The sequence below is a fragment of the Pipistrellus kuhlii genome, unplaced genomic scaffold (assembly GCF_014108245.1).
Source record: "Pipistrellus kuhlii isolate mPipKuh1 unplaced genomic scaffold, mPipKuh1.p scaffold_m20_p_5, whole genome shotgun sequence".
In the NCBI taxonomy this organism is placed as follows: domain Eukaryota; kingdom Metazoa; phylum Chordata; class Mammalia; order Chiroptera; family Vespertilionidae; genus Pipistrellus; species Pipistrellus kuhlii.
In genome coordinates, this window is record NW_023425551.1 from 29,948,200 (window position 1) to 30,083,122 (window position 134,923).

General features: G+C 41.3%; 5 protein-coding genes, 2 non-coding genes and 2 pseudogenes across 10 annotated transcripts; 2 read left to right on the forward strand and 7 right to left on the reverse strand.

Moving 5' to 3' along the window:
• Window positions 1-7,867: 7,867 nt before the first annotated feature.
• On the reverse strand, window positions 7,868-32,938 carry RPF2 (ribosome production factor 2 homolog). Of its 2 annotated transcripts, XM_036414595.2 has the most exons (10): window positions 32,820-32,938; window positions 29,615-29,747; window positions 27,358-27,395; window positions 26,468-26,507; window positions 23,879-23,960; window positions 23,143-23,219; window positions 18,661-18,760; window positions 13,770-13,872; window positions 8,852-8,996; window positions 7,868-8,111 (listed from the first exon to the last, which is right to left on the reverse strand). In XM_036414595.2, exons 1-10 carry the CDS (start codon window positions 32,840-32,842, stop codon window positions 7,932-7,934), a joined length of 921 nt encoding a protein of 306 aa, XP_036270488.1. In that variant the 5' UTR covers window positions 32,843-32,938; the 3' UTR covers window positions 7,868-7,931. The 2 variants fall into 2 exon arrangements, with proteins under 2 accessions (XP_036270488.1, XP_036270490.1); XM_036414597.2 differs by lacking the exons at window positions 23,143-23,219; window positions 23,879-23,960.
• A 2,160-nt stretch (window positions 32,939-35,098) lies between these two features.
• Window positions 35,099-42,193, reverse strand: GTF3C6 (general transcription factor IIIC subunit 6). 2 transcript variants are annotated; one of them, XM_036414603.1, is made up of 6 exons: window positions 42,014-42,193; window positions 41,510-41,587; window positions 39,750-39,813; window positions 39,605-39,649; window positions 38,744-38,857; window positions 35,099-35,446 (listed from the first exon to the last, which is right to left on the reverse strand). In XM_036414603.1, the coding sequence occupies exons 1-6, from the start codon at window positions 42,176-42,178 to the stop codon at window positions 35,148-35,150; spliced, it is 765 nt and encodes a 254-aa protein (XP_036270496.1). In that variant the 5' UTR covers window positions 42,179-42,193; the 3' UTR covers window positions 35,099-35,147. The 2 variants fall into 2 exon arrangements, with proteins under 2 accessions (XP_036270496.1, XP_036270497.2); XM_036414604.2 differs by having other exon boundaries at window positions 41,510-41,590.
• Window positions 37,279-37,434, reverse strand: LOC118706263. The gene has a single exon (XR_004983975.1). It is a non-coding gene; the product is annotated as a U1 spliceosomal RNA (small nuclear RNA).
• An 8,349-nt stretch (window positions 42,194-50,542) lies between the features above and the next one.
• LOC118705538 lies at window positions 50,543-52,275 on the forward strand. Its single transcript, XM_036414391.2, has 3 exons — window positions 50,543-51,200; window positions 51,658-51,798; window positions 52,076-52,275. The coding sequence occupies exons 1-3, from the start codon at window positions 50,558-50,560 to the stop codon at window positions 52,273-52,275; spliced, it is 984 nt and encodes a 327-aa protein (XP_036270284.2). The 5' UTR covers window positions 50,543-50,557.
• A 931-nt stretch (window positions 52,276-53,206) lies between these two features.
• On the reverse strand, window positions 53,207-54,573 carry LOC118705539 (RNA exonuclease 4-like). Its single transcript, XM_036414392.2, is given in 3 exon segments — window positions 53,207-54,036; window positions 54,038-54,135; window positions 54,138-54,573. Coding segments are annotated over 3 exon segments (1,227 nt in total). The 5' UTR covers window positions 54,535-54,573; the 3' UTR covers window positions 53,207-53,304.
• Window positions 54,574-74,628: 20,055 nt separating this feature from the next.
• LOC118705613 lies at window positions 74,629-76,914 on the reverse strand (annotated as a pseudogene).
• Window positions 76,915-78,801: 1,887 nt separating this feature from the next.
• On the forward strand, window positions 78,802-79,971 carry LOC118705541 (annotated as a pseudogene).
• A 14,561-nt stretch (window positions 79,972-94,532) lies between these two features.
• On the reverse strand, window positions 94,533-120,008 carry AMD1 (adenosylmethionine decarboxylase 1). Of its 2 annotated transcripts, XM_036414594.2 has the most exons (9): window positions 119,551-120,008; window positions 102,401-102,487; window positions 101,237-101,363; window positions 99,422-99,524; window positions 97,694-97,736; window positions 97,466-97,610; window positions 97,257-97,349; window positions 97,019-97,174; window positions 94,533-96,655 (listed from the first exon to the last, which is right to left on the reverse strand). In XM_036414594.2, exons 1-9 carry the CDS (start codon window positions 119,658-119,660, stop codon window positions 96,515-96,517), a joined length of 1,005 nt encoding a protein of 334 aa, XP_036270487.1. In that variant the 5' UTR covers window positions 119,661-120,008; the 3' UTR covers window positions 94,533-96,514. The 2 variants fall into 2 exon arrangements, with proteins under 2 accessions (XP_036270487.1, XP_045428564.1); XM_045572608.1 differs by lacking the exons at window positions 101,237-101,363; window positions 119,551-120,008.
• On the reverse strand, window positions 112,063-112,199 carry LOC118706232. Its single transcript, XR_004983953.1, has one exon. It is a non-coding gene; the product is annotated as a small nucleolar RNA SNORA2/SNORA34 family (small nucleolar RNA).
• Window positions 120,009-134,923: the final 14,915 nt, after the last annotated feature.

A 134,923-nucleotide genomic window follows, 5' to 3' on the forward strand; every position in this document is an offset into this window, starting at 1 on the left:
AAGCTTTAATTTGGCAATCTGCAACAGGCTCCAAGATACACTGATAAATGAGAAAAAGAAAGCACAGACCCTGGGCATAATATGCCACCATTAGGGGGAGAAAAAGAAACATTTATTTGCAAATGCATAGGCTTTCTAACTGGTATTCCTTCTTCTGTCTCTTTTTAAAAATATATATTTTATTGATTTTTTTTACAGAGAGGAAGGGAGAGAGAATAGAGTCAGGAACATCACTGAGAGAAAAACATCAATCAGCCGCCTCCTGAACACCCCCCACCAGGGATGTGCTGCAACCAAGGTATATACCCTCAACCAGAATCGAACCCGGAACTCCCCAGTCCGCAGGCCAATGCTCTATCCACTGAGCCATACCAGTCAGGGACACATTGATGCCTTGAATGGAAAACAGGGTTTATTAGTAAAGAACTGCTGCATGTTCTTCAACATAGGCCCGGCTTTAAACCCTTCAATGATTTTCTACTGCTCTGAAAGCAAATCTACAGTTCTAAGAGTTGCTGTTATGCCCCCATCCCTACCTCCAATTTATATATTGGAGCCCTAACCCCATTAGAAGATAATGTGAGGCAAAAATTTATTTGAACTGGGCAGCATCCAATCAAGCAAATAGAAAGAAGCTCCAAAAAGCTATACAACAGGAAAGACTTTTTATGGACAGAAGAGAGGAGGAACAAGGAAACTATTCAATGCAAAAATGCATATTGGTTATTGGAAGTTTACTTTGAGGCAGGGCAGGGCAGATTACCTAACTAGTGTTAATTAGGTAATTCCTAATTGACTGGTTTAAAATTCCATTTCTGGGAGAATTGAAACTAAGTGTTGGCTTGGTGACCCCACTTGGGGTCTTATTTTTCTTTTCTTTTCTTTTTTTTAAATATATTTTATTGATTTTTTACAGAGAGGAAGGGAGAGGGATAGAAAGTCAGAAACATCGACGAGAGAAACATCAATCAGCCGCCTCTTGCACACCCCCTACCGGGGATGTGCCCGCAACCAGAGTACATGCCCTTGACCGGAATCGAACCCGGGTCCCCTGAGTCCGCAGGCCGATACTCTATTCACTGACCCAAACCGTTTTCGGCTGTGGTCTTGTTTTTCAACATCCCAGTACTTCAAAATGTAACCACATTTGCAGACAGGGCATTTGAAAAGGTAATTGAGTTAAAAGGATGCCTACTCATATCTGACTAGTGCCCTTATAAGAAGAGTAAAGAGGACTGCCCTAACTGGTTTGGCTCAGTGGACAGGACGTGGCCTGCGGACTGAAAAAGTCCCAAGTTCAATTCTGGTCAAGGGCATGTACTTGGTTGTGGGCACATCCCCAGTAGGAGGTGTACAGGAGGCAGCTGATTGATGTTTCTCTTTCATCAATGTTTCTAACTCTCTATCCCTTTCCCTTCCTCTCTGTAAAAAAAATCAATACAACATATTTAAAAATAAAAGAGTAAAGAGGACCTACAGAGGGATACCAAGGATGCATGGACACAGAGAAAATAACCATCAGTGAAAAGGTGACCATCTGCAAACCAAGGAGAGAGGCCTCAGGAGAGAGCAAACCTGCTGACATCTCAATTTTCCTCTTCCAGCCTCCACTGCTCCACAGTGGAAAAATAAAGCTCTGTTATCTAAGCCATCTATTCTGCACTATTTTTGTTATAATAGCTTGTGATATTGTGATTTATAATAAGTAATATATATATTTGGTCTTCTTCCCACTACTAGCACAAAGCTTCTAAAACCCTTGGATGCTGAGAGCAGGGCAAGGTGTCTTTTGTTTTGTTACTTAGGAGACTCTAGGTAACCTATTGGTGGAAGCTGGTTGTCAGGGAAACCAACCATATGATTCGAGCTTTGGAAATTTCAATCCTTCTCCCACAACCTTCATCTCTGGGCAGAGAAGGGGGGCTGGAGATTGAGTTCATTCATTGACGGTCTATGATTTAATCAGTCTCACCTAAGGAATGAAGCCTCCACAAAAACCCGAAAGGACAGAGTTCAGAGAGCTTCCAGACTGTGAACACCTAGAGATCTGAGGAAAGTGGCGAGCCTCAAGAGCATGGAAGCTTGGTGCCCCTTCCAACGTTGCCCTACGCATCTCTTCCCCTGGCTATTCCGAAGTTATATCCTTTCTCTTTAACCAGTGATCTAGTAAGTAAAATGTTTCTCAGAGTTCTGGAAGCCACTGTAGCAAATTAATCAAATCCAAGTAGCTGGGTTGGTCAACGCACAGGTGACAACATGGACTAGCAATTGACATCTGAAGGTGAGGGCAGCAATCTTAGAGAGCTGAGTACATAACCTGTGGAATTAGATGCTGTCTCTAGATGGACAGGGACAGAATTGAGGCACTTGTTTGGTGGTGTGTGGGGGAAAAACACATCCTACTATCACTTCCTCAGAGATGCCTCCCTGACCACTCCATAGAATGAAGTGGCCCCCGGATATTCTCTGTCCCAGGCCTTGGTGTATTTCTTTTAGAGATTTTATGAGAGATTATGAGGTATAATCATTTTGTTTACTTTGGTCACCATGTTGTCTTTTCCAGTAGGAGACATTAACCTTCATGAGGGAGGGAACATATCTAGTTCATAGTTGTGCCCTCTATGCCTAGGACATCCTATACTTTCAATCAGTAATTTCTGGAAGAGTTCATGGGATGTATGCTGTCTGGTATTTCCTATTGGTTAAATTTTTATTAAATAAATTGAATGAGAGGAGGAAGTGCAAGCCTGGTCTTTCTGGATGTAGGATGGGTAACCCAGGGAGTGACCTGCTCCAGCTTCCTTTAAGCCACTTAATGCCTTCTGCTGACCCCATTGGCTTGGAGTCAAGATGGTCTTCCAAGCAGTTTGTTAATGGTTCTAGTAACAGCTTGGTAAGAGTAGAGGATGAAAAGAATCGTGTGACTTAAAACTGGTCAGAATATGAACTGCAGTGTATTCTCTTCTAACTCTGCCTCATTTGTTAAACAAAAAACATGTATTCAGACACTTAGTTGTTTCCTTTGTATTGACCCAACACCATAAAATCCAAACTATTTTGTAAGTTTTGTGGACAGGAAGACTATTCCCACCACCACACACCACAAAAGCTGAACTGCTCCACAAAAGACTAACAAGTGGAATTTGGAACCTGCTCCAAGTGAGCCAGAAGTGAGAGGAAGCTGATCTCCACATCTAACATAAAACCAAGATTCAAAGCAAAGATTGTCCTGCCTCAGCTGGCCCTAAACATCTCCTGGTCTGAGAAATTCATGCCTGCCAGATTGCTTGAACAATGCAATATTATTTCAAAACATCTATGTTTATACAAAAACAGAGAGATCAGTTAATAAAAAATAAGGAGATAATGAGTTACTGAAGTTCCATTAGTAAAATCTACTTCAAAAGGTATTTATACTTTCTTTTTAGGAGTTTCTGAACATGTTAAAGGGGAACATAAATATCATGTTTGCATGTTTCTGCTAAAAGGAGTCTAATATGAACAGAGTTGGCTAATCACCTCAATAATCAGCTCAGGACTTTACCTCTAAAAGAAACCCAGATAAGAACATTGCCATTTTTCTCATTTTTATAACCATAGGTGTGCCTTATTTTAAAAGACCATTGTATTTCTGAAAGGTTGTGGGAATACAACATTTTTGGAAATGGAATCATCTAATATCTAAAGATGCCAGCTACTTTAGGGGTTCTTATACTGAACATTGTTTGCAATATTAATAAATATGTTTTAATGAAAATGTTCACTTTCTAATTCTCCCATATTTATAAAAATAGATTTTTGAGGCTCAGATTTGTTTGTCTTACAAAGTTTAATCCTTACATGTGCTCACTTCGGCAGCACATATATACAAAGTTTAATCCTTACAAAAGGATTAAACACCATGATCAAGTAGGATTTATCTCAGGAATGCAAGATTGGCTTAACATAGAAAAGTCAGTTAATGTAATAAAGGTCAACCTCCACAGGATCATCTCAATAGGTGCAGAAAATTCATTTGACAAAATTTATGACTCCTTTTTGATTAAACACACACACACACACACACACACACACATACACTTAACAAACTAGGAATAGAAAGAAATGTCCTCAACTTGATACAGAGCATTTACAAAAAACTCATAGTAAATATGATACTTACTGGGTAAAGTGAAAGACTGGGCATTTTATGAGAAACAAGACGAGGATGGCCTTTCTCCCATTTCTATTCAACATTGTGCAGCACATTCTAGGCAGGGCAACTAGGCAAGAATAAGAAAGGCATCTAGATTGTAAAAGAAGAAGTATCCTATAAGCTGATAATGTGATCTTACCTACAGAAAATTTTAAGGAATTCACTAAAAACTATTAGAACTAATAAACAAGTTCACCAAGGTTGCAAAATACAAGAGCAATATACAAATATAAATTGTATTTCTACACAAGTTACAATGAGCTCCCAAAAATGAAATAGAAAATAATTCAGTTTACAAGAATATCAAAAAGAAAATCAATGGAAAAAATATCCTTGGGTGAGAATTAAAAAAACACACCACACACACACATATAATTTTAAAGCAACCAATTAATGTATCTTTGTCATGTCAATGTTTCTCTCGCCTTCCTCTCCCCTTTTCTCCCTCCCACTCTCTCTAAAAACTGATGGGGAAAAAATATCCTCAATCCTTGGGTGAGGATTAAAAAAAGAAAGAAAGAAAGAAATGTGCCAGCTGGTGTTATACCACCTGTCGTATCAGGACCCTTAAACCCTTAAAAAAAAAAAAAGTCATACTACTGCTATAACCAGCACAAAACAAAACAAAGCCTCATTCTTTTTGCCTTTGAATTTCCAGGAAAATGCTGGGAATTATCACCTGTAACACATACCACTGGTCTTGCCCATGATTTTCTGCCGTCTTTAATGGGGTTCTTGTCCTTTTAAATTTTAGCTGAGCTCTCAAGAAAGCATCAGAGATGTCAGTTTCTCTTAATGCCACAACTTTCACACCCAGCACTGCACTGCCTGCTGTCCCTTCCTCCCTCATACTTGAATTTTATTTGCTTATAGACTTTTCAAGATTCTGTCTAATCCAATCCTTCTCCAAGGGCTCCCTATATGGAGGAAAGGGCTGAGGACAAAGCTCAGGCACATTTATGACAAAAGCTAGCTTTAAGGGATGAGCCCAATGAGTGAAAACAGGAGTAATGGGACAGTCATGAGTTCTCTTACTCTTTCCCTTAGTGCCATGCACCCAGAACTGCTTAAGAGAGGCTGAGCCTGAGGCACTGCTGCCGGCTGTCGTTTAAATTCATGTCAGTCAGGCCCTGGCCAGGTAGCTCAGCGGGTTACAGTGCTGTCTCAATATACCAAAGTTGTGGGTTTGATACCCAATCAGGACACATACAAGAATCAGCCAATGAAGGTGTACATAAGTGGAACTACAAATTGATGTTTTAGCTCTCTCTCTCTAAAAAGTAAATAAATGAAAAAGCTTATTAAAAAATAAAAAATAAAGTATCTGCCCTAGCTGAGAGCATCGGCCTATGGACTGAAGGGTCCCGGGATCGATTCCAGTGGGGGCATGCAAGAAGCAGCTGATCAATGATTCTCTCTCATCATTGATGTTTCTCCCTCTCTCCCTCTCCCTCTCTCTCTGAAATCAATAAAAATATATTAAAGCTAAAACCGGTTTGGCTCAGTGGTAGAGCGTCGGTCTGCGGACTGAAAGGTCCGGGGTTCGATTCTGGTCAGGGGCATGTACCTTGGTTGCGGGCGCATCCCCGATGGGGGGCGGGGGTGCAAGAGGCAGCTGGTCGATGTTTCTCTCTCATCGACATTTCTAGCTCTCTCTCTCCATTCTTCTCTGTAAAAAATCAATAAAATATATGTATTTTAAAAAATATATTAAGAACGAAACAAAAACAATGTCCCAGTCAGGTCACCTTCCCATCTCCTTTTGTCACTTGGCTGGGGAACTAAGGGATTGGGAAATAATCCGTTCCCAGTCCATTTGAACGGCACGCGATAAATAGGTAGTGTCCTGCCTTCCAGGCACCTCTCTGAGCTCACCTGCAGTGTTTGAGGACAGTCAACTCTAACTCTGGTTGCAGGTCCCTCCCCCTGATCTGGTGTCCAGCGATATTGCTTCTGCAGCCCGTGGTTCCAGCTGAGCAGAGCATGCCTCACAGAACCCATATCTGCTCCTCTGCCTCCAGCTGAGCCCTCAGCAATAGAGCTGAGCTCGAGACACCGATCTCAATCCAGTGAGTGCACTTAAAAACTCAGGGGCTTTGGTCGTTGCTTGGCAGAAGCCCTAACTGCTAACGAACAGAAGCTTTGCCATTTCTTCTTTATCTGTCTTCTTTCATACTGCCCCAGCTCTGCTGAGTAGCAGAGGTCTGCACAATGTCAGACCTTTCTCCTAGTGTGTGGGTAAAGGGTGGGGTAGGGATGAGAAGGGTTGGGGGAGGGAGAGAAAGTTCTTTAAAGGAAGATGCAGAACAAAAACAGTTAAAATGCATGGTTATCTACAAAGAAAGGCCTACCTTACATACATGGCGACTTTTCCCCGAACGATTCTGAAATGGAAAAAGTGCAGACTGGCTTCAGTTTAACCATGGCCCATTAGAAACCCTACAGGGCCCCCTCTGACTGGTACAGGAAACACAGTGATAACCTTTGCTGTTTTTATACTTAAACAACTCAGATTGTTGGTGAGAGCGGAAAACAATATACATTTAAAAGCAAGCTGACGTTCTTCTCACAAGCAGCATAAATCTCAAGCTGGCAAGCCCATTGTATCTTGTTCACAGTAGCTTATTTCAGTGGCTATGAATATAATTTCATGATGTATATACTCATATTTGCCTTCCATACAATTAATTATAGGACGTCTTGATCATTTCTGTGATCTATTAAAAGTACAGTAAGGAAGTTTGAAGACCCTGTATTTTTGCATGCTCTTAATTTTATAATGGACAAAGCACTGATAACTGAAATTTCATTTAAAAACAAACCAACCTTCCCCTGTTGGTCAAATTGTAGCAGTGGTTTTAACTTCCATTTTAAAGCTTCTTTTAATCCTTTCCTGGTCCTACCCTTCTGGGGGATAGAGAGGCAAAATGACTATAAATAAGATAATCAGGTAATTAAAAACTGACCTGGGATTAGTTCTCCCCAGCTTTCCCCACCTCCCCATCTTTCTTGATTTGGGTAATAACATCTCTCCTTTGGATTGCGTTCAATACCAAAAAAATAAAATTTTAAAAATTAGCATTTAAGTTATAAAAAGGAACTAAATTTATTAAATCATATGTAGCCTGGTATTAGTATTAACATGCTACAAAAATTAGAAGGAGTTTGGTATTTAAAACAAACACAAAAACAAACCTGCTTTGCTCATCTAACAAATCCCAATGTTAAGTAAAACTTAAGACAGGCAGTTTATCACTTCCACTGAAATACACATTCTCCAATTTTATATATGTTGTGTCCTGAAGTTCAAAAACAAGTGACAAAATATACTTCCCTCAAAACCAGTGATATGGATAAGGTAGGCCTTACTGAGTGTGTGTACAGTTGTTTTGAATCAATTTTGCTTTTCATGGCTTTTATCTAAAGCTTAACTCAGAAATTCTCTCAGATACCATTGCTGTTATGGAGACCCCTCCTCACTCACCCACCCAGTGACATAGGGAACTTTGCAGGGCAGTGGATGGATGGAAACATACATAGAGAAAAATATGGCATACCAGAGTGTAATATCTAAAGTAAGATTATTACTGTTCATAATATATATAATATACTTTAGGTAAATTATGTTATAAAAATATACAAAATCTTGTAAAAAAGAAAATTAGAAATGACTGATGCTTGATAATTCTCTTTATGTCAACAGACTACAATGAAACCAGTTTTTGACTAAGTTCCATCAATTTTTTTTCATTCTCTTTGACTTTCTCTCCTGGTCTTCTGCTATCTTTTCCATAGGTCGCTTCTTCAGCCCCTTCATTTTTCTGGTTTGTAGTTTGCTTAGGTCTTGCTTCTGCATATGAATCCTTCCATAAGTTGTACCAAAAGTATCCTGGGAGATATTTTTCTTTTTCTTTGGCTATGGAAGAGAATATATATATTTAACGGTCTCTACTATCATGAACTAGCAAAAAATAAAATAAAATAAAAATCTAATATACAACTACATTACCAATTTCCACTAGTGAGCATCCCTTCAATGCTATAGTCTATAGTCCTTATCAACCTTTCTTCTCAAATTTAAGTGTACATAGAAATCACTTGCAGGTCTTGTTAAAATGCAGATTATAATTCAGTAAGTCTAGGGCAGGACCTGAGATTCAGTATTTCTAACAATTCCCTGGTAAATTGTCAGACCCCACACTCTGATGCCCAACATAACAGTCTACACTAACCTTTAACATGCATTGAGAGAATTTCCTGTGTTTAGCTTAAAGAATTGTTGCTATCATATCTTTATTGGCATTCCAGAGATGTCATCATTACTTGTCTTTTAAAACCATTCAAAAGCCAGAACACTTTTTATGCAAGCACATCCTGTGCTCTAATTCCCCAGTCTTCACAATACCCAAAAGGATTTTCCTTTTGGCTGAAAACTGGCAGCAACCTTGGCTACCAAAAAGTTCTTAGCCACACTCGATCCTGGTTTCTGCAACTTGTTTATTATCCTTTGTGGCTGGCTTATTTGCATCTTCCTTCTTTTCTTGGCTCTGGGAGTCTGATTTTATCTGTTATATTGATCTCTTTAGGTATGCCCTTTAATGTAGGCCACAAATCCTCTTTGGAAAGAGTGAAGTATACAATCCAACAGTAACGTACTTTGAGGGCTTTTGGCATTTTCATGGATAACTTATAAAGGTCATCTGAGGCCAGATGTGTCCTCCTCAGCACCAGGTCCAATGAAGGTCCCATCTCTTCCAATTCAATCCGTGGTGTTCTGCAACCAGACTTCTTCAACAGCAGCCTTCGTGAATAGGAAAAAGGAAATGTTGCTCCGACTTTGATAAACATCCTATCCCTACCCAATATCTTTGTCCAAGAAAATTACAGGCCCATAAAATGACGAGAGAAGAGGGAAGCATAGTTAGGAAAACCCAAGAGAGCAGCAAATACCAGGAAGTGCGTGTGCAAAAACTCATTACCAGCCTTTGGGCCTTAGGTGCGTCACATGCAGATAGCCTATACAGTCCACCCATGGGGGTGCATTTCTGGCCACAATAGGAGTCACAGTGATAAATACGCTGTATAAGACACAGCAATATACAACTAATTGAACAAAGCCAAAGAAGAGGGTATTGTAAGCTTAGGGTCCCTAGGCCTAGGATTTGTAAAGAGCTGAAATGTGGTGGTTGTTTTTTAAAACTATACTGACATTAAAAGATAAATAGATATTAAGAAGAAATGAATATAAAAAGATAAATGAATATTAGTATGGGACCTGAAGGGAGCAAACACAGGGAAAAAAGAGCCTAAGAGTCCTTAGGCAGCCATTCTCTTTATACGGTTCCAAGAGGAGAGAGAATGTCTGTCTCAGGCTCACTAAAGGGAAAATAGTTTTAGAAGCTAAAGTTGGCTGGTTTAAGGCATATTCCCAAAGAGCCAATACCAAGCATACAGGAGCAGCGATCATTTGTCATATCACACATACTTCTGCATTTGTATCCATATTTTCAGTACCTCCATATAAACCATATGTATAATGCTGAACTTATATCAAGATTAGTATCTTGGTGAACACATCAAGAAAAAATGTGTTCAGTTGACTACTTAAGAAATCAGGGAAATTACATAGAAATTTTCAATTAAAAGGTTTTCCACCACTGCCCTATTGCTGCTCAGGTGCCGCTCAGGTGATTGAGCACCACCCCATGCACTGAATGGCTGTTAGTTCCATCCCCCATCAGGGTACATGCCTGTGCTGTGGGCTTCATCTCTAGTTGGGGGTGTGCAAGAGGCAGCTGATCGATGTTTCTCTCTCTTCCTCTCTTTCTAAAAAATACCAAATCATCTGATTTCTCAACAGAAACTATGCAGGCCAGAAGGAAGTGGCAAGAAATATTCAAAGTGATAAATAGCAAGACCCTACAACCAAGATTACTCTATCCAGCAAACCTATCATTCAGAATTGAAGGGCAGATAAAGAGCTTCACAGATAAGAAAAAGCTAAAGGAGTTCATCATAGCCAAACCAGTATTATACGAAATGCTGAAGGGCATTCTTTAAAAAGAGGAAGAAGAAGAAAAAGGTAAAGATAAAAACTATGAACAACAAATATATATCTATCAATAAGTGAGTCTAAAAATTAAGTGAACAAAAAAATCAAATGAACAGAATAAACTGTTGAATATAATAGAATCAGGGGCATAGAAAGGGAGTGGACTGACAATTCTTGGGGGTAAGATGTGCGGGGTGTGTGTGTGTGTGTGTGTGTGTGCGCGCGCAGGAAGAGACTGGACAAAAATCATACACCTATGGATGAGCACAGTGGGGGGTGAGGGGTAAGAGCAGACAGTGGGGTGGGAACCGGGTGAAGGGAAGCTATGGGGGGGGGGGGGGAGGAATAATTTTAATAATCTGAACAATAAAGGTTTATTTAAAAAACTATAAATAAATAAATAAGGCCACAGGCATAAGATGGAAAGAGACATTAAATTCATGAGTGGAAGACAAGAACAGAACACGTGTTCTGATAGACAGAAATGTGTTGTACCAGAAAGCACTGAGCCTATATGAAGACTTCAGCAAGGGATTCCCTAAAACAAGTACACCAAACCATTTACTGCAAGTAAGGGGTAGTTACAGATTCAGGAATAGGTCTGGACTGAAAATATAAAAATTACTGGAGAGCCACATCTGTTCATGAAAAACTAACAAGTTGTGTGGGGCTCGCTGTGGGGTCGAGGCGGGCGGGCAGGCAGGCAATGGCGGGGGCAAAAAAAAAACAACAACTAACAAGTTGGAGAAGTTTATTAGGGTTCAATACTTACTATCCTTGGTTTTAGGCACCTACTTGGAGGATATTGGAACATGTGACCCATGGTTAAGGGGGGACTACTGTACACATTTTAATTCCAGGCTTTCCTATCTCCAACCAAATATCTATTGCCTAGAACTTTTATATCATATGCCTAACCTCAGATCTTAGCCTATAAGCTCTAAAGCAAAAGTGACAAGACCATACGGAGGGGAAAGGAGAGGGATAGAGAGTTAGAAGCATCGATCAACTTCCTCCTGCACACCCCCAACTGGGGATGTGCCTACAACCAAGGTACATGTTCTTGATCGGAATCGAACCTGGGACCCTTCAGTCCCCAGGCCAATGTTCTATCCACTGAGCCAAACCAGTTAGGGCAGTTCCTTCCTTTTCAAAGGGGCTCCAGCTATTAGACATGCTAATTGGTCATTTCCATATGCTTTTAAATATTATTTTCATACTTCTTGAGAAAGACTGGCATTACCACTCTTGTTCAAATCATAATTTCCTCATTGTTCTGCCTTGCATATCTCTCTCTTCTGCTGAGGTTCTGTTCTCCTTATTTAAACCTCCTGCCTAATAAGTTATATCTGCTTGTAAAAAAATAATAATAATAATAATAATAATAAGTTATATCTGCTTGTAAAGGCATGCTAACACTTCCTGTTTTGCTTACGTAAGACATAACCAATTTATTTATCCCCATAAGACATAACCAATGCCATTACAAAGACACATGTTGAAGTTATTAAAGATTTTGTTTCATACTAGGTGTACCGGTTAATAACGCAAATTTTTCAATAGATGGAGTTACACATACTGTTAATATATGTTGATATATATGCGATTTGATATGTATGCTATTTTGTTGTAATGACAAGCTTCAAAACTTCATATGTCTAATTTGATGAAGGTGTTCACATCATAGATATTTTTAAACTTAAAAATGTGGAATTTCGCCAAGACCGGTTTGGCTCAATGGATAGAGCATCAGCTTGAGGACTGAAGGGTCCCGGGTTCGATTACGGTCAAGGGCATGTACCTTGGTTGCGGGCATATCCCCAGTAGGGGGTGTGCAAGAGGCAGCTGATCAATGACTCTCTCTCATCAATGTTTCTAACTCTCTATCTCTCTCCCTTCCTCTCTGTATAAAATCAATAAAAAATATATTTTAAAAAAAAAATTGTGGAATTTTGTTCCAAAAAAAAAAGCATTTGCAGGAAGTTTTAATTCATTACTTTATTCTGAGGAAAAGTGCTGCTGAAAACTTCGGGAAGCTTATGGTGAACATGCTCTATCTCAAGATACTTGTGAACGCTGGTTTAAACGCTTTAAAAGTGATGATTTTGATGTGAAAGACAAAGACGTCCAGGTCAACAGAAAAAGTTTGAAGACCAACAACTACAAGCATTACTTGATGAAGATGTGTGTAAAACTCAAAACAACTTGCAGAAAGATTAAAACGTTGGTCAGCACACAATTTCCAATCATTGTTCACTATGAGAGATTTTTTCAGTTATTATTATTATTCATTTCATTTGTATCCTCATAGTCTCATTTAACATAAGTTTTCAAAAAAAATTTTATGTCAGTGATTATTCATCTTTTATTTCTTGTTCTCTAAGTAGGGGACACCAACTTTATAATAAAATATACTCTTAAAAGCTCCAAAATCAAATTGGGAAACTCAAATAACATGTTTAAGGGGCTTTCAAGTTTAACAAGCCAAAAATGATTATAAAATCCCTAATTATATTTTATAATCATGTGGACATTTTATTGCATTTGCTTCTATTATTGCTTAAAGGAAAAGAAAATGGAAAAACAAGTGGTGGTAGTATTAATCATATGGTAAGAACTGAATATCTCTAACTCAATACAGTTGAGACAAAGATGGAAATTACTAACAAAAGACATGAATATTTAGTTTCATTTGGATGCTCACTGGACATAAGCTGGTAAATCACTTATCAACACTAAGCTGCTGGCTTTCAGGAAGCCCTGCCAGGCCACAGTTCACATAAACATCACTCTGAAGTTGGTGTTCAAAGGCAGGCAGTCTGTCGGAGTCAATGTACTCTCTAGGAAAGTCCGGGCTCTATCAACTCAAAAGCACAACTGTACCATGTCAGTAAGCTTTTTAATAAAAACAAAATGGGCTTGGTCGGATTTAGACTGTGGTGGGCATAAGGGCAGAAAGCCTAGGCTGAAGAAAGAGGGTAAAATTAATACAGGCACTGAATCTTATTCAGACTCTATTTTATAGACTCAGGGTTTGATATCTGCTTTGATATCTGCCTAGGTCTTGGGGCTCTAAATCTAGTCAAGAAAATTAAGGAGATACTGCTTAAAGGTAGGGAGGGTCAAGACAGTATTAGTAGCCTGGCTGGTGTGGCTCAGTGTCAATCTATGAACCAGCTCATGGTTTGATTCCTGGTCAAGGCACAAGCCTGGGCAGCCAATCAATGGTTCTCTCTCCCTTCCTCTCTGAAATTAATAAAATGTATATATTTTTTAAAATACTGCATTAGTGCTCTAAGCTCAGAAGGAGTGTGGTGACAGGGCAACAGGGCCCTGGAAAAGCCGGCTTCAGACAGAAGTGAGCAGGAAGGATGACAAAATTAAGGCTCAGCACAGAGCGACCACAAGCTCTCTAAACACACGTTTGGCCCAACATCAATTCTACGTCTGAGCTCTAAAGAACAGTCACACTAAAACACTAACCATGGGAATTAACAAAAACATGCTAAGAAACACACTTACTTATAGCTTCGAAAGTAAATCTTCCCGTTCAGTGCAGTGAAGTGTAGGACATACTCTAAACCAGCCAGGCGTATATTTGATACTGTGGGGCCTCTGAAAAAATCTAAAAACACAGATTGTTAAAAAAAAGACTAACATTCTCTTTCTTTTCTAATGAAATCTTTATTGCTGCAAGTATTACATACTAGTATGTCCCCTTTTCCCCTCCTCCCAGTGACTACTCGTAACCTACCACCATCCCCATCCCAGGCCATCACCACCCTATCGTCTATGTTAGGGGTGTCGAACTCAATCAGAGAAGGGGCCAAAATCTAAAATCCAGCCTAAATCGCGGACCGAATGGTTTACTGAACAGTCATAAACTGTCATTGTGATGGAAACGCAGTGGAGTGCAGTGATGACAGCGCTGTGCGGGCCACATTGCAAGGCCTGGCGGGACGGATTTGGCCCGCGGGCCTTGTGTTTGACACATGTGGTCTATGTCATGGCTTATGCATTTATGCAAACAAGTTTTTCGGATGATCTCTTCCACCCACCCCGTACCCCCGCCTACCCTCTGAGATTCTACAGTCTGTTACATGCTTCTATAAGACTAACATGCTTTTAAAATTCAGTTATAAAGAGCTGCATTCTAAAAGCTTGGTTTTGTACCAATACTTTTCTAAAAAGATAAGATAGCATAAAGCTAATCCCTCAAAAATGTCTAACTGTTCCATCCAACCCTTCTACTAATCTCATGACTTTATTTTCTCTTTAGTTTATTAAGCCATTTTTATTTTTCAGTTTTGAAGTTCTTCCTCTAAATGCTCAGCATAGAAGTGTGTCATATTTACCACAGATATTAACAATCATAGCATAAAATTTTAACCTGTAAGACAGCAAATTTCTTTTTTTAAAAATTCTCACTCAAGGATATCATTCATATATATATATATATATATATATATATATATATATATATATATAATTGATTTTTTACAGAGAGAAAGAGAGAGGGATAGAGAGTTAGAAACATCGATGAGAGAGAATCATCCATCAGCTGCCTCCTGCTCACCCCCTACTGGGGATGTGCCTGCAACCAAGGTACATGCCCTTGATCGGTATCGAACCTGGGACCTTTCAGTCCGCAGGCTGACGCTCTATCCACTGAGCCAAACCAGTTTCAGCTCAAGGATATCTTTTACAATGATTTTTAGAGAGTGAAAGGAAGGGAGAAGGAGAGAAGAGAAACAGATGTGGGAGAGACACATTGATTGGTTGCTTCCTAAATGTGCCCTGATCAGGGCTGGGAAATCAAACCTGAAACCCAGGTACATACCCTTGACCAGGAATCAAACCCACAATCCCTCAGTAAAGAGGGTGGCATTCTATCTACTGAGTCATAGCAAATTTCTATAAAAGGCTATTAAAACAGTGACTGTTAAAAATCAAACGAGGGCCGAAGCCGGTTTTGCTCAGTGGTAGAGCGTCGGTCTGCAGACCGAAAGGTCCCAGGTTCGATTCCGGTCAGGGACATGTACATTGGTTGCGGGCACATCCCCGGTAGGGGGTGTGAAGGAGGCAGCTGGTCGATGTTTCTCTCTCATTGACATTTCTAGCTCTTTATCTCTCTACCTTCCTCTCTGTAAAAATTCAATAAAAAAATATATTAAAAAAAAAAATATATATATATAGGAAAAAAAATCAAACGAGGCTTTGTTTTATAGTGGAAGTGAACAAACAAGAAAATTCTAACAGGAAATCTCACTTATATGAACAAAGAATAACAAACTAAGTTGTTAAAGACAGGAAAGAACCAACATCAGTGATTAGACTGGTTTTTCCACAGATTGATAATCATACCACTGGGGCACTTAAGATAATTGTAAAGGACATATAGGCAGATATAGTTTACTATGTATTATTTACTTTATCATGTATCACTTTTCACTCATGGTAGGAATATAAAGTTTCTTTTTAAAAAGGGGAGTTAACTTAAAGAAAATCCCCAATAAACAGCACTATGGATACTAACTATACAGATTTAGCTAAAGTTACGAAGATAAGCACATGAATGAAAGAAGTCTGGAAAACAGCAATCAAGTTTGGTCCCTCCCTTTACTGCTCAGAGGAGTACAAATGGAAATATACGAATAATATTTAATAAGAAAAACCTGCCCGGCCGCATGGCTCAGTGGCTGAGCGTCAACCTATGAACCAGGAGGTCATGGTCACTTCGTCAGGGCACATGCCTAGGTTGCAGGCTTTATCCCAGTGTAAGTTGTGCAGAAGGCAGCCAATCAATTATTCTCTCTCATCATCAATGTTTCCATCTCTCTCCTCTCCTCTCTGAAATCAATAAAAATATTTTTTTTTTAAGAAAAACTTATACATAAGTTTACCCGGCTTAATTACTTAGGAAGAGCTGCCCGAACGCAGCTGATGGAGTAAACAGGAAATCTCACTCTCCCAATCTGTACTCCCCAGTATTTTTCTTCTCTTCCCATTAGGTCATAAGATGGAAATTATTTCCATGTGCAAGGACATATATATCTTTTTTATTTGCTTTTCTTTCCTTGTGGTTAACTAAAAAAAAACCCCACAGCACAAATGTGCATGCACTTGCCCTAACCGGTTTGGCTCAGTGGCTAGAGTGTTGGACCGCTGATTGAAGGGTCCAGGTTCAATTCCAGTCAAGGGCATGCACTTTGGTTGCAGGCTTGATCCCCATGAGGGGGTATGCAAAGGCAGCTGATAGGTTTCTATCTCATCAGTGTTTCTAACTCTCTATCCCTCTCTGGCAGGGGAGGGTGTGGGGAGGAGGGGGTAAAAGATCAATCGAAGGACTTGTATGCATCATGCATATAAGCATAACCAATGGACAGAGACACAAAGGGGGTTGGGGAAAGGTCAATGGGGGGGGGGGAAAGCCATATGTACTACTATTTATAACACTTTAAACAATTATATATATACATTTAAAAAATATATGCATAAACAAAAAATATGCATGCATATATATATATACACCACCCTTCCCTACTCTGCCAAACAAAAATTCCTCAGGAATACTTTTATCAACTGAGTATGTACTTTTTCAAGGTATTTGATTTATAAATTTTGATCATAATGAAAATTTGATCATAATGAACAGTTTTCACACCAAAACCTGACTCTCCTACAGTAGCCAAATTAATAAAGCCCCATTCCTTGTTGTGGAGGCAATACTAAAGTCAGAGTTGTTATGGGGAACAAGATAATGTATATTTCAGTCTCCGATGAAATAGCTTTTGTAATGCAAAACTTACAGGCAAATGTGTTTTTTCCATAAGTTTCTTTTTTTCTTAGTATGTCTTTTTAAATTGATTTGAGAGAGAGGGAGAGAGAGAAACAGCAACAGGCTGCCTCCAACACACTTCCTACTGGGAATCAAGCCAGCAACCTCTTGATGCATGGGATGACACTCAACCAACTGAGCCACACTGGCCAGAACTGTTTTCTCCATATGCTTTTAAGAATGAAAGGGCAGGGGAGAGGAGGAGGGAGAAGAAATGAAGGTAGAAAGTTTTTAGAGCACGAACCCTTACACACCACATACTAAAATTAATTCCAAGTGGATCATAAACCTAAATGTAAATCTAAAAATAAGCCTTTAAGAAGAAAATGTAAGAGAATAATCTTTGCAATCTTGGATAAGCAAACGTTTCTTAAACAAAACACAGTAAGGACATACCAGTAGAGGAAAAAAATTATAAGACTTCCCAAAAATGAAATACTTCTGCTCTTTGAAAGATATTGTTATAACAAAAAAAGGCAAGCCATAGAATGGAAGAAAAATATTCAAAGACTATATATATCTCACATAAGCATAAAATTTCTCTCTCTCCTCTCTCTCACACACACACTCCTACCTTATTATTCAATAACTAGAGGCCCAGTGCACGAAATTCATGCACAGGTTGGGTCCGTAGGCATGGCCAGCAATCAGGGCCAATGGGGCAGTCTGATTAGGGCTGGACCAGAGAGGAGGTGACAGTCGCCGGGCGGGATGAGAAAGGAATGGACACCTGACGCCAATGCCCTGCCACCTCGCAGTCCCCCCACCTCCCTCACCACCACGTGGGCGGGTGGCAGGCCAATTAGGGCCTGCTGTGGAGAGGGATGGAGCATGGGAGGTTGGGTCCCCTTGGGAAAGGGGCTGTGTCCGCTGCAACCCACCACCAGTTCCCCATTCCAGCCCAGGGCTGGCCAGAGGGAGGGACTGCAAGAGGTTGGCTGGCTTGGGGAGGTTGGCTGTGGGAGCACACTGACCACCAGGGGGCAGCTCCTGCATTGAGCATCTGTCCCCTAGGGGTCAGTGCACATCATAACAACAGGTTGTTCCAGTTGTTCCAGTAGCTTAGGTTTTTGTATATAGAGATAATAAGACTAAATACCGAATTTTAAAAAAACAAGCCAAGATTTGAATGCACACTTCACCAAATATATATGAATGGCCAATGAGCACATAAAAAGATGTTCAACATCATTAGTGATTAGAAAATGCAAATTAAAGTTACAATTATACCAATACTTTATTTTGTAGGTCTGACTTTGGAAACACGTTACTATCAGTATACAACACCCAATGGTCTACCAAGTATTGGCAAGTAGTGAAACAACAGGAGTTCTCATAAACCGCTAATGGAAATGTAAAATGGGATAATCTCATTGGAAAGCAGTTTGGCAGTTTCTTAAAATGTTAAACACAGACTATTCAAATCACTACCATTCTATTCCTAGCTATTTACCTAATAGAAATGAAAGTAAAAATCCTGTATAATAAAAGACTAATATGCAAATTGTCCCCTCAGGACAGTCTTATATTACCTACCTGGGCTACCCTACAGATATTAAATATTAAAACACTTACCAATAAGAAGACTTTTTAACCTTCTGTAGTCTTCTGTTACATCAAAATCATTACCAGCAAATATTAACATGGGTTTTGTTCCCTCGGGGCATTTACTATTCTATGAAAGGAAAAAATTTTACTATATAATTATCAAGTCTAAATTATTTATATGCTGATTTTAAAGTAACTGATACTTAATATGTAATTAATTTATTTTTAGATTTTCTAAACTGTCCTAAAACTATGTCTATGCATGCTAATTTTAGACTTAAAACCAGAGTTGGGATTTTTAAACTTAAGAGATTTTTATATTAAAAATAATTTTTCATCCTACTCTCTCACATTGCCAAATTAATATGTGGTCAAAGAATGATATAAACTACTTGTTAACATTATTCTATGCAAGAATAAAATAAAAATCTAAACTTGCTAAAAAACAAACAAACAAACAACAAAAAAAAAAACCCAACGTAGCCCTCTAATAGCCAGATTCAAAATAAACTAAATTTCTTTAAATTATTTGTCCTGCTGTGCCTTTCCTACTATATCACATAAACAATGTTTTTAAATGAAAGTTCAATTAAACTACCAACTAAACATTTACATGGGAACCAATAATTGTATACAAGCTATAGAAAATATGTGCTAATCCTTACTCAGCAGGGTTCAAGCTCTTACTGGAAAAATTACTTTGTCCAGTTCTGGATTTTTTATATCAAGAAGAATGTGATGTAAGTAATAAGAGGATTTACATTTAAAAGCCACTAAAGTGAAAGAAAATTAAATAGAAAAAAAAAATCTTTAACTGAAGGATTAATTTATAGAAGAAGGTAAATGGTTATTGGTCTGAGCTTCCTACTGATTCTAATACCACTCCTCTGATATCAATCAAGATTAGCCAAAACCGGTTTGGCTCACTGGTAGAGCTTCGGCCTGCGGACTGATATCAATCAAGATTATCCAAATTTAGCAGGAAAAAAAAATCCACAAAACAAAATAGGACAAAAAACAAATAAACATCCTCTGTTGTAGGATCAGAAGTCACCTGCTGCTTCCCTGTTCACCATGACCACTCTAGTTGGCATTCTCTGCTTCCAAATCCTGAGACTTAACTGTCTATACTTAGGAAATGTGCCTAAGCTGTCTGTCTGATCCAGGGCCTAAATGGACTTTCCAGATCCCAAGACTCCACTGTGCTCCATCTGTCCTACCTGACCCTCCTACTGTTACTCCTAGGTCCATGAGGGCTATTAAGTACTAAGAGAAACTGAGGCAAACCAAGTACAACTTTGGCTTTCAAACCATTCTGACCACAATGCATGGTAATAAAAAATATTATTTGAAGCCATGACCCAGTATACACATCATAAAAATATAACTAAACAAGTTATGTGAAACAGTACCTATCATGTAGATCGCTGATACTTTTCACAATGTGAAAACCCTGAACTAAGAAACTACAACAAAAGAGCTTTATTCCAATAGCCTGAAAGGTACTAAAATTCTAATATATAAATCTATGATATAGTATACTAAAAATACTATAATTGTGAAGTCCTTGAATAACCTTTTAAATTAAGTGTTTTTAAACAAAGATAAAAATTGAAAAATAATTCTTATAAATTACACACAAACTTTTCAAGTAAAATATTCCCAGGAAATTGTGACATATTTTATACTACTAACATAAAATCAATTAGCCTTAAATTTTAAACATCTCACTCATTAACGTTTATTTTATGCAGAAACACCACACCTAGCAGTTTGGCCATCTTAGAAAACAGGCACCTTGAATAATCACTCTATTCCCTGGTAGAGTCTAATCTAATGTTGCTTAAGAGTTAACATAGGAATGAGGCTTGGCAATTAGGCAAGTGAGAAAAGAAATACCTAGTGAAAATGCCTTAAAAATGAGGAGTCCGCCAAAGCCGGTTTGGCTCAGTGGAAGAGCGTCGGCCTGGGGACTGAAGGGTCCCGGGTTCGATTCCGGTCAAGGGCATGTACATTGGTTGCGGGCACATCCCCAGTGGGGGGTGTGCAGGAGGCAGCTGGTCGATGTTTCTCTCTCATCGACGTTTCTAACTCTCTATCCCTCTCAATTCCTCTCTGTGTAAAATCAATAAAATATATTTAAAAAAAAAAAAAAAAAAAAAAAAAAAAAAAAAAAAAATGAGGAGTCCGAGTAAAGGAAAACTAAATATGAAGACAAAGTAGAACAAAGAATGTAATCCAAAATAGACTAAAAATATAAGCTTGTAACCAAATAATGGGGTAAAAAGTGAAGGGCTGACTAACAGTCTGTGCAGGATTGCCAATATAAGCATACACTCAGCGATTAATGAATTTTGTAATTATTGATATGCTCCATGAATAAAAATTTAGTATTTAGTTTAAATGGTTCTTGTTAAGAATGACACCGGAGCCCTGGCTCAATGGTTAGAGCGTGGGCCCACAGACTAAAGGGTCACGGGCCTGACTGTCAGTAAAAGGGTGCCTCAGTTGCAGATTTGACCCCCAGCGCCAGTCAGGGCACATACGGGAGGCAACCAGTCAATGTTTCTCCCTCACATTGATAGCGCTCTCTCTCTCTCCCCTCCCCTCCCCTCCTTTCTCCCTTCCACTCTCTTCCTAAAAATCAATGGAAAAAATACCCTCGGGTGAGAATTTTTTTAAAAAAGGAGACCCAAAGCCCTGGCTGGAATTGGTCAATGGATAAGAGCGTCGAAGTCAGCCTGTGGACCGAAGGGGCCTGGGTTTCCCAGTGTGGAGAATACAGGAGGCAGCCAAACCATGATTCTCATCATTGATGTTTCTATCTCTCCCTTTTCCTTCTCTAAAAATCAATAAAATTATCCCTCACTGGGTTTGATTCTGATCAAGGGCATGTACCTTGGCTGCAGGCACATCCCCAGTGGGGGCTGTGCAGGAGGCAGCTGATCGATGTTTTTCTCTCATCGATGTTTCCAACTCTCTCTTCCCTCTCCTTCCTCTCTGTAAAAAGTCAATAAAATATATTTTAAAAATAAAATCAATAAAATTATATTTAGAAAAGAGTGAGACCTGAAAAACAAGTTGTGCTCCAGTTTACAAGCTGCACAGTGAGAGAAGTAGTTCTTTGCTTTGGAAGTGAAGTGGAAAGAGTAGAGGAGTTGGCGATAGCCAATGCTGAAGCCACTAACTGGTGACCAAGCCAGCAAGCTGGCAGGGGTGGCAAAGATAAATGGGGACATGCTGCTCAACTCCAGGGATTTGTGCGCATCCCCAAAAAGAGACTGTAAAAAGCGATGGTTTCCACCATAATAAAGCATCACCTTTTACACACTTTCCAAAATGCCTTTCAATGTGTTATTTTCAGTGATAAGCATTTTCACATATATTCTCTCACTGGTGTTGTTATACCTATTTAATACTTAATTGCAATTGAGGGTCAGGGAAGCAACTGACTGTATCAGGTCACAAATCACCTAAATGGCTATGGCAGGCCTCAAAGCCAAGTGTTCTGCCTCTAAATCCAATCTCAGGCCACTGTTCTACACCATACCTGAAGACACTGGATTAGCTAAGGAGGATCTGGTAAGAGCCTTTTCTCAAACCCACAGGAAACCTGGAAGGCATGTCCTCTTTAGAGAGGAGGTTGGGGAAACTATTTGTTATATTTTTGCTATAATTCTTTCAGTATATCATGACCATCAAAGCAAAAACTGAGAATTATCTAACTTCCAATTACAAACTCCAATATCCTTTCTTCCAAAGTCCTTGAGTCCTAACTGGTTAAACATTTACTATATATCTGACTCTAAGTCACCAATGGAATTCCTCTCAGCTTCAATCTTTAAATCTCTACGATAGGGAAAATAATTTCAGCCTTCCAAGGGTAGCTATGAGGTCTAAGTAAATCATGTATTTGATGGACTAGAATAAGCCAAGAAGCAGAGTTCTGAGGGGACAGACGCCCAATTTGGACCCAGGAGCTGAAGTAGGATGGCAAGAGTTCTCTTGCCTCTCTAAGACTATTTAATATTTTCTGTTTTTCAATCCCATTCAAATAAAAGAGACACAAAGATGCAAGTCCTTAAGGGGAGGACTTAAATAGCAATTTGTTAGCAAGGAACCAAAATACTGTAGGACCAGTTAAAGCTTCCTAGGTTTGGAACAGGGCTCACTTTGAAAATGCTAGTATTTCTGTATTCTATAAAATAGATGCTGTGATAATGCACAGAGAGGAGACAGCATTTAAACCAGGGGCGTAGACAAGAGTTAGTAACCACTTTAAAGGCTAATTACTAGAAGACCCACGTGTGTTATATAATATAAATATATTCCACTGTTTAAAGTAAAGGTAAAATGAAATTGTACTTTTATCTTAGACCACACTAGTATAAAAACAAAGTTCTTTCTTACTTAAGCTACCAAACTATTATCAACATTCTTCACCACAAGATGTCACTATTGCCCAAGAGAAACATTACAAAATATTTCTTATTTTTATCAGTATCTTACCTTAATATCTTTTAGAGAGACAAATTTTTCAATACCTAATTCAATCATATCTAGCACATGGTAGTCATACATACGACCTAGAAGGAAAACACATTTTTTTGAGCATTATTTTTCCCAAACAGCTTATCTTCAATGTTCAAAACATCCCAATATTGGCCTCTTTTCTTTCTTCTTATACCCTTGAAACATGTCTCTCTTTAAATTTTCAAGGCTACCTAGGATAGATTGTTGCAATCTTAGTTCTGGAAAGGATCTTTTACAGAAGAATAAATAAACACCCACAGAGGGTTTGCTTGCTTAAGCCACTGAACATGCCAGATGGTCTCAAAACAGCCAGGCAAAAAAAAAAAAAAAAGCCAGACAAAGGTTTGTTTTTTCAAATATGTCCATTAAACAGATATTTATTAGGAAAGGGTTAATCTATGCAGCTAAAAATACTACTTTGTTGTGTTTTGTTTTGTTTTTTTTCCTAACTCTAATACTGACTTAGGATTTATATATAAGACTGACTTCGGATTTATATTAGAAAAAAATCTACAGCTTGAGGTAGGGTAATATTTATATGCCCATTCTTTCTTTACCTGAAGACTGGCAGACAAAACATTTTTATTCAAAACTACATGGGAAAAATACTAGTGTAGAACTTACTAGTTACTCCTGAATCCTCAACATCATCAATTAACTGTCACAGAAGTGACTCTATAAATACAAATACTAAAAAGTAAATGACACTTACCTATTACTAGATTATTTGGTCGCTTCTTATTATGGGAGCCAAACATAAATAAAGAACAATCTGACTTCTTTGAAAAAAATTCCTATAAAACCAAAAAAATCCCATTTAATCAATGAATATTAAATATAAGAAACAAGAATTATGCCTCTGAACTAAAAAAAAGTGTATCAGTTTTGTGTTTTGTTTTGTTTTTCAGTAGAAGTTAATGGAGATTTAACGAACTATATGAAAATAAACAAATTAAAAGGACTTTATTTCTACATTTAACTTCAAATTTTCTGATTTTGGGGATTGTAGGGGAAAGATGTTAAGTTCAAAACTAAAAATGAATAAAAACTGCAGAAACTGGTTTGGCTCAGCAGTAGAGTGTCGGTCTGTGGACTGAAAGGTCCCAGGTTCGATTCTGGTCAAGGGCATGTATATTGCTTGGGGGCACATCCCCGGTAGGGGGTGTGCAAGAGGCAGCTGGTTGATGTTTCTCTCATCGACGTTTCTAGCTCTCTATCTCTCTCCCTTCCTCTCTGTAAAAAATCAATAAAATATATATTTAAAAAAAAAAATATATATATATATATATATGTATGTATATAAACTATTAGGTTAATAAATAGAGACCATTTATATTTTTAGCTAGTATGCAGTTATTTTGAAATAGCACACTGAGTATTTCATTTGCTAAAGAAATGCCTTTACTCACAGGACATTACTACTATCATCAATCAGAATGGTGATTTTAGGTATTTATAATTGGACTCATGAGCTTACAATGTATATATCTACTTTCCATTACAACTTCATCCACACAGGAATCTTGCCCTACATTCTCCGCACTTACCCAGCTGTGACTAGTTCCCTTTTGTGTACCGGCAAGGGCTGACTGACAAACCTATGTTGCTCCTGCCAGGAAGAAATTCTCTCTCCCATTTGACTCTCCAAAATATTGACTTCATTACAGATTTGAGAGGAGTGGACAATTATCCTAGACAGCTCCTTTTATACTGACTGATATACACGCTCACTACATCTCATAGTTTGACTGATTACTGAGATGCCTAATCTCAGCACAAAAATTACATTCACTGTGGTCTAGTATTGTTGAGAAACCTTCTTAATGACAAAACATTAAAGAACAGATAAACTATCATAATCCTCAACCTGTTTTTTTAAGTATAAAGGGCTTTTATTATTTGTAACATAGGCACAATTATTTGAAGTTAATAAATTTTTATTTAAGGAATTTCACATGTTCTGAGTCCTTCCACTGCCTTAGTTCCTACTAAATTTGAGTCTTAATTCCTTTTTTGTGCACAGTCCTGTTGTCATTCCAGTCAGTCCACAATCCTTCTAGTTGAGCTTCTTTGATCTACATTTGAATATGGACATACTGCAAAAACTCTCGCCTATGATCATTGAGAACCAATTTCTCCAACAATTTACTTTGGGGCCATGGTTAGGGTCTGAGCAGATGGATCTGCCTGGTTTTTTCATTTCAGACACCCTCTAAACATTAAATTCAAATCATCTTCACTCCTAAGCTATCACCCCCTAGAACAGTAAAGATCTTCGGGATATACAAAGTACCTAAGATTAAAAAAATTAGATTACTAGGTCTTTCACAGTTTTAGCAGCTGTCTTGTAATTCCTTCCCACAGATCTAACACACAGTTCTGTGAATAAAGGAAGCAACATGTATTTACTCTATGCGGCGTTTCCAACGATCTCAACTTTTCTTTATTGGTTATAAGACTCCCTAAGATGTGGGCCCCTACTTTCATTATCATCCATTCCAGTATTTATTACCTATCCACTCCCCATGTGGAGGATGGAGTCAGAAAGTCCAGGAATTCTAGCTCGGGCATTTTCAGTGGGATCTGGTCACCTTTCTGAGAATTACTCTTATCATGAATACATCAGGGACAGTTAACACCTCCTGCAAAAATCTGCAAGGACTACATGATTTGTCAGATGTGACAGTACCTTATACTATGTCTGAAACAAAGGTGTTCAAAAGTGTTTTTTTTAAAGGCCAAGTCAATAAAATGCATTCTTAAAATATTTCTTAATATTCTTATATTATGACTAACACCCCAAGATTTCCATAATTACCTTTAATATACATATAATACCGCTATTACTCTTCTCCACAAAACCCACTTTTTGGTAAAATTCTAAAGCAAGGGTTGTCAAATTATGAGCAAAAGGCTAGAGGGTGAATATTTAAGGATCTTTATAGCAATTCAAGTAGAGTTCCTTGTTCAAAAAACACCCAAAGTCAGATTTTTAAAAAATCAAACTTGCTTTATAAAAATATTCATAACAAGCTTCTTTTGACAATCCATGAATTATGCACTTAAAATGTAATTACATTTTTAAAAATTCTATCAACAGACTGGCAAGAAGTTAATATGTACTCGGTATAGTGAAATGTATTCTCATAGACATATTTGAGTATAATAGTCTTATTTCCCCTCCAATTACATCAAAATTCTCTCATATAGGATGATTTCTAATTTTAAAAACTCATCTATGAGTACCAAATAAATAAGTCTGAGTAATCACAGCATCTCTTAAATCAATTTTCATACTTACCAATGATGTCTGATCCTCAAATGGTCTTGTAATATTTTTCCTAGAAATATTTTTTAAAAGGTGAGACTAAATTTAATAATCTTAGTAAGTAATTTGCCCATGACAATTAACATATAAGCAAATAAAATTTTACATTCAGTTGATCAAAAAAAAGAAGCTAGACAGATATTCATGCAAATATGTGTCAGGCACTGTTCTAGGAGCTAGAGGTACTATAATATCTCAAGAGTCTATAATCTGTCTTGCTTTTTCTGGATCTTACATTCTAGTGGAAATTTTAAACAATTTCAAAAAATAATAACTGACAAACCCTTGATTGCATCCTTGCCCTGGGATTGGGCCAGTGGCAGCTATCACTCAATGGTACAGAGAAATTGTTCTGTAGCATCATATTCTCATTGTGTCTTTCTCCTGTTTTAACCTTAGGCTCTCTTCCTTTTCATCCTTTGATATATATATAAAAAAATAATAATAATAACTGACAAAAATAAAATAGGGTATTGTGTCAGTGTGAAAAGTGGAAAATTTGAGCTGAGACCTGAAAAATGAAAAGTTAGCCATAGAAAAGTTTTCAGGTTAAGAATACTGCAGGAGCCTGCCTGGCTGGTGTGGCTCAGTGGTTGAGCATTAACCTAGGAATCAGGTCAGGTTTTGATTCTCAGTCAGGGCACATGCTTGGATTTCGGGCTTGATCTCCAGCTGGGGGAATTACAGGAGTAGCAGATCAATGATTTTCTCTCATTCCAGTAAAGGGCACATTCCCGAGTTGCAGGCTCGATCCCCATCAATGAATCTCTCCCATCATTGATGTTTCTATCTCTCTCTCCCTCGCCCTTCCTCTCTGAAAATAATAAAAATATATTTTTTTTAAAAAAGAAATTATGACTTACTTTTTATACAGAACGCCATATGGTTTTTTCAATGCATACTGTAAAAGAAAATAATTTAAGGATTTCAAAACAAAACACTTTCTTTCTGTAGAGCAGAGGTAAAAATAAAGCATTAAAACAGTCATTATACAGGATTATTCTAGTCCCTAAATCTTATTCTGATGTCTTCTGCTTGGCTACTTTTTGATCACTTATAACAACTTTTAACATAAGCTTAATATTCTAATTTAGACTGACCCATCCTAATTACAATTTTCTATGCCCTTTCAATAGTCTACCCAAGTTAATTGGCTCTCTTTATTTCTTTAAATTCTACTACAGTACGTTCTTTCCAGGCAAATAATTTGAGAGTAGAAAGAAGAGCAGAAAAAAAAAAAAAAAATCCTATCAGGAAATACTGATAAAATTGAAATAATACCTGGAGATAAGAGAACTGAGAAAGTCATAATGATGACAATCAGAATACTATCGGGTTAGAACATAGCCCTTTAAAAAGCTCCCATTAAAAAGAAAATGGAAAAGTTCCTGTTAGCCCTAGCTGGTTTGGTTTGGTGGTTAGAGAGTCAGCCCTCAGACTAGTTCTATTCCAGTCAGGGACATGTATCTCAATTGCAAATGCTAACTGGAGGCAACCAGTTTATGTGTCTATCTCACTTTGATGTTTCTTTCTCTCTGTCTCTCCCTCTCTCTTCTACTCTAAGAAACTCACCAGCAAAATTTATGTTTGTAAGCCCTAACACTTATGATTCTTGACCACTTTTCCCTGCCTTAGTGGAACAGACATTACTACCCATTCAAGAGTTATCAGTATGAGTGTTAACTACTGTAATAATCTGCAATATTGTGCTGTTCTTAGAGATTACTTAAATATTAGGTCATTGTGTTGAAAGGATTTGGAAAGGACCCAATGAGCAGTAACCCATTAACACAATGACATTCAGATTCCTGAACTGACCGTTGTAGTTAAACAAGCACAAGCAGTTTAGTCAAGTTTAAGATCTATTCAATTATTACTTACTTGATTTAATGCAAAGAATCTATCTGTTGTGCTCAAGGCACAACATCCATAGAGATTATGCCTTTCATTCACTGTTAAACATTTACTGAATATTTATTGAGCACCTACTATGTGCCTGAACACTGGGCTAGACATCAAGCTATAGAGGTACATAAAGTTTTTAACTTCACTATCTAAATTATATGTCTTAAACTGAACATATCACTTTCCCCACCACCCCCTAAAATATGCTCCACATGATACATTTTTAAATTGGCATTATTGCTCATCAGACATCCAAGCCAGAAACCTGGTTGAGTTTTACTCTTACTCATGCCCAAAATCTTCTATTTTCAACATCTATTCTCTCTGATCATCTCTTTTTCATTGCCACCACAGGATTCCAAATGCTCTTTTTTTGGTGACAGCAAAGACTTCAATAGTTTCTGACATTTGCTTCAACCCTCTCTAGTAAAGTTGATTAAAAGGATCATCTCTCTTAAAATCTTTCAATGGTTCCACTGGTCCACTTAGCTTTCAGAATAAAGCTCAAACTACATGTTATTATTTTATCCTGCCTATTCTAGTTTCATCTAGCCCACTCCTGTTTTGCCATCCCAATTTTTGTAGTTCCCCAATCATCATATTCCTTCACACTTCTTTGAACAAGCTTTTTCTCAGCTTTGAAAGCCATTCTCCTGCCTCCTCGATCTTGTTCCAACTCTGCTTCCCATCCCACCCTGGGCATGGTTCTAGAATTTTTACTTGTCTGTCTCCCACTAAGCTCACTGAAGAGAGCTTAGTGTTTTATGTAACTACTAGAGGCCCGATGCACGAAATTCGTGCAAGGGGTTCGGCCCTCACAGCCCCAGTTTCACCCAGAAGGTCGTTTGGCTATCAGGTCTAATTAGCATATTATAGTTTCATTATTATAGATAGATTAATCCCCAGCATCTAACATAACTGGTGTTGGTGAAGGAATATATACACTTTACAAATTAGATCAGTATATTCCTTAAATGTAAATAAACCAAACTTTAGTAATTGAAACCAGCTGCTTTAAGGAAAACCAGTATTCAGTGCTTTGGCAAGGCAAATAACCTCCAAATTGAGCTTTTCTTTAATGTTAATCATCTTTAAGGCTAACTTATCCATGTATTTATTTGGACACCAAACGGTGTCTGGGCTGACTTCAACACTCTACCTGAGATATTCCGGCCAGGGCTCAAAACTATTTTAAATATAAGTATATATACATACCACATCTTTAAGTACTTGTGTGACTGCTGAATTTGCATTTCCCCCTTTAATAAGCATGGCATTTTTAATATTTTCACTGAGTTTCGGTTCTCTCTTCTCAAGGAATCTCTTGGCCCTTTTCGTCTTGGGCTTTCTGTTCAGAAAAATCACAATTTATAACAACTTAAAACATTTTCCTATTATAATCTATAACTTGACTAAGGTGCAAAATCTTAAAAATCAAAAGAAACATTACATGACATTTATCAGTTAGGATTCCACCTTTAAACAAAATCTCATTTTTTAGGGAAATAATTGGTAAATAAATAAATAAATAAATAAATAAAAAAAATATATATATATATATATATATATATATATATTCATTTATTAATGTTAAATAAGTTAATTTTATTAGCTTTTGTTCTTTTTTAAAAATTAAATAATTATGTTTGAAAGTATTACTTATGTCCCTTTTCCCCCATTTACCCGTTCTAGCCCGTTTCCACCGCCCTGGTTTTGTTTGTTTTTTAAAGGCATTCATTTTAATATTTCCAGCATTCCTTTTTTTAAATATATTTAATTTATTTTTTAAAAATATATTTTATTGATTTTGTACAGAGAGGAAGGGAGAGAGATAGAGAGTTAGAAACATCGATGAGAGAGTCATCGATCAGCTGCCTCTTGCACACCCCCTACTGGGGATATGCCCGCAATGCCCTTGACTGGAATCGAACCCGGGCCCCTTCAGTCCCCAAGCCGACGCTCTATCCATTGAGCCAAACCGGTTTCAGCTAAATATATTTTATTGATTTTTTTCAGAGAGGAAGAGAGAGGGATAGAGGGTCAGAAACATCGATGAGAGAAAATCATCAATCAGCTGCCTCTTGCAACCCCCTCACCAGGGATGTGCCTGCAACCAAGGTACATGCCCTTGACCGGAATAGAACCTGGGACCTTTCAGTCCACAAGCTGATGCTCTATCCACTGAGCCAAACAGGTTTCGGCCCAGCATTCTTTTATTACTACTTCTATCAAAACTTTTCTTATTATTGCCGAAGCTGGTTTGGCTCAGTGGTAGAGCATCGGTCTGTGGACTGAAAGGTCCTGGGTTCGATTCCGGTCAAGGGCATGTACCTTGGTTGCAGGCACATCCCTGGTAGGGGTTGTGCAAGAGGCAGCTGGTCGATGTTATTCTCTCATCGACGTTTCTAGCTCTCTCTCTCTCTCCCTTCCTCTCTGTAAAAAATCAATAAAATATATATTTAAAAAAAAAAACTTTTCTTATTAAAGGTGAAAGAGGGGCTCAAGTGAATACTGTTGCTATTTTTACTCCATTTCTTTTTCAATATTAAAACAGTCAAACTATAACTTGTAACCTAACACAAAGAATTGCACACCAACTGCTGGTAAACGTGTGGGCTGTTACTACATACAAGGAGGCTAATCATTGCATATCTTTCCTCCAGGTTTAAGACCACAATACCTGCCAGGAAGTATACATTATCCCACTTCAACTTCACTACTGAAATGTCACACGTTACAGTCACCAAAGGGAAATGATTAACACTTTTATAGAGTCACTCTATTAAGGCTTAATCTTCACCAAGACCCTATGAGACAAGTACAATTATAATCTTCAATTTATAAATGAGGCAAGTTGGCCCAGGAGGTAGTCTGCCCAGAGTCACACAGCTTATAAGTAGGCAACTTCAAAATGAGTTAGATTTTAAAACTCATCTAGACCAATCACCCTGCAAAATACAAAGGGAAAACAAATCCATTATTCTGATTTTATAATGTGACATAAGTAGAATGCTTTTATACTTTTCTGTTCAGAAAAGGGGCTTCTCCTCTGCTTCCACTACAGTGAGATCTTGCTTTCCTTACAGTTCTCTGCAATCTACTGAAAGAATTCCTCCTCTCACCGAAACCAGTTTGGTTCAATGGACAGAGCGTCGGCTTGAGGACTGAAAGGTCCCAGGTTCGATTCCAGTCAAGGGCATGTACCTTGGTTGTGGGCACATCTTCAGTGGGGGGTGTGCAAGAGGCAGCTGATGAATGATTCTCTCTCATCGATGTTTCTAACTCTCTATCCCTCTCTCTTCCTCTCTGTAAAAAAATCAATAAAATATATTTTTTTAAAATAGAAGAAAAAAAAAAAAAAGAATTCCTCCTCTCTTTACAGTTAAAGACTCCAGGCCCATGGAGTCTTCGGGAAGGAGGAACACACTTCCGTTTACCATGCATATTTTAAAAATTCTCCTCCAGCTAAATGTCAAGCACGTATAAAGCTTCTAATATTCTACTGGTTGATAACAACATACACGTTATTTATTAAATCAAATCAAGAGTTATTTGGTGTGTCTATATAGCAATATAAATGCTATATGCTCTACATTCAGTGTGGACTGTTACTTCTCATTAACCAGCAAGAACTTAAGAAACACCTTTTATGTTTTATTTGCTACTTGTCCCCCAATCAGACTGTAAACTAGTCTTACTCATCTTTGCTGTCCCCAAACCTAGAAGTATATGCATTTAAGAAGCCTCTACGTTAATGACTAAAAGAAAAATTTTTTGTTGACATGTTAACCCAGGTAAATTGTAAGAAAACCACAGCAAATAATAGCAGGGCTATGTAAGAGACCAACAAATACTGTTCCCATGGATCTAAAACAGACATCACTCGTGATAACTCAGAAGTATACGAGAGTGAGAGGACAAGACGCCAATGAGCATTTTTACGTGCTGCAGCAAAGGCTTTGCATACATTCTCGCAAATAATCCCCACAGTTCAACGGGGTATGAATATTTTAGAACGTGAGACTTAGGGAAATCAAGTGGCCCAATGTCACAACGCTTCAGCTGGCGCGCCCGGCTTGTCATCTGGATCTGTCAGACTCGGAGGCCCGTGCTCGGCACCCCGCTTCTCCCCCCTCGCTCGCACGTCGGAAAGCAGAGCCTTGCCAACCCGCTAGGACACAAAGCGGCGACCCCTCTGTGCCACCTCCGCCCGCTAGGACACGGCGGGCTCCCCGCTCCCCGCCGGGCACCACCCGGGAGACCAGAGCTAGCGGGCGGATCGGCCTCGGCGCGGCCCCCGGGGCAGCGGAGTGAGGATGGAGAGGGGTACCGGAAGCGGGGTGCAGGGGCCACAGCACCCCGCCCTCCGCAGGGGCCCCTCTGCCCTGCGCTCCCCGCAGCAGGGAGCCGGCGAACTTACACAACCCGATCCAGAGCGTCCATCGCTACCGCACCCGGAGCTGCGCGAACACACGTGGATCGTGTGATTACTGTAAGACAGGTGGGTGCCCGGAAGAGGCGGGACCGGAACCTGCTGTGACGTCACTTCCCACGGCCGCCGCGCCGTGGATGCCGGGAGGCGCTGGCGGCCTTTGGGGGCGGAGTCGCGGTGTTTGCTTGGTGGCGGGGTTTGGCGGCGCTGCCGTCCCGGGAACTAAAGCTCTAAGTCACAAGGCGTCTAGCAGCTTCACGTGCAGACCTGTGCATGTAGCCTGAGCCACATATTCGGGGCGCAGGTGTTATTCCTCTAGGGACCCCTCAGGGGCTCAGGTGGTCACTAAAAATATCAATGTGAAATGTGCGCTATTGACTCCACTGTGAGATCAGTGAGACGAGTCTAACTACCTGCCACATGGAAGGTGTGCATAAAATCATACTGCTGATTATGATTTTTCCCCAAATATGAACATACCATTAAATTTGCCGCTGTAAAGTAGTAATTTCAGTGGTTTTTTAGTATACACAAAAGGATGTACAACCATCACCACTATCTGAATCCAGAGTTATCTTCCCAAAAGGAAACGCCCACTTTTGTAAGCCAGTGGCACTCTCCCTTTTCCCCTCCTGCCATCCTCTAGCAACCAGCAATCTATATCTCCATGGATTTGCATCAATGGATTCATATAGTAATATGCAGCCTTTGTGTATGGTTTGTTTCATTTTGCATGATCATGTGTTCATGTGTAAGGTTCATACATGTAGTATGTACCAGTAATTCACTTTTTTTGAGGACTGAATAATATTCCATTCTACGGATACTCCACACTTGTATAGCCACTCAAAAAGTTATGGGGGAGCATTTGAGATCTTGTTTCCATCATGTTAGTTTGGCACAAATAAACTCATAAAATTCTCAAAAAAATGTATAGACATTTGGATTGTTTCCGGGGTTTGAGTACTTGTATTATGAATTACGCTGTTTTGAACATTCTGTACAAGTTTTTTGTTTGTTTCTCTCTCTCCCTCTGTTTTCATCTCTGAAATCAATAAAAAGTATATATTTAATAATAAATAAATTGGGAGCATGGAATCTGAATAGGAAATAAGAACTTTTAAGACATGAGAGTAAGAATCTTATTTTGAATTTGAGAAGACTAGGACCTCTACTACCTTGATATTTAAAAAAAAAAATTTTAACCCTCACCTGAGGATATGTTTTTATTGATTTTTTGAGAGGGAGGAATAGGGTGGGGAGAGATTGCTGTTTTGATCCACTAAGTTGTAGTAATTTGTGATGACTACAATAGAAAACTTATACACCTACCTTAGTAAAACCTCCCGTTTAAAGGACTCATCGGCTGGAACCGGTTTGGCTCAGTGGATAGAGCGTCGGCCTGCGGACTGGAAGGTCCCGGGTTCGATTCCGTCAAGGGCATGTACCTTATGTACCTTTGTTGCGGGCACATCCCCGGTGGGGGCTGTGCAGGAGGCAGCTGGTCGATGTTTCTCTCTCATTGATGTTTCTAGCTCTCTATCCCTCTCCCTTCCTCTCTGTAAAAAATCAATAAAATATATTTTAAAAAAACAAATAAAATAAAATAAAAAATAAAGGACTCATCAGAGCCCAGCCAGCATGGTTCAGTGGTTGAGCATCCACCTATGAACCAGGAGGTTCAATTTCTAGTCAGGACATATGCTTGGGTTGTGAGCTTGATCTCCGGTGTGGAGCATGTAGGAGGCAGCAGGTCAATGATTCTCTTTCAACATTGATGTTTCTCTCTGAAATCAATAAAAAATTTATTTAAAAAACAAAATAAATGAAGAGCCATCAGAGAAAGTTCCCTATAGTCATTTTAACCATATTTTTTTAATCCTCATCTGAAGACATTTTTTTATATCAATTTTTTTAGAGAGGAAGGGAAGAAAGGGGGAGGGAAGGAGGAAGAGAGAGACAGAGAAACATAGATGTGAGAAACATCTATTGGTTGCCTCCTATACCCGCCCTGCCCAGGGATGGAACCCACAACTTGGGTATGTGCCCTGACCAGAAATCAAACCTGGCCACCTTTTGGTGTACAGGAGGACACTCCAACCAACTCAGCCACACTGTCTAGGGCTAACTATATTTTTTTAAACAACCATATTTTTTTCAATTATATCTGGTCCTTAATGATTCTGGTATATTAAGTTGTAGCTGTAATTGAAAATGTATACATCCAATAAAAATAAAATAGTGACCAAACAAAAGCTGAGTAGTCATTTTATATAAAAACTTAAAAAAAATTTTTTAACTAGTTTTAAAAACATTTTATCTAGGAGTAGTTTCTAAGGCAGCATCTTGAGTTTCCATACACACAGAACTTTCTGTTTCAGAAGGAGTATCAATAAGAGGGCCAGAATCCTCTATTTCCAAGTGCGGTGGTTTTTCCTGTTCATAGCTCAGACTTGAATTAAATTTCATTTGAATCTCTTGCTCTTCCAACTCCAAAGGTTTATCTGGGGCTGGAGCTACAACTTCTTCATCTTCATTTTCATGTAGAAAGTTACAAATCATGTTGGGTCTAGTGGAGAAATCATTATCCTCGATTTGTAGCCATTCCACACCATCTAATGGGATTATGGGGGGGTGTTTAAAGGTGGGAAGACAAACCAAGAAAGAAACATGAAAAATGAATTTAGTTAAATATATATATTGTTTAATTTTCATCCCAACAATATATGTCAAAGTGAAACTCAAACATAAACCAAGGATCATGGTTCCTATAACTACTGATAATCACAAAATTCCCATCTTACATGGAGACCTTATTATGCTTATAGGGTATGCATCATCAAAATCACTAAAAGTAATCTGCTTCAGTTACTGTTCCAAGCTCTTCTTCCCACAGTTCAATTCCCAACTCATTCTTAGAGATAATTTGAGCTCTCACTGCGACCTCATACCTTAGAGTAGGGGTGTCGAACTCAATCAGAGAAGGGGCCAAAATCTAAAATCCAGCCTAAATCGTGGGCCGAATGGTTTACTGAACAGTCATAAACTGTCATTGTGATGGAAACGCAGCGGAGTGCAGTGATGACAGCGCGGTGCAGGCCACATTGCAAGGCCTGGCGGGACGGATTTGGCCCGCGGGCCTTGTGCTTGACACATGTGCCTTAGAGTAAAGAAAACTGTCACTTCTCTACCATTTTCTCCTTACCCACAAAGTTTTTATAATACCATGGAGGATTCTACTCTATCATCTCAAATCAACACATATATATCCTTCTGAGTTGGGACATTCAATTGTCAAATAAAACACCTCTCAAAAACAAACAAACAAAAACCTTGAAAAATGTTTGTTCCTCTCCATAGTCATAGTCAAAGCCCTACCCCCTCAATAAACCCCTACAATCAAGAATTGCTCCCAGCTGGCTCAGTGTGACCAGCAGCTGGCACCTGGCTCCCTGCTCCGTGACCACTGTCTCTCATGGCTTTCGCTCCCTCTTTCCCTCCCTTCCTCCCTCCCTCCCTCTAAATAAATAAATAAATAAATAAATAAATAAATAAATAAATAAAAAGAATTGCTCCCAGATTGGTGTAGCCACTGTGGAAAACAGTATGGAATTTCCTCAAAAAGTTAGAAAGGGAACTCTCAATTGACCCAGCAGTCCCTTAGCCCTCTCTTTCACAGAAACATGCGTCAGAGTAATCCATTTATCCATCGCTCAGGGTCTGCTGGTCAGCCTTGGCAGGGGAGGGGTTGATCAGGGAAAAAAGAAGACATATGTAATACTTTAAACAATTTTTTAAAAAAAGTTTAAAATCTAAAAAAAAAAAAATGCACCAATAATGGTAATTTTTTTATTCCTATTACCCTTTCAGGCAAATATTTTCAATGGGCCCTCTTTCATTTCTTCTTTTACAGTTTCATGGTTAATAGTAAATGCTTAAAATCTTTGATAGTTGTAACAGTATTCTGAGTTGTTTTGAAAAAGTTTAAGCTTAAGATTTTTCCCCCCAGTGTTGCAACAAAATCCAGTTGTGTTTTTTTTTTTGCAGTTATCTGCTTCATTCTTTACCCCCCTTTTTATTGATTTTTGGGGGGCCTCATTAATTTTTATAGCAAGCCCAAGCTCTTTAGTCTCATCCTCAAAATTCTGATAGCTATTAAGATACCCCAATTTATCTTGCCACCCTATTCACACTTCCATTTGCTCTGTTCCTCACTATAACTAACTCTTTTGCAACTGTTTGTTGACACTTCCTAACTAATGATCCCATGTCTTCTTATATGTTATGTCTATAAAATCTCCACTAAAAATTTATTAGTCCTTTTCTCTACAGTTCAGTTTCAACTACTGGCTTTTATGTTTTTTTTTTTTTCTGCAAGAGCAATGTTCTACCACTTACCCAGGTTCAAAACCTTGAAGCCATCCCCGCCCCACCCCCGTCCGCCCCACGGGAGATCACACAGTCCCCCACTATCACAAATTATGCAGTAGAAATTCCCACGTTGAGGAAACCACGGGGTCAGCACATCCAGAGTGCAATAAATAAGCCTCACTCTGGAAAAACCACCTTCCTGATCATGGTATCTTCCCTGCCAGGCAAGTATTAAAGCCATTCTTTACTCTTACTTTGCATGATACTTGCCACCTAACAGATACTGAAAATAAGGTGAATGAAATGGGTGTTGTTACACTGAGCCATGTGTTTCCATGTGACTTACTTTTAGAATGCAAGTTCCTAAAAGGTAGGGGCCACATCTCCTATCTATTTGTTTCTGCCTCCAGCATACTGTCGTGCTTGGTGGCCAGCCTCCAGATGGTCCCCAATGATCCTCACCTTCCTTTCAAGCCCCTGTGTAGTCCCCTCTCACACTGAATAGGATCCTGCAGAAATGTCAGAACGACTTCTAAGGCTATTCATAAACGACATCATGGACCATGTGATCTGGGAGAAGCCAGCTGCCATTTCAGGAGGGCACTCAAACAGTACTATGGGGAGGCAAGGACTGAGGCCTCATGCTAACAGCCTGCACGAACTTGCCAGGCATGTGCGTGAGCTATCTGATCTAATTAGATCTTCCAGCCTTGCTCAAGTCTTTAGACATTGCAGCCCAGCCAACATACTGACTGCAACCTTGTGAGGAGTTCCAAGCCAGAACCACGTGGCTAAGCTACTCCCAAAATCTGTATTCACAGAGACTGTGTAAGAGAGTTGGGGTTTTTTGTTGTTGTTTTGAACCATTAAGTTCCAGGTAATTTCTTATGCAGCAACAGATAACTAATACTTGATTACTAATTTATTAAACAAAACACCAAAATCTTCTCAAAGACCTAGAAAGAATTTTAATTATAAAAAATAAATAACAAGAACCTGGCCAGTGTCACTTAGTGGTTTGAGTGTCGACCTATAAGCCAGGAGGTCATGGTTTGATTTTCTATCAGGGCACATGCTGGGTTACGGGATTGATCTCCAGTGGGGGGCATGTAGGAGACAGCTGATCAACGATTCTCTCTCATTGTTGATATTTTTCTCTCCCCTCTCTTCCTCTATGAAATCAATAAAAATATAAATAAGGAAGGAAGGAAAAGAAAGGAAAAGAAAAGAAAGGAAAGGAAGAAAGACAAAGGAGACTGCTGATTTCCCTAGGAATCAGAAATCATGTCAAGTTTCTTGACAAACTCCCCACAACTATTTCCAATGCAAAGCAGATAGAGATTTCTTATTTGTCCCAGCACCCTCTTCTACATAAGAGTTCAACTGAATTTTAAATCTATGTTTGGTACTTTCCATGGAGCATATTCAATAATATACTTAACATATTCATATAGTCATTACTACAAAGTACAAAAAATGTCCTGGTAGCAATGTGTCACCAATTTTAAATCACCAATTTTCAGAAAACTAGGTTAACTAACCTATGCTTTCTTCTCCTTCCTTCTTTTCTGTCAGAAGAGTTCTTGTCATGCTGAGCTTCTTCATCGTATGGCATTTATATTTTAGCACTGTTTTATTGTTGCCTTCAGCATCCACTAGAACATAAAATAAACTCAATTATTATGCTATAATACAATAGTACAAATAAAATAAACATGTTAAACCTCAATAATTCCAATTTAGTGAGTTACACTACCTCCTGTTTAGATAGTGGAATAGTTCAAGATTTAACTCATCTCTCCTGTCAAGCATAGAGAAATAACAGATAAAATACTTATATAACAACTGGACTCAAAACAACAAACAACTCCACGGGACAGACACACAGAACTATGAGTGAAATTAAAGCTATGGGCCTGCTAGGCTCCAGCCCTGAAGTAACGAAGTGAAGCCAGAAACTTGGCTTTACAGAGTAACGAGGTCTAAAATTCTACCACACTTGCCCTCGCTGGTTTGGCTCAGTGGATAGAGCATCAGGATTGAAGGATTGAAGGATCCTGAGTTCAATTCCAGCCAAGGGCACATTCCTGGGTTGCAGGCTCAATCCCCAGTGGGGGGTGTGCAGGAGACAGCTGATCGATGTTTCTCTCTCATTGATGTTTCTAACTCTCTATCCTTCTCCCTTCCTCTCTGTAAAAAATCAATAAAATATATATATTTTTTAATTTTGGAGAGGGGTATACAAGGGGCTTCAAGAGTATTGAATGCTTTCTAACTATCTGGCAAAATGGTAGAATCTGATACAGCTAGACAATGAGTATATAAAGTGGTTAATTTTAATATTCACATACATATGTTTTAAGTATTTTGTAGTAAAAAGAGTTACCACAGTAATCACTTACCATGTTCAACATTTTCTTCAAATAAAACACAGGTCCCAAGAGTGTCTGTGGAAAAATTTAAAGATAACTTATTAAGAACTAACAGAGCTACATTCTCTGAAAAGCATATTTAAAAAGGAGTTTCATCAATCTGACATCCTCCTACCTTCATACTCGCCAGCAAATACATAGCTGTCCACTTGCAGAATGGGCCTCTCAGTGTCAATTCCCTGCATCAGAATACAGGATTATAAAAGATCACCAGAAAAAGCCTTAGAGGGTGGGTAAAATGGGGGAAGGTGGTCAAAAGATACAAACTTCCAATGATGAAATAAATAAATCCTGGGGATATAACATACAGCATAATAATTATAGTTAATAATATCCTATTGTTTATTTGAAACTTGCTGAGAATAAATCTTAAAAGTTATCACAGAATTAAAATTTATAATTATGTGTGATGACAGATGTTAACTAGACTTAGTGGAGGTGATCATTATTTCACAATACATACAAATATTGAATCACAGAGGTCCAGTGCACGAAATTTGTGCATGAGTAGAGTCCCTAGGCCTGGTCAGCGATCAGGGCCAATCTGTGGTGCAACCACTGGGGTGATCATGGCTAGCTTGGAGCCGCCTGCTCACTGGCCCTGGCCCCCAGCGTCCCCCCACCCCTGCTGATCGGGGCCTGTGGGCTGGGGGTAGCTCTTGTATTGAGTGTACCCCCTGGTGGTCAGTGCACATCATAGCATCCAGTCATTCTGCTGTTTGGTCAATTTGCATATTAGGGTTTTATTACAGAGGAATATGCCATACCACTGAAACTAATATAAATTTGTATGTTAATTATAATCTCAATTTTTAAAAAAGAAAGAAAAAGCCTTCTACATGTAACTTTGCTACCAAGAGCAGGGATGGAGAACGTCCAGATAGTGGGCCCTGGAAATCTTACTCATCACTCTTGTTTCCAAGACTTAGGGTGAGTTAGTGAAATGTTTGACCAAATATAGCAGACTAATTTTTAAGCTGATAATTTTTTACCGCTCCCGAATGATGTTATAAATATCCAGATGGCCCTTGGCAGAAAAAAGGTGCCCCATGCCTGCGCTAGAGTCTAGAGCTTCTTGTCTTGGCAAGCACAAGATACGCTGACACTGCTCTGACCCCAGCAGCTCCAAGTAATAGGTCTATTTCAGTCAACACGCTCTTCAAGTCAGCCTAAGAACAGAGTGATAGATCCTCCCTTTCCCTCAGTTGATGGACAGACATAAACCCCACCTGCAGCCAGGCATTCCTGAGTTCTGAACCACCAAATCAGCACCTGCCAAATACTCTAAGCCCCCATTCCTAAGTCCCTAGGTCCCTAATCAGCGTGTGCTGAGTGCCCTAAGCCCCGCCCCCTATCTGCTCTCCGTGGAAGTAGCTGGCAGGGGTACCCTTCCCTCCAATAAAACTTGTGTCCTGCCATCTAGCCTCCGGTCTACCTTCTCTAATTAATCTATCACAGAGGAAGTTTGGTCAACAGTTGCTCCAAGATTTTAAAGCAAAGTGATGAAACAGGCGGAAGTCTTTTCTTAGTAATAGGTACCTTCTCTTCCTTCTCCACTTTCCACCCGTGTGTGCAAATCTCATTATCCTCTCTCCCACCTTCACTATCTAAAACCATGCATTTTTTCAGAATATCTACCCAAATGCCTCTTCCTCCAAATCTTCAACTCTCTGCGGCCATCCATCCATCCATCCATCCAGACACTCAAGCAGTGAGGCATCTTCTCCCACTGCTCCCACAGGCCCCGGTACCTCTACGACTGTCTTTAGAGTTCACTGCTTTGTAACGTATGTATCCGTCTCCAAAGCTCACCATTCATTCCTGTTCCTAAGTTTATGAAAATCTACAGCCACTCCCCAACTCCGGAAGACTCACCAAAATCTTGCATTTATTTTCACATTTAGAGAGAAAGTCCGAATCGATAATTCCTGACAATTCCACCAGAACCAGCTGCTCCTGGTGGGAGAAGACCGGGTTAACGCGGAGCACGCGGGTGCAGGGCAGGAAGAGGCAGGGACCAGGGACCCCCCACACACACCCCCCCCCATGGCAACGGCCCCGCCTCCGGGAACACTAGGTCCGGCTTTCCAGGAGAGGAAGACAGCGCCGTTTCCCAAAGAGGCTTCCTCCACTTCCCCCTCAGACCAGACTGCGGGGTCAGGGCTGAGGCCAGCTCCCCCGACCCCCACCCCCACCCCCACCCCCTCCTCCGGGGCCCCCAGCCCCGCCGGCAACCCAGGGGCAAGAAGCGTGCGAGGCGCCCGTGGGGGCTCCGAGCCGCCCAGCACCCGACTCCCTCCCCCTCCCGCTGCCAGCGCGGCCCTCGCCGCCGCCGCCCCCCACACAGGCTTCGGCCGTAGCCCTCACTGCTTCCCCTACCTCCTCCTCCTCCTCCGCCTCCCCGTCCGTGGGATTCCGCTCCACGGCGGCGGCCATGATCCCACCCTCCCCACGGCGCCCAGTGGCTGGCCACGCCCCCCGCGGCCGCCGATGCCACGCCTCCCCGCGTTCGGAGCGAGTGGCCACGCCCACCGCGGCCGCCATCTTGAATCCGGGCAGCCTCTTTTTTTCCGGTCCTGTCGCCGCTCAGGCCTCTAAACCACTCCTTGCAGGCGGCAAGGTGTCCACCCCGTGCCCCGGTGGAGGCCGGTTCCAGGCCTGTTCCTTGTTCTTTTCTTTCTTTTTCGTATTTATATTTTTATTGATTCTACAGAGGGAGAGAGAGAAAGAAACATCAATGGTTGATCAGCTGCCTCTGGCACGCCCCCTACTGGAGATCGCTTGCAACCTGGGCAGGAGCCCTGCCAGGGAATCCAACCGAGACCTTCTGATCCGTAGGTGGCCGCTCAACCGCCGAGCCGCCCACCAGCGGGGCTCCTGGCTCCTTTCATGAGATCAGAGGCGGGTCCTGGCTGGCTTACAGGTCCTGGGACCCAGAGATCCGTCGCTTAGGCCCCGCCCCAGGAGGAAGGAGAGGGCTGGGGAGGGAGAGGGGAGGGAAAAGTGCAAGCAAGGAAGCCTCCACCTGCTGGGAATGCAGAGGCTAGTGTTAGCGCAGCCTACTCTCTTGGGAATCAATCCTTAATATTTGGAGGGAAAAAAGAATGTAACTTCATAGGGTGATCTGATTGTAAATTACTAACCGGGCGACTCAGGCATATAACTTTTTAGTGGAAGCTTGTATTTGCTTTGAGCAAGCCTGCCCATTGTGTCTGTGCACCTAGGTTAACACACTTTTGAAATAAGCAGTAATCACCCTCTAGAGTAGGGGTGTCGAACTCAATCAGAGAAGGGGCCAAAATCTAAAATCCAGCCTAAATCGCGGGCCGAATGGTTTACTGCAGTGTTTTTCAACCTTTTTTGGGCAAAGGCACACTTGTTTCATGAAAAAAATCACGAGGCACACCACCATTAGAAAATGTTAAAAAATTTAACTCTGTGCCTATATTGACTATATATAAAGTAATTCTCTTGAATAGGAATCAAATAAACACAAAGAAAGTATTTTATATTTACTTTATTATGAAATATTAAGTAAACAAAATAGTGAAAAATTATAAAATTCTTGTCTTGTCTGCACCTACGGCACACCAGGCAACATCTCGCGGCACACAGCGGTTGAAAAACGCTGGTTTACTGAACAGTCATAAACTGTCATTGTGATGGAAACGCAGCGGAGTGCAGTGATGACAGCGCGGTGAGGGCCACATTGCAAGGCCTGGCGGGACGGATTTGGCCCCCGGGCCTTGTGTTTGACACATGTGCTCTAGAGGGCACACAGTCTGAACTATCCTGTAATCCAATCCCTACATTGCTCTCTCCTACATCCTTGCAATGTTCTTAGTTCCCTCCTTAATTAAGTGCATAAACGGGATGCATTCTCTGGAGCATTTGAGATCTTGCTCCCTGGCATATGGCATCAGTTTAACTCAAATTCTTATAAACACTCTCCACTGGTATAGACGGTCTTATGTCACAATATCATGTGAGCACTAATCCTCTGTTTACATTTCCCCTGAGCCAAATGAAGAGAGCATTTCAGATTAACTAGTGTGGCGCCGAAACCGGTTTGGCTCGGTGGATAGAGCATCGGCCTGCGGACTGAAAGGTCCCAGGTTCAATTCCGGTCAAGGGCATGTACCTTGGTTGCAGGCACATCCCCAGTAGGGGGTGTGCATGAGGCAGCTGATCGATGTTTCTAGCTCTCTACCTCTCTCCCTTCCTCTCTGTAAAGAAAAAAAAAAAAAAAATCAATAAAATATATTTTTAAAAAAACACCCCAAAAAACAGATTAGTGTGGGGGTTCAGAATGAGCTACCTAAAGATGTGTTTCTGTGGAATGCAGATTGTTGAGCTAAAGGCAATTTTAGCTTCAGCCTCGGTTTCCTCCTAGTAATACCCCCAGATCATACATAGTATTTGGAAAGTCCTCTCCAATCTTCAGCCCACATTGGTTACTGCTGAGATTCCCATGGCTAAAGCTATACGTTCTTGAAGTGCAGGGACTTGTTTCCAAAGGGCATGGGCTTCCTATGTTTGGGAACCTTAATGTCTAGCCTTTCTAAGCAGATCATAGGTCCTGGCGCCTCTCCAGGGTGCTGCCAGGAGACTAAAGGCAAACCAATTTACACACCTTCCCGACCTACAGATATCTCCACATCCGTTGTTTTTTGTTTTTTTTTATAAGATAGACTTTGTTTATTTATTTATTTATTTATTTTAAAATATATTTTATTGATTTTTTACAGAGAGGGAGAGAGAGAGACAGAGAGAGAGAGAGAGAGAGAGAGAGAGAGAGAGAGAGAGAGAGAGAAACATCGACCAGCTGCTTCTTGCACACCCCCTACCGGGAATGTGCCCGCAACCAACGTACATGCCCCTGACCGGAATCGAACCTCGGACCTTTCAGTCCGCAGACCGACACTCTACCACTGAGCCAAACCAGTTTCGGCTCCCCCTTCCGTTTTAAATAAAGACACCCCTCTCTTTTTCCCTCTCAAAACATCAAGCATAGTTTCCTCAATGAGCTAAGACTAACAATATAGGAAAGTACATGATCTTCCAGTAGCTTCAGTTTTCCATTCTATAAACATCCCAGACAGAGGAATACAAATGGCCTGGCTACCTGCTTGGAAGAAATTAGGGCATTCGTATCTCCATAAAGTATCATGCCATATCAATAAAATCATTCAGGGGGGGAAAAATCAAACCTTCTCTTGTTGGTTTTAAGAGTTAAAGGAATTTGTTCACCCCTAGGTTCACCTTGGGAGCTCAAGGGCTCAAAGTACTCATTAAAATGAGATTTGCCCTGGCCAGGTAGCTCAGTTGGTTAGAGATTCATGCCAATATGCCAAGATTGCAGGCTTGGCCCAGCTGCTGGGCTCAGTGGTTGAGCATGGACCTATGAACCAGGAGGTCATGGTTCAAATTCCAGTCAGGGTACATGCCTGGGTTTCCAGCTTGATCCCCAGTAGGGGGCATCAAGAGGCAGCAGATCAATTATTCTCTCATTGATGTTTCTCTCTCTCTCTGGCTCTCTCTCTCTTTCCCTTCCTCTCTGAAATCAATAAAATATATATATTTTAAAAGATTGTGGTTTTGATCCCAGTGAGGGCACATAAAAGAAGCAACCAATGAACGCATAAATAAATGGGATAACAAATCAATGTTTCTCTCCCTCCCTTCCTTCCTCTTCTCTCTCTCCCCTTTCTTTTCTCTTGCTCTAAAATCAGTAAATTAAAAATAAAAAAATCATGTAAGAGACAAATTGCAGGTTTTGTACAGCCACAGTTGTATCTATTAGAGAAAAATATATTTAATTTAGTGGAGAGGGTAATTGATTTTTAAAAATATATGTTTTTATTTATTTGAGGGAGAGGAAGGAAAGGAGAGATAGAAAGAAACATTGATTGGGATCCAGCCTGCAATCTGGGCATGTGCCTTGACTAGGAATAGAACCAGTGACCTTTTGCTGCGTGGAATGATGCTGACTCAACTGTGACACCGGCCTGGGAGGCAATTGATTTTAGTTAATAAAGAGAGATCTCATGAAAAAAATCAGAAATATACCGTATTTTTCGGACCATAAGACGCTCCGGACCATAAGACGCACCAGTTTTTAGAGAAGGGAAATGAAGAAAAAAGATTCTGAAACAAATAGTGTCCTAAAATATTTTATGTGCATTAAAACCCAACATCACAGTCATAAACACATGTAATCAAGCCTGTAAAGTAAACAGCAGCATTTAGAACCATTTTAGAGCCGGGCAAGCACACAGAGACCACACAGAGCCGGGCAAGTAAAAAAACTTTTTTTTTAAAGTATATGTGTAGGCTATATTTGGACCATAAGACGCAGGGAAAGTGCGTCTTATGGTCCGAAAAATACGGTAATTTCTGAGAAATATAAATGGCTAGTTACTAGTATGGTCAAAATTTTAAAACCTGCCACTAGGAGGAGACAAATGAATAAAAATTGTTTAATCTGCTCTTCCCTTTAGAACACATTTCCTAAATAAAGAAGAGCCTCATGAAAAATATATTTAGTGGCAGAATTCTAATAAAAGAGACTATTTTTAATATTTTTATTGACTTTTAGAGAGAGAGAGAGAGAGAGAGAGAGAGAGAGAGAGAGGAAGAGAGACAAAGATGTGAAAGCAGAACACCTTTCAGCTGCCTCCTGCACGCCTCTTACCAGGTATTGAGCCTGAAACTCTGGCCTGCGCCCTGACAGGGAATCCAACCAACTGAGTCACACTGACCAGGGCTACTTATTTATTATTGATTTTAGAGAGTTGGAGAGAGAGAAATATCAATGTGAGAGAAAAATATCGATTGGCTGCCTCCTGCATGCACCCAAACTGGGGATTGAATCTGCAACCTGGATATGTGCTCAGATGGGGAATCAAATTTTGTACTGGCCCAAACCGGTTTGGCTCAGTGGATAGAGCGTCGGCCTGCAGAATGAAAGGTCCCAGGTTCGATTCCAGTCAAGGGCATGTACCTTGGTTGCGGGTACATCCATCCCTAGTGGGGAGTGTGCAGGAGGTAGCTGGTCGATGTTTCTCCTCATCGACGTTTCTAACTCTCTCTCCCTCTCAATTCCTCTCTGTGTAAAATAAATTAAAAATATATTTAAAAATTTTGTCCTGGATGACATTATAACCAACTGAGCCACACCAGCCAGGGTATGAATTTTTTCTTTAAATAGCAGATTATATCCATTACAGTAATTTTTTTTATTTTTATTTTTTATTTTATTTTATTTTTTTAAAGAATTTACTCATTTATTCAATGACAATCATGTCATCATCGTCCCATAACAGTAATTTTTTAAACCCCTTTCCTTTTTTAATTTTATTGATTTCAGAGAGAAATGGAGAGGTAGAAACATCAATGAGAATATCATTGATCGGCTGCCTCCTGCACGCCCCCTACTGGGGGGTCGAGCCAGCAACCCAGACATGTGCACTTGACCGGGATCCAAGCCGGGACCTTCCAGTCCGCAGTCCAATGTTCTATCCACTCAGTCAAACCAGCTAGGACAAAAATCCCTTTCTTACACTGCTTTAAATCTGAAAACTAAACGTTGGACCAATGGCTCTCAGACTTCAGCTGCATCAGAATGACGTGGAAGGCATATTGCTCAACCCCAAACCCAGAGTTTCTGATTCACTAGATTTGGTATAGAACAGGACAGACTATCTGCATTCCTAACAAGTTCCCAGGGATTGCTGATGCTTCCGGTCTGGGGAACACGGTTTAAGAACCATTGTGCTGGATTGTAGAGGGCCCCTTGGGAATGCGCATGGATGACCTTTAAATTAATGTCAGCTGAGTCCAAGGTGACTGCCAGGGCCGTCCCCGGAAACAGCCTACAAAAAGTCGGAGACTGTTATCAGTACTGATTTCTTATCTTTATCCAGGTGCTTGGAATGAGGAACCAATAGGACCTTGACTTACCCAGGTCTTGATATGCTAAATTCCAGGAATGAGGGAATGAATAGGACCTGGGCACAACCAAAACTTCTTTGACCTTAACCTCCCCTCTGGAAATCAATAAATGTGCTGTGTTGTCTGTGGTGGGTGTTGACTGTCCCTCCACCAGAGTGACGGCATCCACCTGGCACACAGCTTGATGAACCTATCGTGAATCCCCGAAAATAAGACATCCTCCGAAAATAAGACCTACTTACAGGTTTCCTTCTGAGTGAAATATAAGGCATCCCCCTGAAAATAAGGCCTCCCCTAGGCTAAACATGAGAGATTTAGTCCACTGATTCTGAAAGAAATGGAGTCACAAGAAATTCACCAGGAAATTCAGGAATTGGATTGTTATGATGATATTCCAGAAGATGATGACATGATTGTCATTGAATAAATGAGTAAATTCTTGATACTGTAGGATGCACAGTTTGGTTTGTGTTGACAACTACAGTACTACCGTACCGTATACAGGTAATAAACTTCCTTTATTCTCATTTAACAATAAATGTGTACCGTATTCTTCTTCGTGGAAAAATAAGACATCCCCTGAAAATAAGACCTAGTGCATCTTTGGGAGCAAAAATTAATATAAGACACTGTCTTATTTTCGGGGAAACAGGGTATTTCTGCCTCTTGTCTCTTCCTTTCTTTTATTTCTTTTTTATTTCTTTTTTTATTTTTTTTTCTTTAAATGAATCTTTATTGTTCATATTATTACAAATGTTCCTCATTCCCCCCCCCTTCCCACCCTCCATTGCTCTCTTCCACCAGGTTCCCACCCCATCCTCTGCCCTTTCCCCACCCCCATTGTCCTCATCCATAGGTGCATAGTTTATGTTCAGTCTCTTCCCACTCCCCCCTCTCCCCTTTTTCCCTGAGAATCGTCAGTCCACTCCCCTACCATACCTCTGATTCTATTATATTCACCAGTTAATATTGTTCATCAGATTTTTTTTAATTCCCTTGGTTTTTAGATTCACTTGTTGATAGTTACGTATTTGTTGTTCATAGTTTTTATCTTTATTTACTTTCTCTTCCAAAAGAACCCTCTTCAGCAATTCATATAATTCTGGTTTGGTGGTGATGAACTCCTTTAGCTTTTTTTTTATTAGTGAAGCTCTTTATCTGGCCTTCGATTCTGAGTGATAGCTTTGCTGGGTAGATTATTTTTGGCTGTAGGTTCTTGCTATTCATCACCTTGAATATTTCTTGCCATTCCCATCTGGCCTGCATGGTTTCTGTTGAGAAATCAGCTGACAATCGTATAGGTGCTCCTTTATAGGTAACTACCTTCTTTGCTCTTGCTGCTTTTAATATTCTCTCTTTGTCTTTTGCTCTTGGAATTTTAATTATGATGTGTCTTGGTGTGGTCTTCTTTGGATTCCTTTTGTTTGGAGTTCTGTGTGCTTCCTGGACTTGTAAGTCTAATTCCTTCACCAGGTGGGGGAAGTTTTCTGTCACTATTTCTTTCAGTATGTTTTCAATATCTTGCTCTCTATCTTCTGGGACCCCCATAATTCTGATGTTGGTTCGCTTGAAGTTGTCCCAGAGGTTTCTTACATTATCTTCAACTTTCTGGATTCTCTTGCCTTCTTGCTTCTGCAGAGGAGGGTCTTCTGGCTCTTTATGTTCCAAATCTTTGACTTGATTCTTGCGATCTTCCATTCTGTTTTTAGGACTCTGTATAATATTTTTTATTTCAGAAAATATATTCTTTATTTCTTGTTGATCCCTTATTAGTTCTTGTTGATCCCTTTTCATCTCCTCATAGGTCTTGTCGACCTTTTCTAGGAAATTCTTGAAAAACCTTATAAGCGTGGTTTTGAACTCTATATTCAGTCTCTTCTTTTCCTCCATTTCTTTTGTTTGTGCTCTATTTCCTTGTCTTGGCATTTTCACAGCTTCCCTTAGTTGGTAGGGTGGCTTTGTGTGCTAAGGTGTCCTATATGTTTCAGTGAGTCAGCCTCCCAGTTACCTGAGGTGGATAGTCTTGGTGTAGCCCTTTGTGGGCTGTGTGTGCAGTCTTGTTGTTAAGCCTTGCTTGTTGTTGGTATCACTGGGAAGCGTTGATCTCCAAGCCAATTGGCTATGAGGATCAGAGGCGCGCACAGTTTTCCATACCTTCACAGTTCCTGAGGTTCAGCGCGCCTTCTCTCTCCTTCCCAGATGGTAGAGCCTTCCCTCAGCCAGCCGTCCAGCGCCTCAGGGTGATGTTTCCCCTGTTTTTCAGTTCTAAATTCAAACTTGTTGTGGTAGGCTGCATTTGGGTGTCTGCCCTATGCCGCCATCTTGTTGAGTCTCCCCTTTCTTTTATTTCTTAATCCCCAGCTCCTCCACTCAGGAGCCTGTCATTCTCCCTTTTCGTGCGGGACGCGAAAAAAGGAGAAGCACCCCAATGCGCTGGATAGCTATGGAAGTATGTAAACCATTTGCGAACAACCAGATTCAATTCAGTATGGAGAACTTACTAACTAAAGTTATTTCAGTTTCTTAGACAGTAACTTGGTGTTGCGAAGATGATTAAAATGATCATTTTTGGATGACTTTGAATCCAAATGAAAGCAATTTAATAGTGGCACAGCATCCCAAGAATTGGTGGTTAAACAAAACATGTTTGGGAAAAAACAAACAAACATGTTTGCACACTGAACTCCCAGCAGCCAGTTTATAATAAGTCCTAGTTTAAGGCCCGATGCTGCGCAGAATTGTAAACTATACTAACCCAGTGTTTCCCAACCAGTTTTTGGCCGTGCCCCACCTAAGCATCTCTAAAATCCTGATGCCTGCCCCGCACCCCACTGTGACATATAATTATTTTTTTTAATTTATTATTATTATTTTTAAACATATTTTTATTCATTTCAGAGAAGAAGAGGGAGAGAAACATCAATAATGAGAATCACTGACCAGCTGCCTCCTGCATGCCCCACACTGGGGATGGAGCCTGCAACCTGGGCCTGTGACCTGGTCCCTAGGTGGCGCTCAGCCACTGAGCCGTCCTCATTTTTGATCCAGGGAAGGAACGGAGGCCCAGCAGCACCTGGGCGTAGTTCTGCCCCAGGTAAACGCTCCTCACATGGAGAGCCTGCTCACACCCAGTGCACAAGTCCCCAAGCAACCCCCAGGACGCTGAGACCCCCCACCTCGGCCACCTGGCCTCTCCCGCCGCTTTTTGTGTCAGGGTTGGTGGGTTGGAGTCAGGGGGCACGTGTCCCAGGGCCCGGCACCCCATCCTCCCCGTCCTGGTTCCAGCGGACATCACGGACAAGGTGCCCCTGGAGAAGGCCCCGGGCCTCATCGCGGGGCTGCTGGCTGCCTACCCGCAGGACACAGAGATGGCGGAGTCCGGCTGCGCGGTCCTCTGGCTGCTGTCCTTGCTGGGTGAGGTCCCGGGCCCGGGGCTGGGGTGCCTGGGCCCGGGTGGTGATGGCCCATGCCCCGCCCCCCGCAGGCTGCATAGAGGAGCACCTGCTGGAGGAGGTGGTGGTGCTCTTCCTGCGAAGCCTCCGGCTGTGCCAGGACCGAGTCCTGCTGGTGAACAACGCCTGCCGGGGGCTGGCCAGCCTCGCCAAGGTGTCGGGTGAGCAGGCCGCCTGGGCTTGAAGGCGGGGCCCTCACTGCTGGGAGGGGGCTGCCAGGACCCTCCCTCTGCGGGAGGCTGAGGTGCGGGGGGCGGGAGGGACTCGGCTCCGCTCACAAGCAGGGCTGTCCCAGTCCGGAGGGCAGGACCCCAGAGAGCGAGTCGGGTGAGGGGTGTCTTGGCACCTGCTGGCTGTGTCCCCAGGTCACTGCTCACACAGGCTGACCCCTGACGCGGGGTGCATGGAGCACCCCCATGCCCTCCCCACTAGGAAACAGCCGGGCCCGCCTCACAAGCTTTGCACCTGCAGCGGGGACACTGACCTAGGAGCCCTGGCTGCAGGAAGCCAAGGCTGCCTCACCCTGTGGCTGAGGTCCCACGCTCACCCCATTTCCCAGAGGACACGGGGCTTCAGGGAATGAGCCCCGTCCTGCCTCCCCGTCCCCCTACCCCCCAGAGCTGGCGGCGCTGCGGGTGGTGGTGCCCGAGGAGAAGGGCAGCGGCCTCAGCCTCATTAAGGACACATACGAGCTGTACAAGGACCACCCGGAGGAGGCGGAGAACGTGTGCCTGCTGCTGGTCCACCTGGCCTCCTACCGTGAGCACCCGCCCCCCGCACGCCGCGGGCAGGGATCCCTGCCCCCGGCTCCCCCTGAGATGTCCCATTCACACGACCGAGTGCCCGCCGTGCGCCAGGCTGGCAGGTGCCAGCTCCTGAGCCCCAGGTCGGGTGTCTGCACTAAGCCTCAGTAGGCTGGGGCCCAGCCAGTCCTGCCAGCCGCCTCGGGAATGCCTGAGCTGGGGGTGCGGGCCGGCTCGGCTGGGAGGGGCTCCGGAGGGAGAAGGCCTGGCCTCAGGACCCTCCCTGCCCACAGCGGACACGCTGTGCGAGCTGGTGTCCAGCGGCATCCAGTCCCTGGTCCACGAGATCAAGGATCGCTTCACCTCCAGCCTGGTGAGTGTGGGCAGCGCTCGGAGAACCAGGTTTCCGCCCTCCCCCTCTGCCACCATCAGGCCAGGAGCCCCATGGGGCTTCTGCGGGGGCGGCAGCACCTCCTGCCTGTTCGGCACCTGAACCTGAGGGCAGCCATCAGCTTTCAAAGGCAAGGACTCAGACACCAGCTGTGGAGCTGAGACTGGGCCCTCCTCTCCTCTCCCCTCCCAGGAGCCGGTCTCTTAAGCGGAGAGGGTGCTGCAGGGCCTGGAGGCGGCCAGGCTGCCCTGCTCTGCCCAGGAGCCTCCCGCTGCGGCCCCAGAAGACCAGCACCTCCGGGTCCCCGTGCCCGTGCCGTCCGCCCTGCAGCGTGGGGCGCCCGCTGACCGGCCTTTTCCTTAGGTGGGAGGGAGAGGCAGTGCGGATGCGTCTGGGTACAGCCCTCAGCCCCGGCTGGGCCAGCGGCCGTGTCGGATACCACCCTTCCGGAACATTCTGAGCGAAGACTCAGGCTCCCCAGCCCCACCTCAAGTAAAGCACACTCAGTGTCCTCGGTGGGCTGGACCTTCTGTACCTGTCGGCGCAGCAAAGCCTCGGGCTTCAGGCACCCGGTGATGCCCCCGCTGAGACCCTGGTCAGACCGCACGTGGCTCCGGGCCGGGAGGCACTGCAGTCACAGCCCACGCGGGCGGCCTGAGCCCGGTGTGGCCACAGCGCGGCTCTGACCTGGGGTTAAACTCGGGGGGGCAGTGGGGTGGGAGGAGCACTGCCACCTGCTCGGTCCGCGCGGCCACAGGAGACTCCTCGCGAGGCCGGGCTGAGCTGGCTGCCGACCTCCCCATCCCTGAGGCAGAGGGAGGGGCCTCCTTGGAGGAAGGCGGGACACCTGGCTGCTTCTGCCCTGGGCCGCCTGAGCCCAGCAGAGGGGCTGCCACACAGACAGGGACAGGGTGCTGGGGCTTGGCCGGCGGCCTCCACCAGGGGCCCAGCGCCACCTGCCGGCTGTGCCAGGATGCACGGTTTTCCCATCGGAGGAAAGGGGTGGCCCTCAGCAGCACGTGCGCCTCCCGCTGCTGCGATCTGTCACCACTCTGGGAGACTCCATCGGTCCTGTGTCTTGGTCACAAGGGCCTGTGGACGGAAACGCTGCCCCGGGGGCGGTGGGCTCCGCTACGCGTCGTCTGGAGCGGCGGCCGTGGCGGGGCGCCTGTCCTGGCCACGGCCGCGCGCTCCCGCTCCTTCTTCACCTCCTTCTTCACCGTGACGCAGTCTCATTGCCGCCTGGGCATCCTGGATCGAGCAGTGCTCCGCCTGCTGCACCCTCACGCCCAGGACCTTCTCGGCCGGCAGCTGCAGAGACGACGGCCTTCCGCTCTGCACCTGCCGCTGGAAAGGCTTGTATTTCTGTGTGTCCCGAACCTTCTTTCTCGGGTGATCAAGGCAGAGGACCTTCAAGTGGTTGTGCAGCGAGTGCCCCACGAGGATCCGGCCCCGCAGCATTTCAGCCACTTCCTTCTGAACGACTGCAAACGCTTCCCCCTGCCGGATGCCGCTGACCGCCGTCCTGCAGTCGGTCACGGGCTGGGTCGGCTTGATGTACTTGTCGTAGACACACTTGCCAAACTGGTTCACCACGGATACGCGGGCAGCGAGGCTCTCCTCCCCCGCGGGGCCCACGCCCACCATCTCGCAGCCCAGCGCCAAGGCTTCGGTCAGGCCGCCGAAGGCCCGCTCCTTCGCCAGCGCCGCGCCGCTGCCCCCGGCGCCCAGCTGCCTCCTCGCTATCTCCGCTGCCTCCCGGCCCATCGCCGCCTCGATGTCCACCGGGTCAACGTCATCGACCCAGATGTCTGGTTCGGTGGGCGGGGCTGGGGTCAAGGCTGCAGTCACCTCCTTGGCTTTTCCTCTTCTTACTCTTGAGGTCCCCTCGTTTTGGAGAAATGTCACCATTTGTCCTGTTGGCTGCTCTCTCAGCGCGCTCTGCTCCGCGGGCCTTCCTGGGGGCGCTGGCGCCCCCCCGTTGGGCAGCGATGCTGGAGGAGCAGAGCCCGTGGGGGCCTCTCCGCCTGCCTGTTCCGTCCCCACCGCCTGGCGCTCCGCTTTTCCGTCCTGCTGGGCAACCTGGGGCTGCTTTTTGGAATCCCGCGGGGAGAGAACCAGAGGCTTTCCTGGGGCCTGTGATTTCTGTTTCAACACCTCCTGCAGCGCCTTCCGGTTCTGGGAGAAGGCCTCCGGGGCCCTCGCGGGTCGCAGCGCCGCCGCGGGATCGCCCCCCGGTTTCCTGCTGGCTTCTAGCGCCTTGTTTTTCCAGAATCTTTTCTTTTTCTTCTTCTTCTCCCGTGGGAGCTTCCCGGCCAGCCCGGGCTGGGCCGCGGGGGTCAGCCCCGTGGTCCTCACCATCCCCGCGCCGCCCCAGGCCGCCGGCAGCCGCCCCCCGCCCGCCCCGCGCCGTCCCGGGCCGCCGGCAGCCGCACCCCCTTTCCCCCGCCGCCCCGGCTCCGGCCCGCGCCCCCGGCGCAAGCCCAGCCCGGCGGAGGGGTGACAGCCGGAGGGAAGCCGGCCTCCCGCACCGGCGACCTATAATTCTTATTATTCAAAAAGTGAGCTCCTGCCAAAACCGGTTTGGCTCAGCGGTAGAGCGTCGGTCGGTCTGCGGACTGAAAGGTCCCAGGTTCGATTCTGGTCAAGGGCATGTACTTTGGTTGCAGGCACATCCCCGGTAGGGGGTGTGCAGGAGGCAGTTGGTGGATGTTTCTCTCTCATCGATGTTTCTAGCTCTCTATTTCTCTCCCTTCCTCTCTGTAAAAAATCAATTATATATATATACATATACATATATATATATATATATAATATATATATATATATTATATATATATATATATATATGCTCCTATTCACGTGGGGGAAACCTAAAAGGCCACTAACTTTATCTAAACAGAAAAATAAAAGAACAAAAGGGCAATTGAAGTTCTGAGGAAGAAATCACTAAGAAATTGTTTAAATAATAATATGAAATTATATGAAAAATAGCAAATAAAGTTTTAAAACATATATCAGAAAACTGAAATGAATAAATATGTCACAATATACCGTATATTTATATACTGTATATAAGGCCACTAGAACCATAAAAAAATGCAAAAAAAAATCTGTTAATAACTCATTCTCAAATTGCCCCCTTTAAAAATCAAATTGCCTTAAAAGCATCAAGAGAGAAACGGAATACCCACACGATTGTCAGCTGATTTCTCAACAGTAACCATGCAGGCCAGACGGGAATAGCAAGAAATATTCAAGGTGATGAATAACAAGAACCTACAGCTAAAAATAACCTACCCAGCAAAGCTATCACTCAGAATCGAAGGCCAGATAAAGAGCTTCACTAATAAAAAAAAAAAAAAAGCTAAAGGAGTTCATCACCACCAAACCAGAATTATATGAATTGCTGAAGGGGGTTCTTTCGGAAGAGAAAGAAAATAAAGATAAAAATTATGAACAACAAATACATAACTATCAACAAGTGAATCTAAAAACCAAGGGAATTAAAAAACCCGATGAACAATATTAACTGTTGAATATAATAGAATCAGAGGTATGGAAGGGGAGTGGACTGATGATTCTCAGGGAAAAGAGGAGTGGGGGTGCGGGAAGAGACTGAACATAAACTGTGCACCTATGGATGAAGACAATGGGGGGTGGGGAAAGGGCAGAAGGTGGGGTAGGAACCTGGTGGAGGGGAGAAAATGAGGAACTTTTGTAATAATACGAACAATAAAGGTTTATTTAAAAAAATCAAATTTCCCTCTTCCCCCCACCGTTGGGCATGTGCCCCATGTTGGGAACTACTGGGTTAGAGCTACTTTCATAAAAAAGTTTGAGAAACACCGGTATAGGTCAAAAGTAAATGACTGCTGGGAACATCATGACAACACTTACAGTTAGAGAAGTATCCTATGATTTATAGTTAGGGTCCTGTAGCCTTTATGATATTGTGATAGAATTGGCTTCTAATTAAATGGAGTAGCATGAGGAGAAGAGAGAAGAGGGACAGATAAAAGAAAAATCCAAATTACTACAAATAAGAGCCTAGATGACTCCTAGAAAGCTGTCAGCTTATTTTTCAACAGAAACTTTGCAGGTCAAAAGGAATTGGCATAAAACATTCAAAGTGATGAAAAGCAAAGACCTATAGCTAAGATTATTCTACCCAGCAAAACAGTCATTTAGAATCAAAGAACAGATAAAGAACTTCCCAGTCAAGACACAGCTAAAAGAGTTCATTACCACCAAACCAATATTATAAGAAGTATTAAAGGGTCTTCTCTAAGAAAAATAAAAATAAATTATCAAATATGAACAATAAAATGGCAATAGGCCTGGCTGGCATGGCTCAGTGGTTGAGCATCGACCAGTGAACTGGAGGTTCAATTCCTGGTCGGGGCATATCCCTGGGTTGGGAGCAGAAGGCAGCCAATCAATGATTCTCTCATCACTGATGTTTCTATTTCTTTCTTTTTTTAAAAAAATCTTTATGGTTCAGATTATTACGTTTGTTCCCTTTTTCCCCCCATAGCTCCCCTCCACCCAGTTCCCCTCCTCACCCCACCCCCACTGTCCTTATCCATAGGACAGTGAGATTTTTGTCCAGTCTCTTTCTGCACCCCCTACACCCCTTTCCCCCTGAGAATTGTCGTCCACTCCATTTTTATGACCCTGATTCTATTATATTCACCAGATTATTCTGTTCATCAGATTTTTTATTCACTTGATTTTTAGATTCACTTGTTGATAGATATGCATTTGTTGTTCATAATTTTTATCTTTACCTTTTTCTTATTCTTCCTTTTCTTAAAGAATACACTTCAACATTTCATATAACACTGGTTTGGTGGTGATGAACTCCTTTAGCTTTTTCTTATCTGTGAAGCTCTTTATCTGACCTTCAATTCTAAATGATAGCTTTGCTAAGTAGAGTAATCTTGGTTGTAGGTTCTTGCTGTTCATCACTTTGAATATTTCTTGCCACTTCCTTCTGGCCTGCATAGTTTCTGTTGAGAAATCAGCTGACAGTCGTATGGGTACTTCCTTGTAGGTAACTGTTTTTCTCTTGCTGCTTTTAAGATTCTCTCTTTTGTCTTTTGCTATTGGCATGTTAATTATGATGTGTCTTGGTGTGGTCCTTTTGTTTGGGGTTCTGTGCACTTCCTGGACTTGTAAATCTATTTCTTTCACCAGGTGGGGGAAGTTTTCTATCATTATTTCTTCAAATAGGTTTTCAATATCTTTCTCTTCTTCTGGCACCCCAAAATTCAGATGTTGGTACTCTTGAAGTTGTCCCAGAGGCTTCTTACACTATCTTCATATTTTTGGATTCTTTTTTTTCTTTTTGCTTTGCCAGTTAGGTATTTTTTGATTCTTTGTATTTAAAATCTTTGACTTGCCGAAACTGGTTTGGCTCAGTAGATAGAGCATCGGCCTGCGGACTGAAAGGTCCCGGGTTCGATTCTGGTCAAGAGCATGTACCTTGGTTGCGGGCATACCCCCAGTAGAGGGTGTGCAAGAGGCAGCTGATCGATGTCTCTCTCTCATCGATGTTTCTCTCTATCCCTCTCTCTTTCTCTCTGTAAAAAATCAATAAAATATATTTTAAAAAAAATAAAATAAAAAAATAAAAAATAAAATCTTTGACTTGATTCTTGTGATCCTCTTGTCTGCTTTTAGGTCTCTGTATAATATTTTTTATTTCAGTCAGTTTGTGCTCTATATCCAGTAATTTGCTTTCCTTCATTTTTTCTTTTGTGACTTGTTTCTTTGTCTCCGCATTTGGCTGTTTCCCTGAGTTGATAAAGTGGCTTTATGTCTAGGTGTTCTGTAGGGCACAGTGGCTCAGCCTCCCCAGTTACCTGAGGTGGACACTTTTGGTGCACCCCTTTGTGGTCTGTGTGCAGTCTTGTATTATGTTTCTTTTTTTTTCTTTTTCTTTTTTTTTTTTTAACAACAATTTTCCTAGCTCCATTTGTTTTTTGTTTGTTTGTTTGTTTTAAAAATATATTTTATTGATTTTTTACAGAGAGGAAGAGAAAGGGATAGAGAGTTAGAAACATCAATCAGCTGCCTCTTGCACACCCCCTACTGGGGATGTGCCCGAAACCAAGGTACATGCCCTTGACTGGAATCGAACCCGGGACCTTTCAGTCCGCAGGCCGATGCTCTATCCACTGAGCCAAATCGGTTTTGGCTGATGGTTCTATTTCTATCTCCCTGTCCCTTCCTCTCTGAAATCAATAAAAATATTTAAAAAATATTAAAAAAACACTTTTTTTTTAAAGTGGCAACAAATACTTACCTATTAATTACTGAATCTAAAAAAACGAAATAAAGGAACAAGCAGAACAGAAACAGACTCATAGATACAGAGAACATTTTGATGGTTGCCAGATGGAAGGGAGTTGGGGTGATGGGTAAAAAGATGAAGGGATTAAGAAGAACAAATTGGCCGGGACCGGTTTGGCTCAATGGATAGAGCGTCGGCTTGGGGACTGAAAGGTCCCGGGTTCGATTCCGGTCAAGGGCATGTACCTTGGTTGCGGGCATATCCCCGGTAGGGGGTGTGCAAGAGGCAGCTGATCGATGACTCTCTTTCATCGATGTTTCTAACTCTCTATCTCTCTCCCTTCCTCTCTGTACAAAATCAATAAAATATGTTAAAAAAAAAAAAAAAAAAAAAAAAAAAGAAGAAGAACAAATTGGTAGTAACAGAATAGTCCTGGAGATGTGAAGTATAGTTTAGGAAATCTAGTCAATAATACTGTAATAACTATGTATGCGGTCAGATGAATAGGAGATTTATCGGGATGGTCACTTAGTAAGTTGTATAATGTCTAATCACCTGAAACTAATATAATATTGTATTATACAATGTCAATTGTAATTGAAAAAATTTTTTTAAATTATTTTAAAACAAGAAAAAGGGATAGGACTCCAGTGACTATATATATGAGGAGGCCTAAAAGAGAAAAAAGTTTTATTAAAAATCTCCCAATTATGAGCCTGAGAGTTAGTGCAGAAGTACACTATTGGCGATGTGAGGTAGAGCCCAGCTGCTCTATCCAAACAGACAAGAGTGATTAAGCAGGCTGTGGTCTGTGTAGTCAGCATTGCCTGGGATTCTGTTACAATGCCAATTCTCAGGCCCTAGGCCAGACTACTAAATCAGAAATGGGGCCTAATAATTTATGCTTCAACACACTCTCCAGGTGATTTTGACTCACAATTAAGTTGAAAATTGAGCTAAACCAGTGTGGCACAGTGGTTGAGCCATGCACCAAAGAGGTCACTGTTTCCATTCCCTGTTAGGGCACATACCTGAGTTTCAGGCTCTGTCCCCAGTAGGAGGTGTGCAGGAGGCAACCAATCGATGTTTCTCCTTCTCCCTTCATCTTCCTCTAAAAAATCAATAAAAACATATATATTTTTTTAAATATGGAAAAAAAAGAAAATTAAACTATGCCAGTTAGGTTTCTTTTTCTTTTTTTCCTTTCAAGAATTTTAAGTGGGATACACAGGATGAATCAGTCTGTAGATTGTGAGGAGAGAAGTTGAAAGTTGGATATAGAGAGACCATGAATAAGCAGAAACTATAACTAAGTGAATGGTTGGCTGGTAGTCACAGAGACAGAGAGGAACAGGGACAGCCTGTGGTTGGGGAGTATTGCATACCAGCAGCAGCCAAGAGTGACAAGTGAGCCCAGTCTTAGGTGTGCATGGAATCTGTCCAGTTCCATGTTCATTTTAGTTCCCAACTGAAGCCCAATCATACTGCTATTCTTAGGCTCCTATGATATTCTTATCTCTTTTATTGTCACGAGTATCCTTAAAATAGATAGACTTCCCATTAATTGAGGTGACCTGAGTGGATCTGTGTTCCTGCAATAGAAAAAGCTGATAAAGCTCCATAGTAGATGGGGCAAAAGTTTAAATTAATAAAAAATAATTGCTTTTTAAAAAAATTATGGACACTTATTTTTTAATTAAAAAATTTTTTTACCATCTTAACCATTTTAAAGTGTACAGCTCAGTGGTTAAGTATATCCACAATGTTGTTAAACCAATTTCGAGAAGTCTTTTATCTTGCAAAGAATTACTTTTTAAAAAATTACTTTACTAATGAAATATATTTTAATGCTACCACTTTTTGCCTTATACAACTGAACAACTTCAGGTCTGATACTCAGGTTCATACTTGGGGTTTGGTTTTGTTCTTTTGCTTTATTTTATCTGTTAGCTTCCTTATGCAGGCAGTCACTCTGAAAAAGTACTACTATCTGTTTAAAAATATTTTTAAATATATTTTATTGATTTTTTACAGAGAGGAAGAGAGAGGGATAGAGAGCCAGAAACATCGATGAGAGAGAATCATCGATCAGCTGCCTCTTGCACACCTCCTACTGGGGATGTGCCCGCAACCAAGGTACATGCGCTTGACCAGAATCAAACCCGGGACCTTTCAGTCTGTAGGCCGATGCTCTATCCATTGAGCCAAATCGGTTTCGTCTTAAAAATATTTTTAAAATTAATTTCAGAGAGGAAGAGAGAAGGAGAGAGAGATAGAAACAACAATGATGAGAGAGAATCATTGATCGGCTGCCTCCTGCACACCCCCACTGGGGATTCAGCCCACAACCCGGGCATGTGCCCTGTCCTGGAATTGAACCAGGATCTCCTGGTTCATAGGTTAACGCTCAACCACTCAGTCATACCCGGCTGGGCAGTACTATTATCTTTTCAACTGGAATGTCTCTTGACCTCTTCTCTCATTTCCTTCAGTTATTGCCCTGATTCAGGCAGGTCTAAATGTCATAACCTTAGATTTCATAATCTTCTGTATATGCTGTCTTTATCTTTTCTTTTTATAATTTTTACGTTTCACATTTTTCAAATTGATCATCAAATTATAATCATGATATTCAGGTAGAGTTGTAAGCATTAAAGATTCCATCAACTGTCTGTAAGTGAGGCAGCAGCCTCACCTGGCTTCCTCAATACCCTAGAGCAGTGGTCGGCAAACTCATTAGTCAACAGAGCCAAATATCAACAGTACAATGATTGAAATTTCTTTTGGGAGACAAATTTTTTAAACTTAAACTTCTTCTAATGCCACTTCTTCAAAAATAGACTCGGCCAGGCCGTGGTATTCTGTGGAAGAGCCACACTCAAGGGGCCAAGGACCTGTATGTGGCTCGCAAGCCGCAGTTTGCTGACCCCGGCCCTAGAGAGCATCCTACCTTGCCTGGATCCATGACCTCACTTCTGGTAAAAGAAGGGTTGAATTAGAAGAGATAATCTCTCAAATTTGTTCCATTATATTTTGCTTTATCCTCTTGATGGCATTTCCCTTTACTCTGTGTACAAAATATTACTTACTTAAATAGCTTGGTCTGGTAGAATTAATGTTTTATTACTTATTCATTACAAGAAAAGACATCAAAGTCCTAAGAACAAAACTGTTAGGGCATTTCAAATGTTTTAATTTGTCATGACAGTTTGACTTGTATCAGAATGCACCACACCTTATCAAACCTCACACTCTTCCTTTTCACCCACCAACTAACCCTTTTGTTCTAAACCAAGCCAATCTGTTGAAACTCTATATCCTGCCTTTTTTTTTTTTTTTTTTTTTTTTTTTTTGCCACTGGGTCTTTTCTAATGTCATTCGCTCCACCAGGCTGACTTTTGCTAGTTCTCAGTCGATGCCCATTGCTTCTGCTACAGCAAAAACCTTGTCTTACTATGGTACTCTAATCTTACATTCATTCACCAAAGCCAGATTTTCTGAGTACTGTACTTAATATTTTTCCAAGCCCTCCCTCCACTTGTTATATGAATTTCTGTATGCAATTTTAAATCTTATTATTCATTTTCTACTTTGCATTTTAGTTTGCATATGTGTATTTTTTTTCTTTCCTTGGGTAAATGCCTTGAGTTAATATTTTAAGCTTCTTTGTACAGTTGGGTTCATTAACGTAATTGAGTAAATGGATGGATAAATTAATTAAATAACTTGAAATTTAGTTTAATTTCCTTCAGATGAATTTGAGGGAAACACTTGACTAGAAGTTATTCTAAGTCCAAACAGCTTTGAGGATTAAGTTATAGATTATTCAATAGAAAGGCTTCTGTCTGCACTATACACTCTTCCATAAGTATTTTTTAAAAATAAGTTTTTATTGATTTCAGAAAGAAGAAGGAAGAAGAGAGAAATGTCCTGAAAGAGAAACATCAACCAGCTGCCTCCTGCATGCTTCCTACTGGGGATTGAACCCCAACACCCACCACCCCACTTCACCCCCACCAGGCGCCCCCCCCCACCCCCCCACCCCCCACACACGTGCCCTGACTAGGAATTGAATCAGCGACTTCCTAGTGCATGGCATAACACTCAGCCAATTGAACCACACCAGCTGGGCCTCCCTAAGCATTTTTTTTTTATTCATTGATTGATCTTAAAGAGAAAGAAGGGAGAGGGAGGGAGAGACAAAGACCAATTTGTTGTTCCGCTTATTTATGCATTCATTGGTTGATTCTTGTGGCATGTAACCTCACCAAAGATGGAACCTGCGATCTTGGAGTATCAAGAGAATGTTCTGACTAACTAAGCTACCAAGTCAGGGCCTCCATAACTATTTTTAAAATACATTTTTATTGATTTGAGAGAGAGGTGAAGGCAGAGGGAGGGAGAAGCGTGGATAAAAGAGAAACATCAATGGACTGCTTCCTGCACGCCTCCTACTGGGGATTGAGCCCTAAAGCTTGGCATGTGCCCAACCTGGAATCCAACCGGGACCTTTTAGTGCGTAGGATTTCACAGCCAACTGAGCCACACAGGCCAAGGCAAGCCTCCGTAAGTATTTTTTTAAAAATATATTTTATTGATTTTTTACAGAGAGGAAGAGAGAGAGATAGAGAGTTAGAAACATCGATGAGAGAGAATCATCGATCAGCTGCCTCCTGCACACCCCCCACTGGGGACGTGCCCACAACCAATGTGCATGCCCTTGACCGGAATCGAATCTGGGACCTTTCAGTCCCCAGGCCAACACTCTATCCACTGAGCCAAACCGGTTTCGGCCTCCGTAAGTATTTTGATTGAGACCCCTTATTGCTTATTTTTGACCCTTACTTTTTCACTGTTAACATTATTTCTTTTTATAGAAGTAAGCTGACCCAATGACTGATACATGTTAAGTGTTCAGAAAATGCTTATTGAATTGTTAAAATTAACTAATGTGTATTTTGTTTAGCTTTTGCAATAAGAGTAAAAGTTCCTTCATGTCAAGGACCCAATAATTGAATATACCAACTTTAGAATTAATACAATTGTGAATTTACAGTTCGTACTTAATAAATGCTTCTTGAGTAGATGAATAAGATGCTTTTTTTCTCAGAAGAAAGAATCCTTCTTAGGAATCAGTATTTCTCTGTATGGTACTGTATGCCCTAAATTAGAATCACTTGGGATGCTTATTAACACTATATATAGAGTATTCCACCTTGGCTGGTTGCTCAGTGGTTAAAGCGTCGGCCTGGGTTCAATTTCCAGTCAAGGGCATGTACCTCAGTTACAGGTTCGATCCCCAGCCCCAGTTGGGAGCGAGTGAGCATGGACCTTGGAGCCAGACTGCCTGGGCTCAACAGAATCTACCACTTACTAAATGTATGTTCTGGACATGCTGTTCTGGACATCCTTGTGCTTTGGTTTCCTCCTCTATAAAATGGGAAGAACGGTATAATTATCCCAGAAGTGGCTGTGAGGATTAAATGAGTCAGAACCTGAGGTGCTTGGAACAGAGCCTGACAGTGTAAACACCATGCATACGTTTGCCATGATCAATTATAAGTATCCACTTTCCAACAAAAGTAGTGCATTTCTGTATAAAAACCTGTCTTATTACAGAATACCTAACCCTCAGAGTTTGTCCTTTCTTCCTTTCTCCTTTTCTGTTGCAGAGATGTAGACACATCAGACCAGGATACCGCCTTATTGCAGGGTAGACCTACAACAAAGACATCTTAGTTCTTTTACCTCATGCTGATGAGCCAGAGATCAGTACTCAATCTTTTGAATTGCTTCCCCATAATTAAAATCGCATAAAAAGGGCAGGGATTCAAAATGAGTCTAACGTGCTTTCTTACAAGAAAGCATTTGTGTAGCTGCAGAGGGTAACAAAACACAAAGACTATTGTAGCAACAGTCCTAGAGCCAAGTCATCTCCTGCCCCAAGTCTCTGTGGAGATCATGCTGCCTCGTGGCCTCTTCCTTCCTACGCTGGCCTCCAGGGGTGTTGTCATCTCTGACAGACAGAAAAAGTTCCCAAGACCAAACCAGAGAGTTTACAGCGCCCCAGCCCTCCCATTTTCCAGTGAGATGAGCGTTGGCAACTGATACCTCAAGGACAGATCCTTGACAGCAGATGTGCCTGGGAAGGTTGACAGCTTTTCTACAATGGGCTCCTTGTTGGTATATGTATCCAGACTGACTGTGATTAATGGATTCTTAAATTTAGCCTTTCTTCTTATCATGTGACTCCTGGAAGGTCACTTAGGATTAGAATTTTTATTTCCCTATTTGTAAAAAGTAACTTACAGTAAATGTTAGTGCTAGACAGAACTTCAAAGACAATTTCATGTAACTCCTTTAATTTTTAGAAAGAGGCTAGATCCAGAGAGGTTGGAGGAAATTGCTTAAGGTCAAATAGTTGGGTCAGGAATAAATGTTGTGCAATATAGTTAATTTTGCTGTTAACAAAGGGCTAAAATTCAAGAATTTTGCTTGAAGATTAAAATGCCATTGTTGTTTTTAGAAATCCAATTGGCTTTATTAAGTGTTTCATGAATTAATTAGCACCTAATCTAGCAACTAGAAGGGTGCTCTGGTATTTTACTTTTTGGTATTAATTATTTCTGACAACCTAGTTACTGAATAAAAATATAAAAAACTGTTTCTAGTATTTCATCTAATGAGAATATAACACAAGTTCTGCTATTAAACAAAAGGTATAGCCCTAACTGTTTGGCTCAGTGAATAGAGTGTCGGCCTTCAGACTCAAGGGTCCCAGGTTCGTTTCTGGTTACGGGCACATACCCAGTGGGGAGTGTGCAGGAGGCAGCTGATCAATATTTCTCTTATCGATGTTTCTAACTCTCTATCTCTCTCCCTTTCTTTCTGTAAAAGATTAATAAAATATATATATTTTTAAAAGATATAGAATTTTTAAACTTTCTTTGAATACATGTTTTATAATAATTAGAATTTTTTTAATAATAATTAATTTTAAAAGGCTGGTCAAGTGAAGCAGTGGGGTGGAGAAGGAACAAAGAAATCTGTAACTGGCTGTGATCAATTAGTTGTAAGACACCACTGCACTCGGACCAGCCTATAATAATTAATTTTAGTTAATATATAAATGAATTAATTCTTTTAAAGTTGCATGAGTAGTCAAGAAATCCCCAGTCTTCGCACTTCTATATGTATTTTGTGTGTGTGTGTACTTTTTTTTAACCTTTTAAGAGTAAATTGCAGATATTATGCCTTCAAACCTTAATTCTTTAAAAAAAAAAATGTTCTTATTGATTTGAGAGAGAGAGAGGAAGAGAGGAAGAGAGAGAAAAAGAGAGAAACATCAACCAGCTGCTCGGGTATGCTTCCCACTGGGGAGCGAGCCTGAAACAGGGCCATGTGTCCTGACTGGGAATCGAACTGAAGACCTTCTGGTGCATGGAATGGCGCTCAACCAAGTGAGCCACACCGGCCAGGGCCAAACCTTCATTCTTTTTTTTAAAATATATTTTATTGGTTTTTCACAGAGAGGAAGAGAGAGGGACAGAGAATTAGAAACATCGATGAGAGAGAATCATCGATCAGCCGCCTCCCGAACACCCCCCACTGGGGATGTGCCCGCAACCACAGTACATGTCCCCAACTGGAATCGATCCCGGGACCCCTCAGTCCGCAGGTCGATGCTCTATCCACTGAGCCAAACTGGTCCCAGCCAAACCTTCATTCTTAACTGGGAAAAATACCACACCCAGTAACGGTAGAATCGTTTTTTTTAAGCAACACCCACTCAGATAATAATCTTGGTTGATAGCATCATTTTATATAGCATCATCTGACTTGAACAATGGAGATAAAAATCTAGCTGGAAGAACAATTAATATAGTCTCTTCATTCAACAGATACTTAATAAAAGTAGGCTGGTGCCCTAGTGCCATGGTCTGCAAACTGTGGCTCCCGAGCCACATGCGGCTCTTTGGCCCTTTGAGTGTGGCTCTTTCATAAAATACCACAACCTGGGTGAGTTTATTTTGAAGTGGCGTTAGAAGAAGTTTAAGTTTAAAAATTTTGGCTCCCAAAAGAAATTTCAATAATTGTACTGTTGATATTTGGCTCTGTTGACTAATGAGTTTACTGACCACTGCCCTAGTGGATGGAAGAATAAAACATCCATATTTTGTTCATTTGAGAATTGCTGAGCTCAAAAAGTGCTCTGTCTCTCTCTCTCTCCCTCTCTATTTTTTCCTCTCTCTCCTATTTTCTCCTTAAACATGGAATCATTTTCTTTCATAATGAGAAGAGGATTTAAAATAAAATCACATGTGCTTATAGGTTAAGGATCAAATCAGAGATGTAAATGTAAAGTGATCAGCTCTGAACTCTCCAAGGATTCAATTTTGTTTTCTTCAATGTTTTTATTGTGCTAGCTGTTTATACTTTTGTTGAAGATGGATTGAAATTGGAGGACATCAGATGGGTCTTTAAGAAGTTTCTTGCCGAAACCAGTTTGGCTCAGTGGATAGAGTGTCGGCCTGAGGACTGAGGGGTCCCGGGTTCGATTCCGGTCAAGGGCATGTACCTTGGTTGTGGGCACATCCCCAGGAGGGGGTGTGCAAGAGGCAGCTGATCGATGATTCTCTCTCATCGATGTTTCTAACTCTCTATCCCTCTCTTCCTCTATGTAAAAACTCAATAAAATATATTTTTTTAAAAAAAGTTTTTCTTTCTTGCTTCAATTGCATTGTCTTCCAAGGATGTTAACACTCAGTGGGCGCTAATAGTACTAAGGAAACGCTTTCATTTGCCACCCTGAACACACATCCTACCTAGACCTCCTCAGGATATCTAATCACTCTGCCATTAACAGCCACACAGATATTGTGAGGTCATATTAAGTATAGAGTGGACAATTAACTCATGTGCCCTTATACCAATGTTGCCACAGGTGCTCTGAGGAGCAAAAGGGGTGGGGGGTGTAGATAGAGAGTCAATAATAATACTTGGCTTTTAGCTACAGTATTTTTCGGACCATAAGACGCACTTTTTTCCCCCCAGAAGTGGGGGGGAAAAGTCCCTGCGTCTTATGGTCCAAATATAGCCTACACATATACTTTAAAAAAAAAGTTTTTTTACTTGCCCGGCTCTGTGTGGTCTCTGTGTGCTTGCCCGGCTCTAAAATGGTTCTAAATGCTGCTGTTTACTTTACAGGCTTGATTACATGTGTTTATGACTGTGATGTTGGGTTTTAATGCACATAAAATATTTTAGGACACTATTTGTTTCAGAATCTTTTTTTCTTCATTTCCCTTCTCTAAAAACTGGTGCATCTTATGGTCCGGTGCGTCTTATGGTCCGAAAAATACGGTAAGTGCACTGGATTTCCAGCACTATCCTTTGTGAACAAAGCACTCTTGTGTACGAAGTGAGTTATTATCACTATAGAGATTAGCATAAATAACCAGAGAGCAAAATGTCTGCTATAAGCTCAGCTCTTCTCTGCAAGCAAGAGTTTTATATTAACTACTAGAGGTTCGGTGCATGAATTCGTGAATGGGTGGGATCCCTAGGTCTGGCCGGTGATCAGGGCCGTCAGGTTCCCTGCCTCCTCCTTCCCTTGCTGCCCTCAAGCCACCACCGTGTGGTTCCCTGCTTCCTGGCCTCCCTCCATCCTCCTTCCCTTGCCGCCCATGTCCTCTGCTACCCACTCCCAGTTCCCCTGTCACAGTCTGGGGCCCAGCCCCAGTCAGGTGATCAGGGCCTGCCAGCAGCGGGGAGGGGCCAACTGCCAGCACAGCGAGGGACCATGGGGGGAGGCGGGGTGAAGGGAGGGATCTGGGAGGTTGGCCACTGGCCCTTGGCTCCCCTGCGAAAGAGGCCATGTCCACCACCACCCACCCCTGGTTCTCCATCCCAGCTGGGGGGCCCGGCCTCAATCAGGTGATGGGGGCCTACTGGCCACAGGGAGGGACTGGGAGGTTGGCCAGCAGGCCCCATCTGCGATCAGGGCCTGCAGGCTGGGGGAAGCTCCTACATTGAGCATCTGCTCTTTGGTGGTCAGTGTGCATTATAGCCACCAGTCATTCCAGTCATTCTGTCCTAAAGGTTGCTTAGGCTTTTATATATGTAGATTTTTTTTTTTTTTTATCCTTACCTGAGGACATGTTTTATTGGCTTTAGAGAGGGAGAGAGGAAGGAAGAGGGAGAGGGAGAGGGAGAGGGAGAGAAGAGAGAGAGAGAGAGAGAGAGAGAGAGAGAGAGAGAGAGAGAGAGATACACACCAATGTGAGAAAGACATCAATTGGTTGCCTCCCATATATGCCACCACCAGAGGTCGAACACAACCTAGGTATATGCCCTGACCAAAATCAAACCCAGAACCTTTTGATGTATGGGACAATGCTCCAACCAACCGAGCCACCAGCCAGGTCTATAGCAACAATTTATTTATTTTTTATTTATTTTAATATATTTTATTGATTTTTGTACAGAGAGGAAGGGGGAGAGATAGAGAGTTAGAAACATCAATGAGAAAGAATCATCGATCAGCTGCCTCTTGCACACCTCCTACTGGGAATATGCCCGCAACCAAGGTACATGCCCTTGACCGGAATAGAACCCGGGGCCCTCAGTCCCCAAGCCCACACTCTATCCATTGAGCCAAACCAGTCCCGGCTATAGCAACAATTTAAAGGCAGCAATCAGCCCTTTCTTCCGAGTTTTAAGCACAAACATTTGGAACACACTTTTTTCTCATATTTAAGAGGACAATTTTGTGAGAGATAGCTAAACTTTAGTTACAACCTCATCAATCTGTGCTCCCTGACATAAAACAGCTTCTTTCCAGATGAATAAACATGACTTTTTTTTTTTTTAATCCATTTAATTCTAAATCAAATCACTTTCACAACAGTGAAAATTAGCAGCTGGTCATGGTTTCATTTAGAACACGACTTTCACTCAGTAACGTCTAACACTGTGAAGGTACCGCCATATTTCTGGTGCCAATGTGTCTTTGGTAATTAAGGTCTGAAGAAAAATACCTTTTAATGTGAACATAAGTAAAATGCACTTTATTTTTGTTGCACTGATAATCAAAACATAAAAAAGGTAAAAAACAAAAACACCCAAAATCCAACTAACCTACTGCTTGCTGTAGAAATGTAGAACCAGTGAATATTTATCAAGCTCCTCTGGTACATGATGCTCTTTCATGTATTCATGAATGTGGAAATACATTCAAAAGTTGATGATGCAGCCAAAACCAGTTTGACTCAGTGGATAGAGCGTCGGCCTGGGGACTGGAGGGTCCCAGGTTCGATTCCGGTCAAGGGCACGTACTTTGGTTGTGGGCACATCCCCAGCGGGGGATGTGCAAGAGGCAGCTGGTCGATGTTTCTCTCTCATCGACATTTCTAACTCTCTATCCCTTTCAATTCCTCTCTGTGTAAAATCAATAAAAATATATTAAAAAAAAAAGTTGATGATGCAATTTGATTAGATCACATCATGCTGTACTAAGCTGTGATTTTTCTCGTTTCATATTTTGAGTGATGCAGGAGAGCAGCTAGTTAAGAACAATAGCATTCAATATTAAACAAAAAATTTCTACTGTTTTTTTTTTTAAAAAAAGAATGCAATTAAATAGCTGTCATAGGATCTTTGTCTTATTTTGTTTCATTTCATTCTTTATTTTAATGAACATTTTAATGTTATGTATAACAGAACATTATGAATACAATAGAAACAAAGTTTTATCAAAAATTTCAACACAAAGTGGGAAGTAATAATTTGATACCTATATTATAGTATTTATTTTAAAAAATATTCCCAAGTTTGAGGGTGAAACAATTTTGCATTCCAAACTCCAGAATCATGATTTCTCATGTGAGCTTAATGCAGAATTATAGCAGGAAAAATTTTTTTTAATTAATTTCCTTTATTTGTCTTTAAATATATATTCTATTCATTTTTTACAGAGAGGAAGAGAGAGGGATAGAGAGTTAGAAACATCGACGAGAGAGAATCATCAATCAACTGCCTCTTGCACACCCTCTACTGGGGATATGCCTGCAACCAAGGTACATGCCCTTGACCGGAATCGAACCTGGGACCTTTCAGTCCGCAGGTCGATGCTCTATCCACTGAGCCAAATCGGTTTGCCTTTATTTGCCTTTAAATCAATAAAATCTTTGACTGCTACAGGTCTCCTTTAATTATATATATTTAACTTCTCTCTATTGGAACCATATTGCTAATGCCTTATTATACACACTTGAAACCAAAACAAAACAAATACTGTATAAAACCTAAAAGTCAACATTGCTGAGTTGTGGTTTTTTTTTAAATAAATTTTTATTGTTCATATTATTACAAATGTTCCTTTCCACCCCCCTTCTCACCCCACCCTCTGCCCTTTCCCCACCCCCCATTGTCCTCATTCATAGGTGCACAGTTTATGTTCAGTCTCTTTCCACATCCCCCTCTCCCCTTTTCCCCAAGAATAAACAGTTCACTCCCCTTCCATACCTCTGATTCTATTATATTCAACAGTTAATATTGTTCCTCAGATTTTTTTTTTTAGTTCCCTTGGTTTTTAGATTCACTTGTTGATAGTTATGTATTTGTTGTTCATAATTTTTATCTTTATTTACTTTCTCTTCTGAAAGAACCCCCTTCAGCAATTCATATAATTCTGGTTTGGTGGTGATGAACTCCTTTAGCTTTTTTTATTAGTGAAGCTCTTTATCTGACCTTCAAATCTGAGTGATAGCTTTGCTGGATAGATTATCTTTGGCTGTAGGTTCTTGCTATTCATCACCTTGAATATTTCTTGCCATTCCCGTCTGGCCTGCATGGTTTCTGTTGAGAAATCAGCTGACAATCGTATAGGTGCTCCTTTATAGGTAACTACCTTCTTTGCTCTTGCTTCTTTTAATATTCTCTCTTTGTCTTTTGCTCTTGGAATCTTAATTATGATTTGTCTTGGTGTGGTCCTCTTTGGATTCCTTTTGTTTGGAGTTCTGTGCGCTTCCTGGACTTGTAAGTCTAATTCTTTCACCAGGTGGGGAAAGTTTTCTGTCACTATTTCTTTCAGTATGTTTTCAATATCTTGCTCTCTCTCATCTTCTGGGACCCCCATAATTCTGATGTTGGTTCGCTTGAAGTTGTCCCAGAGGTTTCTTACATTATCTTCAACTTTCTGCATTCTCTTGCCTTCTTGCTTCTGCGGAGGAGTGTCTTCTGGCTTTTTATGTTCCAAATCTTTGACTTGATTCTTGCGATCTTCCATTCTGTTTTTAGGACTCCATAAAATATTTTTTATTTCAGACAATGTATTCTTTATTTCTTGTTGATCCCTTATTATTTCTAGTTGATCCCTTTTCATATCCTCATAGGTCTTGTTTATTTTATCGGCCTTTTCTAGGAGATTCTTCAACAACCTTATAAGTGTGGTTTTGAACTCTATATCCAGTCGCTTTTTGTCTTCCATTTTTTTCGTTTGTGATCTATTTGGTTTAGGCATTTTCGCAGGCAGCTTTCCTGATGGGGCGGGGTTTCAGGGTGGAGCCTACAGCCTTGGCTTCCGTCAGCCCTGCCCTATGCGACTTCTGAGACTCAGGGTCCTTCAGTACTTGTTGCGAGCGCCTCTGAGAGAAAGGTGCCCTTGATTTTCGCCTGCTGCCAAACTGTCTATGCTCTCCCCCAATGAGTCCGGTATTGGGGTTCAGTTCAGTTGGTAGTGGGATTGGAGGTGGCGTTCAGAGCAGTCTGGAGCCCCTGTCTCCTTCCCGTCAGGGCAATCCCCCGGCACAGCCGGCCGGCCCTTCTCTGCGCGCAGTGTGCGCGCCTCGGGGACCTCCTTTCGCCGCTTCCCCGGAATCCCGCCTTACAGCCCGGCTCCCTATGGATGAGCCTGGGTCCCCAGGGTCTGGCCTAGAATTGGGGTTCAGAGCAGTTGGAGCTGGGCCCAGCACAGTCGGAGCTTTTCTCTCCTTCCCGCTTGGGACCGCCAGCCAGGCACTCGGCCTCCCTCCTCTCCACCTCTGTCCTCTCCGTGCAAGCCAAGTGTCTCCATACCTTGGGCTTTTACAGCTCCTCCGCGCTTCTTTCTGGTTTTCTCCTTGCTTCTTGTTGTAGAATTTCCAGTCAGTCGACTTTCCTGTAGTTCTGGGTAACGTCCATTTTATATTTTAGTTGTATTTTGTTGAAATTGTTGTGTGCGGCTGCGGCTAGTTGCCTACCCGAGCAGCCATCTTGGATTCTCCCTACAAAAGTCTGAGTTCTAACATTTATACTTAACTTTAGGTCTTAGTGGAGTCTTATCTTTCCAATGTTTTGAAAAGAGACCAAAAAGTAAAAGTAAATATTTTTTCTCTTTTGACTGTTGCTAACTGTTAAGTGGTGGCTACAGAGACAAACACGGAAGGAAGCCTTGCCAACTTAACCACTGCAAATTGTAAATAATAACTGCTAAAACAAACAAAAATACTGTTTTCTTTTAAAGGAAACAATAGAGCAGTCCTGAAAAAAATGTTTTTCCTAGTTTCGCACAGGATAATTATAGCAGAAGATATGGGAAAATTCCCATAGCTATCACCAATTACTTAAAGAGGTTTTGTTACAATAAAAACTTGGATAGTATACTAGCAGTGTTGCTGGAACATTAGCAAAAGTATATACATTCCAGTTACCTTTGATTTAGCCATAATCACATATGTATGCCTTTTTTGGATAAAAATATATTTTTTTAATAAAAACTGATCACCCAACTTTAATGATTTAATATATGTCTAGTAATAATTAATGTCGTTTTCTAATACTTTTTTAAATCGAATTTATTTAAACAATACAGCAAAATTTAATCAACAATATAGGTGCCGTTGTTTTCTACTACTTGTGCCCAATGCTCAGGAAGCGTTTTAATCCCTCTGTTGTAAAATTCTTGTAATTTTGATGCAAAAAATTCGGTCAATGCATTTTTGAGGCATTCTTCATTATTAAATTTTTTTCCAAGAAGAAAGTTTTGCAAAGAACGAAACAAATGGTAATCGGAAGGCGCAATATCAGGAGAATATGCAGGTTGAGGGAGAACTTCCCATTCCAACTGGCGCAGTTTTTCAGCAGTGATTCTTGCAGTATGCGGTCGTGCATTATCGTGGTGAAGAATTACGCCCTTCCGATTAATCAGCGCGGGTTCTTTTTCTCTTAAAGCTTGGGCTAACCTTTCCAATTGGGCACTATACACTGCACTTGGAATGGTTTGGTTAGATGGTAAAAGTTCATAATGAAGAATTCCTTTAAAATTCCACCAAACACACAACATCACTTTTTTCGCATGCAAGTCAGGTTTTGGCGTGGGCTGCGGAGCCTCATTTTTGTCCAACCATTGAGGCCGCCTTTTCAAATTAAAATACAGCATCCATTCTTCATCTCCGGTAACAATTTGCTCTAAAAACGGCAAACGGTTTTGACGAGAGAGGAGCGAACTGCAAATTGTGACTTTGATTACGGTTGTTGTCGGTCAACTCACGAGGAACCCATTTTCCAAACTTTTGGACTTTGCCAAGTGCACGCAATTGATTGGAAATTGTTTTTTGTGAACAGTTTAAAGTTGTCGCAAGCTCTTGTTGGGTAATTTGAGGATTTTGCACCAAAAGAGCTTGAAGAGCTTCTTGATCAAAATTGGACACACGGCCTCGACCACTCTTGTCATCTAACGAAAAATTTCCCTCGCGAAATTTCTCAAACCAACGCTGGCATTTTCTAGCGCTAACTGCATCTTGACCAAGAGCACAACAGATGTTTTTTGCAGCCTCACTTGCTTTTCTTCCTAACTGGAACTCGTAAAGCATGCAGTGCCGAATATGCTCTTCATCCGCCATCTTCTTAGCCCTAGTTTTGCAACAAAAACCAAACCAAACACAAACTTTTTCAAGCAAAACTCGTTAATTGCACTTCACACGTTCTGTAGATACCACGTGTTTGAAGGTTATGTCAATACAAGTCAACGCCAAGCAAGATTTTAAACGAATGTTTAAAAACGACATTAATTATTACTAGACCCGATATGTGCTCAAGAGTGGTAGTAAAAGGAACAGATGCAATTATGAATCCAGGGACAGAAAAATCAAGTACCTCAGGAAAAGAAAAGTATAAAATTAGAGATTCAAACATATTTATTCAGCCCTATTGCAGTCCTTCCGCAAATTATGATGTTAAAATGGGCTCTTCAATTTATAAAGGCTTTTTTTTAATGGTCTCACTACCCCATTGGTCAATTCTCACTGAGGAAATGGTTTGACTGCCTCATCTGAACTGCCCTTGCCTGGCAATTTGAAATACTAGATATTTCACTATTATAAAACATTTTTTTTTTGGTTCTTTACATAGGTTTACTTTAATTAACTGATAAGAGGGGAATTGATTAGCATTTTCCATCCCAACATCACCTATCTGCACCACTAAAAATCCTTCATTCAATCTGCTCCTTTACAATCTCTTATTTGCTAAAGTTGGCGAAATTTGCAAAGGCATCTTGCTTGGGTTGCACAGTTCCTGAAGTCATAGCTAAGTTGGGCATGCCCATTCCCACTGTGCCCGTCAGGCCCCATCCCAGCAGTTGACATCCCTATATTCATGTTCATGCCCATCATGCTTGGGCTCATCATCGGAGTATTTCCAAGAGGGGCCATTCCCATGGTGCCAGTCATCACATTGGGCATGCTCATAGGCATTGGTCCCCCCATCAAAGGGCTAATTTGGGGCCAGACAGGAAGCATGTTTGATGGAGAATTGAGGTTCACAGCTCCAAGACTTTGGGTCATCACATTCATAGGTTGCTGCATATTGGGTTGTTGAATCATTGCATTGAGCGATGGCTGCTGGGGTTTGGAAGGCTGCATACCAGGTAGCAAGTTGTCTAGGCTGATGTTTACACTGGGGTCAGACCAAGTAGAGGGCAGGATTTTGCTGACTGACTTCTGGACCATATCTGTATTCTGATTATAGATAGGATTAGGCTTCTGCAGCACTGTGCTAACATTTTGCAAAGGCTGTAATCTTGACATGGGCAAACCCAGCCCTACAGTATTAGTGCTCATCATAGAGAAATTCATACTCTGAAAAGAGGTCATGGTTGCCTGGGATGAGCCCATAAGATCAAATAGGTCTGAAGAATTTGAGGCAGCTGGAGATGGACCTGAAGCTGGTTGTGAGCTACTGAGAAGTTCTACAGCTGGCTGTGAGGCACTGCCAAAGAGCTCACCACTGGAAGCAACAGGGCCTGACAAGGCTTGGTTGAAGACACTCCAATCACCAAACTCTCCATTCCCACTTGTAATTACTTGAGAAGGGAAATTGCCTGATGCAGCAGCTGAGCCAAAGTCAGCAAATCTACCAAATAAATCAGCTGATCCTCCTGTTGATTGGCTGGGGCCATCAAACAGGTCAACAGGGTCACCAGATGATTTGCTAGTAGGCATTGAAGTCTTAACTGAAGACTGAGGCATATGAATTGAAGCATTCTGAACTGGACTTGCTTTGTCCCCTGTGTAATTAATGTGCTGCCACTCCAAGATCAATGGTTTTGGAAGGATTTGCTGTGCGCTTGTGCCTGGCTGTGGTGGTCTCTGTGGCTTGTGTGATATGGATATGCTTTGTCGTCACAGTCTCCTCTTCATCTTTGAATTCACCTTTGGGAGATCTGCCTCTTCTTGCTTTCTTCTCCTCATCACTGTCGCTGCATCTTTCTGGTGAGTCTTCTCTATCTTTCCTCCGGAACTTGCTTATGGTGTCATCAATTGTGCTTCCGATTTTATCACTCAGTTCACCTAATTTGTCACTAAATGGAAAAGCACTTTTGTTTTTATCCCACTCCTCATCCCATTTTGATTTGGGCTCAGGATCATATCTTTCACTGTATCTGAATCCTCCAACACTGTCTGAGGAAACCCCAACATATTTGTCTTTGTTCTTCGCTTTCTTTCGCTCTTCATGAAGCCTGTCATCATCCTGGGCAAATTCAACCAATTCTTTCACCTTCTGGCAAATATTTATACCTTGATCCTTGCCATGCTCATCTGCAAAGTGGTAATTTTCCAGGGATCGCAAATCATAAATGTGTTCTCTGGCACTTGTAACAACACGCTCTGATCCATTCCTTATGAGGTAAGCTAAGAGCAGCAATGATTTATAAACTCTTCTCCATTTTTTTTGTTGTCTTTTAACATTCGTGACCAAAGCATATTCATAAGTTCTGGAAATTATTCATACATAAATGTGGCCTTGGCAATCCCTCCCATGAGTTGCCCAGAAGGTCCCCAAGGATCATCATTCGTTGTTTATCGAACCTTAGACTCGATCTCGGAATAATTCATAACCACATTGGTGGCTTTGTTCACCAGCTCCCACACTTTCCACATGTTCAACATCGTGCTGCACGCGGGCCAGGCGGCGCTGCCCTCTCCTGCTCCCCACGGACCTGGGACCTTTCCACACCGGGGCCGATCCCTAACCCTAACCCTAACCCTAACCCTAACCCTAACCCTAACCCTAACCCTAACTCTAACCCTAACCCTAACCCTAACTCTAACCCTAACCCTAACCCTAACCCTAACCCTAGAACTCCCCAGTCGGCTCCGGCTCCAGCCCCAGCCCCAGCCGCGGCGCTGCCGGTGACACGTCCAGATGCTCATCTCATTCTTTAAAATGACATCTTTACTATAAGCAGTGAAAACCACTGCGTATCATCTTCACTGAATCCTCCCGTTTACATTTATTTTCTCAGGAATTAACTCATACACCTGGGTTGGGTTTTTAATTTTTTTTGTTTGTTTGTTTGTTTGAGAAAGGAGGTGTTTGCTTCAGTGGCAATGATTCATCACAATTTTCTATGCGGGACATATTCTGGTAGGTGAGGCACAAACGTGGGCTTTTCATAAGCCCCTGATGATTTTAGCTACACTTTAGGAAGAAGAAAAACAACACTTTACTTACGTGATGCTAAATTAACAGCTTCTATTCACCTTTCATGGACTTCTGTTCCATGAGACACTTCCCAGTACCTAAGAAACAATGTGAGGGTGTGGGGCCATGTGTGAGTTCTTAACATGTTCTCTGGCGTCAAGCACAAAACAGTCCCCGTGGTAGGAGGTTGATATGGACTTGTTGAATTGGAACAATTCATTGCAGAATTCCGGTTTGCAGATAAAAATTTAGTACGTAAGGGAAAAAAAAGAAAAAGAAAAAGAAAAAAAGGATTGGCTTGGGAAACAAAGAAACCTCAGTTCTTCCAAAATTCCTAACATTCAAACCTAATATGTTTCTGTTCAGAAGCATATTACCCAATCCAATTTAGAGTTGGAGCTTGGGAAAAAAGATAAAATATGTAACAATAAAAAGTAACTTTAAATTTCTTATGTATTATTGCATTCGAGAATATTGATGTGCTCCTTGGGAAAATAACCGGGGTTCTTCTTTAACTGGCCTGGGGAGAAAGTGTTGCACTAAGAGTGAGGTTGTGAGGATGAGAAACAGAAGTTCTTAGAGCACTTAACCATGTCACGCTAACTGGCTGTCACAGATGTCCATCCTGGATCAGTCATGAGCAAGGAAGTCCAAAAATGACCCGAAACGACAAATTACAATATAAAACTTAAATGTAAGTTTTAAAATGAAGGAAATGAAGAGCCCCATGGTCTTTAAGCAATTTCTTTTCTTTTCTTTTTAAAAAATATATTTTATTGATTTTTCACAGAGAGGAAGGTAGAGGGACAGAGAGTTAGAAACATCGATGAGAGAGAAACATCAATCAGCTGCCTCCTGCACATCCCCCACTGGGGATGTGCCCGCAACCAAGGTACGTGCCCTTGACTAGAACTGAACCTGGGACCCTTGAGTCCGCAGGCTGATGCTCTATCTACTGAGCCAAACCGGTTTTGGCTAAGCAATTTCTTTAACATGGCCCAGCTGCCTTGTTTATAAAATGAGAAAGTTGTATTGGACAATACTAGATCCCTCCACACAACTTGCGTAATGCTTTTTCAGAAACAACAGTCTCCTGGCTGAAACAAGGAACTGACCAAAAACAGTTACTGCGGAAGTAATGATAAAGATGATGACACAGTAAAACACGGTATCACCATTCAGTAATGCGAATCGGTGGATTTGTGCAGCTCTGTTATTCACTTGATGTCATCCATAGTTATAACATTTTGTCCATATTTGCCATTAAAAGGGATTTGCTATGTTCAAGAGAAAGACTGACCACTGTGGTCAGGACATTTTGTTCTGTCTTGGGGTCGCAGCTCTGAGCTTCCTTCATTCTGCGAGTTATGAGTCAGGTATTTAACATGTTGGTGTTCTCCACTATATTGTAACTTCCTATAGGGCAGGGGTCACACCCCATTCATGTCTAGATCCCACTCTACCTTGCATAGTGCTTTGCAGATGGTAGGTACTCAATGAACGTCCCTTGAGTGATTTCTTTGTCTACAAAATAATGATGAAACCTAGTTTTTAAATGGAATTTCACGTTGAGTGATTGCACAGCCGGCGAGGACTCAACAACCTCCCTTTCAACTCCCTTTGCTTTTGGAAGCTCTGTTCACCCTGCATGCTTCTCCCGCCACAGCCTTCCACAGGCCGTTTCCACCAGGAAAAGGAATTGTATAGTACGTCCGCTATCAGAACCTCCACTCCTTCAACCCCTTTGCTAATGCAAGGGAGGGTGATGATCTTCCCACTGACACTGGGGATTATATCCATACTAGAGGCCTGGTGCATGAAAATTCATGCACTGGAAGGCGGGGAGGGTCCCTCAGCCTGGCCTGCCCCCTCTCACAGTCTGGGAGCCCTCAAGGGCAGGAGGTGACCCGGTGATCAGGGGAAGGCAATGTCCCCATCACACCTCTGTTGCTGCTACTGCCAGCAGTGCAAGCCTTAGCCGTTTCTGGTTACCTGAGCCTCGGGCAGCCCCAGGCACCTGGACATCTGCCATCTGAGGTTTGCCTGTGCCTGGGCCAGCCCTGGGCGGCTGGGAGGCTGAGGGGACTGGGAGACTCTGGAGGCAGGAGTTTGGAGTGTGCCTGTCACCCCAGCAGGCCTGAAGGGACTGGGTGCCACCATCTTGTGGCTGTGGGCACCACCATCTTTGAGGTTGGGACAGTCAATTAGCATATTTCCTCCTTATTGGTTGTGGGCGCTGTCATCTTTGTGATGGCATGAGAATCAATTAGCATATTTTCCTGTTTATTAGATAAAATATGAATTCAACAGAGAAACAGCAGATCCCTTTCCACTGTCCAAGGGATCGCTGGTGATTAGGATAAAATGAAACTAGTGAAGGCCTTTAAGATGAAATTTGCCTGTAATGGTAATGTCATTGAGTATCAGGAAATGGAGAAGTAATTCAGCTGCAGGGTGACCAGCACAAGAACTTATGCCAGTTCCTCTTTGAGACTGGACTGGCTAAGGATGGCCAGCTGACAGTTCATGTGTTTTAAGTGCTTTTGGCTCACTGAAGCCCAAGTGAGGATTTCTTTGCAAAGAGTAGAATTTCCCTTCTGTCTCTTGTCCACAAGTTTAAAAACCTCACAGCTTAAATAATTTAGCCATTTGGGGTCTGTTTTTACCTTGAACTAGTATAACTCCTTCATGCAATAATCTTAAAAGAACCATTAAAAAAATGGAATTTCACATGAAAGAATATAATATTCACATGGTATCTATTTTCTTTTTCTTATGCTCTATTTTCTTTTCCTTAAACTTTAAAGAATATATATATATTATTGATTTTTTTACAGAGAGGAAAGGAGAGGGAAAAAGAGTTAGAAATATCAATGAGAGAGAAAAACATCGATCAGCTGCCTCCTGCACACCTCCTACCCCCACTCCCCCCACCCCCCGCGCGCCACTGGGTATGTGCTCGCAACCAAGGTACATGCCCTTGACCAGAATTGAACTGGGACCTTTCAGTCCACAGGCTGACACTCTATCCACTGTATGCTCATTAAATTTTGATCCTTTTTCCAGGGGTCAGATCAGGTTCATCCTTCTCTATGAAGCACTAATTGGTTGTTACAGCCCTTGATGATGGCTTCTTATTGGGTGACATATTGGGTCTATATCACATTAGATTTGAAGTTTATTACAGAGAAGAAGAGTTCAATGTCTCCTTGTACCCTGAAATCACCTTCACAACTAAGGTGCTAAGAAGTGTTTATATATAATAAACATATGCGGTGGTCATAGTGCTCAGAATGATCAATAACTCAAGGCAGTGGATGACTTGCACCTCTTTGGAGACCCAAGAGCCAGTGTACCCAGTGGTCAGTGTGAGACCATACTGGATTAGCAAAACTGTTAAGATCAGTTGCTTATAGCAAACCAAAAGGTACTTTGACTTCATATTTTCTGTGAGGAAGAAGCTCTAGGCATGCAGCCTTGTGTCCCTTGGTTCGGGCCTCTCTTCCAGGTGCCAACAGCCTGTCTCAACTTACACCCAGGCAGAGCTTTCTGTATATATATATTTTTAAAATATATTTTATTGATTTTTTTCATAGAGGAAGGGAGAGGGATAGAGAGCTAGAAACATCGATGAGAGAGAAACATCAACCAGCTGCCCCCTGCACACTCCCTACTGTACATGCCCTTGACTGGAATCGAACCTGGGACATTTCAGTCTGCAGGCTGATGCTCTATCCACTGAGCCAAACTGGCTTCGGCATTTTCTGTATATTTTATTGTCTTAGTTCTTCTGGAAGTCAGGGAATGTGAAAGAAGATCAAATATTTAAAAAAAGAAATAAAGAAAATCAAAATGTTTTTCATGAGTTAATAATGAATATATTGTACAAAGGGTAACCAAAGAACAGACTAGAATATTTTGAGGACATTATATCTAATGGAAAAATCTGGATACCCACTATTGAAAATATGTAATGATATATAACATCTCTATATATAAAAGCCTAATATGCAAAGTGTCCCCTTGGGAGTTTGACCCACTGGGAGTTCGATCGTCCACTATGAGGTGCGCTGACCACCAGGGTGTGGCACAGAACAAGGGAAGGCCCTGGCTGTTAGGGACCCTAACTGTGCACTGGGCCTCTAGTAGAAATATAAATGTAATATATCATATGCAAGCAATTATGTCTCCATACTCCAAAACTAGTCCAAGAAGGCCTAAGGGTAGGAGAGAGGAAAAAATAGGAGAGAGGAATGAAAGAAGGAAGAAAGGCAAGATAAAATGGATATGAAGGAGGAGGGATAGTGCTAGTTGAAGCTTTGGGGAGAGTGTGGATAACTTCTGAGTGGTATAGTTTGCCAACTGGGTGACAGGAATGTAGCTCACACTTCAAAGCAGGTTAAGAAACAGTGCAGCACCTTTTGCATATGAATGGCCTATTCTTTTGTAACCTAAAACCTAACAAACTGCAGCTGGGTCAGAGAGCTCCAAAGCTTCCAAAAGAAGGCCTAAGGCCCTGCAGCAGCAGCCTGCATTGCTTCACAGCTGAGTCTCATCTGGGCACTTCCAGCCCCAAACAAAGAGAGGAGGAATCTGCAGATCTCTCTGTAGCTCCTGCTGGGTCACCTCAGGCAGTGGATGACTTGCACCTCTTTGGAGACCCAAGAGCCAGTGTACCCAGTGGTCAGTGTGAGACCATACTGGATTACCACTCTTCACATCCATAAGAGACACACTCAGGGGGCAGACTCAGTGAGCAACAAAGCCCTACTGAAGCAAATCTTGCCCCATAAGGGTGTCTTCAGCACAAAAGTTCTCCCATTGTAGACACAGCTGGTCCTCACAGCCAATTGGCCTGGAGGTCAATTTCTCCCAGTGATAACAATAGCAATCAAGGCTTAACTACAACAAAACTATGCACACAGCCCACAAAGGGGTGCACCAAGAGTGTCCACCTCAGATAACTAGGGAGGCTGAGCCACTGGGCCCTATAGGACATCTATCACACAAGGACACTCTATCAACACAGGAAAGCAGCCAGAATACGGAGACAAAGAAATAAGTCACAAATGAAAGAAATGGAGGAAAGCAAAATACTGGATATAGAGTTCAAAACCACAGTTATAAGGTTACTCAAGAATCTTCTAGAAACCTCTGAGAAAGTTAGTGAGACCCTCAAGGTATGAAAAAGGACTAATCAGAAATTAAGCATATCACTAACTGAAATAAAGAATAATGTACAGAGATCCAACAGCAGACTAGAGGATCCCAAGAATCAAGTTATAGATTTGAAATACAAAAAAGAAAAAAACACCCAACCGGAAAAGCAAAAAGAATCCAGAAATATGAAGACAGTGTAAGGAGCCTCTGGGACAACTTCAAGTGTATCAACATCTGAATTATGGGGGTGCCAGAAGAAAGAGAGCAAGACATTGAAAACTTATTTGAAGAAATAATGGTAGAAAATTTTCCCTACCTAGTGAAAGAAATAGACTTACAAATCCAGGAAGTGCACAGAACCCCAAACAAAAGGAATCTGAAGAGGACCACACCAGGAAACATCATAATTAAAATATCAAGGGCAAAAGACAAAGAAAGAATCTTAAAAGCAGCAAGAGAAAAACAGTTACCTACAAGGGAGTACTCATATGACTGTCAGCTGATTTCTCAACAGAAACTATGCAGGCCAGAAGGGAGTGGCAAGAGATATTCAAAGTAATGAATAACAAAAACCTACAACTAAGATTACTCTACCCAGCAAAGCTATCATTTAGAACTGAAGGTCAGATAAAGAGCTTCACAGATAAGAAAAAGCTAAAGGAGTTCATCATCACTAAACCAAGATTATATGAAATGCTGAAGGGAATTCTTTAAGAAGAGGAAGAATAAGAAAAAGGTAAAGATAAAAATTATGAACAACAAAGTTACAACAAATACGTATCTATCAGCAAGTGAATCTAAAAATCAAGTGAATACAAAATCTGATGAACAGAATAAACTGGTGAATAGAATCAGAGGCATAGAAAGGGAGAGGACTGACAATTCTCAGTGAGGGGGGTGCGGGAAGAGACTGTGTAAAAATTGTACACCGATGGATGAGGACAATGCGGGGGAGGGGTAAGGGCATGGGGTAGCGTGGGAACCAGGTAGAGGGGAGCTATTGAAGGGAAAAAGAGGAATAACTGTAATAATCTGAACAATAAATATTTATTTTAAAAAAAGAAAAAGTAAGGAAGGTATGAAACAGAAAATAACCCACTGGTGAGTTAATGGGATTTGCTCTCTATATTTAAAAATGAAGATGAGAGAGATTAGGGAGGTAAGGATGATGCCTATTTATATTGTTTCATCCCAAAAATATTTATTGCACACTTCCTAGGTGACAGGAGCTGCTAGGTGCATAGGGAAGACACAGTAAACCAAATCAGTAGTCCCTGTACATGTGAAGCAAGATTGTGTTATTAGTAAAAAGAAACAACCTGGTTATATATGCACAGACTTTGTCCAAAAGGAAGCACAACAAACTGGCAACATGAGTTGTTTAAGTGGGGAATGAGCTAAAAGCAGGGACATGATGGAAGGGAAACCTCAAGAATTGTGCCTGTTGTATGGGGGGGAGGGGGCAATGTTAAAATATGTACACAGATAATAATTTAATAAAAAATATAAAAATAAATAAAAAGAATTGTGCCTGTTGAATTTTAACACATGAGTGTGTTACCTATGTAAAAGTTATACATTTTTAAAAATATATTTTCTATTGATTTCAGAGAGGAAAGGAGAGGGAGAATTAGAAACATCAATGATGAGAGAGAATCATTGATTGGCTGCCTCCTGCACATCTCCTACTGGGGATTGAGCCTGCAATCTGGGCAATTCCCTACTGGGAATCCAAGCATGACTTCCTCAACCAATGAGCCACACCAGCCTGGAAAAAGTTATGCCGGGACTGGTTTGGCTCAATGGATAGAGCGTCAGCTTGGGGACTGAAAGGTCCTGGGTTCGATTCCAGTCAAGGGCATGTACCTTGGTTGCGGGCACATCCCCAGTGGGGGTGTGTGCAAGAGGCAGCTGATCGATGACTCTCTCGTCGATGTTTCTAACTCTCTATCTCTCTCCCTTCCTCTCTGTACAAAGTCAATAAAATATATTAAAAAAAAAAAAACCACCCTATTTAAAAAAAAAAAAAAAAAAAAAAAAAAAGTTATAATAAGACTGTGTTCTATCTACTAAGACATATATGTATGTGCATATTTACCTGCATATGCAAATACACATATTTGCCTGTATATGCACAGACTTCTGGTAGTTCATACAAGAAACTGGCAAAGCTGGATGCCTCTGAGGAAGAGAACTGGGTAGGTGGGAGATTGAGGTAAGAGAGTGACTAAATTTCACCCTATATATGTTTCGTTTGCATTTTTATGAATTTGGTTATTTAACATAATGTGCAGAAGTATTAATTTTAAAATGAACTGAGAAATATATGAATAGAAGTTTTTATATAGATAGAAAATCCCACACATTATTTTATATACTAGTACGATTTCTCTGAGTTGCAACTTTTACCAAATTTAACATTCAAAGAAAAAAGTGCATGTTCATATGCATACATGTGATGAAGGAGAACTGACAAAAGCATTGGTGTTTGTGAAAATAAGGGAATTAAAATATTTGGGCTTTGCCTAATGTGGGAAAAACACCTCAGCTATCAATCTAGATAAGTTTTCAAAAATGCCTAAGGCAGTTTCACTTCATACAATAGACACTCTGTTGAAACAGGTTCAGATGGTGGCCAATCTCCACCCATAAGCTTCAGGCTTCTTTTAGAACTAATTAACCCTGGCATGACTTGGTTTTAAATCTGAATTGATCCACTCAGTCCAAAAAAAAAATTGGACCATGATAACCCCTTATTATTATGCAGAAGTAGGATGGCCAATTTTGTAAAATCATGATTAGAAAATTTAGTTTTGTTGTAACTAAATTTTAAGTTTCAGAATCTTAAGACAGATTTATTTAGGTATAATGGACATACAATAAATTACACATAGTACTAAAAAGTGAACAACTCGATAAATTTTGGCATGTGTACAGCTATGACTATAAACAAGGTGGTGAACATATCCATCACCCCTAAAAATTTCCTTGTGCCCTTTTATAATCCTTCCCTCCTGCCCCTTCAGACTACATCCCCTTCCTAGGTAGCCACAGCTCTGCTTCCTATCACTATAGAATAGTTTGCATTTTCTATAATTTATTATTCTCCTCAGGGTGGTCTATATCTTCCTGCTTCTTTGCACACCAAGTCATTTTGTAATGCATGATAGTGTAAATTCTAATTTCCTGAGCTTTGTTCTGGAATGCAGTTAAATTATTTAAAACCAATTGGATCCTTTTGGGTCCTGCTTTGCAAAAACAGGGAAGATTTGGTCTAGGGCTAACTTTGCCTCATTGTTGAATCTCGTGAATTGAGAGTTCTTAGTCTTGCTGCTAGGAAAAGGAACTATTACTAGCCCTGTGTAAGCCCCAAGGATCATTCCCCTTAATCCCCTCCGGTGACTCTTTCCTCTGGCTCTGGTAGTGTCATCACACACTGACCAACACATTACTATTCAAGAACCCTCTATTGGTGTTCGAAGCCTTTGTGTATTCTTACTTGTGGGGCCCTATCCTGTGAGCTCTGGCTGTGTTGGCCTCTCTGAACACACAGCTCTAAGTTCTCAACCCATGGCACAGCTAAACTTTGCTTGGATTCTCCCTGCCCGAGTCCAGCCTGGAGTCTTTTCCATTAAATAAACAAGACAGCCCTAGGCAGTTTGGCTCAGTGGATAGAGAGCATCGGCCTGCTGACTGAAGGGTCCCAGGTTTAATTCCGGTCAAGGGCATGAACCTTGGTCCTATATACCAGTAGGGTGTGTGGAGGCAGCTGATGGATGTTGCTCTTTCATCGATGTTTCTCTCTATCCTTCTCCCTTCCTCTCTGTAAAAATTCAATAAAATATATTTTTAAAATATTACTAGGGTTGGGTGCAAGGATAGATAGGGAAGAAACAGCTTTCACCAGGTCCTAACAATGTCTTTGAGCAGTCTTGCCCCAGGATAGTAACAATGACTATTTTAAGTGAGATGGTATTTTAATCCCTATTAACATTGTCCCCTAGGATGTGGGTGCTGTTGTACTTCCTTACTTCACATGTATTTTAATGCTTTATAAATGTCCAATAAAATCTTCTAAAAATTACCCAGTATTCTGCCTTTGCATAGAGCTCATTCTGAAGGTATGAGTACCAGCACTCACATGTTTTTTGAACAACCTAATGAATAAGGGAGATGTGGAGTGGGGGTAGCATCTGGTTCCAAATGCCATTTGGATCCCTGCTTTTTATCTGGAGACATGACTTCCACAAAGACAAGAAAATGACCCTCACTTCATGTCCCTCTCTCTCATTCCTGGCTGGTAAGTCCTGAAGTATAAACTGGACTAGATTAGGCTATAAAACGTCTGCTGACTGGTATAAGCACCAAGCTGTTATGTTTTCAACCAGGTAAGGACAGAAACTGAGGGCAAGTGTTTAGTTTTTGTAATTATTTGGTAGAATAATTTTTGTCTTCTGAATAAATTTTAAAAATCAGGCTGCACCTATTGAGAAATTCATTTTAATAGTTATTGACTTATTGTGGTCATCAGTCTGTGACAGATTGGGAAAAACTGCTTTTTTGTGTCAAAAATTTTAGTCTACATGACCCTTTACCTCAAATGCCATCAGGAAAATGCTGATTCCTGTGTGAATCCAACCTTTTTGAATATATGAATGCCATGGCCTTGATCTTGGAACCTACCCAATCGTTTGCCTCCATCCTAGCTTTGGAAGTTATGCTCTATAATATGCATCAGGGATGAGGTGCACATGCTCAGTTCAGCACGGGAGCTCTCATTCACACACTTCTTTACTTCCCTGCATATACCCACAGGGTAGGTTGCTCAGGGGATTGGGGAGCAAGGGCAGGAACACTTGCTTTATTATTCTTATGTACTACTCAAACAGTTGATGTACACTGTAGAGAGATGAGTAAAAGCATACCCATAAATCTGTCACCAAGATGACAATGTCAAACATGTTTATTATTTCACATTCCTGTGAAATCTATAAATCCCTATTGTACATGTTTACTTCACTTAAATTAAGCAATTCTTTCACATTTTAAGTAAACAAACTTAAGAAGTTTGCAGAAAAGATTAAACATTCTTTATTAAAAGGTGACCATCATCTCATCATCCTAGCATCACAAATGTTTCTTTTTATCCATCTTTGGCTCATTAAACTCAACATAACCAAAAGCAAGTCTATTACTTATCAATCTAATCCTCCTCCTTTTTCTGAGTTGTCAGAACCAAATCAGAAAACTTTAGGCCTTCTACTTTTTACCTCTTTTTGTCTCTGCAACTTCAAGTCCTAATGTTTCTTACATTCTCCTCCAGTAGTAGTCTTTTTTATTTTTATTAAGATATTATATGTGTACATATCTTTCCAATGGCCATCCCCCTACCCCCCCCCCCAAGTTTTTCCTCCATTGATCTTCCTTATATGCATGCATACAAGTCCTTCGGTTGATTTCTTATCTCCCCCATATCTCCCTACCCTCCCCGCTGTAATTTGACAGTCTGTTGCTTTACTGTCTCTGTATCTATCTTTTTGTTCATCAGTTTATAATGTTCTTTATTATCCATAAATGAGTGAGGTTATGTGGTGTTTCTCTTTCATCGACAGGTTTATTTCACTCAGCATGATGTTCTCGTTCTCCAATTCCATCCAGGTTGCTGCAAATGATAAGAATTCCTTCTTTTTTATGGCAGCATAGTATTCCATTGTGTAGATGTACCAGTTTTCTGATCCAATTATCTGCTGATGGGCACCTAGGCTGTTTCCAAATCCTAGCTATTGTAAATTGTGCTATGAACATAGGGGTGCATATTTCCTTTCTGATTGGTGTTTCTGATTTCTTAGGATATATTCCTACGAGTGGGATTACTGGGTCGAATGAGAGTTCCATTTTCAATTTTTTGAGGAAACTCTATACTGTTCTCCACAGTGGTTGCACCAGTCTGCATTTCCACCAGCAGTGCATGAGGGTTCCTTTTTCTCCGCCACCTCGCCAACACTTGTCGTTTGTTGATTTGTTGATGTTAACCATTCTGACAGGTGTGAGATGGTACCGCATTGTTGTTTTGATTTGCATCTCTCGGATAATTAGTGACTTTGAGCATATTTTCATGTGCCTCTTGGCCTTCCTTCTGTCTTCTTTTGAATCAAGTAGTAATCTTAACTGGTCTCCTGGCATCCAGTCTACCTGACTGACATCCATTTTGAAGCTCCCTCCAGGATTATTTTTGTCCCTTTAAATTTTCTGCCAAAATAGCCGAAACCGGTTTGGCTCAGTGGATAGAGCGTTGGCCTGGGACTGTGAGGTCCCGGGTTCGATTCCGATCACGGGCATGTACCTTGGTTGTGGGCACATCCCCAGTAGGGGATGTGCAAGAGGCAGCTGATCCATGATTCTCTCACATCAATGTTTCTAACTCTCTCTCCTTTCCTCTCTGTAAAAAATCAATAAAATAAAAAAATGTGCCAAAATAAGTTTTAAGAAATTTTCTTACACAGAAATCTTTAGCTGAGAACCATTTCTAGGGAGGAACTGAGCAGTGAGCTGCCAGTAGCCAATACTCAATGAGTTGGACCTGAAGGCAGAAGTGGAAGAGGAAATGAAATCTAAGTTTAGCATCCACCACAATCTTTCCACCACCATGGTAACCACTTCCCCTTCTCCCTCAACTTTCAACCCCTCCACCTAAATGGATTCTTGAAATTTCTAGAGGAAGCAATTCACCTTGACCTTTTAAAAAATATTTGCCTTACAATGAGTATCACATCCTGGCTTGGTATTTAGTTGGCTCGTAGAGCTGTTAGTTCAAAGATGACCTCTTCCAATTTTATTTCCCAACCTCCTTAAGCAAAAGGCACTCTTCTGTGCTCTTGCACCACATACCTATCACCAGGTCACCTTCCTGTTAGGTTGTGACAGTGGCTCATTTTTATTATTCTCATCATCTAGCACTATGACTTAAATTTAACTCATAATCAGCACTGTAAACTCACAGAACATTCTTGCAGTTTAACCTACTTATTACAGTGAACCAGTTTCCTTTAAACATTTAATGTAATTATGCTGCCTAGACATAACTAACCAGCACCTTAAATTCTGATATCTAAATTGTAACTATCAATACATGCAAACTTTATATATGGCTATTTTGAAAAACCTCAAGCTAAATATGCATTGCCAGTTTACGCTTATCGGGAACTCTGTTCAAGGCTACCAGCATTGGTTTAACTGCTTTACTTCCAAAGTTTCATCAGCATTGGTTTCACAATTTCTATTGTAAGCTTTGAAACCAGTCAGGGCTGGTGAGGAAAACATGGGTGAGCGGGAGCATCAAGTTTAAGGACTTCAAGGCGTTAGTTAAGGCAGCATTTCTGACTCCTAAATGGATTTTTTTTTTTTTTTTGATTTCTAGAGCAATTCAGTTCACCTCAAACTGCCCTACTACTAAAATGCTAAAACTGAAGCCCAAGCAAACATGGTGATGGGAAAATAATTCTAAAATTTTAAATATGTGAGACAACTGAACCACCAAGGTTTAGTTTAGGTGGAAAAGGGACTTATTTAGAAAAGGTTTAGCTGAGTGATTGATGAGCCAGTTTGAATATGGACTCGGGCACTTGTGCAAGCGAGCAGTTTTTACTTTCAAGTGGTAAAGATCCGGTAATTCCAGGCTGCCTGGCTGCAGACATGCTCTTTATCTCCAGAGGACTGGGGAGCGGCCTGTTGTCTGGAGTCAGGGTGCTTGTGACTAGCATCTAACATCACACAGTCCAACATGCCCTTTAGCCACGGCTCGGCACATTTTAAAGCCAAGGAAAATACACAGGTTTTGACATTAGAAGTGGTATGCACAAGGGGCGGGGGTATATGTGTGGGTGAGGGCGGATCAATGCTGGGTGCAGGGTGCAGCCGGAGCAGATAAGATGGGAGGCACCTGTGGGGGTGCTTAAGACTTGTCTCCTCATGAATGCTGGGCTGTTTGTATAGATAATTCTCTAGCCCTCGAGACAGGCTTGGTCCTTATTGCTCCTGACAGTTTTGGCCCACTGCTGAAGGAGGTGGTGTAAAAGCCTGCTTTTTTCTGTCAGTGATGTTTTGAGGGGTCCTCCCACGTGAGCAGATAGATGGAGGGATGTCACCCATTGGAGGTCTTGCAAAGTCAACGTGTCAAATCAACTAAAATTGCTTCTGTTTCAAGAACATGTGCCACCTTTGGTTTCTCCCGTTGCCACCTCAGAGAACACTTTAGTCACTGCCATATTGGCCACCACTGCACAGTAATCTGGGCAGTAAAACAAGACATTTGTCTACAATGTTTGGGGGCCTCTTTCAGTCCTAAGGTTTCATTACTAAACTCCCCCAAAACAGGAATAGTATCTTCACAGAGTAAAGGCTATGACCATTTCAATGGGTGGGAGAAAAGGGTACCTGATGAGAACTAAACAAAGACCACGTAAGACGCCATCTATCTAAGCACCTACACAAACCCAACAGCAAACATGGATGGAATACTGAATGTCTTCCTGAAATCTGAACAAGACAAAACGGTCTTCATGCAGGACCAGGACACTACAGAGGCAGAGCCTGCAGGAGGAATGCAAGGATGTGCTCACTCAGATGCCTACTGCCACCGCCCTGAAGCCCCTCCTTGAATTTTGCTCTCTTGGTGTCTTACTTACCTCACTTTAGTCACAGCCCACTGTTATCACTAATACTCAATATGTATTAGAAGTGTTAACCAGAGTAATAAAGCAGCAAAATAAAAACAAGCTTAGCAAGGTCTCATGATACAAGATTTAAACATTATTTATCTATAAACTAGCAATTAGAAAAATAAATTCCCCAGCATCATGAAACATAAAATACTAAAAATCATGCATGAGAAAGTATCATACAAAACAGTGCTGAGAAAAATTTTAAATTATTTATCAGAGCAATGCAGTTTAATACTATATATACACCCAGAAGCCACAGAAGTTTTTTATGTAAACATTCCTAGCAGCTTCTTATTTCCCCGAACAGGAAACATGTAAAACGCTCAACAGAGTGGATTAAAAAAAAAAAAAAAAAAAAAAGGGGTACATTCATACTAAGGACTACTACTCAACAATACATGGCTCAAATTTTTTTTTTTTTTTTTACTAAATGAGAGCACTGTATAAAGCAGCAGTTGCCAACCAGTGGCCCACGGGCCATTAGTGGTCCTCGAGGTCCAAAAAGTTGGCAACTGTTAGTATACAGAGTAAATACTATATCTTAAGAAATCCAGAACACCAATCAGAAAGAATATATGTATCTCTATGCAACAGTAAAAAAGGAGGATCTCTTTGAGACAGCATGGAGGGACCTGGGGAGTATTATGCTAAGAAATACTCTACTCAAATTTTGTGAAATTTCCTATATAATGAAAGGATAATATGCAAATTGACCATAACAGCATAACTACCGGGAATGACTAGTCATTGACACCCACTGACCACCAGTGGGTAGACACTCAACACAGGAACTGCCCCTGGGTGTTCAGTGCACTCCCACAGGGGCTTTGCCCAGCCACAATCCGGGCTCATGCAGTGGTGGTGGGAGCCTCACTCACCTCCTTTGGAGCGCTAAGGATGTCTGAATGTGGTTTGGGGGGGGGGAAGGGGGGGAGGGCCGCGAGGAAGTGGGCCTAAGCCATTAGTCAGATCTCCTAAGGGCTGCCAGAGGGATGTCTGGCAGCCTAGATCCGATACCCCAGGGCCTAAGCCAGCAGGGGAACATTCCCCGAGGGGTCCCGGACAGTGAGTGTATGCAGGCGCGAGGCTAAGGGACATCCCCACCACCACACACACACACACACACACAAGTGCACCAATTCTCATGCACCAGGCCTCTAATGAAAATGTATTCTGCTAGCTTGAATTCATCCTCCCCATCAGTGAGATGCTCTGTAGAATACTAGTGTTGCCATCTAGTAGGTCTACTTACCTCTAGTTTGTGCCATTCTCAAATATCTCCCAAACCAATTTAAAAAAATCTAAATAGGATAAGATGCTATACAGAGCAAGCAATCAACAGGTTGCAAAGCCAATGAACTATCCTAATAGAGGTAATATGCAAATTGACCCACCAGAGCACAAGATAGCCACCTCCGTGTGGTCAAAGATGGCCACAAGATGGTCAGTAGGAGAGGGCAGTTTGTGAGTGATCACGCCAGCAGGGGAGGACAGTTGCGAGGGGGAGAGGGGAGCCAGGCCTGCAGGGGAGCAGTTAGGTGTTGATCAGGCTGGCAGGTAGGCAAGTGGTTGGGAGCCAGTGGTTGAGAGAGGGATCAGGTCTAAACTGGCAGTCTGACACCCCCTGAGGAGTCCCAGACAGGAGAGGGTGTAGGTGGGCTGAGGGATGCCTCCCTACCCCACCCCATAACAAAATTTCATGCACCAGGCCTCTAGTTCTCTAATAAACTTATTCTAAGTTATCAATAGACATTTTCATAAAATCCTGTTCAGAATTGTGATTACTGTAGCCAAGGAGACTGAGGAGCTGAAATTTTACCAAAGAAACACAAAACATGCATATGAGCTCTTGCTGTTGTGCCTGAATGGTCAGAGCACTGGCCTGCACACTGAAGGGTCTCAGGTTCAATTCTGTTCAAGGACACATGCCTGGGTTGTGGATTCACTCAGACTAGGACACGACATATGAGAGGCAACCAGTTTCTCTGTCCCTTCTTCCCACTCTGAAAAGCAATGAAAAAAATACTGGTATCCTCTGGTGAGAATTAACAAAAAAGTTCTTTCAGGCAAAATGATCGTCTATAATTATGTTCTAGTTAATAGAAATAACCATCAATTAAATAAAGGAAGCTCACAGCTTGTTCTTCTCTATTCCACCATTATGAGGACTGTTCTGTAATAAACGTTGTACATTGTACCTTCAAACCTTTGACTCCTTCTAAGACCAAATTCACAAATAAACATTGCTGGGGTTCTTTTCCCAGCCTTACAAAGGGTCCAGCATTCTGGAGAAAGGGGCTGCGCGTAGATGATTGAGTACACCAAGAAGAAAGATAATTTTCAAAGGCATCAGGGCTGAAACCGGTTTGGCTCAGTGGACAGAGCGTGGGCCTGTGGACTGGACTGAAAGGTCCCGAGTTCCGATTCCGGTCAAGGGCATGTACCTTGGTTGTGGGCACATCCCCAGTAGGGGGTGTGCAGGAGGCAGCTGATCGATGATTCTCTCTCATCGATGTTTCTAACTCTCAGTCACTCTCTTCCTCTGTAAAAAATCAATTAAAAAAAAAAATATATATATATATTGGCATTGGGGTCAGAAGATCTTCAGCTAAAGGAACTGAAGACTCCCCTCCTTGACTTAGGACCCTGCTTTTATTAACACAATTTGTCCTAAGGCAAGGTGGAGATAATACACTTCAAAGGATTGGGTATAGAAGCATTGTCATTTTGGGGAATAGCCTATGGCTGTTCAGGTGTTTTGCCAACAGGAGGCAATAAAATGCCCTGAGCTGTCTCTCAGTAGCAGACAGTCCCATTCAGCTTTGGGGCAAGTGCCTTCAGCCCTTCCAACAGGTAATTACATTTGATTCAACCCTTGTTGAGCTCCCTAAGCTTTGTAATTATTACATGCTGGACAATTCCCAGCAACACATTCTAATTCTTACTACTTACCCTTTCTCATCTCTGATATCCCAGTACACAGTCCAAACAGTTCTTCTGAGCTTCAGGTAATAAAGCCACTAACAAAAAAAGATGTTTAAGTCTGAATGTCAATTAGAGGAGCTCAAAGGTTTTTTGTCTTCATAACTCACAAATCTTAGGAAATAATAATTTAATAGTTTTTTCAATTAATTTAAAAACTTTAGATGCCTAATATTTGATAGAGTATACTATTAAAAAAATACATCAACAGAAAACTTTATGAATGTCACTAGACAATCAATTAAGCAAACTTTTATTGAAGCTTAAATTGTGGTACAGAAATACATTTCACCTGATTTAAGTCCAACACCACCATGAAGAGAAATTATGGCATCAAAAGTTTCCCTCCTCTAGCATAATATACGAGGATTAATTTAAATTACTACTTAATCTACAGTTTTCATTTTTCTAGGTCTTGTTTCATACAAATTTATGTAGTTTTTCAACATTAGGTAGAAATCTTAATGTATTAGAAAAAAAATTAGACCTCAAGCCAACTCATGTCATCAAATCCACTGGGACACTGTTCAAGAAAATCCACTTTGAGTATTGGTCCTCAAATCAGCACCAAAACAGTAGGTACTGTGTGCTAATTAAGAATCAAACTGATTCATTGATTGAAAGCTTCTTCAATGAAACTCTGAATCAAGAATGTGCTTAAAATAAGTCAAAAGTGATCCAACCACTTGATTTCAAACCAAGTAGATTTTGTTTCGAAACACTTAAAAAAAAAAGTGTTTCGTTGATAAATACGGACAGAACAAAAAACATCACTGCATTAAGCCACAAAGGGGGAGATGGGGGGGGGGGGGCAAGAATTCAAAATGTAGTAAACTTTGCTGTTTTTTAGGTTGCTTAAATCTTATAGTATTTGAAAATATAACTAAACAGGCCAACTCCAAAAAGCCCGTATTTCTAGTCATTTCCCATTGACCACTTTGGATTTTTGTATGTTTTATAGACAGCCTTCTGCTTCACTGCGTATGTCTGAATAACCTGAACAGTTCTCATTCACATGATCCTCTGAAACTGTGAAGAAAACACCACTAAGAAGAGGAACACAGAAAGTCAGAACACTATCATGTGCATCACAGTCACAGAACTTCAGGTCACAAGACAGAATGACACGCATGCCACTCTGAAATAAAAATTTAGGTGAATGATTGGATTTGACTTACTGAATCCAGTATAAATAACCTTTGTTTTCTCCTTGTTAATATATATTGTGATAATTTTTTTTTAAAACTACTACTTAGCAAGTTAGTAAAGAAAGACACGGTCCTCATGTGAAGCTATCTTGTTTTACTGGAACACAGAATGGCATAGTTCCCATATAGTTCTGCCAGGATAGTCTAAAATTCATTTGTGTCTTCCTTGCTAATCAACACTAGAAGTTTACTTTTGTCACCACCTTCTAAAAGAACCAATGCCAATAAAAACTCCCTTGACCTTAAAAGAAAATTAAATCCTAGGGTCTATCCCTTTCCCCCCCTGGGGTATAAGATTGGTATAGACCCAGTGTAACAGTGTATTGCTTTATTGGGGCAGGGTTGGGAGGGGAGACACCATGATGAGGAACAAAATCAATGAAAGGAATACAAACTCAGGAAGCAATAATGTTAAAACAGTAGTACACAAAATGGTTAACTTTCTTGAGAGGACTCCACTCGTGGAAGAAAAACTTTTAATTGTCATTGCAAAAAATATCTGAATGAAGTAGAAATTGTTTTCAGTAACATTAGTAGAGAATATGTTCTAGAAATTGGAGGTAACTGGATGTAACATCCTGGCAGCAATTTAATAGAACAGTCCCGGATGGTTAGGCTGAGGCCAACACCTAATGAGGACGAAAGCCTTGTCTGTGGGGAATTTTGGAGGATACCTGGAGAAATATTACACTGTGCATAAACCAAATTAAATTGTCGTAAGTGTTGTGTTTCATATAGTAAAAGTTTTTTTCTACATGCACTTCAATTTCACAGCAAGAGTGGCATAGGTTGCCTAAACACAGAAGAGAGCATTCATGCAAGATATCTAACTCCTTGATATAATAATGCATACAATTCAAAATGATTACACTATCATTACATCTAGTGCTTTCTGCAACTACAAGGTGGTGGTTTTGGAAAGCATGGCCCCCGGTATCAACATCTAAAAAGCAGCCACCACCTTCTTTTATGTGTGTTTCCTTTTTGCGTTTTTTCTTCATTTTTGTTAATCAACTCTGCTGCTGCTGCTGCTTCTTAGCAAAACTTGTAAAAACAAAGTTGTAATCATTGAACATAGCACTCTGGCAATCAAGACGTTTAAAACCTTCAATCTTCTGGGGCGAAGAAAGCACTGTGCGACATTTAGAACTCTGGGGAAGAAAATTAAACAAATAGTTAGAGCTTCCATACTGCAAAAGATTCACAGTAAGGCCACAACTATTTAAAAACATTTATCTTCAGAAAACTATGGTATTTGAAATATCTTAAGCTGCCTTCTTATGGGCTTAAGTGAGATAAGATAACTATGTCCACCAGCCCCCATACCAATCCTGCCAGCAGTGGAAGCCCAACAATTAACTACATATAAAACAAGCACCAATAGAATTTTAATGAAACTCAGGAAGCTTTTCATCCCAAAAATCTCAACTCGTATTTGACTGACAGGTGCCATTTTATGACATTCCTCACTACCCTTATTTTCTGGAAGATTTTATTGTCAAAAAACAAAGTACCTGGTTTACAAACAAGGTGGTCACAAATTTTCCTGGCTTGAAGACTTCCACAACTTTCCTGATCAGGTCATCATAGGAGGTCTGACTTAAGTTTGTTTCAAAGCTAACATAAGAAAATTCTGGTTCTGGAGTGATGTGAATAGTCCAATAAGTTCCCTTAGAGAAACAGTTTTGTGTTAATAATGGAAAGGGCACACTTAAATATTTAAATAAGCATTAAGCAAATATTATTACTTACATCCGATTTCATGCCATTCATTGAATACCCACAAGGATTGAACATTGTGGCATCAATGACAGAACCTGGTATCAGGTCACGAATTCCACTCTCCTGAAAAGGAAAGAAGAGAGAGAGATTGAATGAAATACAAATTTAAAAAATAAAACAAGAATGTGTTAATATATTTTAGTCCCCAAGCAGAATCCAGAATTATTGAAAATCCTTACACGAGTGACATCCTTTGCAGTAACACCATCTTTCATGTAGAACTGGTCCATAACTGCTGGGTCAAGCTCACTCATCAGAATTTCCAGGGTTTGATCTGGCTGACTGATTACCCTACTCTCTGGGAAATCCAAAGTATACAAGTACCTATACAAAAGTAAAAAATCATTTCTAAAAATGACAACAGCAGTTTATAAGAAAAAAAATCCGTAAGATTGTGTCCAACATACCAACAGTCAGAATTCATACGTCCCATACAATATGCTGCTCCATCTGTTGAGGGAGGAGAAAGTAAAATAAATGCAACAGTTCCATTTGATAGGATGGTTTTTTTCTCACCCTTCCAATAGCTGGGATGATACTATTTGTTTCCTATCAGAAATATCAGTGAAGGAAAGTAAGTGGATGAATTCACAAGTAGGCAAGACTTTCCCCATTACCCTTAAAAAAAAAAATTACTGACAGTAATTTAGAAATTCTCTTTAGCAGCCAGTGAGTCAGTCTAAGTGGTGCTGAGAAAACTAAGGCTTCTTCTCTCCTAAAACTCCATTAGGAAATAGAATTTGGTTACCCATTTATCTATTCTCCCAAGTAAATACAAGTTTATTTTATGTAATACTTTCCATAGTTTCAAAGCCTCACTCAACACAGTAAATTAACAATTGGTAGATATTCACACTAATTATAATTAGCACTCTCTGATTTAGATCAGTTTAGTTTCATATTAGTAGATAACAACAGAAATATGATTTTCTTTTAAAATCATGCCAGTGAGTGACTTTGTCAAATTTTCAAATGATCCTAAATTATCAGCTTTATCTAGGATGTAAGGGTGTTGGATTAGATAACCCTTAGTTCCTTGACGCTACACCTCAAAAAGAAAGGTTTATAGCCATGGTCAGTGATTCAGTTGATTGGAGCATTGCCCAATACACCAAAATGTTGCAGGGCCGAAACCGGTTTGGCTCAGTGAATAGAGCGTCGGTCTGCAGACTGAACTGTCCCAGGTTCGATTTTGGTCAAGGGCATGTACCTTGGTTGTGGGCATGTCCACAGTGGGGTGTTGTGCAGGAAGCAGCTGGTTTATGCTTCTCTCTCATGGATGTTTCTAACTCTCTATCCCTCTCTCTTCCTCTCTGTAAAAAAACAATAAAATATATTAAAAAAAAAAAAGAAAGAAAGAAAGAAAGAAAGGAAAGAAAGAAAAAAAAGATCGTTAAAAAAAAAAAAAAAAAAAAACACACGAAAAACAAAAGGTTCCAGGCTCAAATCCTAGTTGCAAGTTTGATATCTGTTCAGGCCATGAGAGGCAACTGATCAGTTTCTTTTTCACCTCTCTCTAAAGCAAAAAACAAAACAAAACCCTCCACATATCCTCAATATATATTTTTAAAATAAAGATCTGTAAATAAACATTTTGTAAATGAATGGGGGGAAAAACTTGCCCAGTAAGAAGAAAAGTAAGTGACATCCTTTGCAGTAACACCATCTTTCATGTAGAACTGATTCATAACTGCTGAGTCAAGCTCACTCATCAGAATTTCTATGATTTCACTGTGTTTGTAATTAATAAATAGGCTCAATTCCTGTATAGAATGCTGGATCGGTGTCTTACCACAGGATTATGCAGTCACTCACTGTGCATTTTTCTGGATGAAGGCATCACAGCCTTCATATCCACTAAATTTGATATAAATCAGAGCAAGTGACTAGATCAAGATAAATTCTCCCTCTAGCAGGTGACTAATTCGTTTCATTTTCTATCACTTTAACAATGACCTGATGTGAGCACACACACACACAAATATAACTTATAATCAACCATATTGATACACTTATCTTAATTATAAACATGCTACATTTGCATAAATGTGCTTTCACACATATAAAAGATTTCTGAAAATATATACCTCTAAACTTTAATAAAGCAGGTTTCAATTCTATTTATTTAAACTTACTTGGGAAAATTGCATTAAGAAACTCTATTTCTTCCTGGAAATTCCGGTGTGGGTACCCTTGGTGAGAAGGCTTCATGAAATTCTTACGAGAATAAAAGAAGCTCTAAAAAAGGGAGATAAACCAATATCCATGAGTCAAGTGCTCTTGTAAGCTGTGGAGAAGTCTCAACAGAGCATTAATAATACAGAGTGCATCAATGACTTTCTACGAACTAAAATACCCAGTCTACAGATGATGGTCATAAAAATAATAGCAATTACAAAACAATAGAGCAGTGGTTTCTGATATAAGCATTTAAATAGACACGTAAGCCAAAATTTTGTGGGAGAACATGTGTACATTAAACTTTAACAGTCAGTGATTAAGCACTGGCCAGTGTAACTCTGGTCATACTTTTTCCTCAAGGATCATGGGTTCCACTCCCAATCGACACATACCAGGGTTTGGGTTTCTTCCCCTTTCGGGGCATGCACATGAGACAACCAATCAGTGTTTATTTCTCACATCAATGTTTCTATCTCTCCAAAATCAATGAAAAATATACCCTTAAGAAAAGAGTCGCCGGGACCAGTTTGGCTCAATGGATAGAGCATCCGCCAGGTTCAATTCCAGGCAAGGGCATGTACCTTGGTTGCGGGCACATCCCCGGTGGAGGGTGTGCAAGAGGCAGCTGATCTATGATTCTCTCTCATTGATGTTTCTAACTTTCTATCCCTCTCCCTTCCTCTCTGAAAAAATCAATAAAATATATTAAAAAAAAGAAAAAAGAAAAATACTGGTTTAAAAAAGAAAAAGAAAAGAGTCAGTAGCCCTAACTGGTTTGGCTCTGGATAGAGTGTCAGCCTACGGATTCAAGGGTCCTGTGTTCCATTCCGAACAAGGGCATGTACCTTGGTTGCAGGCACATATCCAGTGGGGAGTGTGCAGGAGGCAGCTGATTAATGTTTCTCTCTCTCTCATTGATGTTTCTAACTATCCCTCTCCCTTCCTCTCTGTAAAAAAATCAATAAAGTATTTTTAAAAAGAAACAACGAAAAAGAGTCAGTAATCCAAAAATTAAGAACATATTGTTTGAGTTTCTTATGAGGACCAATAACAAAAACTGCCAAAACCGGTTTGACTCAGTGGATAGAGCATTGGTCTGCGGACTGAAAGTTTCCAGGTTCAATTCCGTTCAAGGGCATGTACATTGGTCGCAGGCACATCCCCAGTGGGGGGATGTGCAGGAGGCAGCTGGTCAATGTTTCTCTTTCATTGATGTTTCTAGCGCTTTATCCCTCTCCTTCCCTCTCGGAAAAAAGAAAAAGAAAAAAAAAATCAATAAAATATATTAAAAATAATAAATAAAAAAATTAACGAAAACTTTCTTTTAGGTTCTATGAATGCTCCCTATTAGGGATCGAGCCCACAACCTGGGCATGTGCCCTGATCAGAAACTGAACCAGGGACCTCTTGGTCCATGGAATAATGCTTAATCCATTGAGCCACATCAGCTGGGCTCTCATCTTAATTTGTAAATGTTTTCAGAATTTAACTCTATACTGTTGCCTTAACATAATCAACATTTTATTATGAAAACTGGATTAATTTTTCTTGCTTTCACTTAGTTTCTTTGTCCTTCATATTAACACTTCAAGGAGTTAAATATTGAACATGTCTGGTTTCTTCATTTCTTTCTCCCATATGCATTTTTCCCCAACTCATTCTCTGCTTCCTCCACATTCTGCTATTCTTTAGCATCAGGAAGAATATAGCAATAAGTATACAAATTTATTTATAACTTAAAGGATTAAATAATGGTTTTGATTACTTACTTGTATTGAGTCAAACCCACTGTAATCCCTAGCAAGTTTCAACAGGGGAACCAGTGCTTTCAGCAAGAGGGTGGTACCACATGTCTTCAAAATGAAACGTCTCTTGGAGACAAACATGCTACTCTCACTACAATTGAAAAAAGTTACAATATTACAATGCTGTTTATGTACTATTGATATAATTAACCTATTGTTGGACTATAATTTACAATATAAGTTTTTGCTAATTTTAAATGTTAAAACCTCAAGGAAGCAAATAATATACAGTAGTCTTCCTCTTCCATTAAGTTCTAGAACCCTCAGAAACAGTCCTTGAGTTTGTTATAAAACATATTATTTCATTACAAACATTCTTTTTTACTAAATTTTCCTCCTCACCCATCCCCCCATTATTAAATTCATACTTTACTTCATCTTGCACCATCCATTCTCACATGTATTTCTACAGCCATCTCATTACTTTTTACACTAAATAAGCTCAGCGAAGCAATGAATGTTTGTTTTTAATCACCATTATATCTCTATGGTAAGTTGTTCAATCCAAGGCCCATTATAATATGTATAAGAATTCAACATACTTATTGAATAAATTATCTTTGTAGTACTTATAAAAAGGTTAAATGGCTTTTTTCTGTTGCTAACTTCACTTTGCCTAAGGTTCTGATATTGAGAGGCATATACCAAAAGGAAGATCCCAATCTGCAAGGTAAAGGTACAATGTCATTCTACTCTCTTTATAGATACTTCCTGCTCACGACATGTAGGTAAAGATGGCAACCATCTTGAAGATCTTTCAGGTAAAACTTCAAAATCTACTAGAGATATCTGAATAAACATTTTATTTTACAACGTCTTTTTAAATTAAGACTAAAATCCAGAGGAACAATTTGCTATTCTCTATATCACATGTGTCAAACACAAGGCCCACGGGCCAAATCCGTCCCGCCAGGCCTTGCAATGTGGCCCGCACCGCACTGTCATCACTGCACTCCGCTGTGTTTCCATCACAATGACAGTTTATGACTGTTCAGTAAACCATTTGGCCCGCGATTTAGGCTGGATTTTATATTTTGACCCCTTCTCTGATTGAGTTCGACACCCCTACTCTATATAGTATAATTCAGTCAGAAATATGTTAGGTAACACTTGTTTTACAGGACTTACCTGAGTACATAAGCTTCCTGCTTGTCAGTTTTTGTCACACTTATGATTGAACATTGCACATCCTTCAAAAGTATGTCCCATTCGGATCTATTATTTAACAAAAAAGATGATTAATTCATCATACTATTTGCCTACTCTCAAAAATTATAAATCATATTTAAAAGAGTTTTTCAAAGATCAACAAAGCATATTGTGTATTTGTTGGTACATTATTATTGTAGCTCCTTATAAATATCAACATTTAGTTTTGTTCCAAAGTTACTTATCTATATTGACACCCATCAAATAAGATGACATTAGTATTTTACTAAGAAAAAGACAAATAAACAAAATACCATGAATAAACCATGTACAGAGGAAATTCAAAAGGAAACCAAGGCCCTGGCCCATTTGGCTCAGTGGCTAGAGCATTGGCCTATTGTCTGAATGGTCCGGGGTTTGATTCTTGTTGGGGTCACATGCCCAAGTTGTGGGCATGCAGGAGGCAGCTAATCAGAGATTCTCTCTCATCATTGATGTTTCTCTTTTTCCCTTCCTCTCTGAAATCAATTATCTCTAATAATAAAAGCATAATATGCTAATTAGACCTGACGTCCTATCAGATGAAGCCAGGGCTGCAAGGAAGTGGGTGCCGGCAGTCAGGGAAAGAAAGGCTTACTCTTGCATGAATCCGTGTATGGGCCTCTAATATATATAAAAGGCTAAGTGTCCGTCTGTCTGACCGGTAGCTATGACCACCAGGGGGGCAGATGCTCAATGTAGGAGTTGCCATGAACCACACTGGCCATCTATGTATATATAAAAGCTGAATACGCAAAATGTCCCCATGTAAGTTTGGGAGACCTATCACTTGTTATGATGTGCACCAACTACCTGAGGGCAGTGCAAAATGAAGGGAGGCCCCAGTTGGCAACCAGAAGGCCTTGATCACCAGCCAGACCTAGAGACCCTACCTGTGCACAAATTTTGTGCACTGCGCCTCTAATTTAAAAATAATCAGCTCCAGGAACTGGTGCTGATAAACCCAACGCTCACCTTCACCTTCACCCAAGTAGGACACAGGCCCTGCCACCTCGCCAGAGCAACACCCCACCAAATCACAGCCAACACCCATGGCACAAAATGTGGCCCACAGCCCAGCCCAGCCCAGCCCAGCCCAGCCCAGCCCAGAAACGGTGGCTATGGGTGCTGGGCAATGATGTCACTTAGCAACGCCTGGTTTCCTCTCCCTAGGGACTAGCCTCCTTGCAGTTTCTTCAGCCCAAAAGCCCGGCTTGCTTTATGGCCAAGTGCAAACCTTTTACAGTTTAACCAAATGTTTATAAAGTGTTTTCCCATGCCTCATCTCATTTGATTCTCATAGAAGTCCTAGAGTAGGTAGTAGACTCAGTAGAATCCTATTTTCTTTTCATTAGCAAGACACAAATAGCAATATTAAAATATTTCTTCTAATTAATTTCCTTTCAATGTGCATGAATTTGTGCACTGGGACACTAGTGTGTGTGTGTGTGTGTGTGTGTGTGTGTATATAAAGGAAACCAAAGAAAACCATATTAAAAAATTAGAAACATCAAAAAATAAAGGAAAAAAAAAAAAGCCTTTGGCTAGCAATTCAACAGAACAAGCATTTCCACAAGATCTTGGGAATATCGATACAATGTGGCTCTAATGAAATGGGAAAATGCCTATTTCAATAGAGTAGAAAGTCTGTAGTACAGACAATAATAGAGAGCAAAACTGAAGCAATATAGATATACAACTAAGTAAACTGGCACTCCAACTAGGGAATGTGCCCTGACCTAGAATAGAACCAGCAACCCCTTGGTTCATAGGTCGACGCTCAACCACTGAGTCATGCTGGCTGGGCCTTTGCCCATTCTTTAATTGGGCTGTTTGTCTTCCTTTGGTTAAGTTGTATAAGTTCCAAAAAACAAAGGAAAAAAGGTATGTATAAATAAGAAGTTATATGAGTTTCTTATATATTTTGGATATTAAACCTTTATCAAATATATCATTGCCAAATATGTTCTTCCATACAGTGGGCTTCCTTCTCATTTTGTTGATTTTTTTTGCTGTGCATTAAGTTTTATTTTGATAGTCCCAGTTGTTTATTTTCTCCTTAGTTCCCTTTGCTCAGGAGATGTATGGGTAAACATAATGCTATGAAAGGTATCTGAGATTTTGCTGCTTATGGTTTCATCTAAGATTTTTATGGTTTCATGACTTACATTCACATCTCAGCTTTTATTCTGTGTTGCTGACTAGATAAACTCATTCACTCTTTTGTCATTGTGCCTTCTACTTAAGCCATGAAATAATTTTTATTCCAGTAATCATTTTTGTTATATTTTTAAGTTCTATCTTCTATTTTTCTGCTAAGATTCTCTTTCATTTTGAGAACATTCACTCTGACTTATAAAATGGTTATGACAGCTGCCTTTAAATCTTGATCTACATCACCTCAAGGCTGGTGTATGTTGACTGTCTTCCTTTGAGAGACACCGAGAATACCCTGATCTGTATAATTGAGCAATTCATCATTGCAGCTTGAACATTATGTTATATTTTAAAAAAAAAATGTTTGGGGGAGAGGGGGAGAACACACACACACAGAAACAAAGATCTATCAGCTGCCTCCCACACATGCCCAAACCGGGATTGAATCTGCAACCCAGGTAAGGATGATGTGAGCCACACCAGCAAGGCCAAGTTATAGAATTTAAAATCTTATTTAAATCCTATGGAGCATATTGATTTAACAATCGTTTTAGCAAGCAATTGAAATGTTATGGTTTAGTCTTCAAGTTCTTATACAACTTTTTCTATGGGTTATGATATGATTTCATTAGCTAGGGAAGGCTATTATTAGGCATGCTACTAGAGGCCCAATGTATGAAATTCGTGCAAGGAACTTGGTCCTTGCAGCCCAGGCTTTCCCTGGAAGGTCATCAGGAAGGTCTTTCTGCCTCCAGTCTAGTTAGTATATTAGGATGGTATTCAGATCTACCCTGCACTCAGTGGCCAGTCTGGTACTGGGAGGTGAGCTATCAGTTCTCAAAGCCTTGGATCTTCTGTTTAGGGTCAGAGCCAAACATGAACAGCTCAGGGGTGTTCATATAAATCTTCATGGGATTCACTTTCTTCAACTCTCTCCCCTCTCCATAATAGCTCTGACAATTTCTGGCTCAAAGGCAGAAGCAGGGGAACTTTTTGGTCCTTTGGCTAGAAAGCCAAGGCTTTAGGTTTCCCACTCTGCAACAGGCTGGCTGTGATTATCTGTCTATCTTGGGCCAAATGGGGTGATGACAGAGGGAAAAACAACAGGGATATATCCCTGATGCTATTCCATCTTGGGACCACAGTTCTACTGGTCAAAAACATTTCCCCCTCTTTGGAATTTAAGCATTTGCCTGGTTACAATTACTACAGGACTGCATTGTCTGTGGCAGGAAAGAACAGAAGAAAAAACAAAACTAAACTAAACCAAAAGGGGATCCCATCCATTCTCTTTGAGCCAAAGGGACCCCCTCCTTCCTGTCTTTACAGACCAGAAAAAGAGGACTTCTTAGAGTTCTTTATTTGCATCTGGTGTGCAGTTCCAGGTTTCTGGCAGCCTTTGAAACTACCATAGGAGATTCCAGAGGAAAAAACAGAAACCATGGCTGTTTCAGTGGCATTTTGAATTCTGGTTTCCTTCTTCCACTCACCTGCTAACATTTACTTTTCAGAGCCCTCACTATGCATTCTGTCCAGGGTTTTTAGTTGCATCTAGCAAGGTGCTTATTCCACCTTAATGGAAACCAGTACTCCTGTAAGTCACTCATTGTTACTTAAACTCTGCAACCAAACAGAAATCCTCCAGCAGTCATTATTTTTCCAAAGTCACAGTGTGAAAGAAAGCAATTGTGTGAAAACATCTTAAACACAGTTGGATTGTCTACCAACCAAGTGGTTATAAAGGCATAATCCTAGAGAGCGCCTGAGGCCTGAAATTCGTGCAAGAGTAGGCCTTCCTCTCCCTGGCTTCCCTCTGGCCACTGGCAGGCACCAGGAACTCAGGCTTCCCTAGAAGACCCGCTTTCATCTGGAAGGGCATCCGGTCTAATTAGCATATTATGCTTTTATTATTCTAGATAATAAATGGGGGGAGGCCCCCAGCAAAAAAGATGTGACAGAAAAATAAAACTGAAGAAATTAGTACAGTGCTATACTTGTGCATTAAGTGAATGGTGAAAAACACCAAAACAGCTAAGAATTCCAGCAAATCATTTAATTACATTCCTGTGGGAAAAATAAGTCTTTTTGTAAATAAAATGAGGCTTTATTGGAGTCTAGCCACACCTACTCATTTATATAGTGTCTGTGGTTGCTTTCTCCCTATAAGGTCAGAGCTGAGTAGTTGCAACATGGACTGTACCAGCTGCCTTGCAAAATTTTAAATTTTCTAACTGGCCCTTTACAGATTTTTGCTGACTCCTGGTTAGGGAAAGATTTTTAGTGCCCTGCTTTATGTCCAAGTTTAATAATGAAAAAGGACAAGTATTTTGTACAGGTGACTAAGGCATTTTCTGAATTACTTGCTTGTGATTTCAAAGTGAGATAGTATCAAGTTAGCCAGCTCAGTATGGTGGAAGGTGTCTGTGCTTTATCCCCACACACTCTAACACCTAGACTAGAGTATAAACTATTTTGCAAAACTTTTTTTTTGTCAGTTATTGTTATTTTACTTACGTTTTAAATACAGATGAGTTCAATAAATCATAAACTGACAGCAAAGCAGAAGCCAATTTTGGGATATATTTCATAGTGTTGATTTAGTGATTGGAAAATATTGCAAAAGATATTCAAAATGTAACACAATTGCAAGGTGTTATAAAACAATGAGAAGTCATAGATAAACAAACATATTCCAATTTGAATTATATTTTATTTACTTAAGTGCCACCACCTCACCTCACAGGTTTCCAACTGAGGACCACTGTCACCCAGAAACATTTGGCAGTATTTAGAGACATTTTTGGTCACCACATCGGTGGCATTTGGTCATCAGGGACATGTAGTTGGTCGAGACCAGGGATGCTGCTACACCACAGGTAAGTGGGGCACAATAGTTATACAGCCCAAAATGTCAAAGTGCTGAGGTTGAGAAACCTAACTTAAAAGTAAAGTACTAAAAAATACTGCCAGATCATGATAAATGATCCCTAAGTAGTGTGCTTCTTTACTAATGGCAGTATATGGACTGAATGATCTCAGTCACCATGCCTGAAAAGCAAAACATGAATGAAAAGCCATATTTTATATTTAAAGCTTCCTTAAAGAAGGTGGTCTAGCCCTAGCTGGTTTGGCTCAGTGGATAAAGTGTCGCCCTGCAGACTAAAGGGTCCCAGGTTTGATTCATGTCAAGGTTGCAGGCTTGATCCCCCTCAGTAGGGGACATGCAGGAGGCAAATGATTCTCATTTGATTGATGTTTCTATCTCTCTCCCTTCCTCCCTGCGGTGTGTGTGTGTGTGTGTGTGTTCTAATAAAAAATAGAATAAGTTGAGGTGTTTACATGAGAAAACATACAATTAAAATGATAAGACAGATGTCTACATCAGCTGACTCAGTTATACATAAAATAGGCAAGTGACTAAATTGAAAAAATGTTTTTAGCCCTAGTCAGTTTGGCTCAGTGGATAGAGGGTCAAGGGTCCCAGGCTTGATTCCGGCCAAGGACACGTGATGGAGGCAAACCAATCTATGTGTTTCTCTCACATTGATGTTTCTGTCTTTCTCTCTCTCTTCCACTCTCCCTAAAAAACAAACACACACAACAATAAATAAATGGAAAAATATCCTCGGGTGAGGGTTAACCAAAAGAAAAAAAAAAAGTTCTTATTGATTTTATGAGACAGAAATAAGGCTGAGAAGAGTCTAATGGCTGCCTCTTGCATGCTCCCTACTGGCAATCAAGCCCACAGTCTGGCCAGGTGCCCTGATTGGGATGGAACCGGTGGCCTTTCTGGTGCATGGGATGATGCTCAACAACTGAGGCACTGGCCAGGCCTGCCTGACTGCACAACTGGGGAAAAACAGCCTCTTCATTAAATGTTGGGGAAATTGGGTCTCCACACAAAAGAGTGAAGTTACAGCCCTACCATATGCAAAAGTTAACTAAAAATGGGTTCAAGGCTTATGGGAAAAGTCTGACGCTGGATTTGGTAATGTTTTCTTGGATGAAACACAAAAAGCACAGGCAACAAAAGCAAAAATAGACAAACAGGACTACATCAAACTTAGTAACTTCAGTGTATCATAGGAAAGCATTCGACATGAGTGAAAAGAAAATGTGCAGAATGTTAGAGAAAATATTTGCAAATCATATATCTAACAAGTCAATATTCAGAATCTACAAGAAACTCTAAAAACAAAAGCAACCCAGTTTAAAAAATGGCCAACAAGCATATGAAAAGGTGCTCTACACAAATCATAAAAGAAATGCTAATCAAAAACACTTCATACTCTTTAGGATGAAAAAAAAAAAATCGGGGGTGGGGTGGGGGAATAACATGCGATGGCAAGGAACAATTATGTGTAGAAATTGTAACAATAGTGTACCTTTGGTGATCTAGCAATCCCGCAATCCTACTTCCGGGTATGTATCCAAAAGGATTCAAAACAAGATCTGGAAGAGGTATTTGTACATCCATCTTCATTATAACTCACAAATGTCAAAAGATAGGAAGCAACCCAAATGTCCATCAAGAGATTAATGGATAATGAAAATGTGGAATATATTGTACATATAAAGGATAATTCACCCTTAAAGAAAATACTTTATCACTTGCTACATGAATGACATGACATTATGCTAAATGAAATAATCCAGTCACAAAAGGACAAATACTTTGTGATTCTACTAACGAGGTGCCCAAACAGTCATATGAAGTATCTAAAGTAGTTAAAATCATAGAGAAAGTAGAAAGGCAGTTATCAAGGACTGGGGGAGAAAGAAGGGAAAAGAGTACTTTATAGATATAAAAGGTTCTAGAGAACTGTTGCACAACAGTAAGAATATACTTAACAATCCTGAACTGTACTCAAAAGTGGTTAAAATTATAAATGTCATGTTTGATTTCTTAAAACTACAATTAAAAATGTAAATGGCCCAGACCAGTTTGGCTCACCGGATAGAGTGTCGGCTTGGGGACTGAAGGTTTCCAGGTTCGATTCCGGTCAAGGGCATGTACCTTGGTTGCGGGTATATCCCCAGTGGGTGTGTGTGTGTGTGTGTGTGTGCAAGAGGCAGCTGATCGATGACTCTCTCTCATCAATGTTTCTAACTCTCTATCTCTCTTCCTTCCTCTCTGTACAAAGTCAATAAAATATATTTTAAAAAAATGTAAATGACTGAGGGAACAATGCTGCTGGAGGGTCTTCACCCTTATCATCTAAGGAATTAGAATTGAGTCTGATCCTACTCTGAGATCCAATAGGTCAGACAGTATAGATAGCCCTTGAAAGTTTACATTTAAAAGACCTCCATGTGATTAGATTCCACTAATGGATTACTTTCTTAAAGCAATTTACTAAAAAAGCCTATTTGAAGCTGACCTCAACTGTGACTACCTAATAACACGTCTTTCCTTACATTCAGGCTTCTACACCTTACCAAGATAGCAGTCTTTGGGTCATACCCTAAAACATAAGACTATTCTCCAACAAAGCCTAGCCTTGATCAAAACAAATTCTGAGCATGCCTTCTTAGGGCAATTATCGGGTCTAGTAATAATTAATGTCGTTTTTAAACATTGGTTTAAAATCTTGCTTGGCGTTGACTTGTATTGACATAACCTTCAAACACGTGGTATCTACAGAACGTGTGAAATGCAATTAACAAGTTTTGCTTGAAAAAGTTTGTGTTTGGTTTGGTTTTTGTTGCAAAACTAGGGCTAAGAAGATGGCGGATGAAGAGCATATTTGGCACTGCATGCTTTACAAGTTCCAATTAGGAAGAAAAGCAAGTGAGGCTGCAAAAAACATCTGTAGTGCTCTTGGTCAAGATGCAGTTAGCGCCAGAAAATGCCAGCGTTGGTTTGAGAAATTTCGCGAGGGAAATTTTTCGTTAGATGACAAGAGTGGTCGAGGCCGTGTGTCCAATTTTGATCAAGAAGCTCTTCAAGCTCTTTTGGTGCAAAATCCTCAAATTACCCAACAAGAGCTTGCGACAACTTTAAATTGTTCACAAAAAACAATTTCCAATCAATTGCGTGCACTTGGCAAAGTCCAAAAGTTTGGAAAATGGGTTCCTCATGAGTTTACCGACAACAACCATATTCAAAGAGTCACAATTTGCAGTTCGCTCCTCTCTCGTCTTAAAACCGTTTGCCGTTTTTAGAGCAAATTGTTACCGGAGATGAAGAATGGGTGCTGTATGTTAATTTGAAAAGGCGGCCTCAATGGTTGGACAAAAATGAGGCTCCGCAGCCCACGCCAAAACCTGACTTGCATGCGAAAAAAGTGATGTTGTGTGTTTGGTGGAATTTTAAAGGAATTCTTCATTATGAACTTTTACCATCTACCCAAACCATTCCAAGTGCAGTGTATAGTGCCCAATTGGAAAGGTTAGCCCAAGCTTTAAGAGAAAAAGAACCCGCGCTGATTAATCGGAAGGGCGTAATTCTTCACCACGATAACGCACGACCGCATACTGTAAGAATCACTGCTGAAAAACTGCGCCAGTTGGAATGGGAAGTTCTCCCTCAACCTGCACATTCTCCTGATATTGCCCCTTCCGATTATCATTTGTTTCGTTCTTTGCAAAACTTTCTTCTTGGAAAAAAATTTAATAATGAAGAATGCCTCAAAAATGCATTGACCGAATTTTTTGCATCAAAATCACAAGAATTTTACAACAGAGGGATTAAAATGCTTCCTGAGCGTTGGGCACAAGTAGTAGAAAACAACGGCAACTATATTGTTGATTAAATTTTGTTGTATTGTTTAAATAAATTAGATTTTAAAAAGTATTAGAAAACGACATTAATTATTACTAGACCTAATAATTCAAGATATCTAGAGAAATAAGTACTCTTCTTTTTTCTTTTTTTAAACAAACCCAATAATCAAAGTATTCTCCATCTTAAATCTCTAACCCAAATTTAAATCACTATCAGTATAATTGTTTATGGTACTTTCAATGTGCACTTCTTAAAGCAAAGTGGTTTAGAGACAGCAGTTCAAACTTTTTTGAAACTGTTAGAAATGTAATGAATTTAATTAACAGGAAATTTTTCTACTCCCAAGCATTTACACTAAAAGTTTTTTTTAGCAATGGGTTGTAAATTCATTTAATGTAAATTATCAATTTTGCAATACTGTAGTCAAATAAGACACGAGTTCTGGGAAAATTAATGCTGAGGTGTGATTTACTATCTTTCCAACTGCCCCTAATACTATATTTTAGCTTATAAAAGTAAAAATACCTTACCTGGAAGCTTCTCACAATTAATGAAATTTTTATTTATTCTCTTTACTTCCACTAGAATTTCCCACCTGAACCCACCTACCTCTTACTAAGAATAGGTCAAATTTGTGATGAATTCAAAAGCAAAAGCCTACTTTATGTCCTTAAAGAAAAAGTTAAACTTTTTAAAACCAAATTTCTTATTATTACTCAGATGTTTCTTTCTAATGAATTGACCATTACATTTCCTAAGTTCTAAAATGGCCAACAGACCATAGAAAGACATTTCTTTAGGCTCCTGCTTGAAACCAGCAGTTTCAGCAAACTGCTGGCCTTGATTCAGGGCCAACCAAATTTATTATTTTCTGACAGACTACCTCCCCATTATTTCCATCCATTCCAAAGCTGCCATTAAAATAAGACTTTTGTTTGGTCCAACTTAGTGCATGCATACACTTTTATACATACTCTTGAAATCTGAAAAATCAGTAGACAAAACTACAGGTTGAGATACTACTCTTTTTTACATTTCAACTTTAAATACCCTATGAAACAATTCAGTTTTAGAACACATCATCCTTTCCTTATTTACTTCAATATGCTTTCCACCAACAGATGGTTAACCAGTGTTCTTTAACTCAGCCCATACCAGACAAATTTTTCTATTAAAAATAACCCCCTCCCCTCAATTATATGTGTCCCTTTGATCTCCATTGAGAAATTAGTAAAAGATTACCAGTATTACAAAATTGCTTGGAAAGATGTCTATTTTACTTTACATGTGTTCTATTCCCTCATGCCACATTAAAAAAAAAAAAAAAATCAGCTCCAGGTGGACTGCAGATATAAACATGAGAGGTAAAACAATGTTGAGGGATGCACAAAGATATCTCAAATAGTTGTGGACAAGCTCAGGGGAGCCTTGCATTGGCTGCCATACAAACTCAAAGATGGAAAGAACCACCTAAGATGGTCTGAAATGAAAACTTCCTAACTAAAAGTGAATCTAATGATCAAAATATACAGAACAAAATAGAAACAGAGGCATGGATACAAACCACAGACTGATAGTTGAGAGGAGGGGAAACTGGAAAATGATGAAGAGATTAACAAAAGAACCTATAATGCATTAATCCATAGGCAACACTGTGGTGGTGGCCAGAGGAAAGGGTGGGATGGGGACGTCTGTAAGTGTTAAGTAAAAAAAAAAAAGGATAGAGATAAAAAATAAAAGTGAGTCGTGGCAGGTAATCCTGTACTAAACAGGAATATTCCTTGACAAAGGTCAACCTTTTTCTTAACTGAGCCTTTTGTGTTTTTTGCAACTACCTTTCAACACATCTTAGTCATTTTCTTTCCCAGACCCCTCAGGGCACAATCACTGTACCAGAGCAAACCAAAGAACCCTCACTGTTTTCATGTTAATTGTTCAGTTAAGTATCCTATACTCACCAATGTAAAAGAATTGTCTATTCTGTTTTTTAAAATATATATATTTTATTGATTTTTTGCAGAGAGAAAGGGAGAGAGATAGAGAGCTAGAAACGTCGTTGAGAGAGAAGCATTGACCAGCTGCCTCCTGCACACCCCCTACGGGGATGTGCCCGCAAACAATGTACATGCCCTTGGCCGGAATCGAACCCGGGACCTTTCAGACCGCTCTACCGGTTTGGATATTTCTTATGTCGTGCGTGACATAGTACATAAAAACTGCTAACCATCAAAGAGAAAATATTAATAAATTGAACTATATTAAACTTATGTGTTTCTATTTTCAAAGGTATCAGTAATAAGGAAACCCATAGAGGGTATATTTATAATACACATATTGGACAGAGAATTCATCCATAACATATTAAGAACTATAAAGTCACCCGAGAAAAAAAATAATACTTGAACATTTCACAAAGATATCTATGTGACAAAGATATAAAAAAAAAGGAAGCTAGCCTCCGTTAGAATGATGGGAAATACATTCTACACATAATAGTTAAAATTAAAAAAGCAAGTGTTATTTATCCCTGCTGATAGTGCTCTCGCAAACTGGTGAGCGGAACATCCCTAAAACCCAGTGAATTTTCTGTGCGAAGTTTGGCAAGCATCAGCCCCACAAAGTACAAGAAGGGCAAGGAGCCGAAACCGGTTTGGCTCAGTGGTAGAGCGTTGGTCTGTGGACTGAAAGGTCCCAGGTTCAATTCCAGTCAAGGGCATGTACATTGGTTGTGGGCACATCCCTGGTAGGGGGTGTGCAAGAGGCAGCTGATCGATGTTTCTCTCTCATCGACGTTTCTAGCTCTCTATCTCTCTCCCTTTCTGTAAAAAAATAAATAAATAAATTTAAAAAATCAATATATATAAAAAAGGGCAAGGATTCTCTGTATGCACAGGGCAGGTGGCATTATGACAGGAAGCAGAGTGGTTATGGTGGGCAGACAAAGCTTATTTTTTTTAAAAAAGGCTAAAACTACAAAGGTTGTGCTGAGGCTTGAATGCCTTTAGCCTAACTGCAGATCCAAGAGAATGCTGGCCATTAAGAGATGCAAGCATTTTGAACTGGGAGGATATAAGAGAAAGGGTCAAGCGATTCAGTTCTAAGTTTTATATTTTGTTTTATTATATGACAAAATCTTGATTTGTTCAAATAAATTAAAAAAAATAAAAAGACAAGTGTTAGATGAAGTTATGGTGCTACTGGAACCCTCAAGCTAGATATATGCACTCTCTGACCTAATACATAGTGTTCAATAAAAGACACATGTAATATATTTGTATTAGCAAACTAGAAAATATTCAAATGTCCATAACAGTAGAATGGATAAATTGTGGTATATCAACACAAAACAACTACAAGCACAACAATGAGAATGAACTACAAAACCTCAAACACAATGTTGACTGTGGAGGCCTTGGTTGATGCAAACTAAAGGATTCCATATCTGCAGTATGTTAGAAGTGAGGATACTGATTACCCCAGGAGTAGATCTGCCTAGTTATAGTTCTTAAACTTTAGTGACACGAGTGTGATCAGTTTGTGAAAACTACGTTTGCATTATGATTTTCATAACTTTTTGTTTCAACAAAGTTTTTAAAAAATCTGTATTCAAAAGACAAGCTGTTATACTAAGAGCCAGATTTTTCATATTATACTTCTTTCTTTGGCTGATTACCACTTCCTCAAACTCTGCTAGAATATTGCCTTCAAAATTACCTTATGGCTTTCTCTCTTGGTTCAAAATCTTTGGAATTATTTTCATGTTACAATTCTTCAAGCTCCACACCACTTCCAATTAAATATTTTTGTCTTTATACATCACAAAAGCAGCTTTTCTCTAAAATCATTTCAGCAATTTTCCAAATTCACATTCATCTTTATTATTGTACATAGAGTTTGGGGCTATATAATGCTCTAAGTTGATTTCATACAGACGCAAATTGCTTAGTTTACATACTTGGGGGGAGGGCAGAGAGAGCTCAACAGCAACCAAAATTACTCTTTGGCTTGTAGCAGTAAATACAACATATATGCTAATAACAACTAAATTAATATTCCTGTTTGTGAGGCAATTCAATCATATGCACGGTGAGAATCACTGAAAAGATAAAGTTATTATGCAAAAATAATCAGATTGTTTTAAAAATATATTTTTTTTGTTTTTTGTTTGTTTGTTTTTTTTACATAGAGGAAGGGAGAGAGATAGAAAGTTAGGAACATCAATGAGAGAGAAACACTGATTCAGCTGCCTCCAGCACACTCCCTACTGGGTATTTGCCTGCAACCATGGAACATGTCCTTGACTGGAATCAAACCTGGGACCCTTCAGTACGCAGGCAGAAGTAATACCCACAGACCAAAACTGGTTAGGGCAAATTCTTATCATCTTTGTATTTATCTACAAGATTCCTGACATACACACCTAAGTAAAACTATCAATCACAAGATAGTGACCACTTCTACCACTCCCCAAAGGTCCCTCAGGCTTCTTTATAGTCCACACCCTTCTCTTTACTCCCAACCCTTAGGCAACCACTGGTATGATTAATATGCATTTTCTAGAAATTAAATCTTTAAGAAACTACTAAATCATTTCTCAAAGTGGTTTGTTCACTTTCCACTCTCACCAGCAGTGTTGGAGTTCTGGTTCCTTCACAGACTGTCAGCATTTGGATATCAAAATTATGCTAATCCCAAAATGAGCTGGGAAAAGTATCTATTCAAAAGAATGTGTGAAAGGCTGGAATAATGTCTTCCTTGAATGTTAGGGAGAACACTCCAGTGAAACCACCTGGGCCCAGAATTTTCTTTATGGGACGAAATGACAAATTCAATGTGTAGTAATCCTGTTAGAACATTTGTGCTTGCTCATTCTCAATGTCATTGGGTTTTACATTTGATATAAAGTAAAATCTATTAAAATCTTTTATTATAACCTTCCACTGTTTACATTTTAATGTAATTACTGAGAGTAGGGACAGGAGGCAAGGACAAGCAAGGATTTCTAGCTTCCAAATTTTTATATTATTCAATAAAAACAATACTGCTAAAGGTTGCTTCATGATATTAATCCTTCTAAAGAATGATAAATCTAAAAGCTTCCCAGTGACACTATCTCCTCTAGTTTAATAAAAACTACATCAAGCCGAAACCGGTTTGGTTCAATGGATAGAGCGTCGGCTTGGGGACTGAAGGGCCCGGGTTCGATTCCGGTCAAGGGCATGTACATCGGTTTCGGGCATATCCCCAGTAGGGGGTGTGCAAGAGGCAGCTGATCGATCACTCTCTCTCATGGATGTTTCTAACTCTCTCCCTCCCTTCCTCTCTGTACAAAATCAATAATATATATATATATATATATATTTAAAAAAAGAACTACATCAAATTATTGTGTAGCCTTTTAAATTACAATCTCATATACTTAATTCTTCACCCTTGATTGAGGGGGGTGGGAGAGATTAACTTTGTTCTAAAGATAATATAAAACACTTATAACATTTGTACAGCGGTTACTTACTAAGTGTCACTGTTTTTAAGCACTATATATACACTAACCCACTTAATCCTCACAACTACCCCATGAAGTAGGTACCATTATCACCTCCATTTTAGAGGTGAAAATATACCACACAGCTAGTCATTAAATGTTGTTTGATTAAAATCTAGACATTCCAGAGGCCATGCATCATTTCATTATGCATCTTCTAGATGACAATTATCCTTCCACCCTCTGGCCAGGTTATCTAAGTGATTTATCTACTTGCATCTAACATTTTTTTCAGGTACTTTTAAAATCTCCTAGTAACATAACCTACCCGGTGCATTGTTTGACTGACAGATCACGGAAAAACTTTCCCAAAAAAGCCTAACAATGGACTTCTCAGTTAAATCGATAGATTTTTTTAGTTCTTAGTTACTCCATCTAAAACAGCTGAAACAGCCGAAATCGGTTTGGCTCAGCGGTAGAGCGTTGGTCTGCGGACTGAAAGGTCCCAGGTTTGATTCCTGTCAAGGGCATGTACGCTGGTTGCGGGCACAGCCCAGGTAAGGGGTGTGCAAGAGGCAGTGGTCGATGTTTCTCTCTCATCGACGTTTCTAGCTCTCTATCTCTCTCCCTTCCTCTCTGTAAAAAAAATAAAAATAAAATAAAAACAAATCAATAAAATATATTTAAAATTTTTTTTAAAACAGCTGAAACATCTTAGAGAAAACTCTCAAAACAGTGATTCAACTTATGTTAAATATGTACAAAACGAGCACTAAATTGTGAACTGTACAAAACAGAATATTCTGTCCTTGAAGATTAAACTTTTGCCATTTCATGAGCCATATTCAAGCAGTAAGATAACTGCTACTGATAAAGGCACAAAGGAAAAGTGGTTCTCAAGTATTTAAAGCAAGCAAGCTGCCCTTCGTTTTATAAGCCTCTCTCCTGGACTCAAGGAACTCTTAACCACACACACGCCCAAGCTTACATTCTGGCATTTCTACCAATAACTTGGAGAAAGGGTAAAGCCCTCGTCCCTTTATTAAGAACGTGTCCTTACAGATAAAACTTAAAAAAAAAAAAAATTAGTGAGTCTGGGCAAAACAAGGCTATTCTTTTTTTTTTTTAAGTAAGATTTTCTAAATCATTTTTTCAAAGTGTATCACCAACAACAGGGAGTTCCCCACATGGTGAAAGGGAGGAAACGTAAGCTCCCACGTAACACTTGTAAGAAAAGTAACTGCTTCCTCTAACATACAGCGCCGAGGATGCAGCCTGGCCACGGGGTCAACCTGTTCGGCGTCGCGCCGAGCTTTGGAAAAAAACCGAGACCTGCAACGTGAGCCACCCCGACCCTTTTTCTAACCAGAGACTCAACCCTTCAAGACCTAACAGCCTTCGAGTCCCGGCAGCACGTGTCCTCCCGGATCGCCTGCGCCAGTGGCTTGTTGCCGGCGACAGCGGAGCGCGCAGCCAGCATTCCCGGGCCGCCCATTGGCCGCACCCGGCCGGGCCGGCTCTCGGCGGGGCCCGGCCCTCATTGGCCGCCGGCGCTCAATGAAGCGGCCGCGCCGGTTCCTGCGCGACACCGTGTGCGGAGGAGCCTCCGGGGCCGCGGGCGGGCGGGCGGCGTGGCCGGGGGCGGGCCCGGCACCTGCGGCCCCGCGCCGCCCGCGCTCCGCTCACCCCACGACCCCGGCGGACCTCTCGCCGCCGCAGCGCCGGCCCGGCTCTCTCGCGTGACTGCCGGCGGGGGCGGGAGGCCGGGGCCCCAGAGGCCTTTGCTGGCTCATTGCATTCAGAGGCATTAAGTCCCGGGTCTCCGGCTCGTCCATGTCGGCAAACAAACCTTCCTCAGCCCCGCACCTCGCCGGGACTCCCCCCTCTCCCCCCCAACGCCTCCGGAAGCAGGTTACACACACACCAAGGTCAAGAGTTGCGGGGGGAAGCCTCGGCGGGCTCCGCGGCCGGGAACGCCCCGAAAGGCTTTGGTGCAGAGCACGCTCGGGCGGCGGTGGGGCCCAGCCACTGCGACAACCGCCGCCCCCCCATCCCGATCCCCGCCGCCCGGGCGCCACACGCCGCCAGCCAGCGCCGGCCGCGCGCTGCAGGCCTGCTCGCCGGCCCAGCCCGGGGCGCGGAGGGCCTCCCGGATCCTCCCGGAGCCGCAGCACGCGGCGAGGAGAACCAGTCCGGCTCGGACTCGCTCCCTCCCTCCTCCCCCCAACCCCCAAAGCGGGCACGCCCGAATTAGCGCCTGACGAAGCCCGCCCAGCCACACCTGCCGGGAGGGAGCCCTCGCGGCCCGCCCCCCCCTCCCCCCAGGCTCCCCTCGCCCGGGGCCTCGGACGGCCGAGCCGAACCCACTCCCAGCGGCGCCGCCGCCCGCGGCCCAAGCGGGGACGTTACCTGAGCACGCGGGCGGCACCGGCCTCCTCCCTCCCCTCCCCCGCGGCCTGCGCCCGGCCCGGCCCGGCAACGGCGACGCCGGGAGGCACCGGCCCGGCCCCTGCATGCTCCCTGCAGCCCCGGGGACCCCCTTTTTTTTCGTGACGTGGAAATACACCCCCGAAGGCGGAGCTGTTCCCATCTGAAGGCTGCGGAGCACCCGGCTGCTCCCCGCCTCCTCCTCCTCCGCCCAGGGGTAGAGTCTCTCCCCGGCAGCGATAGCCCCGGGGCCGCCCGTGGGCGAGCGCCGCGAGCGCCCCGGCCAGCACCCACCTCGGGATGGTGCGGAGATCCCCCGATCCTTGGCTTGCGTCGGGCTGCTGCTTGGAGAACCAAACCTCCAGCAGCTTCTCGGTCCCTTCGAAGAAATGTGCAGCTTCCATCACCGTGCGACGAGCGAACAAACCAACAACCACAGAAAATCAACTAAATTAAATCTCTTTTTCTCCCGCCGCTGCTGCTGCTGCGGATTGTTCCAGCTGTTTCAGGTTCCTTTTTTTTTTTTTTTTTTTTTTTGCTACAATTTTTATATTAACTTTTTCTTTAAAAAAAAAAAGAATAAAATTTTCCCGGCTTTTTTTTTTTCTTTTGTATGCGTGTGAGCGAAAAGTTGAACGTGAGTCTGTTGGAAAGAAGAGAGGCAGATACAGTTCAGTCTCTTGTAGTCCGCTGTTCCCCCGTTAAGAGAGCGAGCTGAGCGAGCGCTAGCTAATGTCGCCGGCCATACTGTGGAAGCGAGGGCGCTGCGCGAGCGGCGGCTTTATATACGCCGGCGCCCTCGCCGGGCCCGGAAGTGACGCACGTCCCGCCCCTGCGGCTCATAGCTGCAGCCGCCTGTCTGTCACCCGGCGGCCGAGCTGCGGCTGGCTGGCCGGCCGGCCGGCCGGCAGCCTGCGGGGAGCGCGGGGAGCTGCCTCGCGGCGCTGCGGCTCGGGCTCGGCTCGCGCGCTGCTCCCTGGGCGGGAGCATGGCCTCCTGTTTTCGGGCCGGGGACCGGGAGCCGGGCATTGCCCGCCCGGTTGGTCGGGGAGCGGAGGAAGGCTGTGCGGTTGTGTGTGCACCCCAACTGGCGTGGCGATCACGTGGGTGGGACCCCAGGCCGATCGGCGCGGCGCGGCGGGGGCGGGGACCGGGCCCGCTGCTGGGCTGGCGCGGTGGTTTGATCCCGTGCATTTGGCCGCGATGGCCGAGGTGCTTGGCTCTTCTCCGAAATGTGCGTGTGTCCCTTCCCCCCCTACCCCACAGGCGAGCGAAGCGAGGCATTCAAACCCAGCGTTTGTCCCCATTGGACGCACATGGTGCCAAGGATCTGATGGGAAGGCGCTTTCATGAACGCCTTCGCTGCTGCAGGAACGAACGCAGCTCTCGGCCCGTTTACACAATAGCCAGAAGCGTTGTCTTGTTCAAAAAAGGAAAAGCGAGGAGGCTCCCAGCCCTGGAGGGCTCGGGTTCTACCTGCCTCGCTCCATGTGGCTCTGTGGCTCGCCCAAGACTAGGAGTTGGCCAAGCGCAGCAGCTGCCATGAAGCGCTGGCCACGCCATGCTCTATTAGGTCAACTGGTGGGAATTTATTCTGCAAAAACTATTTCTAGAAACGGATTTATTTAATATAATTTGAAATTGATGATGTTTTTCTTTAAATTGTCTGGAGTTGATTAACTGCCTCTAAAATTTACGGTGCTACCATCTCGGTGAATCAGAATGTACATGGAAATTAATGGGGGAAAAGGTCCAAAGCAATCACTAGAGGTTAATTAAACAACAATGTATTGCTGGCTGGTTTGGCTCAGTGGATAGGGCGTTGGCCTGCGGACAGAAGGGTCCCAGGTTCAATTCCAGTCCAGGGGACTTGCCCCGGCTGCAGGCTCCATCCCCAATGGGGGGGTGTGCAGGAGGCAGCTAATCAATGGTTCTCTCTCACCATTGATGTTTCTATCTCTCTCTCCCTCTCCTTCCTCTCTGAAACCAATAAAAAAATATTTTTTAAAAAACACAATGTATTTAATATTTCAGCAATAAATGTAAAGTGTCAAACAGTTGCCAAGTAATACCCATTTTAACCTGAGGTGGCAAAATTGTGATAACAAAGTTTGGTTTTTACTCAGGAAAAAAAAAAAAAAAAAAAGGCAGCCTGACATAAAAATTACCAGGGTGATATAGGACTTTTGCCTATCATCCTTAGAGAAAGACTTTCCTTAACTTATAAGTGAAATATGATCATGTTGTGTGAAAAATCTAATAAAAAATACATGATTTTAAGTTTGCATTCTATTTTTTTTTAAACTCCTGTTAATGCTGGATATGTTTTTTTATATATATATTTTATTGTTTTTTTACAGAGAGGAAGAGAGAGGGATAGAGAGTTAGAAACATCGATGAGAGAATCATTGATCAGCTGCCTCTTGCACACCCCCCACCAGGGATGTGCCCGCAGCCAAGGTACATGCCCTTGGCTGGAATGGAACCTGGGACCATTGAGTCCACAGGCTGACACTCTATCCACTAAACCAAACCGGTTAGGGCATAAGTTTGCATTCTAGATTCCCTGCAGGGTAGAACTTGTCTTACAAAAACATTTATTTATTCAAATTTCTCCATAAAACCTGTTGAAAGAAGCTGTGTTGTGTGGTAGGTATATATGCTAATCTTGCCATGTTTTTAAATAAAAGCAACCAACTCAAACTGGGGATTGGGACAAACAATAATGTGTTACTTGTAATAATAATTCAAAGGGAATGTGGTGATTATACCTGGAATAAAGATAAAAGAAGTATTTGTGTTTTACAAGCTATTCAGTTATTTTGATGTTGCTTATTGAAATGAAGAACCAGTCTACTAAACCACTTCAAACACTAATTGTAGTACAGACATAATTTGGCTTATAATTGCTTATAATTAGTTGTTTTTCAATTACTATTATGTTTTTTCCTAATGCAATTTAAGTTAATAGAAAAGTGCCAAAAATCTTGGCAAGGTAAGTCCTTGTTAATTTGATACAGGATAATTTTAAAAGTGTCTACCAACTGGATTGGTCCTTTGTAAAATATTTTATTTTTCCTTAGTGGCCCTCTCAGATGATTTACCATAGACCAGCCAGAGTGATTTTTTAGACATAAATCCAACTTAACACTTTTTAATATTTTAAATTTAATATTTTTAAATTCTCCAGTGGTTTCCTATCTTAACATCAGAATTTCTTTTTTTTTAAACATGTTTTTGTTGATTTCAGATAGAGTAAGGGAGAAGGAGAGAGAGATAGAAACATCAATGATAAGAGAGAATCATCCATGGGACATCTCCTGTACTCCCGCACTAGGGATTGAGCCCAGATCCTGGGCATGTTCCCCAAACGAGAATCGAACTGTGACCTTCTTGTTCATGGGTTGATGCTCAGCCACTGAGCAGCATTGACTGGGCTGGTTTGTCCATTCTTGTCACTGAGGTCTTAGCTTAAATGTCACCTCTTCTGAGAGATAACCTCTAATACTAGGGCACAGGCTAAGCTACCATAATAAAGAGATGCCCAAATTTAGTAACTCAAAAAAAGATTACAGTTTATTTCTCTCTCACATGACAATCCAGAGGTAGGCAGGTGGTAAAGGGTGAGCAAGCCGCTTGGTTCCATGAGATCACTCAGGGATCCAGTCTCCTTCTAGCCGGGTCCTATCATAGAATGCAAACTTTATTCACATGATTAAAGCTGGCCCTCATCTGTCTATATTCCAATCTGGAAGAAGGAGAAAAAGAGAAAGTGGAGAAAAACAATTTCCTTATGAAAATGAGATCAGTAAATTGTAACATTAGTTCTGCTGAGTTAGTCATATGTTCACTCTCAGCTGCAAGGGAGGCTGGGAAATTTGGTTGCTACCTGGGTATCTAGTTGCCTGGTCAAAACTTGGGCAATTATATTACTAAAAGAGGGAAAGGATGGGTGTGTGGGACAATCTGCAGGCCTGCCACACCTTTCTGCACCACCTAATCTGCAGTAGCTATAGCTAGTTACTTCCGATCACATTATTCTGGTTTAATTCTCTGCATAATTCTTACTGTTCTCTTGTATTTACTTACTGTTGTTGGCTCCCTCTCATGGCCAAATTAGACTTTAAGCTACATAAGTCTTGCTTGTTGTTAAGTGTCCTCCTGATAAGTACAACTCTTTCAAACTAACCTTATCTCCCAACGTTCCACTAGGGCCTGAATACCAGGACTCAGGATCATTGAGGATCTGTCATATTCATTGGGAACAGCCAAAGGAATTTGTAATTAAGACCACACTACCACTTAATAGCTTCATTGTTGGTTTAATCTGTCAACTAAATTGACAATCCATGTCATTTAGATATTTCATCTCAAACAAGGCACTTTCATATACTTTTGTATTAAATTTAAAGTAACTGGCTGGTAAGCTGGAGCTGGCTTCTTCCTGTTTGCAAAACAGGAAACAAAAGTTTTCAGAACTTTTAGGAGCCAGTGGCATCATATTGATAGCTTGAAATTGGCCATCGTGGGAGTATTTACTTCATGGAACTTGGTAAACTCTGCAAGCAAGGCTCTCCATACCTTCCAAGAAGCAGATATTAAACATTTACCAGTATACTGTAGGGAAGGCACATGAGAATTTCTTTAATTGTTGTCAGCTGAATCCAGTGGCGTTGGCAGAGCCAGGTCCTGGAAACATGCCTGCCAGAGGCAGGAGTGTGTCATTCGGACCTTCGCCCAGGCACCAGGGGGTGGGTTTCGTTACCTAAATCAAGCCGGGCACAAGGAATGAATACAACTCCGGCCCGCCCAAAAATGTGCATAATCTCCTTTGTCTTGACTTTTAGTAAAACTTCCTGGGTTTTGCTGTTTTAAATAAACACTCTATTGGCTCTGGGTCCCTGTTTCCCCATCAGAGGACAGTGGTCCCACCTGGCCCAGCTTTTTCCATCCATCTCTGTGTCTGTCTCTTTCTTTCATTTTCTCAATCCCCAACAGCCCCTACTCAGGAACCAGACCAGCCGTGCTGGACATGGAAAAGAGAGAAATATTTTACAGTATACCAGATTGTCACAAACCTGCCACTTTGTGATGTTGAAAACCTAGTTTTCTCTACCGTAAATGTGAGTTCTAACATAAGGTGTCCAGATGTCCGGCTTTTGGCCGGACAGTCACGATTTTTAACAATTTGTCAGGACTTTTTTTTAAAACGGCGTGGGACAAATTGTTAAAAATCGGGACTGTCCCGCCTAAGGCGAGACGTCTGATCACCTTATTCTAACACCCAAGGCTATTGTAGGGCTTATGTCTATACATAAAAGGCTAATATGCTAAGTGTCCCTCTGACTGGTTGCTACCACATGTACTGACCACCAGAGGGCAGACGCTTAACTCAGGAGCTGCTAAGCTGCAGTGACTTGGCAGCAGCGGTTTTCTGGTGAGGCACCCTGAAACCAGAGAAGAGGGAGCCTGATTCCTCGTGGGGCCATGTGATTCCACCTTAGGCTGGGGGTTATGTTGTTGCTGGGGTACTGTTGGCCCTGAATCTGGTTTACTGCACACTTGAGTTTGCATTCCACTCTTTGTATAACAGCCAACTTTGCAGAGTGCCCTCTTGGACACTCTGGGATCCTTCAGGGGATGTCAGAGAGCCGGTTTCGGCCTGATCCCCGCAGGCCAGGCTGAGGGACCCCACCTGCTGGAGGGACCCTGCTCACTCTGCAGATGCCCTTCCAGCCACGCCACAGCACCACCCCAGGTGTGGCTAGCCAGGAAGGGATTGGGGGAGGGAGGTTGGCTCTAGGGCATGTCTGGCCTGTCTGGTCCAATCCCACCCCACTGCCACCTTCTAATTAATTTCCTTTCCATGTGCATGTATCTGTGCACCAGGTCACTAGTTGTATTATATTGTAAAAGTGATTTGAAAACTATAAAACAGCAAATAAAGATAAGATATGGTATTATTACTACAAAATGCAGAAACAAAAGTACTGAAGAATGGAATAACACTGCAATGCCTGAGAAGTTTTACATTAAATTGTGAAACAGAAGTGCCCAGATATAATGTCCTAAAAGCTGTTGACTTCTTTGGTGTGACTAATGTGAGGACATATGCCAAAAGTGAGAATGTAGTTTTATGTGGAAAAACTCCCCTTCATTGTATTTCAACTTAGCAGACATAGGGGAAAGAAAAATGATAGAAAAAGTGAAACTGATAAGAGAGAATAAGAAACTCAGACTATAACAAATTTAGTAAAATTGTTTCCTAGGATGAATTAAGTATTTAACAGCAGACATAAAGTTAGAAATAAGAAGAGATAGACAATGAATTTAATGAATGGAAATGGACAATGAGAGTTATAAACAATGTAGTTGACAGGTGTCCTGGCAAGATATGCTAACATAATTTTCTTAGTCATTTTCATGAGTAATTAAGTATTCAGTAAGAAAATAATTTGTAATATGGTTCATGAACACAACTTCAGTTTTTTTGTTTTGTTTTTTTAAATATATTTTATTGATTTTTCAAAGAGGAAGAGAAAGGGATAGAGAGTCAGAAACATCTATGAGAGGGAATCATAGATCAGCTGCCTCTTGCACACTCCCCACTGGGGATGTGCCCACAACCAAGGTACATGCCCTCGACCGGAATCAAACCTGGGACTTTTCAGTCTGCAGGCCAACGCTCTATCCACTGAGCTAAACCGGTTTGGGCCACAACTTCAGTTTTTAAATATTTATGCAGATGATAGCCTCTTTAAAGGATTTGTATTTTTTCTTTTGAGACTTTTCTGTTTTTAAGCTCCACTTCTGTATTTTCTTCTTTTTTTTTTTTTTTTTTTTTTTTTTTTTTTTTTTTTTTTTAGAATATACTTTATTGATTTTTTTTACAGAGAAGAAGGGAGAGGAACAGAGAGTTAGAGACATTGATTAGCCGAAACCGGTTTGGCTCAGTGGATAGAGCGTCAGCCTGCGGACTGAAAGGCCCCAGGTTTGGTTCCGGTCAAGGGCATGTACCTTGGTTGTGGGCACATCCCCAGTTGGGGGTGTGCAGGAGGCAGCCGGTCGATGTTTCTCTCTCATCGATGTTTCCAACTCTCTATCTCTCTCTCTTCCTCTCTGTAAAGAATCACTTAAATATATTTTTTAAAAAATAGATGAGAGAGAAACATCGATTAGCCATCTCGTGCACACACCCCTTAGGGATATACCCGCAACCAAAGTACATGCCCCTGACCGGAACTAAACCTGGGACCCTTCAGTTCGCAGGCTGACACTTTATCCACTCAGCCAAACCAGTCAGGGCTCTTCTTCTATCATGCTCTCAACTTGTACCTATCCTGTCAGCTAAAGAATTAAAACTATAATTGTTTTAAATATATGTTAAAATATAAAAGAAGTGTAAAACATCACAAATTAAATTTTTTTCTGGTATTTTTCTTCCAAACTGTATAATCATCTGTTACAATTAAAGACAACATATATATGAATTTTAATATCTTTTATTGATTTTTTTCATAGAGGAAGGGAGAGGGATAGAGAGCTAGAAACGTCAATGAGAGAGTAACATTGACCAGCTGCCTCTTGCACACCCCCTACCGGGGATGTGCTCACAACCAAGATACATGCCCTTGACCGGAATCGAACCTGGGACTTTTCAGTCCGCAGACCGACACTCTACCACTGAGCCAAACCAGTTTTGGCTGAATTTTAATTATTCACTCAAGTTTATAATTATAAAGTTTTTATTTTTATTTTTTAAAAAATATTTTTATTGATTTTGTAGAGAGGAAGGGAGAGGGTTAGAAACATTGATGAGAGAGAAACATCAATCAGCTGCCCCCTCCCTGCCCCTCCACTCCCCCGCCCCCCGCACACCCCCTACTGGGGATGTGTGCACAACCAAGGTATATGCCCTGGACTGGAATCTTACCTGGGACCTTTGAGTCTGCAGGCTGATGCTCTATCCACTGAGCCAAACCAGTTAGGGCAATTTTAAAGTTTTTAAATTTAATTTTTAAAAATTTAATGAAAACTATTAAATATATTCATGAAAATTAAACTAACTGCAATTCCAGTATAATATGTCCATTTTGCTACTAATGTAAAGTCTGCATCACGCTTCATGTATGTTTTGTCTATACCTACATATACATAAATTTAAGAATAAAAGTTTCAGTATTGCCTGGCTGGCATAGCTCAGTGGTTGAGCATTAATCTATGAACTGCCATGTTTCCCTGAAAATAAGACATCCTCCAAAAATAAGACCTAGCATATGGAAAAATAAGACATCCCCTGAAAATAAGACCTAGCGCAACTTTGGGAGAAAAAATTAATATAAGACACTGTCTTATTTTCGGGGAAACAGGGTAGAAGGTCATGGCACATTCCTGGGTTTTGGGCTCCATTCCCCAGTATGGTGTGTGCAGGAGGCAGCCAATTAATGATTTTCTCTCATCATTGATGTTCCTATCTCTCTCTCCCTCTCTAAATTAGAAAAAAAAAAAAAAAAAAAGAATTACAAATGATTATTGTATCAGGATTTTATAGACTCTTAAGAGATTTTAATATAATCTCAAATATATAAGATCCACTTAAGTGGATAGAGCGTCCACTTAAGAATAGCAACATATGCCTACAAATACAGCACAACTATTTCCTTAGTTGCCAAAGTTTCCCATACAATTAAAACATATCAAATGGCCTAATTAGTTCAAAACCTCTCTCTTGCAAGGAGGAAAAAAAAAATTCTTGAGATGCTCTAGGGGCCCATTGGAACAACCCAAAGCCATTTCTGGGTTAAGAAGGTCTCCTGGGAGAACCCAAGATGGCGGCATAGGTAAACACACCTAAACTTCGGCCGTGCACAACAATTTCAAAACTACAACTAAAAGACAAAAAACATCTACCACCCAGAGCCACAGGAGGGCTGGCTGAGAAGAAGTTCTACAACCAGATGGAAAGAGGGTGGAGCATTCAGTGCACAAAAGCTGAAAAAGAGGTACGGGGTGCATGATACAGGCTGGCGGTGGATCCTGGCTGGCGGTGGGCATTGCTTTCTTCAACCCGAAGAGGAGACTCACAAGACCCAAACTCCTACGGGGAGAAGCTGGACTGTCTGCCATCAGGTTGGAAAGTGAGGATGGCTAGCTTGCAGAGCTGTGCGCAAGAATAATTGTTTGCTGCACTGGTGCACGAGATGCGGAGACACTGCTAGACATTGCTGTTTGCCATGTCCTAGCCTGGTGAAGCCCTGAGATTCTGCCTTGCACAATCTACAAACACACCCAAGCTCCAAGCAGTGGCTTTTGGATATGAATGGCCTTCACTATCACCGCTTAACCTAGCAAACTTGCAAACCGGTTCAGACAGCTCCATAATCTACAAATCCCAAGCAGGGAGGAGAGGACTGTAGTTCTTGCTGTAGCTCCTGCAGGGTGACCTCAGACAGTAGCTGACCTGCACCCCATTGGAGATCCAGAAGCCAGTGTACCTAGTGGTCACAGTGTGAGACACAGATTTCAACTCCTCACATCCATAACTGACACAGTCAAGAGGCAGACTCAGTGAGCATCCAAGCCCCACTGAAACAAGTCCTGCACCATAAGAGTGTCTCCAGTGCAGCAGTTCTTTCATTATAAACACAGCCAATTGGCCTAGAGGTCAATTCCTCCCAGTGTACCAACTGGAATCAAGACTTAAGTACACCAAGACTTTGAACTCATCCCACAAGGGGGTGTACCAAGACTGTCCACCTCAGGTGCTTGAGGAGGCTGAGCTACTGGCCCCTGTGGGTCACCTACCACACAAAGCCACTCTATCAACACAGGGAAGCAGCCAAAATGCGGAGACACAGAGGTATGTCACAAAAGGGGGCAATGGGGGAAAGCAAACTATGGGACGACATGGAGTTCAGGACCACATTTATAAGTTTACTCAAGAATCTTCTAAAAACTCCTGAGAAACTTGATGAGACCTTCAAAGACCTTACTGAGAATGCCAAAAAAATGGAAAATTAAGAATACACTGTCTGAAATAAAGAATTTACAGAAACTCAACTGTAGATCAACGTACCCCAAGAATCAAAACAAAAATCTGAAATACGAGGAAACAAAAAACACTCAACCAGAAAAACAAAAAGAAAAAAGGGTAAAAAAAATATGAAGATAATGTAAGGAGCCTCTGGGACAACTTTAAGCATACCAACATCTGAATTTTTGGGGTGCCAGAAGAAGAGAGAGTGCAAAATATTGAAAACCTATTAGAAGAAATAATGACTGAAAACTTTCCTCACCTGGTGAAAGAAATGGACTTACAAGTTCTGGAATCACACAGAACCTCAAACAAGAGGAATCCAAAGAGGACCACACCAAGACATGTCATAATTAAAATGCCAAGGGCAAAAGACAAAGAGAGAATCTTGAAAGCAGCAAGAGGAAAACAGTTAGTTACCCACAAGGGTGTACCCATACAACTCTCAGCTGATTTCTCAACAGAAACTATGCAGGCCAGAAGGGAGTGGCAAGAAATATCAAAGTGATGAACAGCAAGAACCTACCGGCAGTCAGATATCCCTCTCACAATCTGGGACTCCTGGCTCCAGCCACTCATCTGCCTTCCAGCCTGCCTAATTGCCCCTAACCACTCTGCATGTTGGCCTTTTCACCCCCAACTGCCCCCCCTGCTGCTGCCAGCCTGCTTGCATGCAAATGCCCCCTCTGCCAGCCTGCTCACCCTCACATTCCCTCCCCACTGGCCTGCTCACCCCCAACTGCCCCCCTGTTGGCATGCTCACTCCAAACTGCACCCCTTGTTATCCTACTCACCCCTGCTGGTCTGCTTATCTCCAGTGGCCCTGCCCCCCACTAGCCTGATCACCCACAACTACTGTCCCATCCTGGCCTGATCACCTCCTGGCAACCCAAGTTCCCAGCCCCTCCTTTTTTTTTTTTTTTTTTTTTTTTAGCTCCTCCTTGAATGGAGGCTAGGGTCAGCTGGAAGCAAGTATCTGGGATTTATTTATCTTCTATAATTGAAACTTTGTAGCCTTGAGCAGAGGCTAGTGCTGGCCAGGGTGGGTGGGAAGCTTGGCTTCCTCCATTGCTGGAACAACCCAAGCCTCCTGTTCATTCCAGCTCATTGGTCACTGCCATCTTGGTTGGGTTGATTTGCATACTCTCTCCTGATTGGCTGGTGAGCCTGGCTTGTGAGTGTAGCAGAGTGACGGTTAATTTGCATGTTTCTTTTTTCTTTTTTCTTTTTTCTTTCTTTTTTATTTTTTTTAAATCAATCTTTATTGTTCATATTATTACAAAGGTTCCTCATTTCTTCCCCCCTCCACCAGGTTCCCACCCCACCCTCCGACCCCTCCCCATCCCCCATTGTCCTCATCCATAGGTGCACAGTTTATGTTCAGTCTCTTCCTCCCTCCCTTTCTTTTTTATTATTGTAGATTTTTAAGTTTGCCATAGGGCTTTATAAACAGTTATGCTCTGGAACAACCCCTGATGAATCATGAAGTGGGTAGAGCATCTGAATAAAGGGCAGCTTTAAAATCTCAATGTTACATTATGAAGCCTTTTTATGTCTCAATAAACAGAGCTTCAATCTCAGTCACCCGAGGCAAGGACTCCCAAGAAGCACACAATAAAAAAGACACCCAAGGGCAGATCTTGATTTCTGGAGGAAAGTTATCCTCACCCAAGGAGGGCAGGTTCCTGTAGCTCTCCAACATCTCATGCCAGAACAAGGCCCTCTGAACTGAGTTCAAGTATTCCCACTTTTCCTGAGAAAATTCAATGGCCACACCTTTGAAAGTCAGACATTCATCCCTTCATTACACATAAAGACTTCTTTGTGTCAAAGGATACAATCCACAGGGTGAAATGAAGACTCCAAGAAATGGATGTGATAAAAATGATCTAGCATTGTCTGGGTATCTCAGTTGGTTGGAGCACTATCCAATACATCAGAAAAAGAAAAGGTTGTGGGTTTGAGTCCCAGTCAGCACAAATACCTACGTTGCAGCCTGATCAAGGCATGTAGAGGAGGCAACCTATTGATATCTGTCTTCTTCTCCTTCTCTTCCTCCACCTCCTCCTCCTCCTTCCTCTTCATCTTCTTCCTCTTCTTTCTTCCCCTCTTCTTCTTTCTCCTCTTCTTCTCCTTTCTCCTCTTCCTCTTCTTCATCTTCTTCCTCCTCCTCCTCCTTCTCCTCCTCCTCTTCCTCCTCTTCCTTCTCTCTAAAAACATGCCAAAACCGGTTTGGCTCAGTAGATAGAGCATCAGCCTGAGGATTCAAGGGTCCCAGGTTCAATTCCGGTCAAGAGCATGTACCTTGGTTGCGGACACATTCCCAGTAGGGGGTGTGCAGGAGGCAGCTGATCAATGATTCTCTCTCATTGATGTAGTTTCTAGCTCTCTATCCCTCTCTTTTCCTCTCTGTAAAAAAATCAATAAAATATATTAAAAAATAAAAATAAAAACATATCCTCAGTTGAGGATTAGGGGAAAAAAGATCTAAAGAATCTCCACCTGTCAGACATTTTGGTTGATTTCCTAAGAAAGAGCCATGTTGAACCCTCTTCCTCCTTTTCTGGGCTTCTTCCTCAGGAAGGAAGTCTTTAGCATTGAATGCTTCCCAAGGTGACCTTTTCTCTGACCCACTTAATTTTTATGCCCTTTGAAAAACAATTATGAACAAAGTATTACAGTAATTTCAGCTTAGCTTTGTTTACTTTGGCTGGTATTGATGTACATCATACCTTATACACTCAGGCTTATAATTATATTAAGGAGTATTTATTTTACCGACTCAGATTTATACTTATACCCGAAAAGTTATATAGAAGTGATTCCTTCTTCCTCTGTACTTATTTACTTTCTTTTTCATGTACCTTGCTAACCCACATAAAATTCAGTAGTACCTCATTTAAATTCAGGTTTCCAGTGAAGTAGTGTATTGCTTAACTCTACAGAGCTGTAATCCCAAGGGGAGTATCAGCGTTTCCCAATATCAATGTCTTTAGCAATGAAGGTGTGGTGGCACCAGTGCTAAAAAACCCTGTCCAGTCAAACATGTTTCTGTTCTGCATCTTTCTTTCTTTTTTAAAATATATTTTTATTGATTTTTTACAGAGAGGAAGATAGAGATAGAGTTAGAAACATCCATGAGAGAGAGTCATCGATCAGCTGCCTCTTGCACACCCCCCACTGGGGATGTGCCCACAACCAAGGCACATGCCCTTGACCGGAATCGAACCCAGGACCCTTCAGTCCGCAGACCGACGCTCTATCCACTGAGCCAATCCGGTTTCGGCTGTTCTGCATCTTTCATTGTGTAGCAAACTCTCGAATATATATGTTTTAATCCTTAAAGGAAAAAAGCTAGGACAAAAACCACAATTCAAAACCAAAAGTCACCTATAGCCTCTGAAAAGTCCTGGACATAAAGTATCAGTCACTCGATTTTCCTTCACCCCTGCCAAGTTCTACAGCTTCTCAGCAGGTTTCCCAGGAGGTGAGAGAGGAGACAGGGAAATGTTGCTAAGTAACACATGCATACAATTGTGTGGTGCGTCTATCAGGTGACACAGCCTTGAGCATTACTCTGGTTCACAATCATTCCATTATCTATCTATCTATCTATCTATCTATCTATCTATCTATCTATCTATCATCTATCTATCATCTATCTATCATCTATCTATCATCTATCTATCATCATCTATTAGCATAAGTGACCAGAAAGACCAGTCACTATGATATGCACTGACCATCAGGGGGCAGATGCTTAAGGAAGGAGTGCCCCCTGGTGGTCAGTGTGTTCCCATAGCCAACCTCGCCCTGGGGGCCAGCCTCACATGGTCCATCCACCAGCCGGCAGGCCCCGATGGTCCAATTGGAGCTGGCCCCTGGGGTGGGATGTGGAATTGGGGGTGGGTGGCAGTGGATGTGGACCCTATCCCAGAGGGACCGAAGGCTGGGTCCCTCCTTGAAGCCGGCGGCCAACCTCCCATGCTCTGTCTCTCCCCCCCTGCCAGCAGCCCCTGATTGATCCACCACTTGCCCATCATGATGGCGGTATGGAGTCAAGGGAAGGAGGAGGGGGAGGGGAGGAACCAAGTGGTGGCAGGGTGTCAACAATGGTGGTGTCAGTGTCCATTCCTTCTGCTCCCGGCCTGGCGACCATCACCTCCTCTTCAGCCCAGCCCTGATCACTGGCCAGGTCTAGGGACCCCACCTGTGCACAAATTTCATGCACCGGGCCTCTAGTATAATAAAAGAGCTGCAATACTATGTAGACACAGAGAGCAAAATGGAGAATTCCTAACATAAATTGTTAGTTACAAAAGGTCAGGTAGTTTAACATGACATGGTTACTTAGCCCTATGAGTTTTTCTTGTTAGTTTTATATTTTTCACAGAACACTTTTAGGTTTAGGTATCATCTTTGTGTATTCATGAATGAATGAATGATTTCAATGACTTTTTCATTCAACAGCTCTTTATCAGTACCTATTTTGGCATTGAGTTAGGTCTTCAGTATTAAAATTGAGACTCATATTGGTATTGTGAGGTTGTTTTTGTTTGTTTTGTTAATCCTTACCTGTGGTTTTTACAAGAAGTTTGTTATGACCCAATTTGGCTCAGTGGACAGAAAGTATCAGCTCTCAGACTGAAGGGTCTTGGACCGGATTCCAGTCAAGGGCATGTTCCTTGACTCGAGGCTTGATCCCCAGTAAGGGGTGTGCAGGAGGCAGCTGATTGATGTTTCTCTCTCTCTAAAATAAATAAAAATATTATAAATGATTATAAAGCTGAAACCGGTTTGGCTCATTGGATAGAGCATCGGCCTGGGGACTGAAAGGTCCCAGGTTCGATTCCGGTCAAGGGCATGTTTATTGGTTGCAGGCACATCCCTGGTAGGGGGTGTGCAGGAGGCAGCTGATCAATGTTTCTCTCTCATCGATGTTTCTAGCTTTCTATCCCTCTCCCTTCCTCTGTAAAAAATCAATTATATATATATTTTTTTGAAAAGGTTATAAAAATGACAGAGATCAAAATTGTCAATTCCTTTAATTACTTATTATTGTGCATTTTATTTTATTTTATTTTTTATTTTTTAAATATTTTATTGATGTTTTTACAGGGAGTTAGGGAGAGAGATAGAGAGCTAGAAACGTCAATGAGAGAGAAACATTGACCAGCTGCCTCTTGCACACCCCCCACCGGGGATGTGCCCACAATCAATGTACATACCCTTGACCGGAATTGCAGACTGACGCTCTACCACTTGAGCCAAACCAGTTTCGGCTGTTGCATTTTATTTTTAAGATAACTCTAGAATGTAAGCCTTTATTTGATATGACTGTGGGTTACAAAACAGGTATTTCCCAATTATTAAGGAAGATAGAAGTGTAAACATGAATAGCTACACAATATATATTGGAAGCTACATTATTTATAGATGAATTTAGCAGTGTTACCTTTTATTTTTAATTATTTTATTTATTTTTTAAATATTTATTTATTTTTTAATTTTTAAAATAAAATTGTACATATACCATTGCCCCTCCTCCCATACATGCCCTCCCTCCCCAGAGTATTCTTAATTATTTAAAAAAATTTTATTGTTGAAAATATTACATGTTTTTCATTTTTCCCC

Bases quoted from the DNA above. Each gene is read 5' to 3' on its own strand.
- AMD1 (XM_036414594.2), bottom strand. From the start codon at position 119,660: ATGGAAGCTGCACATTTCTTCGAAGGGACCGAGAAGCTGCTGGAGGTT. The intron at 99,525-101,236 runs GTAAGTAATCAA...TCCCTTTTTTAG, and splicing joins GTGGGTTTGACTCAATACAA to AGCTTCTTTTATTCTCGTAA. The intron at 97,611-97,693 runs GTATGTTGGACA...ACTTTTGTATAG, and splicing joins CGTATGAATTCTGACTGTTG to GTACTTGTATACTTTGGATT.
- LOC118705538 (XM_036414391.2), top strand. From the start codon at position 50,558: ATGGAGCCTGCAACCTGGGCCTGTGACCTGGTCCCTAGGTGGCGCTCA. The intron at 51,201-51,657 runs GTGAGCAGGCCG...CCTACCCCCCAG, and splicing joins CAGCCTCGCCAAGGTGTCGG to AGCTGGCGGCGCTGCGGGTG. The intron at 51,799-52,075 runs GTGAGCACCCGC...CCCTGCCCACAG, and splicing joins GGTCCACCTGGCCTCCTACC to CGGACACGCTGTGCGAGCTG.
- RPF2 (XM_036414595.2), bottom strand. From the start codon at position 32,842: ATGGACGCTCTGGATCGGGTTGT. The intron at 26,508-27,357 runs GTAAGTCATAAT...AAATATTTCTAG, and splicing joins TATGGCGTTCTGTATAAAAA to GAAAAATATTACAAGACCAT. The intron at 18,761-23,142 runs GTAAGATACTGA...TTCCTTTCATAG, and splicing joins TCTCTCTAAAAGATATTAAG to AATAGTAAATGCCCCGAGGG.
- GTF3C6 (XM_036414604.2), bottom strand. From the start codon at position 42,178: ATGGCGGCCGCGGTGGGCGTGGCCACTCGCTCCGAACGCGGGGAGGCG. The intron at 41,591-42,013 runs GTAGGGGAAGCA...TTCTCCCACCAG, and splicing joins AGGCGGAGGAGGAGGAGGAG to GAGCAGCTGGTTCTGGTGGA. The intron at 39,814-41,509 runs GTGAGTCTTCCG...ATTCTGATGCAG, and splicing joins AAAATAAATGCAAGATTTTG to GGAATTGACACTGAGAGGCC.